Genomic DNA, 102,927 nt, shown 5'->3' on the forward strand with positions numbered 1-102,927 from the left:
TGCCCCCATCCGGGAAGATCCCACATGCCACGGAGCGGCTGGGCCCATGAGCCATGGCCGCTGAGCATGCGCGTCTGGAGCCTGTGCTCCGCAACGGGAGAGGCCACAACAGTGAGAGGCCCGCGTACCACAAAAAAATAAAAAAATAAATAAATAAAAATAAATTTATTTATTTATTTATTTTTGGCTGCTTTGGGTCTTTGTTACTGTGCGCGGGCTTTCTCTAGCTGCAGTGAGCGGGGGCTACTCTTCATTGCAGTGTGAGGGCTTCTCATTGTGGTGGCTTCTCTTCGTTGAGGAGCATGGGCTCTAGGCGTGTGGGCTTCAGTAGCTGTGGTGCGTGGGCTCAGTAGTTGTGGCATGTGGGCTCAGTAGTTGGGGCGTGCAGGCTTAGTTGCTCCATGGCTTGTGGGATCTTCCTGGGCCTGGGCTCAAACCCGTGTCCCCTGCACTGGCAGGCGGATTCTTAACTACTGCGCCACCGGGAAGTCCCAATAGATTTTCATTTTATCTAATATCCAGGCTGTATATACATTTCCCTAATTGTGCCCCAAAGTGTCCTGGTGTCTTAATTAGCATGGGCTACCATAACAAAATACCATAGAGTGGGTGGCTTAAACAACAGACATTTATTTCTCACAGTTTTGGAGGCTGGGAAGTCCAAGATCAAGGTGCCGGCCAATTCCCTTCCTGGTGAGAGGTCTCTTCCTGGTTTGCAGCCAGCCAGCCACCTTCTTATCGTGTCTTCACATGGTGGAGAGAGAGCGGCTCTAGTCTTTCTTTCTCTTCAGAGGACACTAATCCTCTTAAGGATTAGGGCCCCACCCCCATGACCTAATGTAAACCTAATCACCTCTCAAAGATCTCCCTCCCAAATGCTATCACACTGGAGCATATTCAACATGTGATTTTCAAACCGAGATTCTATCCAGAACCAGGCATTGCAACCGGTGGTTATGTTTCTTTGTCTCGTCTAACTTGACACATTATCTTTGCTTCCTTTGTTCCCATAACTCACACTCCCTGGATTGTGCTTGGTTGTTTCCTCAGGGTGCCTCTAAGGTTTATAGGCACCAAGAGTTAGAGTCGCTTGCTATTCAGATTCGGGTGCCCCTAATAGATGCGCCTTCAGAGGGGCAGCCTCTTTTGAGGGTCCAGCTTCCATTCTTGCTTGCTCCTCTACCACGTCCAAACTGCCCCCAGGATGAAGTGAGGAGCAGTGTTGGCTGGGGACTCATCTAGGCCACCCACTGGCCTCTGCCACCACCCCAGGGCAATCTTTTGCTACCAAAAATGGCTGGGAGCCAGAAACCGCAGGCTGGAGGCACCAGAGATTGGTGTCACCACCATTTCAAAAAATTTCCACTGACCAACTGGTGACCTTATGCTGATTGTTTGACATTCCTGCCTTAAAGCCCAGGGATGGGTGGAACGGTGAGATGTACACATTCCAGAAATTTCAGAGTCATGAGGGGAGACTTTCTGGAAAAATTAGCAACCAGAGGGAAAATTTTAAATTATATATATTACTTATTTCACTGCCCATTCAGATCCGAAGTCACTTTGCTCATTTAGTAACATAAAATGCATCCTTGCATTTGGGTCATAAAACTCTCATGGTTGGTCTACTTAGAGATAAGGAAATCTAAAAAATGGAGGACACCTCCCCCCTCGATTTTGAGGTTGGGGTGGGTGAGTGGAAAGGTCTATGGGGAAAAGTTCCCCTCTCCTTTTTTTTCTTTCTTCCTTTCCCACCTAGCAGGTCCTAAGGCAAGAGAAAGAAGACAGCTCCTAATAGGAACTTCTTATAGAGGCAAAGCCATACACCCGGGGAGGGAAGGGCCCCTGACCACAGAACAGACCCGAACAGGGAGAGTCGGCTTCTAGGATTCCCTGCTGAGGTGGGGGTTATCCACATCCTTCCCAAGAAGAGAATAGGTGGCTGCCTACCCAACATTGCTGCTCTCAATCATTGCTTTGAATGAGGCCTGCCCCCAGCGCACCCTTCCCATGATGGATGGAGGATTGCCCTTCCACTGCCATTCTGAAGTGCAGGGGTGCCTCTTTGGGAGAAGGGGCATTGCCCCGTCCACCAACAGACCACTGCTCTTTACACCTTGGAAGGGGAATCCACTTGGGCTTTACAGTGTATGCAGTGGGGGCAGGTACAAGAGGACAGCAGCGAGGCCAGCCATTGCTGGTGCAGATGAAGAAACAGCATCAAACCACCAGATCAATTCAGGGAGAGGATGGACGGGGTGCAGCTGTAGAGGCATCCAGCCAAGGAGGCAAGCAACAGCTGTCCCTCCCAGAAGGGTGTGTGGGATGAGCTCAGGTGGCCAGAAAGTGACTGTGGCACCCTGGGTAGGCCCAGTGGACAAGAGTCCCTGACTCTGGTGGTACTGCGGCCCAAGAGGAGACTCTACCACCCAGGTGATGTGCTAATTGCATGGTTCTCAACTGGGCTCTTTTGCCTCCCCAGGGGACATCTGGCAATACTATTGGTTGTCTCAACTGAAAATGGAGTTGCTCCTGGCATCTAGCAGGTAGAGACCAGAGGGGCTGCCTAAATATCCTACAATGCACAGGACAGTCCCCCTACCAGCACCTGGTCTGAAAGAAGCTCTGGTCTGAAATGTCAATAGCATTGAGGTCAAGAAAACTTGTGTCTTGGGACTCCCCTGGTGCAGTGGTTAAGAATCCGCCTGCCAATGCAGGGTACACGGGTTCGAGCCCTGGTTCGGGAAGATCCCACATGCTGCAGAGCAACTAAGCCCGTGCGCCACAACAACCGAGCCTGCGCTCTAGAGCCCACGAGCCACAACTACTGAAGCCTGCGTGCCTAGAGCCCGTGCTCCCCAACAAGAGAAGCCAGCTCAATGAGAAGCCCGGGCACCCTGCTCGCTGCAACTAGAGAAAGCCTGCGTGCAGCAAGGAAGACCCAACACAGCCAAAAATAAATAAATTAAAAAACCAAAAACCTTGCGTCTTGTGGTTAAGAAGCTCTGAGTTAGAGGATCTTAACCTTTAGAATGTGGTACCTTGAGATTCCTGTGGTAAAACCTAACAAGTTTATTTCATCCACCAGTTTTTGTATGTTTTTGAGTGTGCCAGTAAGACTTATTTGTAACTCAGATTGGGTGGGGGTGGGGAATTACACAAAATCTTCCTTGAGCTCTAACCTTTATCACTTGTTAACACTTTATGTTTATATTCTGTCCTGTTAACAACTGGTTATTGACCCCTGATGCATGCACAATGAAAGCTCTGAAATCACATTTCTATTTTTTTAGATCAGTTTTATCGAGGTATAATTTACATATAACAAAATGTACCCATTTCAAGCCTACAGTTTGATGAGTTTTGACAACTCTATATGCCTGCATCCACAAGTTTTAAAAAACCAAAACTATGTTTAGATTTATGGAGTAAGGATTAGAAATGTGGACTTTGAAGTCAATCAGACCTCAGTTCAAATCCCAGCTCTGCCATCCACTAAGCCTGTTTTCTCGTCAGTAAAATTGGATTAATGATATCCACCAAAGGGGTTATCCTGAGAATTAAACTGACACACTTGAAGCATTTCGCTCAGAGCCTGCCTGGCTCATGGCGAAGGGCTTCAGCACTGGTCATAATAATCATGGTCATTAGCGTCCTCACCGTTTCATGATATACTTGGCTAATAGAGTCTCTTCTTTCTGTATCTATGTGTCTTCCCAGAATGATCACACCCTTTCCAAGATTACAATAATCATATACACACATGTGATTCCCAAACTAGTTATTTCCAACCTCTCTCTTGGGCTCCAAGAGAACAGGTCAGTTTCCTGCACTCGTTATCCTCCCACCAAGCCACCTGCGGTGTCTTAGGCTGCTGGCTCAACAGCATCACATCCAGTCTCCCGAGGCAGAGATACCGGCATCCTTTCTCTCTCACACACACACTTTATTCATTAGGATATCAATTTAACTGCTTCAAAACAGACCCAAACAACACTGGTTTAACCTAAATGGGAAGTTATTTCTTCCTCATATACGCATCTAGACGTAAGCAGTCCATAGCAGATCTGAAGGCTGCAGGATATCCAGGGCCAGGCTCTTGCTCTTTCTGCTTGGTTGCTCTGCATTCCAAGGGTGTTGCCTTTGTTCCACAAGGTCTGAGTGGCTTACTACCAGGTCTACATTTCATGCAGCAGGGTGGTGCTTGCTTACAATTCAACAGGCACTGCATGTAATCCACATACCACCTAAGAGGCTGCAGTTTTATTAGGCTGAACCATATAAAATTGCCATTTTTGTTGGTCAAATATGGTAGAATATTGGCAATATCGTATAATTCAACCCCATACTGGCTCTACTTTACAGATTTAGGACCCTGACGCACGGTGAAGTCAAGTAACTTGCCCAAAGTCACATGGCAAGTGAATGGCAGAGAAGGTATTCCAACTCAAAGCCTCCCTGGGAGCTGGGCCTGTGGCAGATTCCTCAGTGAGTAAGGATTGGCTCCTCTGACCGCCATATGCTTATAACCAAGTTGAAGAGCAACATGTGAACATTGGAAAGCTAAACAGCAACAGCTTAATATAGCTATGTTAGAATGTCACAAGGCCATCTATGATGTTTTTCCCCCAAGTGAGTGGTAAGGCAAGACCTTCTTTCTCTAGAAGTTGAGGAGACAGAACAGTGGCTCCAGACTGGTGTGGCTGGGAAGGCTCCCAAGAAGAGGAGTCTTCAGCTGAGTCTTGAAAGCGGAGGAGTTTCAGTTTCATGGTGGTGGTGGAAGTGATGTTTAGTGGTAATAATCTAATTCTGTGCCACTTAACAAAAGCTTGAGATGTTACCCATGAAGACTTGGGTTTCTGTCCTTACTTGGTTGTGTGCACACATGTGGGGTATACACTCCAGTAGCGTATTTGTGGATTTCTTCCTGTTGTATCTCTTCATGTTTCTCGCTTGTGTATGTGCATCTGGGTATATCTTTCTGTGTCTCTGTCTTTCTGTGTCTTAGCATTTGTTTCTCTCTCACCCTCCCCTTCCTTCCTTTCTTTATTTCTCTATCACTTGCTCTCTCTCATCATCTGTCTCTCCTCATTTTTGCTCTATAATTGGTCCCATATAAATCCTATCTTTTATTATGCATTGCACATATTATATAGTTTGATGTGCCCTGCCCCTACTTTAAAATGCAAAGGGACAGAATGTTCCATGGCTCCACCTAAATCTCTCTTTCATTTTATTGCTCCTTCCCCTTGCCTTTGATTTAATTAATTTGTTTTTATTTTTATCAAGTTAGACACGTACATCATTTTAAAAGTCAAATACTCAAATACAAAGTAAAAGACTAATCCTGAAGAAAAACAACCCCAGGGAACTCCCTGGCAGTCCAGTGGTTAGGATTCTGCTCTTTCACTGCTGAGGGCCTGGGTTCCATCCCTGGTCGGGGAACCAAGATCCCACAAGCCGTATGCTGCGACCAAAAATAAATAAATAAAGGCAACCTCACCTCATTACACTCTCCATCTGCTTCTCAGATTCAATCATTTTCAAGTCTTTCAGCCGTTCCTTCTGGTATGTACCTCCCTGTTTCTAAACAGCATGCTTGTGCAGCTATTTCTCCATTTTGTTCAGTTTTAGATATGATTTCTTAAGACAGAAAATTAGAGCTTAACTCTGACACCTTAATCCACACACATACACAACTCTTCCCCTTCCCTCATCCTCCCTGAAAAAAAATTATATCCTAATTTTTGGTCAGAGCAGAATACAGTGTTTATAACATTATTATTATTATACAAATATTATTTACAGCTGAGCCATGTGATAGACTATGATTGTATTTTCCTTCTTGGAGTTTTCTTCCCCTGGAGTTAATTGTCAAATTAACAAGTTTTTGTTTGCCTAGTTTTCCAGGTACCTATCGCAAAGGTGATCGATCAGCCTAATCTTTTTTTTTAATTTTTATTTTTGGCTGCGTTGGGTCTTTGTTGCTGCACAAGGGCTTTCTCTAGTTGCGGCGAGCGGTGGCTACTCTTCGTTGTGGTGCGCGGGCTTCTCATTGCGGTGGCTTCTTGTTGCAGAGCACAGGCTCTCGGCCTGCGGCCTTCAGTAGTTGTGGCGCACGGGCTGAGTTGTTCCGAGACATGTGGGGTCTTCTCAGGCCAGGGCTCCAACCCGTGTCCCCTGCACTGGCAGGCGGATTCTTAACCACTGCGCCACCAGGAAATTCCCCCAGCCTAATCTTCTTGAAGACATCTGTCTTGTAGCCCTTCATCCCGTTAGGTGTCTCTAGGTGGTTTGCTATGGGCTGCGACACAGCTGTCATCCTGGGACACTTTTCACCTCTCTCCCCTGCTCCTGTGCCTGAGCCCTGTTTCCTCTTTCTTGGATTATTCCTTCATCTTATTGGAGCCTCTCCTCCAACAGCTTCCTGGGAAAGTGTGCCAGGGAGATAATTTTTTTGCGACTTCATATACCTGAAAATGTCTTTTACCCTAACTGGACTGATAGTTTGGCGAGGTACAGAATTCTAGGTTTTCAATCATACTTCCTCAGACTTTTCCTTAAATTTCGTTATCAGTCTCTTTTGATAATAGTTTTTCAATAAACTGTATTAAGACTAATATTATGCTTTTCCATGGAAGGCTTGCTTTTTAAAAAAATTATGCTGTAATTGACATATAACATTGTGTTAGTTTTAGGTGTACAGCATAATGATTTTTTTTTTTTTTTTTTTGCTGTACGCGGGCCTCTCACTGCCGTGGCCTCTCCCGTTGCGGAGCACAGGCTCCGGACACACAGGCTCCGCGGCCACGGCTCGCGGGCCCAGCCGCTCCGCGGCACGCGGGATCCTCCGGGACCGGGGCACGAACCCGCGTCCCCCGCATCGGCAGGCGGACTCTCAACCACTGCGCCACCAGGGAAGCCCGAGCAGCATAATGATTTTTTGTAAGCATATTTCCTCAGAATTTTGAAGGCATTGCTTTATTGTCTTCTAGTTTTCAATGATGTTGTTGAAAAGTCTGAAGTCACTCTGATTTCCTGTTCTTTCTTTCTATAAACTTGCAGGATCTTTGCTTTGGATTCTGCATTCTGAAATTTCAAGATTATCTGTCTTCATATGGGTTTATTTTAATTCAATGTATTCAATGACCCACGGGGCCTCCCCACCTAGAAATTTAGTTTCTTCAATTCTGGCAATTTTTCTAGAGGTTTATTTTATTTTATTTTGATAACTTCTTCCTGTCTAGTTTTTTGATGTTGGATCAATCTCCTAAACGGATCCTTGAATTTTCTTTTTCTTTTCTTTTTTTTTTTTACTGAAATATAGTTGATTTACAATGGTGTGCCAATCTCTGCTGTACAGCAAAGTGACTCAATTATACATATATATACATTCTTTTTTAAAATATTCTTTTTCATTATGATCTATCCCAGGAGACTGGATATAGTTCCTTGTGCTATACAGTAGGACCTTGTTGTTTATCTATTCTAGATGTTATTGCATTTGCATCTACCAACTCCAAACTCCCAGTCCATCCCTTCCTCCCCCGACCCCGTCACCCGTCAGCAACCACAAGTCTGATCTCTATGTCTGTGAGTCTGTTTCTGTTTCGTAGATAGGTTCAGTTGTGCCATATTGAATTTTCTCATTATTTTGTGTCTTTGTCATTTGTTCTACTATCCAGGAGCTTTTTTTCACCTTTACTTTCCAACGCTTCTACTGAATTTTTCATTTGCAGTACCATAGTTTTAATTTTTAAGAGATTTTGTTGTTGTTGTTCTCTGAATGTTCCTTTTACATGGTATTTTTTATTTATTTCAAGGATGAAATATCAGTCTTATCTATCCAACAACTAACAATATTAATTTTTTCTCTAAGATTTTCTTCTACTCCTGCTTCTCCCAAGGTCATTTTTTCTTTCTCTTTGTTGCTTTGGTTTCTGTCTTTTATGGTCAAAGGCTGGTGTGACCTTCAGCTCTCCATTTATATGTCAGTATCCGAAGGTCTTTCTCTTGAGCCATCAATTAATCCAGAAAGGACTCCACCGATCATCAGTGGGGGTGTGGGAGTGGGAACAGAGGTCATAATCTTAGCTTCTAGCACTAAGAAATGTGAATGAAGGGAGAGGGGCTGCTGGAGGTCTCACTGGCCCTGTTAAGCCCCCTGCCCTCAGCTGTGTTACATCCTCTGGCCCAGAGTTCCTCTTGCTCAACCTCTTCAGAGAGTCAGCAACACATCTTCACCCTCGATTGGAGGAGGGACCGCCATTTTTTTTTTTTTTTTTTTTTTTTTTGCGTTACGCGGGCCTCTCACTGTTGTGGCCTCTCCCGTTGCGGAGCACAGGCTCCGGACGCGCAGGCTCAGCGGCCATGGCTCACGGGCCCAGCCGCTCCGCGGCATGTGGGATCTTCGCGGACCGGGGCACGAACTCGTGTCCCCTGCATCGGCAGGCGGACTCTCAACCACTGCGCCACCAGGGAAGCCCGGGACCGCCATTTTGTTCAGGGTGAAGAAGGGGAGCAAAGAATCTATTTCTTTATCAACTTAATTTTAACTGGGTAAAATATGCTTAACAAAAAATTTATCATCTTAACCACCTTAACCAGCATACAGTTCAGTAGTGAAAAATCCATTCACACTGTTGTGCAACCCATGTCAGCTTTCTACTGAGCTCCCCCATTGCTAGCTTAGGTCTTAGCTTTCTTTGGTCTGCTGTGAGTCACTTGCCGTGGTCCATCTGCTTTTCAATTTCAAAACATTTTGTTATCATTTTCTCCTTTCTGTCTTCTTTATCCATGAGGGTTCATATCTTAAAAGAAATTTTTAAACTATTTTTTCAGTGGGGTTTCAGGAAGAAGAGGTAAATGTGAGTGTACCTCCATACTTAGTCTCTAAATTGTGTTACTTCTGAGTGATATAATTTCTGATTATTTTTCCCCTTGTGGATAAGTGGCTTTCAATTTTTAAAAAAGTGATATTTCCTCAATGTAAAAATATACATGATTATGAAAAACAATTTAGCAGTTCCTCAAAAAGTTAAACAGAGTTATCATATCACCTAGCAATTCCACTCCCAGGTGTATACCCAAGAGAATTATAAACATATGTCCAAGGAATTCCCTGGTGGTCCAGTGGTTAGGACTCTGTATGCACTTTCACTGCCAAGGGCCCGGGTTCAATCCCTGGTCAGGAATCTAGGATCCCACAAGCAAATAAAAGATAAAAAGAAATAAACATATGTCCACACCAAAACTTGTACATGAATGTTCATTGCAACATTATTCATAATAGCCAAAAAGTGGAAACAACTCAAATGTTCATCAGCAGATGAGTGGATAAACAAAGTGTGGTTTATCTATACAGTGCAATATCATTCAGCCATAAAAATGAAGTACTGACACACACAACACAGATGAACCCTAAAAACACAGTGCTGAGTGAAAGAATCCAGACACAAAAAGGTTACATATTGTATGAGTCCATTTATATGAATATGCTAGAAACCACCAAACTGTATACTTCAAGATGGTGAATTTTGTGGTATAGGAATTACATCTCAATTTTTTTTTTTTTTGCGGGCTGCGCTGCAAGGCTTGTGGGATCTTAGTCCCCAGATCAGGGATTGAACCAGGGTCCTCGGCCGTGAGAGCGAGGAGTCCGAACCACTGGACCATCAGGGAACTCCCTCAATTTTTTAAATGTATGTGGCTGAGAGGAAGAGTGAAAGCTAGGACACCAAAACAATTTTTTTTTTCTTTTTTTTTTGGCTATGCCGCGCGGCATGTGGGATCTTAGTTCCCCGACCAGGGATCAAACCCATGCCCCCTGCAGTGGAAACGAGGAGCCCTAACCACTTAGCAGGGACAAAAAAATTTAAAGTAAGAGGCCTAAAAATTTAATAGTAAATCAAATTCTCTTTTTGTTATGGATTGTGGAGAGGCGGAATGTGAAGATCAAGATCTACCTTGTGGGCTAAACCTCTGACGCTCACACAATATTTAACACACAGCTGGGATTGGCCATGATGCTGAGAAAGGAAGAAACTCTGGTGACAGCAGAGGAATCCAGCAGCAAGATCACAAACAAATGAAAAGCCAGGATTCGAGTCTCAACTCTGTCCCTGAGTCGTTTTTTCTTATCTGTAAAGTGAGAAGTTTGGATTAAATCCTGAGCCTTACCCAGATAAGATTTAGCAGCTCTGGGTTGAGGCCCAGAAATCTGATTTTTTAAAAGTTCCCACGTGATTCTGATGCTTGTCTAGGTCCAGAAACCTCTTTTGAGAAAATGAAGTATTCCAATGGTAAAAAAAAAAAAAAAAATTATGTCAAACTGTGTATAGTCTGAGACTCTTGAACTTCAGAAATTCTTTGTATGAAAGGTCAACAGATTAAAAAGGTCAGACCCCCGATCATATGCTAAGTATATTTGCCAATAGGAAACTTGTGACAAATATAGTTATTCTAGAGCAGAACCAGGTATCAAGCCCATCCATTTGGGACCCTATTCGAAGGGGGTAAGTTATATATGTAGCTCATTCCCATGCTCCATTCTTTTAAGCCTCCCTGGCCTTTACCTGTCCTGTCCCCCTATGCCTGAATACCCTTCCAATCTTTCTGGACAATTCTTATGCACCCTTCAAGACTCAGTGCAAATTTCCTTTCCTTCAGAAAGCCTCCTTGACCTCTTTTATTGAGCTAATTCCCCATTCTGTGTGTTCCCTTAGTGTTCTGTGTGTCCACCTGCCATCATTGTATATGAGCTATAACAAATTACCTCAAAACATAGTGGCTTGAAACAATTATAATTTATTATCTCCCAGTGTCTGTAGGTCAGGAATTCAGGACATGGCTTGTCTCTGCCCCACAGTGTTTGGGCCTCAGCTGGAAGACTAGAAGCCTGGAGGGCTGAAGTCACCTGCAGGCTTGACTGAGGTTGGAGAATTCATTTCCCAGATGGGTCACGGCCCATGGCAGGCGAGTTGGTGCTAGCTATTGGCAGAGGTCTCAGACCCTCCCTGTGCGGGCCTCTCTGCAGTCTGCTTGGATGGCCCCGGATAGGACAGCTGGCTTCCCCCAGAATGGGTGGTGCAAGAGACAGTAAGGAAGCCCAGAGTCTTTTATGACCCAGACTCAGAAGTCACATACTATCTTTCCATCACATTCTATCTGTTGGGAGTGAGTCCCTAAGGCTAGCAAACATTCAAGGGGATGGGAATTAGATTCTACTTTTTGGAGGGAGGAGCATCACAGAATATGTGGACATATTTTAGGACAACCACAACCATTTTGCATTACATAATATTTAATTACATGTTTCTCTGTGGGCACCCCCGTAACAGGGCTCTGACACAGGGCCTGGCACCAAGGGAGCACTCAAAAGATATTTAGCTATTGCTTGGATATCAGAGAATTTAATCACCCTGATGACGGAGCAGTTGAACCTTCTCTGGCTTCTGAGAATGGACTCAAGAAACTTGGATTCAGTGGTCCAGGCTGTCTGATGTGTCCTCCAAGTGCCCTCAACACTCTCCTAGCAAATCCCTCAGGCTTGGTTAGGATATTTCAAGGTTTAGGGTGGGATATTAGTACAATGCCGTAGAGCTTAAAATATAACGTACATGTTCTAGAGACATGTGTGCCTGTCTCTCTCCCAAAGTGTGTGCCTGTCTCTCTCCCAAACCTGCCGCTCCCCTCGTGTCATCATTCCAGTGAAGGACACCAAATGCCTGGGCACCATCCTGTATTCCCACCTCTGCTTTTTCCCCCCAACCACTCAGATGTTAAGTCCTACAATGAGGGGCAAGGACCCGGGGGAAACATTCAGTTAGTGCAGGGGGTGTTTGGATCCACATGTACACTGAGTATTGTCTATGGATTGGATAAATGATATCTCATTTATACATAGTTTCAAATTTAAATAACATGTTAAAGTACAAATTCACCTTAAAGTATTCCTGAATTCAGAGCAGTCTTTGGTAATACGTATATTTTTCCATCGACAGGTATCTTCATAGGGATCCGTGAAACTTTTTAGTGTTAAAGAGAGATCCCTAAAATTAGTGCCACAGATATACTTGTACCTGTGAAAAATGTAAATAAATTATGGAATAACCAGACAATAGAATACTAGATAGCCATGAAAGAGAATGAAGAAGTACTTTAGGAACTGATATGGAATGACCTCTAAGATATATTGTTAACTGGAAAAAGCAAGTTGCAAAAGCAGTGGGCTACAAGTTGTATACATGCCCATAACGGCACTGGGGACTCTGGTACACATGGTTTCCCCCAAAGAAAGATGGAAGCAGAGCTGTAGACCACACAGTCTGGAGATGAGGGCTAGGCAGAGACATTTTTCACAATATACCCTCAGCATCTTTTGTATTTTGAATGGTGTGACCGTATTGCTTTTCCTTTTTTTAAAAAAAAAAAAAATTTATTTATTTATTTATTTGGCCGCGCCGGGTCTTAGCTGCGGCATGTGGGATCTTTAGTTGTGGCATGCGGGATCTAGTTCCCTGACCAGGGATAGAACCGGGCCCCCTGCATTGGGAATGTGGAGTCTTAGCCACTGAACCACCAGGGAAGTCCCTTGCTTATTTTTCAAAACCAAATTGAATTGAAATTTTAAGAAAGGAGAGTCCTCCAAATAGGTTGGCATCGATGGATTTAGATTCCATCTCCTTAACATCACTCACAGGCATCCAAACTTCTCTCACAAAATCCTTGAGCAGCTCCTCACTGCTTTTTGCATCAATTTCAAATTCATCAACACAGCATTCACAGCCCTTGTGATCCGGTCCTTTTCAGCTTTCTCTCTCTCTCTCTGCCTTCTCTTCCAAGATCTCTGGTTCAGAACTGTGAGAAATAAATGTCTGTTGTTTATAAGTCTCCCCAGTCCAAGATATCCTGTTGTAACATCACGAACAAACTAAGACACCTCCCATTCAATCCATCTTCTAAACCACCACCATAGTTTCCTTCCTAAAACTCAGACCTAACTGTGTCACTTACTTTCTCAAAATCTTTCAGATAATCTGAAGCCAGTTTACCTCTGGTTCAGGACTGCTGGCTTCCTTCCAATTCCCTGAGGGGTCTGGGTCTCTCATACCTCCATGCCCTTGTCACGTTTCCTCTACTTGGACCCCCCTTCCTCCCCTAACCTCTGGGGGCTCATCTCCACCCACATTCCAAGATCCAACCCATGTGTTACCTCTTCTAGGAAGTACTTCCTGCTCCCTCTCCAAGGTGAGTTAGACAACCCTTCCCATTCATTCAGCCTTCTGCAAAGAGTTCTTGTCACCAGTAGGCTAGGACCCCTACTAGGTGCTGTAGGTACGGAAATGAAAAACATAGCCCTTATAGAGATTATCATACTAAGTGAAGTTAGTCAGAAAGAGAAAGACAGATACCATATGATATCACTTATATGTGGAATCTAAACTATGGCACAAATGAACCTATCTACAAAACAGAAACAGACTCACAGACATAGAGATCAGGCTTGTGGTTGCCAGGGGGGAGGGGGGAAGGGAGAGGGATGGAGTGGGAGTCTGGGGTTGGTAGATGCAAACTATTACATTTACAATGGATAAACAACAAGGTCCTACTGTATAGCACAGGGAACTGTATCCCATCTCCTGGGATAAACCATAATGGAAAAGAATATTAAAAAAAAGAATGTGTATATGTATATAACTGAGTCATTTTGCTGGACAGCAGAGATTGGCACACCATTGTAAATCAACTATACTTCAATAATAATAATAATAATTTTAAAAAACATCGGCCTTACTCTTAAGAAAATAGCAGATTAGTGGCGAGGTATCCATTAGGATTAAGTCAATGCCTCCTCACCGAGTTCTCAGCCCTTGGACTGGGAAGTCAACTTGAGTGTGGAATTTTCAGTCTTTCAGCTGATGGAACAGTTTCTGCCCTCCTCCCCTGTCCTCCGAAGACACGGTGCTCACAGCCAGAGTCTTATCGCCTGGTAATACAGAACTCAATTGTCTCCTTTATCTCCTCTACCAGATTGTGTGCTCCAAGATCCGGGAGTAAAATGAAAAAAAAAAAAAAGTTACATGAAGGTGGTGTAATTATAACCAGGTTTTGAAGAATGGAGAGAATTTCCACCTTTACTGTAGATGTGGAAGCAGAAGAACATTCCTACTTGAGGGAAGGGGGTGAGCAGAGGAGGGATGTGCCAACATCAAAGAAGACACGTGGTTCCCTGTGGCTGTAATGAAAGACGTGTGCACTGTGGGGGAGGGAAGGTTGTGGGAGAGCTGCATGAGATAAACTGGGTACAGATTACTTGAAAGATTTTGAGAAAGTGATACAGTTAGATTTGAGTTTTAGGAAGGAAACTCTGGTTTAGAAGATGGATTGAATGGGGAGGGGGTATCCCTTAAGGTCTGTCCCTTATATTATAACAGAATCCCATAGAGAGGAAATTTATTTTTCACACTTCAGGAGACTGGAAGTCCAAGATCAAGGCACTGGCAGATTCGGTGTCAGGTGAGGGTCTGCTTCCTGGCTCTTAGACAGCTGTCTTCTCACTGTGTCCTCATAGAAGGGGCGAGGGAGTTCTCCAGGGTCTCTCTTATAAGGGAACTATCACGTTGATGAGGGCTCACGCCAAAAGGGCCCACTTCCCAAAGGCCCCGTCTCCAAGTACTATCACACTGCGGGTTAGGATTTCACTGTATGAATACTGGGGGGACATGACATCCAGTCAATTGCAGGGGGAGAGGGAGGCAACAGGGAGATCTGTTAGGAGCCAGCAGGACATGGTAACTAATTGAACATGGAGAGTGAACAAGATTCTTACTGGACCAGTTCCTTTTCTCAGTCCCCAGGTGCATCAAATCACCACGTGATTGGAGCACGTTCATTGCTAAGGCCTCAGCTCAGTCTTCCCCATCCTGGTCTCTTGCCTGGGGCAGGCTGTAAATCTTATGATACCTTCCAGTTACACTGCTCCCAACCACTAAAGAAAAGCAGCCTTGCTCTATTTATTTTTGTAGGTATACATCTCAATCGTTTTTAAGGTATTCACAAAGTTGTGCAACCATCAGTTTTAGAACATTTTTATAATCCCCCAAAGAAACCCCATACCCTTATCTGTCACTCCTCAATGCCCCCATCCCCTCCCAGCCCTGTACAACCACTAATTCACTTTATGTCTCTATACACTTGTTTATTCTGACATGTCATATAAATGGAATCATACAGTGTGTGGTCTTTTTTGTGTCTGGCTTTTTTCTCTTAGCATAATGTTTTCAAGCATCATCCATGTGGTAGCGTGTATCAGTACTTCATTCCTTTTTATTGTCAAATAATATTTCATTGTTTGGCTGTCCCACATCGTGTTTATCCATTCATCAGTTGATGGACATCTGGATTGTTTCCACTTTTGACTGTTGTAACTCTCTGACTAACTTCCAGACTCTTTTCCAAAGCATTTTACATTCCCATCAGCAGTGTATGAGAGTTCCAATTTCTCTACATCCTTACTGATACTTCTTTTTTTACTATAGCCATCCTACTGGGTGTGAAATGGTATCTCACTGATTTGCAGTTTTAATTTGCTTTTCCCTAATGACTAATGATGTTGAGCATGTTTTCATGTGCTTATTGGCCATTTGTATATCTTCTTTAGGGAAATGTCTTTTCAGGTCCTTTTCCCATTTTTAATTAAGTTATTAGTCTCATTAATATTGAGTTGTAATAGTTCTTTATATATTCTAGATACAAATCTTTTATCCTTTGCAAAATATATGATTTGCAAAAATATTCTCTCATTCTATCCTGTGTGCTGTCTTTTTGCTTTTTGATGATGTCCTTTGAAACAAAGAAGTTTTTAGTTTTGATGAAGTCTAATTTGTTTATTTTTTCTTTGGTTGTTAATGCTTGTGGTGTCATATCTAAGAAATTTTGCCAAATACAAGGTCACAAAGATTTATGCCTATATTTTCTTCTAAGAGTTTTATAGCTTTAGCTTTTACATTTCTGTCTTTGCTCCATTTTGAATTAATTTTTGTATACAGTATGAGTTAGGAGTCCAACTTCATTCTTTTGCATGTAGTTATCCAGTTGTCCCATTAGTGTTTGTTGAAAAGTCTATTCTTTCTCCATACAGTTTTCTTGGCACCCTTATCAAAAATCAGTTTACCAAAAATATACGGTTTATTTCTGGACTTTCAATTCTGTTCCATTGAACTATATGTCTAATCCTTATGTTAGTACCACATTGTATTGGTTACGGTAGCTTTTTTTTTTTTTTTTTTTTTTTTGCGGTATGCGGGCCTCTCACTGTTGTGGCCTCTCCCCTTGCGGAGCACAGGCTCTGGACGCGCAGGCTCAGCGGCCATGGCTCGCGGGCCTAGCCGCTCCGCGGCATGTGGGATCTTCCCGGACCGGGACACGAACCCGTGTCCCCTGCATTGGCAGGCGGACTCTCAACCACTGCGCCACCAGGGATGACCAGTTACGGTAGCTTTGTCACAATTTTTTTTTTTTTTTTTTTATGTTTTAGGCCACACTGTGCAGTATGCGGGATCTTAGTTCCCCAACCAGGGATTGAACCCGTGTCCCCTGCATTGGGAGCGTGGAGTCTTAACCACTGGACCGCCAGGAAAGTCCCTGTCACAATTTTTTTTTTTTTTTTTTTTTGCGATACACGGGCCTCTCACTGCTGTGGCCTCTCCCACCGCGGAGCACAGGCTCCGGACGCACAGGCTCAGCGGCCATGGCTCACGGGCCCAGCCGCTCCGCGGCATGTGGGATCCTCCCAGACCGGGGCACGAACCCACGTCCCCTGCATTGGCAGGCGGACTCTCAACCACTGCGCCACCAGGGAAGCCCCCTGTCACAATTTTTGAAATCAGAAAATGTGAGTCTTCCAACTCTGTTCTTCTTTTCCAAGATTGTTTTGGCTCTTCTGAGTCCCTTGAATTTCCATATGAATTTTAGAATCAGGTTGTCAAATTGTGCAAAGAAGCTACCTGGAATTTTGATAGGGATTGTATTGAATCTGAAGATCAATTTGGGAAGTATTGTCATCTTAATATTAAGTCTTCCTGATCTTAGGGGGAAGCATTCAGTCTTTCACTATTAAGCGTGATCCTAGCTGTAGGTTTTTTTTGCAGATTTCCTTTATCAGATTGGAGAAGTTCCCTTCAATCCTAGTTTGTTTAGTGCTTTTATAATGAAAGAGTGTTGGATTTTATCAAATGCTTTTTCTGCATCTATTGAGATGGTCATATTTTGGTTTTTGGTTTTTATCCTACTGATACGGTGTATTCCATTAATTGGGTTTTGGATGTTAAACTGATCTAGCATTCCAGAGATAAATCCCATTTAGCCATGCTGTATAATCCTTTTTATATGTTTCTGGATTTGGTTTGCTCATATTTTGTTGACGATTTTTGTGTCCATATTCATAGGGGTCTATAGTTTTCTTTTCTTTGATGTCTTTGCTTGGTTTTAGTATCAGGGTAATACTGGTCTCATGGAATGACCTGGAAAGTATTCCTTCCTATTCTATTTTTTTGAAGAGTCTGTGAATAACTGGTATTAATCCTCTTGTCTATATTGGTAGAATTCACCAGTGAGGACATAGGGACCTGGGCTTTTCTTTGTGTGTAGTTTGTTTGTTTTGTTTTGTAATTCAATCTCTGGTTACAGGTCTACTGAGACACAGAAGAGACAGTAACCAGACCCCAGCCCAACCTCAGATTCTGGGTAGATTTCCAGTTCCAGCCCACCTATATCCTCACAGTATACCCACACACTCTTTTTTCCTAATATTTTCAGAGTTAGCCCTATTTCTTGCATAAAAAATACCAAACTACCCTAACAAACATAGAAGTTTATTACAGAGGGGAGTTGCAAGCAACAGAATCTCAGAAGAGCTATGGAATCTTCTGTAGCAATACAGTGGAGGAAGAGACAGAGACAATTTTTACATCCCTGAATGTGAAGTTAGAAGTCCATAGATTAATAAAACAGTTAATGAAGTCTTGGTGTTCAGATATTATGTCCACTGAAAGTAAAGCTTTGGTGGACATTATTGCCATTCCTTTAAAGCATATTAGATCACCTAAAGTACTTTAAAAAGCATGGGTGCCTGGGTTACATCCATAGATATTCTGATTTAATTGTTCTGGGGCAGGGGCAGGGCATCAAGATTTTTCAGATCTCCCCAACTGATCCTAAAGTACATCAGAGTTTAAGAACCACAGCTTGAGAGACATTCTAAGGGAATAAGGAGTGTAAGGACATTTTTCACAGCATTAGTTGATTTGAATCAAGAAGGAACAAATTTTAGACCCGGGGTACCTGGATAGAACCAGATAACAATATTCAAGGCTACTTTGTGGCCCTATAACGAGAAACCATTTTACTATTGGAAACCACTGAAAATTAAATTTCAGTGAATTTTTATCATATTCTCTCTAAAGTGAATATTGGTCATATTCTATTTTTCAGCTTGAGTGGCAGGTTTACCAGTGTTCATTTATTTTAATGCATCATAGATAATATGTGTAATATGTATTCTTTGCATATTTTCAAATATGTTATCATGAAATTTTCCTGCCAAATATTTGACAGTAAAAAAAGATATTGTAAATTGCCAAAGTACAGCATTTGCTAAGTTCACAACTGTCCTGGGTTTCTATGGTTAAAATTAAGGTCTTGATTATCAAAGACTGAAATTCTGGCAGTTGGAATAGCAATATCTTAAGGGATGGAACTCCCCAGTCTCCTGGGCCCCTCCAAATAATTTCTACTGCATTCACCACGATTGCCAAGCAAATGTGATGAGTCACCTCTTAATGAGGAACATCTGGTCATAGGAGTTTGGAAATACTGTGAAACCAAGGATGGTGTGCGAAATCTGAGGAGGAATTACAGGCAAAATGAATTGCAGAAATTTTCTAGGGAGTTGTTGCAGGAGTGACTATGTGGCATTGAATTCTAAGGGTTCATAATCAAGAAAGATGGAATAAAGGAGGCTAGACTATGACTTCATTCCCTTCCTGCCTCCTTCCTCCCTTTATTTCTCTGTCTCTGTCTCTGTTCCCTCCTCCCCACCCCACCCCCATTTTCCTTCTCTTCCTGCACAGAGTTTGGCTGATGATACTTTGTTGAGCTGACACTGAAGAGCTTGACGGTTCTTGGTACACCATTCTAGATGAAAAAAATACCAAGACTGAAGGAGAAGGAGTGACAGTATGTCACCAGTGACCTGCTGATGGCTACTGCCCTCCCTCCCCACAACACACAAACCTCGTCTTCTTCAGAAAAATTCACCACTGATGAAAACACTAATTAGTACAGCCTCTCTGTTGGGGGGGTCAGGGTGGCGCACCAGAAAAGCTGTCCCAGCCAGGAACATGGAAGGACAGTGATTAACCACAATGAAAACACCTCTTGCCTCATGGAGTCAATTTCCAAGATGTCATCTTTCCAGACACTCAAGAGAACAGAAGGATGTTTTCCAGTCTTTTCCAGTTTTCAAACTGTTCCCAAGGGCAGCAACTGGCAACTTTCTCCAGGGACTGGGAGGTCCAAGAAGACACTAGGACCATGACAGATTTATTGAGATGTTGCCTTACGAGCCTTTGGGGAAAGGCTTACAAAGAACCTGGAAGTCTGATGCCTGGGTGGAGGATTCACTTTCTGTGCTGGAGACTCTTATTGATGGGCAGTCACTAAAAATGAACTCTTAATTTGCTTCATAGAACTCAATGGTTTATCATGCAGAGTGAATTCTATGCCGAGTCCCACTTGTGTGGGGTCTGCCTTTTCCACGTGTCACTTTTACAGCATCTACAGTAATGAAGCTTTCTCCCTGTGGAGAGCCAGCGTTGGGTTCTGTTTTGCATGATGCTTCCTTCTAGCCGGAAATCCCCACACTGCTAGCATCCAGGAGTCAGTGACTCAGGATCACAGGAGAAAAGAAGCATTAACAATGAACAACAGATTACTGCCTGGTTTATATTCTTAGACTATGGTGGCTGATCGCTTGATTTTACTAAGATAAACCGTTAAGAGTCAAAACCATTGGAGTTTAATAAAAAGAATATATTTTCAAAAAAAAAAAAGGGGGAGGCAGACTCAAAGGGAGGCAGGTGTAAAAAGCAAAATGAGGGGCCTCCCTGGTGGTGCAGTGGTTAAGAATCCGCCTGCCAGTGCAGGGGACACGGGTTCGAGCCCTGGTCCGGGAAGATCCCACATGCCGCAGAGCAACTAAGCCCGTGCTCCACAACTACTGAGCCTGCGCTCTAGAGCCGTGAGCCACAACTACTGAGCCCATGTGCCACAACTTCTGAAGCCCGCACACCTAGAGCCCATGCTCCGCAACAGGAGAAGCCACCGCAATGAGAAGCCCGTGTACCACAACAAAGAGTAGCCCCTGCTCGCCACAACTAGAGAAAGCCTGTGTGCAGCAACCAAGACCCAATGCAATCATAAATAAATAAATAGATAGATAGATTAGATAGATAGATAGATAGCAAAGTGAGTGGACCAACCAGTCTCTGTTCTCTGCTGAGGCCAGGCTGCCCTTCTGCCTGTGGCCACACTCGTTGTTGATGGATTGAAATGCTCTCCTATCAGTTGGGAAATTGCAGCCTAGAGTCCCCTGATGCCTCACCCCCATCTACCTGCCTCCAGGCCACTGGACCTCCCTCTGATCCTGCTTCTAAAGGGTTAACATCCAGCACAGCTCTTGGCCTCCTGGAATCTATCTCCATGCTAAAGTCAGTGTCTATTCTAATTGGTTGGTGGCCATGTGGTAACCAGCTGCTAAATATGTTGAATATCACCCCTAGCTGTGGCCACAAAAAAGGCCAAAGCCAAGTAGGTGTGGTACTTTTGGTGCAAGAAATGGCCTAACTCACTGAGTTGAGGTTTTGGCTTCTGCTTGAGGCATGGGCAGGAACCAGACAGATGGGCAGGTCTGGGTTCTGCTTGATTTGTACAGCAAAATAATTCCTTAGTTTAACAAACAAAGATGTAACTCAAGCCAGCACACTACACAGTCACATGCCCTCTGACCATAAACATCCCTGAGTCAGTTACTGACCTAGAGCTTGGGAACCTTGGAGGAAGGCTGCTAAAGCGTCATTCCATTCTCCAGGCTTTTGGGTACCAAAGGTTGACAGGACTTGAAAAATAATGGAGGGTTACCTCAAGCTTAATTAGGTGGGTACTTGATATATGATAAAAAAAATTTTTTTCCTAATCTCTTTACCCATACCAGCAGAAGCTATTTCTCTTCCACTGGCAGGTAGAACAGCATATCTTCACAGGGACCTAGTCCACCCTACCAAAGATGACCAACTATCGGTTTGCCCAGGACTGTCTGAAAGTTCTGCATCCCAGGAAACCCCTGGGTCCCTAGCAAACAGGGATGCTTGATCACACTAATTTGCTCTTCCATGAATGTCACCTTAATCTGCTACATTGATGATATCATACTGATTGGCCTGGGACATTACGAAGGAACAAGCATCTTTGTTGTCTTCTTGAGACATGAATGTAATGGGAGTGTGAGGGAAATTTTGCAGAAATAAAAGGACCTGCCACATCAGTGAAGTTCTTAGAAGGTCAAAGTATAATGGAATCTCTCCTTCAAAATGAAGGGGCAGGGGGAGACCATGAAGGACAAGTTGCTACATTTTATACCCTTTCATCTTATAAGGAGTTTTGGAAGCAGTGCATCTCTCTATTTTAGCAGGGCTTTTTTTCATTGCAAGAAACAAAAGTTCACAAAGCTCAAGTAAGGGAAACATTGATGAGAGAGACGAAGTCTCCCAGATCTGAGGCTCTAGTGGGATCAGGCTTCATATAAATTGAAACCCAAGGAAGTGTGGAGTCCAGGAGAACTCTGGGAATAGGAATTTGTGGATTTTCTTCTATCCCAGATTGTTTGTGTGGCTTAGCCACTGTCTACCACTCCTGTTAGTGTTTGTCTCCTACCATCTGATTCCACATTTCTCACCTGAAGAGCCCGAGAAAGAGAATCTGATTACCTTTTCTTTTTAAAAATTTATGTTTTATGTTTAATAAAGTTTGGTGTGTACATAATTTAAAGAGTTAGATACTTCCAAAGACTTGTTAGAAAAAAATGGAAGAATCCTTTCAACGCTTCTTTATTTCCAGCTCTTTGGAAGTAAGCACATTTTCAGTTCTTTAGCTGATTATTTTGGTACTTGGTATTTATCTCCATATTTCCAAATAATATGGTTATATTTAGAATTCTTGATTTTTCCAGTTTTAACCATTATCTATTGACTTACCACTGTGGGACAATGAGATCTAGCTCTCTTCCATTACCCAGTCTCCATGCCCACCCACCCCCTACACACACCCCATGTCACCATGCTCCAAATATACATTTGGAATTTTAGTTAGAAAGATATTTAGGATTATAATTTTATAACTATGTAAATGCTATTCACAACTGAGCCATATGTTATAATGTTATTACTTTCCCACATGTTTTCCTTGGAGTTCATTGCCTTGGAGTTCATAATTGCCTCATCTTTTCATTTGCCTAGTGTTCTAAGCATTTATTCCTAATTGAACCCGATACATAAATGTCTTCTCATTATATTCAAACATATGGAGTAGACTGTCACAGAAGTAAAGGTATGTTGCTGTGCCTGCCAGGTGAAGGTTAATTATGAGGTCTTCTGTCAGTTTCATCTTCTTAAAGAAATCCCTACTAGAACCATCTAGTATCTAAACCTTGTTTACTCTGGGCTGGCTGCCATTTAGGCCTGTAACTCAGCTGTCATCTTGAATTCTCCTTTAATTAACACCCCGGGGAGTCCCTTTATCTTTCTGGTGTTGGACCCTCACTCATGGATCCCAAGTCTTCCTCTTTTTTGCTTTAGCCCTTCACTTTGGTCAGTTGACTCTCCACAGAACCCACGGATATGGAGGGCCAACAATACTATGCCATTTTATATAAGGAACTTGAGCATCATGGATTTTTGGTAGGGATGGTTCTGGACTGAATCCCCTGCAGATACTGAGGGACAACTGTATACCAGTAGCTTCTGAAAAAGAGTGCTCAGGAAATGTTCAAGACTGTGTAGCAGAGACTGCTACTTATTCCACATGTCTGTCTTCTATTTTTCCTTAGTAATAAAGTTTTTAGCTGGGCATAAGATCATCCAAAATCAAGTCTTTATTTCTACATTTCCAGCCTCCCTTGCAGCTTTGTGTGGCCATGCGGCCAAATTCTGACCAATGGGATGTAAGCAGAAGTGTTATTTAGCAGCTTCTGAGAAACTTCCTAAAGACATAGCTGGCAAATGCCCCTTGCTCCTTCTTCATCATCCCTTTCTCCATCTGGTGGCTGGTACTCAGATGCTACCATCCTGGACCATGAGGATGAAGCCCACACTCTGGGCATGGCAGAGTGAGGGCTGGAATGAACCTGAGTTGCTGAGAGTTTCATGGAACAGAGCCACTCTAGTGACCTGGATTTTTATGTGAGAAAGAAAGAAAATTGTAACTATTGTTTTGGGTTTTCTGTCGCTTGCATCCGAACCTTGAATTAATGAATATGCCTTTATTCCAGAGTAATTCATAATTGCAGGTTAGCTGTGTACGGAATTGCAGGTTGGAAATTATTTTCTGACAGAATTTTTAATGCATTGCTCCTTTGCCTTCTAGCTTCCAGAGTTGCTATTATAAATACTAATTTGGACCATTTGTTTGTATCCTTAGAAATATATATGTATTAAATACATATATTTAATCTCCACTATTTTCAGTTTCACAAGGATGAGCCTTGGTGAGGTTCTTGGTTTTTCTCAGTTGTGTTGGGACACTTGATAGGCCCTTTATATCTAGAAACTCATGCCCTTCTATTCTGGGAAATTTCTTAAACTTTTTCAGTTACACTTTTCCCTCCGTTTTTTTCTCTTCTCATATTTTTTCATATTTTTAATTTCCAACATTTCTTTCTCATTCTCTATTCTTTTTTAAAAAGCATCTTATTTTTGTTTCATGAAAGTAGTATCTTATCTCTCTAAAGATATTAATTATGGTGGTTTTTTTTGTAAAATCTCGCTGCATTGTATCTGTTTCTTTCAGGTTGCTTATTTCTGTTTTTGGTTTTGGTTTTTTGTTTGTTTTTGTTTTTGTATCTATGCCTTTCATACAAGGTGTTTCCCTCAGAAATACCGGCAATCCTTAGCAGGGCACCACAGTGAGTACTAAAAGGTGACTGGCAGCTCTGTGTGCCTGGGTGGAGCTTTCTGCCTGTGGGGTTCACTGTAGGGTGATCCAGCTCAACCATTTCCATGGAGAAACTCCAAACTCAATGTCTTTAAGTCTATTCTCTTCGGCTAGTCATATTTCAGAAAATATTTCTTTGGGGCTAGTCATATTTCAAAATATACTTTTAAGCTTCTGCCTGGAGGATAAAGGCCAGCTACCAGCATTTTGGGAGCTGAGGTCGGGGGCGGAGGTGGGTTTGGTGTCCCAACATTTGGTGCACTTTAGCTTTCTTTAAATACCCATATTTTCAATAAGGTACCTTCACCTTCAACTGGGCTTGGATCCCAAAGTCCAGAAACCTCCTGTTTTACCTTCTCCAGGAATAAACTTCCAGTGTTCTTTCGAGGTAGAGAAGGGGCAGTCACCTCCCTGTGGGCCCTAAAGGGGAAGGGAACCTAGTTGTCTGATGTCTTTTTTATAAATTGAGGTGAAATTCACATAACATACAACTAACCATTATAAAGTATACAATTCAGGGGCATTTAGTACATTCACAGTGTCTATCTGGTTCTAAAGCATTTTCATCACCCCCAAAGAAAGCCTCACAGACCTTAAGCAATCACTCCTCATACCCCTCTCCCCCAGACCCAGGCAACCACCAACATGCTTTCTGTCTCTATGGATTTACCTATTCTGGATATTTCCTATAAATGGAATCATACAACTTGTGCCCTTTTGTATCTGAATTCTTTTACTTAGCATAATGTTTTTGAGATTTCTCTACACTGTCACATGTGACGGCACTTCATTGCTTTTTTTTTTTTTTTTTTTTTTTGCGGTACGCGGGCCTCTCACTGCTGTGGCCTCTCCCGTTGAGGAGCACAGGCTCCGGACGCACAGGCTCAGCCGCTCCGTGGCATGTGGGATCTTCCCGGACCAGGGCACGAACCCGTGTCCCCTGCATCGGCAGGCGGACTCTCAACCACTGCGCCACCAGGGAAGCCCGACTTCATTGCTTTTTATGGCTGAACAATATTCCACCGTATGTATGTACCACAATTTCTTTATCCATTCAACCACTGATGGACATTTGGGTTGTTTCCACCTTTTGGCTATTGTGAATAATGCTGCTATGAACATTTGTGTACAAGTATTTGTTTGAGTACCTGTTTTCAATCCTTTTGGGTGTATACAGGCATACCTCATTTTCCCACACTTCACAGATATGGGTTTTTTTGTTTTGTTTTGTTCTGTTTTGTTTTACAAATTGAAGGTTTGTGATAACCCTGCACTGAGCAAGTCTATCTGCATCATTTTTCCAACAGCATTTGCTCACGTCATGTCTCTACGTTACTCTAAACTCTAAATTACAGTTTAGTAATTCTCGAAATATTTCAAGCTTTTTCATTATTATTATATTTGTTACAGTGATGTGTGATCAGTGATCTTTGATGTTACTATTGTAATTGTTTTAGGGCACCACAAACTGCGCTCATATAAGACAACAAACATAAGCAATAAATGTTGTGTGTGTTCTGACTTCTCCACTGACTGGCTATTCCCCCACCTTTCTCCCTCTTTGGGGGCCCCTCTATTCCCTAAGACAACAATATTGAAATTAGGCTAATTAATAACCCTACAATGGCCTCTGAGTGTTCAAGTGAAAGGAAGAGTCACATGTCTCTCACTTTAAATCAAAAGCTAGAAATGATTAAGCTTAATGAGGAAGGCATGCTGAAAGTCAAGACAGACCAAAAGCTAGGCCTCTTGCATCAGTTAGCCAAGTTGTAAATGCAAAGGAAAAGTTCTGGAAGGAAATTAAAAGTGCTAGTTCAGTGAACACACGAATGATAAAAAAGCAAAACAGCCTTATTGCTGATATGGAGAAAGTTTTATGATCTGCACAGAAGATCAAACCAGCCACAACATTCCCTTAAGCCAAAGCCTAATTCAGAGCAAAGCCCCAACTCTCTTCAATTCTGTGAAGGCTGAGAAAGGCTAGGAAGCTGCAGAAGAAAAATCTGAAGCTAGCAGAGGTTGGTTCAGGAGGTTGAAGGAAAAAAGTTGTCCCCATGGGCTTCCCTGGTGGCACAGTGGTTAAGAAGCAGCCTGTCAATGCAGGGGACACAGGTTCGAGCCCGGTCCGGGAAGATCCCACATGCCGCAGAGCATGTGTGCCACAGTGAAGCCTGTGCGCCACAACTACTGAGCCTGTGCTCCGGAGCCCACAAACCACACTACTGAGCCCACTTGCCACAACTACTGAAGCCCGCGCGCCTAGAGCCTGTGCTCCGCAACAAGAGAAGCCACTGCAGTGAGAAGCCCACGCACCGCAACGAAGAATAGCCCCCGCTCACCACAACTAGAGAAAGCCCACGTGCAGCAACGAAGACCCAATGCATCCAAAATAAATAAATAAATAATAAATATAAATAAATAAAGAATTAGGCTAAATCTACTCTGCTCTATAAATGGAACAACAAAGCCTGCATGACAGCACATCTGTTTACAACATGGTTTACTGAATATTTAAGCCCACTGTTGAGAACTACTGCTCAGAAAAAAAGATTTCTTTCAAAATATTACTGCTCATTGACAATGTACCTGGTCACCCAAGAGCTCTGATGGAGATGGACCACAAGATTAATGTTTTCATGCCTGCTAACATAACATCCAGCCCATGGTTCAAGGAGTCATTTTGACTTTCAAGTCTTATTTTCTTCCCTTTGCTTTGTTTTTTTAAAATTTTATTGAAGTAAGTTGATTTACAATGTTGTGTTAGTTTCAGGGGTAGAGCACAGTGATTCAGATATATATCTTCTTTTTCAGATTCTTTTCCCTTATAGGTTATTACAAAATATTGAGTATAGTTCCCTGTGCTATACAGTAGGTCCTTGTTGGTTATCTATTTTATATATAGTAGTAAAGTCTTATTATTTAAGAAATACATTTCTTAAGGTTATAGCTGTCACAGATAGTGATTCTTCTGATGGATTTTGGCAGTCAACTGAAAACCTTCTGGAAAGGATTCACCATGAAGAACATTCATGATTCATTAGAAGAGGTCAAAATACCAACATTAACAGGAGTTTGGAAGAAGTTGATTCCAACCCTCATGGATGACTCAAGACTTCAGTGGAGGAAGCAACTGCAGATGTGGTGGAAAGAGCAAGAGAGCTAGATTTAGAAGGGGAGCCTGAAGATGTGACCAAATTGCTACAATCTCATGATAAAACTTTCATGGATGCGGAGTTTTCTCTTCTGGATGAGCAAAGAAAGTGGTTTCTTGAGATGGAAACTACTCCTGGTACAGATGCTGTGAAGACTGTTGAAACGACAACAAAGGATTTAGACTATTACATAAACTTAGTTGATAAAGCAGTGGCAGGGCTTGAAAGGATTGACTCCAATTTTGAAAGAAGTTCTACTCTGGGTAAAATGCTATCAAACAGCATTGCAGGCTACAAAACAAATAATTTGTGGAAGGAAGTGTCAATCAATGTGGCAAATGTCACTGCTGTCTTAATTTAAGCGACTGCCACGGCCACCCCAGCCTTCAGTAACCATCACCCTGATCAGTCAGCAGCCATCCACACTGAGGCAAGACCCTCCACCAGCAAAAAGATTATGACTTGCTGAGGGCTCAGATGATGGCTAGCATTTTTAGCAATAAAGTATTTTTTTTAATGTTTCTCATCCCCTCTTTTTTTTTTTTTTCTTTTTGCGGTATGCGGGCCTCTCACTGTTGTGGCCTCTCCCGTTGCGGAGCACAGGCTCCGGACGCGCAGGCCCAGCGGCCATGGCTCACGGGCCCAGCTGCTCCGCGGCATATGGGACCCTCCCAGACCGGGGCACGAACCCGCATCCCCTGCATCGGCAGGCGGACTCTCAACCACTGCGCCACCAGGGAGGCCCCTCATCCCCTCTTTTTAAAAAAATATTTATTTATTTATTTGGCTGCACCAGCCGGGTCTTAGTTGCGGCACGTGGGATCTTTAGTTGCAGCATGCAAACTCTTAGTTGTGTCACGTGGAATCTAGTTCCCTGACCAGGGATCGAACCCGGGCCCCCTGCGTTGGGAGAGTGGAGTCTTAGCCACAGGACCACCAGGGAAGTCTCAGCAATAAAGTATTTTTAAATTAAAGTATATACATAGTTTTTTAGACATAATGCTATTGCACACTTAAGAGACTACAGTATAGTGTAAACATAACTTTTATATGCACTGGGAAACCAAAAAATTTGTGTGACTCACTTTACTGTGATATTCGCTTTATTTCGGTGGTCCAGAACCAAACCCACAATATCTCCAAGGTACGCCTGTACCTAGGAGTGGAACTACTGAGTCATATGGTAATTCTATAATTACCTTTGTGAGGAACTGTCAAACTGTTTTCCCCAGTGGCTGCCCATCAGCAATGTACAAGGGTTCCAATTTCTACATATCCTCTCTGACAACTGTCACTTTTATTTTTCCTTTTTTTGAAAAATTATAGTCATCCTAGTGGGGGTGAAGTGGTTTTGATTTGCATTTCCTAATGACTAATGATATACTGACCATCTTTTCATGTGCTTATGGCTTTTCATATATCTTTTTTGGAGAAATGTTTAATCAAGTCCTTTGCCCATCTTTTTAATTGGGTGGTTTTTCTTTTTGTTGTTGAGTCTAATGCCTTTGTAAACTGACTTTCAATTAAATCTCACATCTTATTTTTAGTCTCTATATTAACCCCACTTCCAGAGGTACCTGCTGCCACCAGTTCCTCAGGGGTGCACTTGAAGTTGTGCCACAGCTTACTGGGGTTCTGTTTGTTTGTGGGGTTTTTTCCCATCTTTTTTTCCCCCTTGTATTTCATTTTCAGTAGTTTCTATTGGTATGACTTCAAGTTCATAATCTTTTCTTCTGTAGTGTCTAGTCCAATGTTTACCCCATTCACCATACTTTTCATCTCAGACATTTTATTTGTCATTTCTAGAACTTAGATTTGGGCCTTTTTGTATCCTCTTTATCTCCTCTTATCATGCTCATACTTTCCTCTACCTTCCTCAACATAAGATATATACTTTTTTTTTTTTTTTTTTTTTTTGCGGTACGCGGGCCTCTCGCTGCTGTGGCCTCTCCCGCTGCGGAGCACAGGCTCCGGACACGCAGGCTCAGCGGCCATGGCTCACGGGCCCAGCCGCTCCGCGGCATGTGGGATCCTCCCGGACCGGGACACGAACCCGTGTCCCCTGCATCGGCAGGCGGACTCTCAACCACTGCGCCACCAGGGAAGCCCAAGATATATACTTTTAACAGCTGTTGTGCTGTCCTTGTCTACTAATTCTATCATCTGTGTCATTTCTGGGTCTGTCCCTATTGTTTGATTTTCTTGCCTCACTATGGGTTGTTTTCCTGCTTTTTTGAATCACTGATTCTTTTTTTTTTTTTCTTCCATGCTGCATGGCTTGTGGGACCTTAGTTCCCTGACCAGGGATCGAACCTGCGCCCTTGGCAGTGAAAGCGTGGAGTCCTAACCACTGGACCACCAGAGAATTCACATCTGATTCTTTTTATATTAGATGCCAGACACTGTGAATTTTACATCTGGTTGCTGCATTTCTTTGTATTCCTTTAAATATTTTTGGCTTCTCTGTTGGGATGCAACTAAGCTAACTGGAAATAGTTTGTAATTTTTTTTCAAGGCTTGCTTTTAAGTTTTGTCAGTGGGGACCAAAGCAGTCTTTAGTCTAGAGCTAATTTGGCTACAGTACTATTTAGCAAATACCTTTCGGAGTACTCTCAATGCCTTGTGTATTATGAGGTTTTCCATTCTGGCTGTTAGGAATGTGAAATATTCCTAGACTTGTGTGCTCTCTAGAAAGTGTTTCACCTGTTCCTTTCTGGTGGTTCATTATACAGCCTTGAGTAGTTTCTTCATCCACATGTGATGATAAGTACTCAGCCAAAGACTCAAGAGGAACCCTCTGAAGATTTCAGGACCTCTTTCTCTGTCTCTGTGCAGCTCTGCTTCCAATACTTTGCCCTGTAAACTCAAGCTCTCTTGGCCTAAGCTCTATCTCCTCAACTCAGGGAACCCAGTGGGCTGTGTGTCAGGTCCCCCTTCTTGTACTGCAGCCTGGGAACTCTATCCAGACAACAAGCTGGGGCAATGATAGGGCTGACCTCGTTCTTTTCCCTTTTCTCAGGTATCAATGTCCTGTGCTGCCCACTGTCCAATATCTGAAAACAATTGTTTTATATACTTTGCCCTTTTTTTTTTTTTTTTCCAATTTGGCTGCACCGTGCGCGGCTTGCGGGATCTTAGTTCCCAGACCAGGGATTGAACCTGGACCCTCAGCAGTGAGAGTGTGGAGTCCTAACCACTGAACTGCTAGGGAATTCCCCTTTGGCCATTCTTAAGTCATTTAAAGTGGGAGGGTGAATGCAGTCCCTGTTACTCCATCATGGGCAGAGCTGAAGTGTCCTTGCTTGTCTCATCACAGCAGACAACTTTAAACGCCACAGGTCATGGTATGATTTGTCTGTCTTAGGATCATGGGTCTTCCCACCTTTCCCATCAGTTGCGGTCAGTGACCCTAAGCACAAAATTCTACTGCTACAGTGGGCTGCCCACTCAGTGTGGGCCATGGGAAGATGGGGCTAATTTCCTTAGAAGAATCTGTGAGCCCGGCTGGGCCCATGGCCAGCTTGCGTAGAGTGAGCCTGCTTAGGACTCCTTCTTTTACTCATTTACTGGTTGGCCTGAAAATATGTCCATTCAAGGGAGGAGAGGACAAAAAAGGAAGTTTTGAAACTAGTCCAGGCTGCAGAGCAAAATGCCCTTATGGCCTTGCCAACCATAGTGCTGGAGGTGTCTAGTCCACTGAACTTTGGCATGGCCAACAGAGCATCACAGTGGGGCTCCTGCGGGTTTGAAGCAAGATGACATTTCAGCAGATAACTATTCTCCTTTCAGGAAGCATCTTCTATTGTGCTCCTGAAGTCTGGTGTAAATATCTGGGATAGAAATTTACCATGAAACCTGAACTGAGCATTGTTTATCCATCTCGCCTCAGAATGGGGCAACCCAGAGCTTTCCATAACTAAGTAGACTCCAGATTCTGAAGGCCTAAGTAAGTTACCTGAGACATTGTTTACATCTTTGTATGCTTCTCCCCTCCCCTGTCATATATGCTTTAACTTGGCCCATTTGGGAGGGAGTCCCCTATGACGAGGTAAACGGGGGTAAAAAGGCTCTAGCCAGATTTACAGATGGTTCCTTGTAGTATGCTAGTACTACCTAGAAGTGAACTGGTTCAGCATTATTCAATCAAAAGCCCATAGACAGTTTCATTCTGAAGATGGTAGCATAAAGGCAGCATTTCCTCTCTACCTTCTTGCAACCATCCAAGAGCAATGGAGAGAATAAGAAACAAAAACACAAATTCCAATTTCAGCAAAACAATGAACTAGCTCCAGCTTCAAACCACAATTCCAATTGAATGGCTGCTGGAAGTAGTGGAGTTCTAGAGGAGGTGTGTGTGGAAGGAAGGGTAGCAAGGTCACTGCTATTGCAGATCTCAAAAAGAACCAGGACGATACATTTCTCAAGGATGAGGGGCATACCATGTCACGCAAAAGCCCTTGAGGGTCTGTCTCAGGTGTTTGAGATGGGGAACTGAGTAGTTCAGACAGATGCTTCCTGGACCCAGTTTAACTCAGAGAAACAGAACAGTTGGAGTGAATGACAATCAGACTGGCAAGTCCTGGCATGAGGCCCTCTCTCTCTCTCTCTCTGGGGTAGCAAGGTAAAAGAGGGACTTTACCGGACATCCCTGGTGGTCCAGTGGTTAAGACTCCGTGCTTCCACTGCAGCGGACGAGGGCTCAGATCCCTGATCAGGGAACTAAGATCCCGCATGCCACATGGTGCAGCCACAAAAAAAAAAAGAGAGAGAGAGAGACTTTACATTATGAAAAACTCTACAAGTAAGTAAACAGGGAGTTGGATGAACTCAACAGCATAATAAGGTAGTTCTGATATTATCAAACATGCCTTAGTTTCAGGTACCCAGAGAAAATTCACAAAACTTGGCTATATATTAGGCTACAAAGAAAGCCTTGTTAAGCTTGAAAAAATAGAACTAATACACATCCATCATTCTCTGATCACTGTGTAGTATCACTAAACATTAAGATTAAAACTAAGAGGAAAAAAATGTCCCTATCACCTGAATATTTTTTTCTTGTTCTCTTTTAAAAGAACTCTTTTTTTTTTTTTTCAGGCTGAAGGCAAAGGGAACATGAACCGGCTGGTGAAGAAGGGAGGTTATTCATACCAGCTACAGCTTTGTTGTAGAAAAGTTCTGTAGCTTCTACGTATATTTCTTTAAAAGAAACTCTTGAGTCAATAAAGAAGTACAAATCAAAATGCAGAATATTTAGAAAATAACAAAACCACAAGCTTACAGAATCTATGAGATTCTAAAACACAGCTAAAACAGTGCTTTAAAAAAAAAAATTTTTTTTTTTCGGCCGCACCATGCAGCTTGCGGGATCGAACCCGGGCCCCCAAAGTGAAAGCGCCGAGTCCTAATCACTGGACCGCCAGGGAATTCCCTAAAAGAGTGCTTATGTGAAATGTTTTTAGCCTCAATTAATAAAAAATTAAAATAAGTAAGCATCCAACGCAAGAAATTAAGATCTTTACGACGTTGACCGGTGTACGGGTCACCGTGGAGCCACGCCTCGCCATCGCCTGCTGGGCTGCCTGCTGCCGCCGCACTCTGCAGCCAGCAGTAAGCACGCCCCACCTCACGTTCTGCCTACGGCCCACCTGCCAGCTCCCGGCCCTTCCCAAGGTACATCAAAGGACACTGGTAATACTTTGCGGAGACCCCTTTTAAAGCTTTACGTGCTTTGCCCTAGTCCATGCTATTACAACTCCAGTCAGCAAAGGAGAAGTACCAAGCCACCAGAACCCAGGCAGACGGTCACAGCCAGGACAGCTACAGCTTTCTTGTAGAGTTTCTTCTGACATTTCTGTCCTTAAGAAGGAGAAAAGATATCCACTATTATTTAACTAGTTCTAGATGCTCAAAAACTAAATTACACAAGAGAAAGTAATTAGAGATTTTTAAAAATCAAAAGAAGTTAAAACTATCACTATTTGAATATCAGGTGATCTCTACCTAGAAAAAAATGAAGAAAATAACCGGAAAAAAAAGTGTTATAAACAGTAAGTGAAATCAGTAGGGGATTGGATACAGTCCTGAGGCCCAAATGGAGCACCAGGTTTCTAGGGAAACTGTCAGGAATGTAGTGGCAGGTCATGTCTATCAGATCCCTTCTGTCACTGAGGGTGTGGTCATTTAAATATTCTGGAAGAAACACTTATTCTGTATTTGGGTTTTCTTTCCCAGCAGGTCATGCCTCTGACTATTTCACCAACCCTGGAATTACTGACTTTGCATAACACAGGGGGGTCCAGACAAAATCTCTCCAACCAGGAAACTCATTTCCCAGTGAGAGAAATAAGACAGTTGGCCAGCCATGGGCCATGATCATATTTCCCATCCACAAGAAGCAGCTGGTCCTATAGAACAATGAAACGGTGTTCTGAAAACAGATCCAGCAGTACCCAGGAGACTGCACCTGTGAGGCTGGGACACTTTCTTGTAGGAAATGATACGTGGAAAAAAAAGAAAAGAAAAGAAAATGATATGTGATCTCACACAGTGACTGAAATGCAGTGTCAATTCTCCCTCAGCCAATATTAGAGGTTCAGAAACCAAGGGCTGGGGTCGGGGGTGGAAGGTGGCAGCTCTCACTATTACTTTGATCTCTAAAAATATTTCCTTTCCATCCCCCAAATCACTCATGTTCTGTGGACTTGACTGTCCAAGTGGGCGAGGTATTTTCACCAGGGAACCCGGTGAGGGTTCCACCTGGCCATCTGGGACTCCTCCCACCGCAGGCTAATGGCAGAAAAGGGTGTTCCCGTGCTAGCTGTGCTCTGATTATACAGGGGAAATGGGGTTGTTACTCCCCGATAGGGTTTGGGAGGGGCAGAGGAGGTTGCCTCCTTGCACCACCACACCCAGGGGCACAAATTAACCGAAAACGATCACAGTCCATATTAACGTTCTAATTTTCCTCCCCCACGACTATCCTGTACACCAGGGTTTGTGGTAGCTAAGACTACCAATTTGTTCAAGGTTTCAGGATAGTAAGAAATAACCCTCGGCTAACGGGAAATACAGGAGGAATGGACAGCACTTGGAAACTGTGAACTCGAGAAGGAATGTTTAAAGTGGTCCGAGATGTCACAGCTGCATATCTGGATGTGACTTGGTGTCATCTTTTTTTCTGGGGGGCAGGGTGGGGGCAGTGTTTAAGTGCATTTGCAGCTGTGATAACTGGAGAGACGAAACCAAGTACACATCGGGGTGCCCAGAGCTTAGTTCTGGGCCCTCTTCTCTGTCTACATGCTGCACCTAAGCAACCTCACCCAGTCTCATGGCTTTAAATAGCTCCTGTACACTGATGACTCCTAAACCTACATTTTCACTTCTGGCCTCACCTGCAAATCCAAACTATATATCCACCTGCCTACTTGATCAACTACTTGGAGGCCTCACAAGTATCTCAAATCAACATATCCAAAGCAAAGCTACTGATTTCTGGCTATCAGCATTCCCTAACCTTCTTCTCCTACAGTCTCCTTTTTTTTTTTTTTTTGTCAATAAATGGCACCATAAGCCACCCAGTTGCTCACAACAAAAATCTAGAGCTGCCCTGTCCAGTATGGTAGCCACTAACCACATGTGACCACTTCAATTTAAATTTTAATTAATTAAAATAAAGTAAAATAAAAATTTCAGGTTCTCAGCTTTATTAGCCACATTTCAAGTGCTCAATGGCCACACGTAGCTAGTAGCCACCATACTGGACAGTCAGATACAGAACATTTCCATCATCACAGAGATCTATTGGACAGTGCTTCTCTAGAGAGGTTGCCACTGATCCCTCTTTCCCTTGCCTCCCACATGTAATCCATTGACAAATTCTATGGATTTTACCTCCAAAACATTCCCTGAATCAATCCATTACTCTCCAACCTACTCCTACAACCCTAGTCTCTGCCACCATCACCTTTCACCCCGACTGCTGAACTCACTTCTTAATTGCCCTAGTTTCAATCATCCCCACTGTAACCATTTCCACTATAGCAGACAGAACGATTTTTTTTGAAACTGAACATCAGATCATCTCTTGCCCCTGCTACAATTCTTCCAATGGTTTCTGTGGCAGAGGCTGTGGTTTTATCCTAATATCCTTTCTCCCCTTCCACTTCGGTAATAGAACCTCTGAAGTTTAGGTGAGCACATAGAAGCCCAAAATAAAGAAAACATTTTCCAGAGTCCCTCCTTGCACTTAGGTGTGGTCATGTGACTGAATTCTGACCAGGGTGAGCCAATGAGGTTGTGTGTATGTCCTTAAAAAGAGCAGGTTCTTCCTGCTGCTGTAACAGACATGATGGCTGAAGCTGGAATAGACCATGAGGTGAATTTGGGAGGGGAGGTAATGCACTGTGGAGCAACAAGATAGAGGGAGTGTGGGTCCCTGACACAGTGGAGCAACCCACCAGCCCTGGAACACCTACCTAGACTTTTACATGAGAGAGAAATAAACTTCATCTTGTTTAAGTCCTGATTACGTGAGGTATTCTGTCACAGTGGGACTTAATTCTAATACAGCTTCCCATCACACTTAGAAGAAAATCCCAAATTCCTTACTAAAGTCTGGAAGGTTCTACATGATCAGGCCCCTCTCTAGTATAATCCCCCTCATCCCCCCCACACTCCAACCTGCTTTGTTCTTTGCTGCTTCCACACACCAAGCTTCCTCATGCTTTAGGGCCTTCGAACTTGCTTTTCCTTCTGCCTGGGTTGCTCCTTTTTCGTTACTCAGGTCTTAGCTTTAAATATCACTGCTTCAGAGACGGTCCCCTGACCAATCTGAAATACCCAACAAGTCACTCTCTTTTACAATAACTTACTTTGATTCTCTGCATAGAACTTATCAGAGCTGATGATTCTTTAATTTGTTTATTGTCTGCCTCTCCTACTAGAGTGTAAATTCCATGAGGATAGGAATTTTGATTAGTTGGTTCACTGCTGTATTCCAAGTGTCTACAACAGTTCCTGAAACCTAGTAAACTACTCAGTGTTTATCAAATGAATGCTCAAATACCGTTCCACGGATAGGGTGGTGGTTAAAAGTAGGGCTTCTAAAGTCAGACGTCCCAGGTCAGAACCCTGGCTGGGCCACGAAATCAGTCGTGTGACTTACCCAAGTTGTATACCTAAGACTCTCTGTAAAATGAGATTTCCTACAGCATAGGGTAGGAGTAAAAAATATATACATATATAGCGTTTATAAAGCACTCCTTCTCCTTCTCCCTTCCTTACTCTGAGAGCTCCCGTCTTTTCTCCCTCTCTTTGGCCCCTCACTTGGCCACTTCCCTTCGGCTTTGCGTTCCTCTCGGCACAGTCTAGCTGAAACTAGTCCTTTGAAATTTAGCGGGAATTAACATCATCCCTCAGGAGGACCAGAGCTGCGCACGCGCAGGACACCCACTCTTTCTCGTCAGCAATCTTTGCAGCCTCGACAGCCAATCAGAGTTATCGTCGGAGCCGAGTTCCGAAGACTCACCAATCGAGTGTGGGAGGCGGTCAGCCCTGGAGGCAGTGGCGAGAGGGGGCGGGAACAAGGAGAGAGCACGCACAGTTCTCGCAGCCAGGGTCTCAGCAGCCCAATCCGAGAGGCCTGAGGTCTGAAGGCAGTGGGGCGTGGCGTTGGCAGCTCCCGCAACTCGAGGCCGTTCAATGCCGGGCCAATCAGAGTGAGGAGGTGGAGGAGGCTTGCCAATCAGCGTGCAGAACAGGCGAAGCAGGGGGTTGAGGAGTCTCGCGCGGTTGCCGCCGGCTCCCTAGCTTCTGTCAGGGGAGCCGGGCGTGCGGGGGCGGCTGAGGAGGCGGGAAGGCGGCAGTGGTTGAAGGGGCGATTGCTGACTTGCGGGGAGGAGGTCCGAGGGGTTGAGCAGCCATGGTGATGGCAGCGAAGAAGGGCCCAGGGCCGGGTGGCGGGGTCGGCGGGGGAAAGGCGGAGGCGGAGGCGGCCTCGGAGGTGTGGTGTCGCCGGGTGCGGGAGCTGGGAGGCTGCAGCCAGGCCGGGAACCGCCACTGCTTCGAGTGCGCCCAGCGCGGGGTCACCTACGTGGATATCACCGTGGGCAGCTTCGTCTGCACCACCTGCTCCGGCCTCCTGTGAGTGGACCGGCGCGGGGGGGAGGACCGGGAAGGAGCGGCGGAGAGTTGGCGTTGAGGACAGCGGGGACCCGGGGCGAAGGGACAGAGCCGAGGTCGGGGGCGGCGGGGAGGCCTGGGACGCGCCGGATGTGCCGAGAGGGTCGTCTGCTGCAGAGGTGTCACGGGGAAGGCGAAGGGTCAGGGGCGACAAGAAACGATTGGAGTCGCGATGCAGGGGAAAGGAAAGACAGCGTGAGAACTGGAGAAACTCCCTAAAGGAGGCGAGGCGATCCGAAAGTGGGGAGAATTGAAGGAAACTGTGGTCGGGTGGGGGTTAGATATTTAAGGGTCCAGAGAATGATAGATACCTTGAAAGGGAACTTCATGTAGGTGGAGGGCAAACAGGAAAGAGGTAGAGCAAGCTAGACTCAACATGAAGGGGTACCTTTCTTCCTTCTGGCTTGTGCCCATCCTGGATTGTGAGACGGAGAAACCAATTTAAAATAGGTAAGTTAACCCAGGTTGACAGCACAACGATAGTGGCAGGTAAAGAGCCACGTTCCAGTGTTCAGGAACAGATCCTAATCTTGCAGGGCTTTAGAATGCTACCCAGAGGGAGATTTCTTACAATTCTAAGAGATGAATGCTGATGGGTTGCCCTGTTAGAGAACTTAACTTTTCCAGAGGTTTGGGGATCTGGATGAGCCATCCTTAAGTATAATAATTTACACCTTTAAGCTCCTTGTTGCCATGGCTTGCTCCTGGTAGTAACATCTGGCGACTCTTTCTAGATTTGGGGGGAGGGGGGGTTGTTGAATAATCTGCAGTGCTACCTTGGCACTGGCACTGAATTTGGTCATGCCTGAGCTAATTTAGAGCCTCAGATTTCTAGCCCAGATTTCTGGTTATATAGTAAGGTTCTTTTTTCCCCCTTAGAGAATTATCTGGTTAGATGCATGACTAACATTTGATACCAAGCCTGCATGTCTATCTTCATAAGTTTATCAGGGGCTTTATTTTGACTTTTTTAGTATTAATACATTAGTTTGGTTGGTTTCATTTTTAACTAGGAGCGCTTTCCTTGTTTCTTCTTACATCTTCAGGAGCTGAGGAAGGAGTGGTGTTCTTGCGTGACAGATGGGAGAACAGAAGCTAAGAGAGGTTTAGTAACTTATCCAATGCCAGATGGGGGTTGCTGTTTTCAGCATTTGTTGTTCCATATTAGTTATGATCATGGCAGACCAGAAATGAGGGTCCAGATCTCCTCATGCAGTTTAGGATTATTTCTCTATTCAATTCTTACTTCCTTAGCCAAACTTCTATGCTTTAATCAACCTTACTTGTGTGTTGTGAGGATAGACTTGACTTTCGTCTAAGTAAAAGCATTGTGGCTCTTGGGATAGTGGTTTAGAACACGAACAGTAATGTGTCAAAAGTTGAGATAGAGGCTCAAAGGAAGTCAAAGGATAGAGACTCGAGACTGGGACAAGTACTTTGAGGAGAATAGGAGCAAGGTTTAGGAGTATTTATAGTGCAGAGTACAAAGAGAGCAGATTCCTGAAGATCCTGTTATGAAAAGGCAAATCTGATTATGGAGTCTGGAGAGAAGTCAAAGGAAGCAGGGGGATAACACTGATGGCATATCGGAGTCTAGGTCCCAGGAAGAAAATGTCAGGAAACAGTGTTAACTCATTCCCCTAGTTAGCTGCCAAGGCATGAAAGCTAAAACGCTGAATAAATGGAAAGTGCTGACATCATTATCATTATTTTATAGATCTTGGTTTAAAGTATCCCACAGACAACACTTCCCTTCTATAATGAATGTCCCTCAATCAGGACAGAAGGAGGGCCAAGGGATCTGGCTCACATTAAAAACCCGGTTTCTTTTGCTGGACAAGTTAACTCCTTAAACATCAGTGCACAGTTTACAGAACTTTACCACTTCCCCCTGTGGTCATTATTGTTGAGCTCACTGGTGAAAAGTCAAGCTCCTGTGATCTGGACAGACAGTGGGTGGGGCTGACGATGGCCTAAGGTTGCTTAATAGAGAAGTACCTCAAGAGGCCTGTCTCTGTCTGTGGTGCACGTACTTCCAACTAGGGGCTTAGCTCCTCAGGAACTTAAGTTCCTGTAGGACCAAGTGGTGGGAGTCTACCAGCCTCCCCCTTTTCTTTTAGTTTCAAATGATTCTCAAAGGGACATTTTTGCTTAGTATTTTGGTAAAGCATTATGAGAATCACTCGGAGTGATTCTCGAGGTGGTAGACTTTAGGGAACGCATTTTGGTGCTTGGGAAATCAGAAGCTGGGCCAACTGTTTGTTAGCATGAGGTGAGGGTAGAGTGAAGGGTCAAGAAGCTGGACTGAAGGCATGTTGAGATTATAAAGAGACAAATGTCAGAAGAAACTCTACAAGAAAGCTGTAGCTGCCCTGGCTGTGACCGTCTGCCTGGGTTCTGGTGGCTTGGTACTTCTCCTTTGCTGACTGGAGTCGTAATAGCATGGACTAGGGCAAAGCACGTAAAGCTTTAAAAGGGGTCTCCGCAAAGTATTACCAGTGTCCTTTGATGTACCTTGGGAAGGGCCGGGAGCTGGCAGGTGGGCCGTAGGCAGAACGTGAGGTGGGGCGTGCTTACTGCTGGCTGCAGAGTGCGGCGGCAGCAGGCAGCCCAGCAGGCGATGGCGAGGCGTGGCTCCACGGTGACCCGTACACTGGTCAACGTCTTAAGTCCACATGGTTGCTTGCCCACAGATTTGGATTTTGTGGTGCTAGCGAAAATCGTAGTAGTAGGCCAATATCTTGCATCAGTCTACCAGTCAACAAATGTTTGTCGAGTGTCTTTGAAGCCCCAGACACCGTTTTAGGCACTGGCGATGTGGTAATGAACAAAACTGACAAAGTCCCATCTTCATGTAGCTTGCATCCTAGGGGAGGCCTTGGACTCTAAATAAATCATGAAATATATAATTGCAGGTAGTGATAAGTCTTATGAAGTAAACTAAAGCTCAGCATGGGCTAGAGAGTGATGAGAGCTCATATTCAGCTATGATGATGAAAAGAGAAGAAATATTCTTTCTTAAAATAAAGAGGATACTGAAGGAGAGGAAATTGAAGTATCATACTTCACATCATAGCCAGAGAAAGGAGACAGAGGCTTGGCTTTCTTTTGAAAGCCAGTTTTCTGTTGAGTGTGTTACAAATATGTCGACCACTTAGGGGGCTGGAGTGTTCTGGGGCAGTGAGCAGAATTGCCAGGGTTCCCATCTGGCTGGATTGACTGATAATAACAAAGTTGAGTGTTCTAGCCAAAGTTGAATTTCCCAAGATCTGAAGAAAAATTGAGATTTTAATAGTGGGGAGTGGGTATGGCTGTACCTTCAGCTCTGCATGTGTGAGCTCATTCTTGCTGTCTTTTTCAATGAGAAATTTTTTCTCAGCTCAAGCAAAAACCCACAGTGTTGGTGTGTGGCCCTGAGAGAGAGGCTGCTAATTTCTGCCGTTTCTAAATTTACATACATGCTGCCACAGTGGTAGGTCCCAAATTTGACCTAGTTTTATTCATTTGGTTTTCTTCCAATACCTAATTTCCTTAACCTGGATAGAGATCCTTTTACTCTCCCCAATCTACTCATGCGCTTGTCTGTTCAGTTATACTACTAACTCTTTGACTAGGAGACAAATCTGCCATTTGAAGCTGGGGGGGTAAAAATTGCCGCTGAAAAGGACTTCTTTCCAAAGCAGTGCCTCAGTGTTCCTTCTTGTTCTGGTTTGCTTGGATGCCTCAATCGATAAACCACTTTTCTTTAAAAAGGAAATAGATGGAGAGGCCTGAGATCTCATTGGCATCTGGGCTAGGCACTGTCTTTGACACCCAGTTTTTCAGCCAAGTACATGACATACTTCCCTGACCTGTCTGTTGGAGTCTGTCCTTTAATCCGTCATCTTTCAGGGCTCAGTAGTGGCTGTTTGTCTCTTCTACTTCTTTACAACTTTATTCTGACAGTGGGATTAAGTCAGGATTGAGGTGGATGGAGCCCGGGACTGGATGTCAAGAGATGTGCTTGACAGCTCTTTATTTGTGATAAGTTGCTACCCTCTTGGTGCCTTAGTTTCCCTGTCTGGCTCGCTAATAGCTGTTCCTAACCGAAACATTTTTATCTCCATGGAAGGAAAGGTATAGTATGTTGTTCAATAATTCAGTACTTTTCCATCTGTCTGGACTGGAGAGGTAGACATATGCCTTGCCCTTATTTTAGTCCTGTCCCTCCATCCCCTCACACCTCACCTTTCTTTTTTTTAAAATTATTTTATTTTATTTTATTTTTGGCTGCGTTGGGTCTTTGTTGCTGCGCGCGGGCTTTCTGTAGTTGCAGCGAGAGAGGGCTACTCTTCGTTGCGGTACGCGAGCTTCTTGTTATGGAGCACAGGCTCCAGGCGCACGGGCTTCAGTAGTTGAGGCACGAGGGCTCAGTAGTTGTGGCTCACGGGCTCTAGAGCACAGGCTCAGTAGTTGTGGCTCATGGGCTTAGTTGCTCCATGGCATGTGGGATCATCCCGGACCAGGGATCAAACCTGTGTGCCCTGCATTGGCAGGAGGATTCTTAACCACTGCGCCACCAGGGAGGTCCGCGCCTCTCCTTTCATATTCACTTCTGCCAGGCAGAGATGGACAGAGTCTCTAAAATTACAGATTTAGGTATTTTATTGTATAGGGCCTTTGGACAACTTGAAAAGCTCCTAAGAAAATAATAAATTACCAAAGGGGTGAGAAGAAAGGGGGCAAAATGTGAAAGGATTGAGATTGAGCCTGAAGAGGAAGGTAGCAGCTGGTAGTATCAGGATTCCAACGTGTCTCTACATGAGGGCAGCTGTTTATTATTGTCACTGAGGAAGAACTTCAGGAAATGGGTCGAAGCAGGGGACTTTCAGTTAGGAAGGAATTCCCTAAAATTAGTGAAATTGACCCTGGAGCAGGGTAATGGGGAGCCTTCCTAAGAGGGACTCTTCTTGGTAATGTTTGGGTCCAAGATAAGAGCTAACCTGGTTTAGCTGAACCCTGCTCAGAGGCAGAGGAATGGAATCCCAGGGGCAAAGAAACACAATCTAGGGTGTATGAATTTGAACACAAATATTCAGAGGTAAGGAATGCCCGAGTCCAAATCTGGCACAAATGAAGGAACTTGGGTGCTGGGTAGAACTGTTTTTTTCCACTGTCGACCTGGCAGAACCCTTCTTATCTGAGCAGCTGAGCAGGTTTGAGGCTTCTATGAAGCAAGATAGAAGCAAAACATGGGCCAGTTTGAGGGTGATGACCACAGAGAAACAAAGGATGTGGTATTTGCAGAAATAGTAGTATGCTTAATAGAAGCAAAGGGAGGGGAGAGAGGCAAAGAGAGGGAGGATTGGGCAGACTTCAGGATCTCTGCAAGTCGCTTCACTTGCCAAGTAATTCAGAGTGCTTCAGAGAGTGAGTCAGAGTACTTCAAGTGCCATTTAGGTGCCCTGTGAAAAAGAAACTGAAGTAGAAAAAGACGTCATGACTGGGCTGAAGGCTTGAGCCCTAGTAAGTTACTTGCCTTCAACTAGAAAAACTTGCCCTATTCTGGGCAAATACCTTTATCTCTATTTCCCCAGCTCCTCCTGGTTAGAAATAATAGAATAGATTTGCTGTGATAACCAAAAGCAGTGCCTCCTTTGAGCTCTCACTTCTTGTTTTGGGGAGAACCTGAGAGTTATGGTGGGGAGACTGGCTGCAAGTTGGAGAGTTGGGTCTGTTTAGTTCCAGGCCAGTGATTCCCATCTGGCCCAGTGCATGACCCTGGTTTGTACCCGGTAACACACAACACTCCTAGACCATTTGATTTCGGCTCCTGGGAAGAGACAGGCTCTCATTTCTAAATTGCTTCTCTTGGCCAGCAGTGGCCTCTCTATGATTCAGAGACAAACGCTCTGACTCATAGGCCGTGTAACTAGGCCCTCTTCCTGGGCTGCAGTGTTGCCTTGTAGACTCTCCCTGCCCCCAAACCGTGGCTCTGGTTATACATGATCCAGTCTACAGACATCAAGGTCAGAGCAGTGCTTTTTGTCCTGTGCTATGGAAACATCCTGTTCCATCAGATTCATTTGGCCCAAAGCACCTAAATCACTTCTTTTCTCTGCCTTTCCTTTATCCTATCTCCACCCCGCCTCAAAACCCCTCCAGTCCAAGCCCAGCCAGAGGAAGTTCTGTTGCTCTAAGCATCCCCTCTAGACTGATGAGTGGGTCAAGTTCCCTGCCCCCCACCCCTCCCAAGGAAGCACACCTCCCTGTTTATACTTTGCTAACAGTTCCTGGTTGTCCTGTCAGGAAATGTCAATGACCTTTTTGTGATAGGCTTAGAATCTGTTTTTCTAGTGTAAACATAATACATTTTACTTTTCCCATGACCATTTCTCTTCCCTCACTGCTGCATCCTGGTGCCACGTCCTCCCCCATCTGACTGTGTGCGCCTGCTGCATTGCAAAGTACCCTCTCTGGGCTCCTTGGCTCCTTCTTGGAAGCAAGTGATCGAGGACTAGGTCCTATAATTTTTGCATCCCCCACAGTGCCAAACACAATGCCTTGTGTTTTATTTAGCAAAGTAAATATTTGTCAGTGGGAGGCGACAGGGCAGCCCAAGAGGTCTGCTCTGGCTAGACCTCGGAAAGGCCTGGCAATCCCAGGGGGAAGGGCACAGTGGTTAAGGTGAGAAAGGGCAAGGGAAAGAGTATCAAAGTGGGATGTTTGGACTGCGGGATGTCTGGACTTCAGGAACAGAACAGAACCAAGCCACTCGTAAGAGAGGCTTTAGGAGAGAAAACTGGAGTCTCTGAAATGCAATCAGAAGAGAGTCTTCAGGTCAAATCAGGTTTAAGAGCTATGGTTTGACACCGAGTTACAAAGCCTGGCTTTTGGTTCCCCCCCCCCCCCAGCTCATCTTTCCTCAGGGCATCTGTCCTCTTTGATATTGCTTATCTTTTAAAGGGGTATTTTGAAACCCATCCAAGTCTTGTAGCAGAATTGCTGAAAACGTCCCCAGTTGTAGCCTCCAGTGTCCTTCCTGTCCTTGGTTAGAATTCCGTACTCGGTAACTTGTCCAAAAGAGCAGCTGCCCTTCACTGTTTACCTTTTACTCTGTCTTCTGTCCGTTCTCCCCACCCAGGCTGCCTTCACTTATGCTAACCCACGCACTGCCGTTCTGCCAGGCTCGCCTGGGCACCTGTATTCATCGTGTGCACCTGTAAGCCTGCAGGTGTGCTTTCTCCACCTTTCCCTAAGATTTCCATCTGGTAAATTTTGTTTGCTTTCCTGAGGGCGTCAGCCAGGACCATATTCTAGAGTTACTTTTATTTTCACGTCTTGCTTTGCCCATTTTTTCCAGGGGAGTGAAAACCAGAAGAGGCCTTATCAGTTGAGACTGTCTTTCTTGCGTGTGCCCATGGTCTTTCACTCCTGACCCCAGGGTCTAATTTATTTGTTTTGGTTCAGCCAGTTGTGTTTTCATGTGATGAGGGCCATAGGTTCAGACTAGAGTAAAACTGAAGGTAAGGAAAGCCTGCCTGGCTTGGCCCCAGGCTCCCGTTAGAGCACTCTGGAGGGCAGCTGAGTGGGGGCGAGGAAGCCTTCTCAGCTGTGATCTCCACAGGGCATCTGTGGGCAGAGCTGGACTCCCAGGGAGTTAACAGAATACACAGAGCTGGCACAGAAGCATCCCTACAGGGTATATGTTCCTGACTCATGCCCGTCTCATACTCATGATTGAACCTGACTTCCTCCTGCTTCGTTGAAAGATCTAGAAGTGAAAGAAAGTCTGGAATACTTCTTTTCCCAGAGATCACTCCCTAAAAAGAGGGGCCCGCTCCATCCCTCCACCACACCGCCCTCCTGTGTAGTCCAGAGGGGGAGCAGCCAGCCTAGGGACTCTTGTCTCCAAATCTTATCTATGTTGGTATTATCAGGGATAGTCATGGGCCTTCATTTTTGCTTTCCCTCATGCATGAGGGATTTGTGTCTCCATGGGCTCTGGGACCCTGAGGATGTGCTGTAGGTCTCAAACAATGATGAAGCAGGAAACGGGAAATGGCCCCATGCCAGAGTTCCCAGAAGTAACCCCTCAGCCTGAACACTCAGCTGCTGTGGTCTGAGCCGAGGTAGAGGAGGCTTCTGGATGGGCAGGCTCTACCTTCCTCTCCAGAATGACTGGGGTTCCCTGTCTCTCATGAGAAGCCTCCAGAACATTCTTGCCTCCCTTCTTTCCTTGAATTAGGAAGTAGCTTCAGTCAGAGAGTTTCATGTACGTGTGGTTTTATCCTTTCCCCCTCCCTCTCCTCCCATAAACAGACCTGCAGTGCTAGTGGCATTCTACTTCTCTTTTTTTCTATTTGTCTCCCACAGGAGAGGCCTAAACCCCCCTCATCGTGTCAAGTCCATCTCCATGACAACTTTCACTGAGCCTGAGGTAGTGTTCCTGCAATCCCGTGGAAACGAGGTGAGCCACCCCAGACGGAAGGGTTCCAGGCTGCAGTTGCCCTATCTGTCGGTGGAGCTTTGCCTCAAGAGTATAGAAAAGCCCTACAGTTTTCTTTTTTGCTCGAGTTTCCCTTATTTTTTAGTATGTAAGGTATCTTAACTTATGTCCAGGTGTACATTTACAGAATCTTAGTTATAAAATTTGGGGTTTGTCCAGGCCCCTTGTTGGAAGAATCAGGGGAAGAAGCAAAATCTCTGTCGGGGGTGGCCCCTGGGCACTCGAGGGAGGAAATGCTCCACAGTGATGAGCGTTCAGGGTTGACTGGGCTGGGCCCTCTGAGCAAGAGCTCCTGGAGCCAGCTCTGCTGACTGGAGCCTCGGCAACTGGGTCTAAGCCATGTCATTTACTTGAAAGTGAGTTAAACCCCTTCTCCAGCTAAATCTGCTGGTGGGAAGATGCCAGCCTTGGTGTCAGCAGTACCCCTAGCTTATGGGTGACAGACTTAACTTGGAGGGTGCAAACAAGGGCCTCTAGGGGGTGTTCTGGAAGCCACAGTTCTGAAAATTGCTCCTGACCCCACCTCCATCCAAATTTAGTCCCCCTTAGTTCTCATGGCCCTCTGTTTTCTTTCACAAGATGTGTCACAGTGTGTCATTATAAATGTATTTTTATTTATCTAAGGCATGACCTCCCCGTTAGATGATCCACTCTGCGAGGACAGGGATCATGTCTGTTTTGTAGGTGTACCCAGATCCTCACATTGTGTCCATGCTTGATAAATGTCTATTGATGAATGAGCTGGAAATGGTTTGACTCCCATTTCATGCTTTCTGCCCCAGTTCCTCTGCCACCTGACTTCATTCCTTTAGGTTTGCAGGAAGATTTGGCTGGGTCTTTTCGATGCTCGGACATCTTTAATACCAGATTCCAGGGATCCTCAGAAGGTGAAGGAGTTTCTCCAGGAAAAATATGAGAAGAAGAGATGGTAAGGAGGAGGAAAGAGATTGCTCTGGAGACATGTGTCCAAGACACACTTCATCTTACAGTCCAGTTTCCAGAGCTGAACTGGGGCTTCTCTCAAAGGCTAGACAAGGGTTGAGTCTGTTCCCTTCAGATTCAGTTAGGGCCGAATTCTGACTTCAAAATAACAAAGGTACAGGAAAGAACAACTTGCTCTTGGTCACTAACCTTGCAGATTTGATGTCCCCTCTTTTGGGGAGACAGTAGACTGATTGGAGGGGAGAGCTAGGGCCCCCACTAGGGAGTTTGGGTTCATTTTTATAGCTCAGCTGATCTCATTTATGGAGAGAGGTGGCTGGGAGCACATGTCCTCTAGCTTCATGCTTTTAACCCGTGATTCATATGTCCCCTGTTTTCCTGCTGAGGAAACAGCATCTCTGTTCTGTCTTGCCTTTTCTCTCCCCAGGTGTCACTTCCTATTGTTCGATTTCTGGGGTGGGAGGGTGTGCACGGTTGGGGGTAACTCTGGGGTGGAGAAGAGAATTCAGGGAGCAAGGAGACTGGTGTGGATAAAACAGAATTTTGGAGTCCCTTCAGGGGGCGGTCCTCGGGATAAAGAAGATACATCCGGAGTAGAGACCGCATCCACTGGAGTGGAAGGGGATTTGATCAGAAGGCGCAGCAGCCGGCAGGATAGATCGTGAGCACTTAGGAAATGAGGTGGCAGAGAAGGAGGAACCTGAAGACACTCCCAGGAAATAAAAGGGGGTCCTTGAGTAGGAAGTTGGAAAATAGGATCACCTGTTGCTCAGCATGATTGCAGGTGTTATTACTTGAAACCCAGATGGTTTGATGTGTCAGAGAGAGGAGGGAGAGATGAGGGGAAGACCGGCACAAGCCAGAGCCAACTGAACATCCCTGCAGGAAAAAAATGAGCATCTGACAGTAAAGGGGAAGCTCAAGTTAGGCAGAACTTTGCTAAGTTGCTAAATTCCCTTTAGTTCAAAAAAGAAAATCAGTAGGGAAAGTGAGAAAGGACTTTGACTGCTGTAACCTGTGTTTTCTCAAGCACCTAAGCTGAGCAAGGTCCAAGGTTCCACCCCTCTCCTCTTAGCCTAACTGTTCTCTCTCCAAGGTATGTCCCCCCAGACCAAGTCAAAGGGCCCACTTATACCAAAGGCGGCACCTCCACCGCCATCCAGGGGTCCATTCCGGAAGGGAAGCCCCCGCGGACACTTCTGGGGGATCCTGTGCCGTCTCTCTCGGCCGCTGCCTCCACTTCCAGCCAGGTAACTCTCAGATGTGCCCTGCAACTTATTTTGGGATTTGGGAGACAGGGGTATCAGTTTCCTAAATCCAATCGCCTGAACTTAGCAGACGACGGTCCAAGAGGTGTGAGCAGGTTCTCAGCCCTGCTGTTCCCATGTCTTGCATCTCTCACCTTGGATCTGTATGTTTTGGAAGAAAGACCCCAACCGGAAGTGGTATTTAGGGAAGTCAGAGTATCAACTTCAAACGTGACCACTCCTCCAAGGAAAAACAGGGGCCAGGACACTGCTTCAGGCGCCTGGGAAAGATGAGGAGGGGCTGTTGGGCGACATCCCTGTGTATCTCAGGGTTGCCTTGACTAACGTACTCTAAAATACGTGGTTCCGGGAGCTGCTGCACTGAGAGGACAGAGGAATTAGGGATGAGAAGGGCTCAGGCACCTTCCGCCCGGGAGCCCTCTCGGTTGAGGGTAGTTTCTGCCTCTCTTCTCTCTCCACTCGCCTATCTGGGGGCAGCCCGGGGAGCCATGCAAGGGCCTGGGTCATGGCTGGGATTCCGAGTGCTATATGTACTGCCTTCTCCTCCAAGTCTGTCAGTCAGTCTCAGCCCCGGATGTCCCAGCCCCGGAGCTCTCAGCCACCTCCCCCCTCCTCGGTCAAGAAAGCCAGTACTGACCTGCTGGCCGACATCGGCGGAGACCCATTTGCTGCTCCCCAGGTGGCACCAACTTTTGCTGCATTCCCAGCCTTTGGGGGTAAGTGGGACTTGGGAAGAGAACCTTCCTACAACATACGTCCCCATCACACAAGGAATTCACTCGGCCCTAGCTCGCTGCACAGGAATGAACGTGATGGTAATTCTGAAGTATCACGGCTGGGAGGGTGGGGGTCAGATGAGTACAGCCGGGATTACAGCCGGAATTAGTTTGGGGAGTTTGACCAGAAAGCATGTCAGTTGGGGGCTCCCAGCCCTCCCTCTTAGAGCACTGGAAAGAGCCTTTTTCTTAGTTTCTCTCTCTGTTAAAATGGGGCAAGGGGATTGGCACAGGTTCCATTTCCCCTGTCCTCTTCCCGAAGACCAGCAGTAGCCAGTAGAGGGTGGAACAAAGTGATTATCTAGTTTCCCTTTTTCCTTTTTAAAGCCCTTGCCCCCAGCAAAATCTTTTTCCATGATTCCGCCTAAACTAGGCCCTGACAAAAATGTTAATGCCTCACGGAGTAAGGATAAAAAATGGGGAGTGAACCTGGAGGCCTCTGAGATGCCCTTTCCCCCTGCATGTGTCTGGCTCTCTGCCCCAGGCTCCTACCAACTCCCTCTGAAGAGGACCCTGCAGGAAGGCAAATGTCCCATTGAGCGGCCCTTGGCCTTCAGAACTAGTCCGTGTGATATGGATTACATATACATCATATATAAACATAACCTTTATATTCTCTCCACCTATAGGCCAGACGCCTTCCCATGGGGGCTTTGCCAACTTTGATGCCTTTGGCAGTAGCCCTGGCTCTTCTGCATTTGGAAGCATGCCTCCAGCTGGCCAAGCCCCGTTCCAGGCCCAGCCAGCACCCCCAGGTAAGCTCTGCCCCTCTGGCTTCCTTGCTTGCAACTGTGACCCACTGTCCACACTCATACATCACCCTGCATTCACATCCGCACCCACCCAAAGTACCGCACAAAGAGGAGAAGCTCCAGGAAAGGACGAGAGGAGTCTGATGAGGTTCTTGTCAGGAAGAAGGGGCTCTGTTCTCTTTCTTCATGTAAGGAAATGGCTAAAACTGCATCAGGAGTTGTGCAGGCTGTGCACTGGGAGGTCGCTGACTGGGAAGCAGTGGAGACCCGAGTCCTAGAAAACATGAGAATGGACATGACCTTTCCCCGAGAGGGCCCCCAGGGCAAGGGCTGGGTCAGTGTCCTAGGTGGTCTCCAGAAGTCCTCAGGCATCCCTCTTAGAGCAGAAGCCTGCCAGCTCTGCGTCGTGGTGTTCCTGTGGGATGGAAGGAGAGTCTAAAGGCCCCTAAAGCACTCGGTCCCTCCCGAAGCTCCCAGACATCAATCAGGCTTCAGAGCTTTCGGGCTGCCTCCTTCCTTTGGACATCCTGCACACAGGAGGGCAGCTGGAGCGCTGTGAGGACGGATGTCTGGGGACGGCCAGTGACTGACACTCTCTCTCTTCTCCCCACCTATCTGCCCTTTCCCTGCCCCACCCTCACTGCCAGCCAGTCGGATGCTAACTGGAAGTCACAGCTTCGGTAAGTTATTCCTCCCACTCCACAGCTGACCCAAGGCAGAAGCCTCTGTCTCAGGTCCTCTGACCCTAGAGTTTTGAGGTCTGGAAGGAACCCCTCAAATTTAGCCTTTAACAAAGGAGGCAGTTAGCAGTTTCCCTAGTCGTGCAGCCCACAGCCCAGCAGAGCCCAGCCCACAGCGCAGACTTCCTGACTCTGCTCTGCCCACAGCGCCCCCGCCTCCCACTGTTGCTCTTGTCTTTAATTTTTTGAATGGAACAAGAAGAGACATTTTATATTGACAGAAGTTAAAATTCACAGCAGAGTTCTCACATTGTGAACTTAAAGTAACTGACAGAGTAGCCTTGAAATCCATAAAGCAAAAACTATTAGACAGAAAGAAAATCTGATAAACCAACAGATGGAGACTATAATAGATCCTCTCACAAGATTCATAGGTGGAGTAGATAGACAAGGAGGGAAGAGAGTTGACCATTTGAGGAACACTTTAACAAGTATGACCTAAGAAGTATAAGTAGAACTTTGTAACAAAAATACAGAATATATATTATTTTCAAACATATAACCCTTTTATAATTTGACCATATACTGGGAAACAAAATCTCCATAAATTCTAACAAGGAGAAATTGCATAGGTCATGTTATTCTATATGGTAAAAGATGTCCTAAAAATTGTCCCCACACAACGTTTCATGTCCTTAAAGGCATGAAGCAGATAAGGAGAAGACACGTACTTACAACATGGAAAACAGACAAAAAGCTAATAACCATAATATGCCTTTTTAAACTCCTGTTAATAAGAAAGACTAGAATAATGGACAAGGGATAGAAGCAGATAATACCCAGAAAACATGAAAATGTCCTCAACCTAACACAGGGAAAACACAAATTAGAATAAGATAGTAATTGCGCACATTATATTCACAAAATTTTTAAAGATTAATAATGGCCAGTATTGTGTGGGGAAATAGGCCCTTTTGTATGCTGTTGGCAAACATGTATACTGGTACAGGAATATTCAATTTAGCAAGAGGGAACTATTCCCAGGAATGGGATCTGGAAAGGAAACAGCCTATTACAAGGTGGTTATAAATTGGTTGGTTCAGAGATGCATTCCTAACGCAACTGATTGGTTTAAAGGGAGTGCTTAAAGTGCCAAGCTTTAAAGGAGAGAAGGGAGGCGTCAGCCCTGGAGCCATCCCAGGCTGAACCTGGGGTGGACCGTTTGTCCAGTGTCTGCTCATCTCAAGAAGCAGACAGCCCACGGCCGGACCCAGAGCCCACCAGTGCTGACGGTGCTTGGGGAGCACCCCCGTATCATCTCCATGAGGAAAGAAAGATCTCTGTTTTGCAGCTGAGGAAACTGGCTCAGCTTGGCCAAAATCAAATGTGTGATCAGTGGCAGATCCCATTCATTCCCAGCCACACCATGACCACGAGGGTGTTTCTGTGAGTGTGACGTGAGGAACCACTGGGGAGGAAGTAGGAAGATTTGGGTGAGAGGTGGATGTCTCTTCTGACAAGGCTGGTTGTATTGTTATATATCTGAGGGGGGAGTATGGAGAAGGGGGCATTTCTAAAAGTGCAGTTTCCCCTGAAACTGTTAGAAGGCAAGTCTACTAATCCAGCCCTGTGGAGTGAGGCTCTGGCAGTGGATAGGAAGCAAAGGAGCACAGGTATTGGGAGCGTCGGCCTCCTTTCTGAGGACGCGCCCTCGGTGCAGGGAGCCCAGCCTGCCTGAGCCAGGGCCGGCTCTGCCCTCTAGCGCCAGCCAGGAGGCACACAGCACTCTCTCCCCGCCCTCAGTGGAGAGCCTGGTCCCCACTGAGGGGAGCACCCTGACCCAAGGGCCCAGAGCAAGACTGAGGAGTCGGACCCCAGTAAGGACGGGGAGCTGTGTCCGCTGAGAAAGTCCATGTACCTCAAGTCCGTCGGACAAAGGAAAGGCCTGGGGTCTGAGAAGCCGAAGATCCACCACCGCCCTGGTGGCTTCCCAGCCTTCCCCACAGCCCGTGGGTGCGAGAGGACTGAAGACCAGGGCTCGCAGTGGCTACAGCCTAGCGCTGTCCCTCAGGAAAGCCCAGGGGTTGGGGAGGGAGGGGCTGAGGAGAGCACTGTCCCCTGAGTGCTGGCTCTCCAGAAGCAGCCCATCCCTGGAACCTCACAGGCAGGCCCTGGGCACTCGGCTTCCCTGCTGGCTTCTCGGCTCTTCCACGTTACAGCCGGTCCCCCATCCCCATCTGGTATGCTCCGTGCCTGGCACCGGGAAGATACCCTTAACAGAGGGGTTTGGATAAACACAGCAGCCTCACCCTTTAGAAAAGGAAGATCCACATTATAGTTCTGGGCTGCTCAGAAGAAAGCCCAAAACTGTACTAACAAGAAACCAGGGCTGAGGTTTGAGGGGACCAGGGAGCAACGCGGATTTGAGAACCACCCCGACCCTGCCATTTCCTTCCTTGCCTTGTGTCTTTATCTTTTCCTTTCCCTCTTCTTCCTCTCATGTCTGAGAAAGAGAAGTATCTTCCCTTGTGAAGGTTACCTCCCTCGTCCTTTCCCACTTTCTGCAGGGCTTGGTCCCATCAGCTTTGCTATCTGAATTTCACCTCCACTTTCTCCACCTCTACCGGCATGTCCCCTTTTTCCCACAAATACACTTCAAGTTCCCGTCCTACAAAATGTCTCTGCAGCCTGATCCACGCTGGTCTCTCGTCTCACCTCTCCACAGCTGTGCCTCTGGGGAAAGGGGTCAGTAGCCTTCACTTACTCTTTTTTTTTTTTTTGCGGTACACGGGCCTCTCACTGTTGTGGCCTCTCCCATTGCGGAGCACAGCCTCCGGACACGCAGGCTCAGCGGCCATGGCTCACGGGCCCAGCCGCTCCGCGGCATGTGGGATCTTCCCGGACCGGGGCGCGAACCCGCGTCCCCTGCATTGGCAGGCGGACTCTCAGCCACTGCGCCACCAGGGAAGCCCTAGTTTTTTTTTATTAGTACATTAAGAGCTTCCTCATTCTTTTGTATAGCTGCACCACTGTCCAACTTATGTCTAGACCATAATTTATCTACTCAGTTCCCTGTTGTTGAATATTAAGGATGTTCGTCTTTTGCTGTTAAACAGCGCTGCAGTTAATAACCCTGCTTCAGCACATTGGCAAGTTATATCTGTAAGGGAATTTTCGGTAGTGGAATTGGTCTAGTGGGGACCCAGTTGATACAGAAATAAACAAAAATACATCACTATACATATGTCAAGTGCTAGGAAGGAAAAGAACAAGGTGCTAGGAGAGGAAAACCAGGATCAAACACTGGGGTCAGGAAGGCCCATGGAAGACATGGTTCTGTTAAGCCTGCAGGGTGAGTAGGCGTTAGCAGGCCAAGGCCATGGGCAAGGCCGCTTGTTCAAGGCAGCGTGGAAAGGCCAGAGGTGAGGGCCGTGTGTCGGGCCCTTTCCACTCGTGTTTACCATCTGAGCCAGCCATCCTGTGTTTCCTTTGAGACCATGTCTTGCTTCTCTGACCCTGGAAGTAGTATCTTATACGTATGATAATGCCTCACGTTTGTGTTATGCTTTATAGATTTCAAAACACTTTATCTCAGAGGGCCTTTACAGCCACCCTACAGGGGGCGGGGTTGGGGAGCAAAAACAAAAGTGGGCTCCGGAGAGTGAGAGAGATGGTTTGCTGGAGTCACAGCTGTAGCAGGTGGCAGAGCCACAACGGGAATCCAGTTCTTCTCCCTCTGCCTGTTCAGCTGTTCATTCAGCACACCCTTCCGGAGCACCGTCAGGAGGCGGGCACTATGTAAAGTGTGTTTCCCTTCGGTAACAAAGAGTCTTCCAGCACTCAGAAAAATCAAGCTTTTCCCCATTTGTAGCCTCATTTTACCCTCACTGTAGCCCAGAGTAGTTGGCAAGACCCCACACTACAAATGAGACTTAGATAAAGAGGCTTTCTTAAAATGACAGGGCCTCAGGCCTCGTCCTGTGAGACCAGGTTGCTGATTGGACCCTAACCCTAACCCTAACCCTAACTCGCCCGAGGGCTGTTCTGTAAACTTCCCCTGTGAGGCTCTTCCATGTTGACTATGAACACCAGGGAGGGCAGGAGAGCCCTGCTGTCGGCCCTGCCCCGTGGGCAGTGCGTCCCAGCCCTGATCTGAGGTCGTGGCGTCAGGGGGCTCCCGAGAGGGGAGCAGGCTGCTCGATAGGAGTGGGAAGGGTGCTGGCGAGGCCGGAGATTTATGCTCAGCACCTCCAGTGCCATCTCCACGTTCCCCGAGTCACCCAAGTGTCCCTGAGCCTTTCTGCCCTTCACAGCTCCTCCCCCACCCCTCTACCTGCTCCTTCATATGATTTATTCATAAATGGAAATGGTGGTTTAGGCAAAAGACAGACGTCTCCATCTCTTAAGGAAAAAATGGGAAGTGTAAGCCAAACTAGAGCAGGAGGGACGGTGACCTGGACGAGGAGGAAGAAATGCTTTTCTCTCTGCGGTGGCGGTCTTGAGCGCTCGGGAGATTGAGAAGGGCTGAGTCTCACGTCGCCTAGAATTCTCGGTGGGAGACAAACCCTCCTGGACTGGGCGATCTGATCCGGGGGAAGGACGGGCTGCCTCAGAGGACCCCGTTGGTGCCATCCCTCCCCTCCCCCTCCACTGCACCCCTGCCTCCATCTCTCCTCCTGCCCTTTCCGTCCTGTCTCATGCCAGCACCCCCTGTTTTACTTCCTGTGCCTGCCCAGGGAGCAGCCAGGGGACTCCATTTTGTGCCTCTCCTCTGGCACCTGCCAGTCAGCCCAACAGCCTTGCAGATACAGGCAGCCTCCTGGGACCCGGGGCATCAGCTGGAGGCATCCCTAGCAGGTAGGTCCAGATGTTGGGGAGCGTGCCATCGGGCAGGAGAGCCGGCCAGGAAAGCCTGGCCTTGCTTATACCAGCCCACTCGGCTCCGCCCGTCCGGCAGGACAGAGTTTGCCATCTCCTAGTTCCTTGCCCAGCTCACCTCCTTGGTGCTAGATGATGTGCATGCCGACTTTTCTCCCCATATCACAGCATGTTCAGGATGGCCAGCCAGGTCCCCACGCTCCAGTCGGCCACCACTGGCGGAGGCGGAAGCACAGGGCTCTCCTTTGGAGGTGAGTCTTGCGTGTAGAGACCTAGGGAGGGGATCTAAGGCCAAGAGGAAATTGGGGACTCTGGAGGGAGGGGAGTGGGGAGAGATGCACACCAGGATTTAGAGGAATGCTCAGTTATCACGATATTAACCAAATGAGAAAAAAATAACCAGCTCTTCATCCCCCCTCTACCCCATTCCACCCTGAGCAGCCTTCAACCCTTTCACCACACCTGCTGCTCATGCCCAGCTGCCTTCCACCAACCCTTTCCAGCCCAATGGCTTGGCCACAGGTAAGCCTCCCCGACTGTCCCCTGGCCCTGACTCTCTCCAGACACCAGCCCAGGCCAGACCGGTTTAATTTCCAGTCCACCTAGTGGGCGAAAACTAGAGGCCCCCAAGTCACCAAATCAGAATTTCGGAGTTAGAAAAGACAGGCTGCCACTTCCCTGAGCCAGTTCCGAAGGGTTAATGCTAACTGGTAGTGGTGGTGATTCTTTTTTCTCCAACCCTCAGTTTCCCTCTGGGAGCCCAGCCTCCTTCCCTTCTGTGTTCCACCTGAAACCATGGCCCTGTTCCCTGCCCTCCTCAGCTGGAGTCCTGTGGTCTCCTGCCCCTCCCCAGCCCCTGCCTCTGCTTTTCTTTCTCCAAACTCACACTCATGCCCCCCTTAGTTTTTTTGTTGTTTTTTGGTTGCTCCTCTAAAACCTTCAGGCCAGGAAGAGAGAATAATATTCGCTACCAAGCTGACCCACGTGGCAGGCCCAACGCTTAGGGCTTTACATCCGTTATTTAATTTTCACAGCAGTCCGAGGAGATAGGCATGGTCCCCCGTTTTAGAGATGAGAGAACTGAGGCAGAGAGGGCTGGTAATTTGCTTTGACTTATGCGGTTTAAGAGGTGGCAGAAAGCTGACCCCATGATCATAACTACCCTGCTGTCCAAGCCACAGGCCACAGGCCGGAGAGGGCAGGGTTGGCAGGATGCTTGGACGCTGAAGCGTTTCGTGCTCATTTCGGGTACTTCCACTGGGTACCTCTGGATAATGAAAAACTATATCCCATTTCTGTGTCTTGGAGGGACTTAGGAAGAACTGTTCTCCACCCTACCTTCCAGAACCTCACCTACCTCATGTCCCTCCCTCCCTCCACAGGGCCAGGCTTTGGGATGAGTGGTGCTGGGCCTGGCTTCCCCCAGACAGTGCCACCCACTGGGGCTTTTTCCAGCCCCTTCCCCCCACCGCTCTTCCCCCCACCGACCTCAGTGACTCAGCAGCAGAATGGTAAGGGATTCAGACCGCGCCCTCCTTTCTTACCCCATTCCCACCCCCAGGGACTCTGCTGTGTGTGTGTGTGTGTGTGTGTGTGTGTGTGTTTGTGTGTGTTGAATATTAGAAATGTATTAGGGAGCCAGACATCTGAGCTAGTTCCCTTTTGGACCAGCAGGGGGAGACCAGGGAAGCAACAGACCTGCCTGTGTCCTCTGACTGTTCCACAGGTTTCTTCCCGGCTTCGGGGAGGCCCACGCTGGCTGCCCACCTTGGGATGTAACTGGGCCTGCCCTGCAGGGAGGCGGGTGAGCTGGGCAGCACCAGCCCCGAGGGGCAGGGTTCCCGTCAGCTGAGTTTTTGCTCTTCCTGCCAGGCTCTTCCTTCGGAGACCAGGGATCCGCCAAGCTGGGGCAGAGGCCACTGAGCCAGCCAGCTGGGATCTCCACCAACCCCTTCATGGTGAGTGGCCGGTGCAGGGCCCGGGCCTGGTGTGGGTGTGGCCTTTCACTCTGGGGGTTGGGACAGAATCCTTCCAGGAGCAGAGGGCAATGTGGGGCGGAACCACGCCCCTTCCTCGTGAAACTCCCTTGGCCCAGCCAGGGATGAGGGGGCTAGTTAAGGAGCCTCTGCGCTCCCCGCCCCTCCGCTTGCCTTCTAGCTCCCTTATTTTCCCTCTTCCCTCAGCACAGTAATTTTGAGGGAGAAAGGAATCCTGAGCTGCATTTTTTCTGTGGCCTCCAGCTCTTCCTCCCTAATCTAACAATTTGTGGTGATTGTTTCTTTCCAGACTGGATCCTCATCAGGCCCGTTTGCCTGCAGCCCTCCGAACACCAACCCATTCTTGTAGCGCTGTGTCCGGGGGGCTGCTCTCTGGGGCCCCTCTACTCCCCGGAGCTCCGATGACCACTTGCCTGTGGCATTTTTGCGGGTCTGAGACCAGATGGGTCTTGTTTCGCAGGGTAGGGGTCTGGGGATGGTGGAGGTGCTAATGCTTTGCTTGGGGCTTGCAGATAAAAGGGCAGCTTCCCGGGTCAGCCACCCCGAGGCTTCCTCCTTCCTCTTCCAGCCCCCACCCAGGCAGGGGGCCCAGAGGCGAGCTGGCAGAGCCTGGCCTAGAGGAGCCTGGTGTTTTATTTTTCAAATTACTAATTATGATGACAAGAGTCCTCCTCTCCTGCCCCCAGCGCTCCCTTCACTCCGAACCCTGTGGGCGGAGGAAGCTGGGGGCACAGGCTGACCTGTGCTCCTTGTGGGAACGACTCCCCAGTGCCCAGCTGTCTAACGCTGTTCTGCTCATGGGCGGAAGCACAGTGGGGAAAGCAGGGCAGAGGTGGGGATGAGGCGTGCATGGTGTTGACGTGGGATGGCGATCAGGACGCGGAGGCCTTGCGGGGCCAGAGTGCCCTTGGTGCCCTGGCTTGGGACAGCACCCCTTTCTCCACGTTTTTGCTTCCCCAGCTCCCTCAGGATGAATAGTTTTACCTACATACTTACACATGCCCAACTTCCGTCAAGCACTTTAGTTAGCTGTGGTGTCATGTTTGGATACCAGTGTTTTATATTTATACATAGAGAATTTTCTAATATAGCCTATTATATATATATATCTATATATATATGCATACACACACGTATCCAGATGCAGCCATTCTTCCTCTCCCAGACAGCTCTTTCACACGGGGAATGGGATGAATCCCTATTTGTGCCTCACAAAGCCAGCGCTCCAGGGGATGGTGGGGAAGGAGGCACACTTCTCGACCACCCCAGCCTGGGCTTTTCCAGAGGAAGGCTTTGTGCAATTGGCTTTTTTTTTTTCCTTTCTTTTTCCCATGTGCCTCCCCCGCTCCTCCCCCTGGCCCCAGATCTCTGCACCAAAGCTGTTGCAGGCAATGTTGGAAAAGAACTGCATTTGCAAGAAAAAAAAAATGGCTCTTGTGGTCTTGCTTTGGGCCAGCTTGAGGGGCCTCATGTCAGTCAATGTGACTGCTTGGGTCGGTGCCTATGCTGCTGTTCGCCAAGGACAGAGCCAGGCCCTGTCTGAACTGGAGTCCAGTTTCAGCAGTGGAGGGAGCGGGGGAGGGGGTGCAGAGGAGGAGCCGGCGTGGGGGCCGGGCAGGGCCTAGTCAAAGTCCAGCTCTCCCAGGTCAGCTGCCTCCTCAGCCCCTCCCCAGACCCTTGCCACCTGGGGATGTTGTGTCAACAGTGTCTAGGCTGTGTGTGTGGTAACAAGACAGCCGGCTTGGGTTAGACACCTCACCTGGGGGAGGAGAGGCCCCGAACAGCCCTGCTGTGAGCGCCTCTCCCTTTCCTAACGCTGCCTGGGAACTCTGGCCCCTTCAGTCGTCCCTTCTTGGGATTTGAGTCTTTCCACCCAATGACCTTTAACCTGACAGCAAGGAGAGGCGGGGACAGTCTTATCACTGATTTACTTTGAGGATTTTTCTGTAAATACCTTCAGCTGCTGCTCTTTGCCCAGCCAGGCGTGGCCTCCCCACCTTCCCAGGGCTCAGTCCCCATCCTGTCTTGTGTTGTGTTCCCGTTCTCTACTCTCCTTCCATCTCCTGGTGGTGCTCCCAGGGTGGACCACCATCTTTTTTTCCCCTGGGTATTCTCCTCTGTCACCCTTGATTATCTGTCTCTTCCCCATTCTCTGCTCAGAGCCAGGGACGCGAGGGAAGCTGGAATCTTGTGGAGAAGGAGGGGGAGGAGGAGCCTTCTTTTTCCCCAGCTCCCCGGCACCTCCTTTCCTAACCAAAAACACTGAGGTTTGGAGGTGAGATTTAAAGGACCAGCAGCTGCAGTCTTCTTACTGTTTGAGTCACACTGCCGCTGTTTCTCAGGGATCTCCTTAACTGCTCAGTGCCTGGGCGCAGGACCTCCCTGCAGTCCCCCCTCCACGCTTCCCAGTCACTGTCCGACATGGACCCCCGTCAGCTCGCTGGCCAGGGCAGGATGACCAGTCAGAGAAGTTACGACGGGTCAGCGTCCAACTCCAGGGCAGAAAAATCAAGAGTTCGCAGGGCGTAGGCTGAGACAGGGACTGCAGCTGCCTGTCTCGGTGTGGAACAGCCTAGTGCTGCCTCCACCCGGCGCCCTCTCTCCAGGCAGGCAGCAAAGATGGAAGAATCCCTGGCCTCAGGAAATGTCTAATTGACTGGGCTGTGTTCCCCCGCCCCATCGCCCAGGGCCTCCCTGCAGGCCCTGCCTGGTGGTTACAAATCTGGACCCACACCATGGGGCTGGAAGGACTCACCCAGACTGCCACCAGGCTTCTGACCAAGTGCTCATGTCCCCCTGGCCAATGCTGTGACAGTGCTCTGCAGGCAACAGTCCTCTGGCTTGACCCCAGCCTTCAGCAGGTCACCAGCGGCTGCCTCTGCGGGTGAGGAAGCAGGAGCCAGGGCCCAGGACCTCTGTCAAGCTCTCCGATGGAGGAAGGGGCTGGCGCTGTCCCTGCAGCCCCCTCCAGAGGAGTGAGAACCTGGACGGAGGAGAGAGGGGCACATGGGAAGAGCCTGGCCCTAGTGCCCCAGCCTCCTCCCTGGGGGCTCCCCTTTGGTAACAAGAGTCTTCCATAGGCACTTAGAATGTGGAGAGCCCATCCCACTGCTGCCCTGCACCTGGCAGCGGGATGCACAGGTGGACCCCCTCAGGTTGGGGGAGGTGTTCTCACCCAACAGAGCTGAAGTTCTGTTACTTCCTGTCCCCGGGGAGCAACACGAGTTACCAGGGCAACAGGCTCAAATCAGTCTTGTCTGGGTAGAGCCAAGGGCAATGTTGTTGCCAGGGCAACTGATTAAGTCAGTCGTTTGGCTCCAGGCTTTTCCTGGTACCCAGCAGGCTAAATCACCTGGCATTGATTACCAACCCACTCGACCACGTTTGCTTGCCCAGGGCCCAGGTGCTCCCATCCCTGCTGCTTCCTGCTTTATCTTTACCCAGCACTTAGGGGTTCAATGACACAAGGCGGTCTGGAGCTGGTCTCTGTGACAGGGGCTGTGATTTCACAAGGACTGGGGTGCTCCAAGGTGGACTGGTTGGTGGGGAGTGGGAAGGAGCAGATATGAAGAGACCCCCCTGTGGGTAGCTTCAAATCAAACCTGGGGAGTAAGGCTACAGGCAGGAGCACAGCAGGTACCTGGCCCCCACAGGTGCCCTGCTCCTCAAGGCAGCATCAAAACTAGGAAGGGGAAAGGCCTGCAGATGTCTTTTGTGTCCCTGCCACTTCTCCATGGCGCATATGTCGAGGCCACACTGGAGGCTATGACCTTGAATATACTTCTGGTGTCCACTTCAGGATCTCCCACATACCTGCCTCTCCCTGGCCAACACCCATCAACGGTGGAGGCTGCCGCTGGCCTGCGTGCACCACCTGAGCTGCCGCCACTTCTCTGGCAACTTGGAGAGGCTTTGGCTGACCTGGGGCGGGGGGGGAAGGGGAGCGGGCACCTGGAGCAGAACCTGGGCACTGCTGCCTGCTGGCCAGATGCCCATCTTCATGATGCCAGGTGGTGCCCTGCATCACACTTTCAGCATGACCCTTAAAGGGCATTCAAGAATCTGAGCCTTCCTGCACACTGCACACACTGTTGGCTTCTCCAGTATTCCAGCTCATAGACCAACCCCTTCCTCCCACGCCTGGGAAGTGGAGGAGCCAGGGTGGGAAGCCCAGCCCTCCCTACTCAGGCCTTCCTGGCCCTTGGACTAGCTGGAGAAAAAGAACCAGGTGGCCTTGCTTCAGTACTCCTGGTACAGCTCCTAACTCACCTGAAGGCAGTCCTCCCCAAATACCGTCTTTAATAGGGGCCACAGCTGCCCTCTCCCAAACCCTCAGCTCCCCCACTGTAGGTGTCCTACTTGCCATGACAGTGAAATCATAAGGTCCTCTAAGGCCCCCACCCATGTGTCAACTACCGGTTTGTCTCGCGAAGTGTGCACTGACCGGCGCCATCGCCGCCAACATGAGTCAGTGGTCCTTGGAAGGATCAGAAGTGGGGTGTAAAAATGTCTGAATCTCAACCCCATTTCAAGCCTCCCGGGATGCAAGGGGCAAAGGGTACCTCCACCAGTGCAGAGAGTCTGCACTTCTGTGAAAAGAGCCTTCAGCTGGCCTGGGCAGCATTATTTTTGAACAGAGGTGGTGAGGAGGGGCTGAGGGCAATGGTGCAGCAAGAGGGCAGTGCCCCTGAGAGATGGTCTCTTTCTCCACTGGCTCTCCTTCAATGCCACTTGACTGGAACCCTGGTGGGTATGGTCTGTGCACAGGGACCGATCCAAAAGTTAACTTACCTCAAGACACCTCCTATGGCCCCAACCCCGCAGAGAAACTGAACCTCCAGCTCCTCCAAGATCAGCATAGCCCAGTGCTCCGCAGCCCTGGCTCCTGGGATTACTTGGGAAGGCAGAGAACAGAGCCACTCCTGGGTGGGAAGAGGGGACACCATTCCGAGTGGGGAGTGGCGGAGGCCGGAAGGGGTGCCACTGTAAGGGTGGCCCGGCTCAGTGGCCCGCTCACCTCCAGGACTGCAGACGCCGCCAACGCGGTCACCACAGACGTGGCTCCACGCACACTCACCTCACCTCGCCGCTTTCTCGGCCGGCCGGCAGCTCAGACCAGTAGAGACGCCACCCCACCCCCGCCCCTGCAAAAGCCCAGTCCCAGGACACGGGGTGGGGTGAGGCGGAGGCCGCCTCTCCTGGATTTCCCGACTCACACTCCACTCCCCCAACCCAGCGTCCGGCTCCGGGGCGCGCAAGGGTTAACCTCGCGGGGGTGGGGACTTCGGCGCGTTCCGAGCAGGGAGGGAGGGGAGAGGACAGGAGAGGAGGCGACGGGAGGCGCAGGGGTCAAGCCTCAGAGTCTGTCGGAGCCTCGGGTGTCTCAGGCCACCGGGCAGCCACTGGGGCACACGGTGCGGACCCCCTGCCCCAAACTTCAAGTCGGGAGCGGGGAGAAAGACGCTGGGCATCAAGACAGGTGGTCGCCTGTGAGGATGCCGCCCCCCTCCCCAGGGACCGCTACGTCTACCCCACCTCTGCCGTCCCAGCCCCTGCTCCGGACACTTTACTGCTTCGGGTCCCGGATGAAGCCCAGAGGCCCCACGACGACCCCGGAGTTCGAGTCAGCCGACGTGGCCCTGGGCCCGCCGCGGCCCTGGGCCTGCCCGGCTGACGTGCGGCTCTGCGGCCACCTGCGGAAGCAGAAGTCCCAGCGCCGCCGCTTCTTTGTGCTCCGCGCCTACCCGCAGCGCCTCGAGTGTTACGAGAGCGAGAAGAAGTTCTGCGCCGGCCGAGCGCCGCCCAAGTTCAGCGTGAGCCTGGAGGGCGCGTGCACCATCAGTAAGCGCGTGGACGCGCGTCAGCGACACCTGATCGTCCTCTACACGCGCGACCGCAGCCTGGGCGTGGCGGCGGCCAGCGAGGCGGAGCAGCAGGCGTGGTACAGCGCCCTGCTCCAGGCGCGCGCTGCCGCCGCCGCCGCCGCCGCCGGTGAGGCCCGAGCCCCGGGCTGCCTGAGACTGAGCTGGCGGGGGCGGGGGGGGGGGGGTGGACGATCGTGGATTTGGTTTATCCGTAGTCTGTCCCTTCCCCAGGTCTCCGAAATCAAGACCAAACGTGAAGGGTTTACACGTTTTCAGTCCCCGGGCCACAGTGACTCCAGCCTGCCGGCCCGAGAGCCCCTGTGACCAGACCATTGTCTCTCCAGGTCCCGACTCCCACGAGGACCCCGGGGCCTGGATCCTCGCTCCGTTTCAGGAAGTCTGGCCCGTGACACTGCGGCCGAAGGGGCTGGGGCGGGCACGAGGCCTGGGCAGCGGCGGCTACTGCCTGTGCCTGGGTTCCGGGGTACTGAGCCTGCTGCGGAAGCCCGGGGGCAGAAGCTCCAGGGCCTCCCTGCCATCTCCGCCGCCGGCCCTGCGCTTGTCCCTGCTCAGCGTGCGCCGCTGTGGCCATGCCGACGCTTTCTTCTTCCTGGAGCTTGGCCGCTCAGCACCCACGGGTCCCGGGGAGCTGTGGCTACAGGCGCCCGACGCCGTCGTGGCCCAAAGCATTCACGAGACTGTCCTGGCCGCCATGAAACGAATCGGGGACAGTGGTGCCGGTGGCAGGGCTGAGCCACTGCCAAGAAAGCCCCCGATGAGCGCCTCCACACCCTCTGTCCCCCAATCTTATGAGACCCCAGCCTCTGCGGCCCAATCAAGCGGCCTGTACCGTCGCGGGCGCCTGAGTGAGAGAAGCGAGCAAGCAACCCTCAAGACCCTGGCCAGGCTGGGGGCGGCAGCCTCACACCCTGAGGGGTTGGAGCTGGGCGGGGTCTACATAACCAAGGGAGCCAGGAATGACTATGAGCCCATGGGGGGCGGCCAAGCCAGTGGCTACGTGGTGATGGCAACCCCGGGCCTTCCTGCCTCAGCCAAAGCCGCTTCCCGCCAGCTGCTCCAGGATGGAGGGGTCACTGAATATGTGTCCATGAGCCTCTGTGCGCCACGGTCCTTTCCCTCGAGCTTCTTGCCTCTTTCCTACAGGCCTGGGGCCGGGGAGCCTGGACCCGGGCTCCAAGGCCCTCGTCTAGGCGTGGGAGACGACTGGGGACCCGCAGGGGCTCAACGCTGCTTGCAGCCGCCGTCAGAGTTAGCCGGGGAGTACGTGTGCCTTGAGTACACGGCCGCCGACTACATAGTTATGGGCACTGACATCCCCGAGCCCCCGGACGGCGGCCTCAACTACGTAGACCTGGACCTGGTCCCTCCCCTGGAGGTGCGAGGCGACGCCCCCGGGGCCAGGCACCGCCCACACAGCTACACACACATCGAGTTCCAGAACCTCGGGCAGGCCCCGGTGAGGAGACCCCCGTGGCCCCTGGGTATAGCTGATGGATGGACAGACAGACGGGAGTGGAGGAAGAAAAAAAGGGCAAAGTTAAGAATGCCTTCCCGCCCACCCCCCTGAACGCCACAAACCCCTTCCGCCCGATGGATTGGTTCTACAGCTCAGATGTCCCCTAGGACGTGTGACCAGCAGAAGCGCTGAGCTGCCCCTTAGGACGGGCTGCCTAAGGGCTCCGCCCCTTCCAACTGTGGCACCTGGGAAGTCTTCGGGAGGAGGTTCCCCAAGAAGTTGGATTCTTTTAAGGGAGAAAATTCTAGAACTCTTCCCCCCTTAAAACAAAACCCCTACAAATTTCTGGACCTTCTCAGCCAAAGCCCTGACCCTCTGTTTCCCCACAGAGTTCCTGCAGCATCGCTCCAGAGTCTCAAGTCAGCCTTGGCCCCGCACCCTGCCTCCAATGATGATGACCAAGAAGACAGAGATCTGCCCCCCCCCACACACACACCTGCTGTGCTGGCCTGGTGTCGGCTGAACTCCTGGGACCCCAGAACAAGAAGGATGAGAGCAACAGGTATCTTACACTAGTGCCCTCCCAAAGTGATGACACCCCCTACCCACTACTTTGCCTTTCCCAACACCAGCTATGTGCTCACACAATTCTCCTTCTCCCCGGCCTGGCAGAACTGATAAGAGTCCTTGCTTCTGATATACTTAATCTAGTCTAGGAGACTATACTGTGCACACCACCCCCATTAAAGTTTCCCTGCTGGGTGAGCCTGGAAAAGTCTTAGGTCCATGGATTCCCCTGCCCGACTGTAGGGGGAATGAGTAACAAGAATCTGAGGGGTGAGCAACCAAAGCCGTGGTGGAAGAAGAGACCCCATCCCTGCCTCCACGCCCCACTCTGCTATCTGCCACAAGGAGCCTGTTTGCAAACCAACACTGTTTTATTGTCAACAGAACCTGCCTGGGGAAGTAGGGGGCCCGCTCTCCCCCAGAGGGGCTATGGACCTTGGCTGTCTGGGGCCCGTGGGAGAGATGGGTCCGTGCAGTGAGAACAGCTCTGGCCACCACTGGCACCTGGGTGGTCAGAGGCAGGGTCTGGGGGGCCAGCAGGGGGCATGGGAGCCCCCGGGGGGCTGGGTCTTGGCTCCCCCTGGCTCATCTGAAGGAGGCCAGTGAGGGCGATCAGCTCAGGCCCACTGAGCCAGGCGGTGGAGCAGCCAGAGGACCGAGTGGGGAGGACCCAGGGGGACATGACTGGGGATGGGAGCAGCAGCTTCAGAGAGCCCATCACCTGAGGAGAGAGGAGAGGCAAGTGTCTCCTCCCGAGCCCTGCGTGAAGGCTGGGGTGAGGCCAGGGCAGGAAGAGTGCTCACCTGCTGACGGGCCTGAGACAGGTACAGGGGAACACGCTGCCCACGGGGCAGCAGATGGTCAGAAAGAAAGACAGCTTCACGGCACATCACCGGGAACCCTGGGGAGGAGAAGCTGCTAGGGTGGCAAGCACTGCGCTGGTTCTCCGCGGAGTCTGAGGGGACCAAGGGCCGTACCTGCATCCCTGGGCGCCTGCTCTCCACTCTGACGTCCTGCTAGACTGGGCCTGAGGCCTCTGCCTGAGGCTGCCTCGTACAGAGAGCAGAATGAGGGATGGCGCAAGGTCCGGCCTGAGAAGGAGGTGCCTGACTCACAGCTGAGCCCCTGTGGAGGGACGGGAAAGATTCCTGGAGCTTCAGCCCCCTCCCAAGGCATCCCTGCCCCACCCGAGGCTGGTGCCACAGGTACCCCCAACTCACCCACACCAGCCGAGGTCCCGGTTTAGCCTCACAGTTGGGGTGCCATGGCGCCAGCAGGGTCATCCTTGACGGGGCCACCTCGCAGGTCATCTGTGGGGACAGGGGAACTGGGCGGGGGGAGGACTTGAAGAGATTAAAATCGGCTCAGGAGTCGGTAAAAGGGTCTTGGGGGTAAAGATGGCAGGACCCTGTACCTACCTGGGGTTCCGGGTGACCGCTCGGCAGCCAGGCCTGGGGGCGGCCGAGGCAGCAGCTGCTCTTTCCGGGTCCAGTTAGGCCTTTGGAACCAGGGCTGAGGACTGGGAGGGGGCGGTACTGAGATGCTTCGGTCACAGCCCCCCGCAATCACCTCCCCGCTCCAAGTCTGAATACTTCCAAGGCAGGGCCAAGGGTACCCGGTGCGGGGAGACTGGTCATACCCATTCTTCGCTACTAGGGACAACTGAGATTTTCTCACACTGTGGGCCCCCGTCGGGTTTCGCCCAAGTGCCGCCGGCAGAGCCCCTCACCTGTCCTGTGGGGTTGTTCTTGGCTCCCGCAGGGATTCCTCTCCAGAGTCCCAGGCCTGGCCGGGGTCGCTGCCCGCCGAGGGGCCTTGTTCCTCGGGCGCCTGCTCCTCGCCCGCGCCCCACCGCCGGGGGGTCCCGGGCAACATGCCGCGTCCAGGGGGAGGGCAGGTCAGGGCCCCGCGCCGCCCGCCTGGCACCTCCCAGCTCCCACTCGGGCGCAGCCTCCCTCAGCGGCCCGCGCTGCCCCGCGCGCCCAGCTTGCGGCCCACCTCGCAGGGCTTCGCGGCGCAGGCGTCCAGCGCGTTTCCGGGCCACGTGGCGCACGGTCCCGCCGGGATCCCGCGAGCGCCCCCTGGCGGCGCGGACGGCGGGGCCGCACGGAAGGGTGAAAACGGCCACAGGGAACTGCGGCGCCCGGACGTAGAGGCTACCCGTCCCCGGCACGCACCGCTCTCGTTCGCAGACACACACACAGCTGAGGGGCAACCTAGAGGGCTTCCGGCTTCCGTTTATTGCACGTGACACAACACCCAGCCCCCAGTCTTCCATCCCAGACCCTCGACCACGCCCAGAGGCGGCCTCGCGCCTTGCTGGGCCAGCCTGCTTCCAAGCTCCCGGGCAGACAGGTGCCTGAGGCACAGGGCCAGGCCCGAGGCCGCCCTCACCAGTCCTCGCTAGAGAGCAGAGCCCCGGTGTGACTGTCTTCTCTGTTCCTGGGGTTCCCGCCGGGTCGGGCCCCTGCACCCCGACCTCAACCCCTAAGGCCGTTCCAGCAGTGCATGGATGACAGCAGCGATGTAGGGGAGGCCCCTTCCCGGGGCCCCCTCCTCTTCCAGGATGTGGTGGGGCTGGCACAGGGACTCCTAGGGGGAGGGGCTCAGGTTAAGTTCCCCTTGTCACCTCCTCTTCTCAGCTGTAGGGTGGGAGACACCCTAAAGGAGCCTGGGCAAAGGAAGCTGACAGAATGTAGCAGGCAAGGGTCAAGGGCACCCTGGATGTGGCTTGGGGACAAATGAGATGCAAGGAAGCTGCCAGAGGATAACAGAAGGGAGATGACACAGGGGGCCAAGACTCAGAGGGAAGGACAGACCTGCCATTTCCAAAGGGAAGTGCTGGAGTAGGCAAGCTGGCACATAGAGCCCAGGGGACACGGCCAGGGATGGGCCCCCGGCACAGCAGGAGCAGACGCAAACACACACACATACACACACACACACACACACACACACACACAGAGGCAGCCACGGTCTGTACAATTTATACAAGAGACAGAGACCCAGCCTGGGCCCCTGCATCCCCTACAAATATAGAGTTCTCTCTACAAAATATAGATAATTTAGCCCCCTATAGCAGCTGGGGGGGGATGGTGCAAGGAGGAAGGTTAAGACCCACCCTCTAGGGAAGCAGAGGGCAGGGCAGGGAAAGGACTTAAAAGGCACCATCAGCACTGAGAAGGGAGGGGCTACAGGAGGGTGGCCAGAGGCTGGGGGCCCAGGGTCTGGGGGCACCAGAGTGGGGCCTCTGAGGTCAGTGTTTATGAGGGGAGGGGGGTTCACTAGTGTCTTTGGTAGGGGCTGAAGGCACCACCGGTGGGGAAGGGGGTTTGCACAGGAGTCTTATAAATAGAAGTAGGGCAAGGGGGTAGGGGGAGGGGTGACTTCAGGTCCTAGGAACCCAGGAGCCGAGTGTAGACGACACAGAGCAGCAGCATGAGGACCACGTAGAAGAGGATGAAGCCTCCCAGACCAGAGGGGGGCCAGAGGGGCGGGGGGGACCTGCCCCCCGCCCGCTTCACAGCCTCCAGGGTGGTCCACAGCCCCTGGGCAGTGCCCTGGAGGAGATCCGAGGGCGAGCACAGGTCAGCCTGGGAAGGGAGAGTAGGACAGATGGACAAGGACAAAGGACAAAAGACGTCAGCAGCAGCAGCAGCAGCAGCAAGACAATCCTTCCCACCCCCTGCCCTCACGTGCCAGGGCCAGAGCCACGCCAACATGCAGAGTGCAGGGAAGGGAGGCATGCAGGGGAGACATGCGGGACAGGGGCTGGCGGATGTGCTTCCTGCTGAGAAGCAGACACCCCCCGTGAATGGAACCCTGCCATCCATGCAGGGTGCCCCGCTGAGCCCAGGACACGGCACCCTTTGTAGAAGAGACCAGCCCTGGGCCCCTGAGAGCACACCCCCATACCTCAGGCACCCCCATTTTTCGACAAGCTTCTAAGAAACTCTCCACATTCTTCCGAGACTTGAGGGCACTGAGTTTTGGCTGGGGGTGGGTAAGAAAGGAAAAAGAGAGTAAGGGGGAAGCCCCAGGAGTCCCCGTCCCAACCCCTACTTCCTGCCTGGGCCCCAACTGACCACAGCAGGTGAGGGCACATGAATGAAGGGCACGGAGCGGGGCCGCAGCTGGTTGGCCAGCTGACAGAGGATGACCCCATTGGCTAGAGCCTCTGCCAGGTCCTCGGGCAGGGGCCGCTGCAGCTGGGACTCAAGCACCTGGGAGGCAGGGGAAGGAGGGGGAGAGGTCAGGGTCAGCAGGGAACGCCCTCCTGCCCCTTCCGTCTCAGGGGAGGTACCAGGGTAGGCAAAGAGGCTGTTGAGGGAAGCCGGGAACCTCCAGGCACCACGCGGAGCCCAGGCTCCACCCACGCAGATCCCACCTCTCATACCTGGCGCAGCTGAGCCATCACCTCCTTTTCGTCCAAAAGCTGGGGGGATCGCCGAGGTCTCAAGACAGAGTCCGGTGATGAAGCGCCTGGAGAGAGAGGAGGGTGTGGGGCCGCCTCCACTACGCACCATCGACTTTGTAGCCCGGTCGCAGGGTCTGGCACCCACATCGCCTGCCTCTGCGCTTGTGGGATTTTCAACACAACGGGACAACTGACCAGAGAACTCCCACGCCAGAAGGGACAGCCCCAGCGCCGGGGTTAGTGCTGGATTAGCACCGGGTTAGTACTGGGGAGGAGGGAAGACCCACCTGAGCTGCTCTGAGAGGAAGAACGGAAGAGGAAGCTGTTTGGTCTCTGAATGGAGCTGAGCGGCCGGGGAGCAGGTGTGGTCGCTGGGGGCCGGAGCCAGGGGGCAGGAGAAGCATCCCCTCAGTGTCCTACTCCTCCCTCAGGCCACCAGGTCTCAACACCCCCCTCACCTACACAGGCCCGCACCCTCCTCCCAGCGCCGCCGTCCCACCTGGTCCCGCTGTAGGAAGGGGCTCCTGGGAGGTGGAGGCGGGGGTGGGAGCACCCTGCCCCCCCGAGGCTCCCAGCTGGGTGGCATTGGACTTGGGCGTGCCGCTGAGGAGAGACAGAAGGGGAGTCGAGGGGATGCTCAGGGGAAGGGCGTGTAGGGCGAGGCCCGAGGGAGGCGGGGTCCAGGAGGACACATACTTGTAGGTGGCCTGAGCGGACGAGGTGGCAGCAACCCCGCCAGGAGCCCTGACCCCCAGCTTCGGAAAACTAGGAAATGAAGGTGTGGGGTCAGCAGTGCCAGGCGGGGCTCCGCCAACCCCGAGAGGCAGGGAAGCTCAGGAGGCCTCACCGCCAGGGCAGCTGCTCCCACGCCCACACCTGTCCTTCCTTGGGGAACCCCACACTCCACTCTGCTGCTGCTGCCGCCGCTCGCGCTCCTGCCACAGCTGCAAGGTGTCCGGGCGCCGCCTCTCCTCCCCTGCCGGCTCCTCCCGCCTGCGGGGCAGAGGCAGGATGAGAGGTGGAGCAGGGCTGGAGGAGAGGACAGGGGGGCGGGGCGATGCAGTAAAGGGAGGAGGCGCCGCCTCAGGTGGCTCCGGGTACCTGCTGCTTGGTGCCCTCTCCCCATCCCCTGCCACAGGGCTCGATTCTGGTGGCCGTTGCTCCTGGAGAAAGAACAGCAGAGGGGCTGAGGGGGTTCCCCGAGCCTGCACTGGCTCCCCTCCTCCAGCTCTCTCATGGTGGATGGACAGGCGGACGCGGGCTCCCCTCACCTCGCCAGCACCTCGCTCTTCGTCCTCCCCAGGGACGTGGCTGTCGATGAAGTCAACCTGCTCAGGGTCTCCGTCAGCTGGAGAGAGCAGTGCGCATCAACGAGCCAATGAGGGCGCTTAGGCCCTCGTCCATGCCCCACCCCCCGGCCCCTAGCCCGTGATCCCACTACACACCAGAACCATCCTCCCTCCGCTCCCTGGGTCCCCGAGGCTCCCGGGCCAGCTCTGAGATCCGGAACGACAACTCGGAAAATTCATCCGTTGACTGTAAATGCAGAAATGCAGAGATACGAGACAGCCTCTCTGGAGTCCCAGGGCCCATGGAGTTCAGGGCCCCGGGCTCTGCTGCTGAGCCAGCCCTTCCCCGCGAGATACTTGGGCGAACGAAGGAAGAGGACTCCAGCCATCACCAGTCACTCTGAGCTTTAGAGGTAGCAGGCGAAGGGTCCCGGCTCAGAGGTTCTCCCCTGGGGCTGAGATCTCCCATGATCCTTGGAAAGGAGGCCCTTACCTCATTTCCAGACCACCTCTTGCTGCCACTGTCAACGCTGTGGAAGCCTGAGTCCAGCCCTCCGTCATACCGACGTCCCGGAAACAAGTCCTCAGCGGGGCTGGGGCCAGCCAGGGAGAGCTGGTCAGCCCCATTCTGGGCAGCAACCCCGTCATCCGCCCTCCGGAAACCACGGGGTCCCTGGTGCTAGGAAGGGGTTTAAGTATCCAGGGGCTTCCCTCCTTCCCACTTGGAACTTACCAGGGGCTGAAACTCGGGGGCCGGGAAGGGGCCAGGTCCCCCAGTGCAGACCCCCCGCGCCGCCCAGCCTCTGTTGACAAATACTTGAAGATGTGAAGTTTCCCCTTCAGGCAGATCTAGGTGTGGAGGCACATGGCCGGTAGTTAGGGGAAGAGAGGGGGGCCTCCCAGATCCTGCTTGGCTACCAAAGGGACCTATGCCCCCAACTCCTGCCCATTCTCGGGCCCGTCCTCACCTGGGCAGGCGGGCTTTGCAGGGGGTTGCTGTCCAGCAAAATGACCTGCAGGTGCCTGAGGCGGCAGAAGGAGACCGGGATGCGGGAGACACGGTTACAGGAGAAATCCAGGCGGACAAGAGGAAGGTCTCCCAGCTCTGGCGGTGGGTGAGAGAAGAGTTAGAAGCATGCCCCGGGGCGGGGCCTTGTGCTCACTTCCTCTGCCCCCTGCTCTGGCTGGTGGGTCACCCCTGGGGCCACCGCGCCTCCGCCCTGGTTGGCTGAGGGCGCTCCCCAGGACCCACCTCCCTGCTCCTCTTCCCGCTCAGACCAACTTCCGCTGCTGCCCACCCCACGTGCTTCCCTTGTCCTCCCACCCCACCGCCGCTTCCTCCTTCTCAAGTGTCCATCACGAGGCCCAAACCAAACTGTGCCACCGCGTTGCTCAAAAGCCTTCCAGGATCTGCAGGTGGGGCTGCTGCGGGTGAGCGGGCTGCACCCTGCACAAAGGCACGGGGAGAGGGGGCTGCTGCGACCGTACAGCGCTCCACTAGCCAAGCCCTGGCCCACCCGCAGGAGAGGGTACCCTTCTCCACTTCTCAGAAAGTCACAGCTGGATTAGTGGTGCCCCGAGACATAGAATAAGAATAAAAATCACTGCTCTGGGGGCTTCCCTGGTGGCGCAGTGGTTGAGAATCTGCCTGCCAATGCAAGGGACAGGGGTTCGAGCCCTGGTCTGGGAAGATCCCACATGCCGCGGAGCAACTAGCCCCGTGAGCCACAAATACTGAGCCTGCGCGTCTGGAGCCTGTGCTCCGCAACGAGAGGCCGCGATAGTGAGAGGCCCGCTCACCGCGATGAGGAGTGGCCCCCACTTGCCGCAACTAGAGAAAGCCCTCACACAGAAACGAAGAGCCAACACAGCCATAAATAAATGAATAAATAAAAATTAAAAAAAAAAAAAAAAAAGGAAGGAAAAGCTTATTAAAAAAAAAAAAAAATCACTGCTCTGACAAATTTCGCGCCAAGCTGGCAGGTAATCCCCGTGTCAGTATGACATGCTAGCTCGGAAGTGTTTTCTGCCGCTATCATGGTTCGTCCGCTAAACTGCATCGTCACTATGTCCCAGAACATGGGCATCGGCAAGAACGGGGACCTGCCCTGGCCCTCGATCAGGAACGAATACAGGTATTTCCAAAGAATGACCACAACCTCTTCAGTAGAAGGTAAACAGAATTCGGTGACTATGGGTAGGAAAACCTGGTTCTTCATTCCAGAGAAGAATCGACCTTTAAAGGACAGAATTAATATAGTTCTCAGTAGAGAACTCAAGGAACCTCCACAGGGAGCTCATTTTCTTGCCAGAAGTCTGGATGATGCCTTAAAACTTATTGAGCAACCAGAATTAACAAATAAAGTGGACATGGTCTGGATAGTGGGAGGCAGTTCTGTTTATAAGGAAGCCATAAACAAGCCAGGCCATCTTAGACTATTTGTGACAAGGATCATGCAGGAATTTGAAAGTGACACATTTTTTCCAGAAATTGATTTGGAAAAATATAAACTTATCCCAGAATATCCAGGTGTTCCTTCTGATGTCCAGGAGGAGAAAGGCATTAAGTACAAATTTGAAGTATATGAAAAGAACAATTAATGTGAAAGTGTTTTCTGATCTATTTCAAGCCTCCTCCTCCCCCCAAAAAAATTATGTATTTTTTGTTGTAGAGACTTTTGTTGACTTTAGATCTATACATAATTATTTCTAAGCAAAGTACTTTTATTCCCCATTAATCTTAACTAGACCGTATCAGATACCATTTGTGAAACATTTCTTGCTGTAACTTCCTGAATGCCCATCAAGAGTCAAGAATAGGTGACCAGCACTTGCCTAGGGCAGAATATCTACCAAGACAGCCCAAAGTGGAAGAGTGCCCTGGCAGCATGAGTTGAAACCAGAGCCTATAGAGCTAGGAGCTAGGCAGATGGGTCCAAGGTCAGAAATGGATTATAAACAGAAGAGCCAGCATTCAGTTATTAAAATTAGATCAAAAGAGGGACTGTGAATTACTTTATATCACACTTCTGAAAAAAATTCTCTTCACTCAGACCAGGAGTCAGTAAGTTGAAAAATCCAGGATATTCCACAGGGATAGTAAAGACGTAGGTACGAGACTACCTTTTTGGTGGTTAAAGGAGAAGGTCTGAGACCTTAAAAAACTTTGTTTCTGATCTTCAGTGAGATTGTATGGGATGTTACAATGATAGAACAAGAATTGGCTGCTCTTTACAAAAAAGAATAATATCAAGCATAATGGCTAAAATTAAAAATTCAGAGGTAATAAATTGAGAATGAATATTGCTAGAAACCAAAATTAGCAAGTTAGAAACTAAACTTCACAGAATTAAAAAATGAAAATTAAAACATGTTTTACCCAACACGTTAGCAAAGATTCAGATTAAGTACCCCCAAAAAATAGCATTTTCTGCCTTATAAATTGGTACAACCTTTTTAGAGTGTAAGTTAGCAACATCAATTAAAATTCAAAATATTCTGGGTTTGGACCCAGAACTTCCACTTCTAGGAATTAATCCTGAACAAAGAAATGAACCCAAGAGTATTTGTTGCAACTTTTTTTTTCAAAGTTGGAAACAGCCCAAATGTTGATTAATAAGAAATAACTAACCAATATGTCTATAAAATGTAACATCTACAGCAGTTAAAAAGAATGAAGTACTGACAGGAAAATGCCAAAAATTGCTAAGTGAAAGAAGGAAATTGTGTATAATACTCAAAATGTTTAATAAATGTTCATGTGTGGGAAAAAGCAAAAAAAAAAAGAAAAAATCACTGCTCTCTGGTCAAGCACCGCTCCCGGGTTAAGGAGTTCATGACCTGGCTCCACCCATGTCTCGCACCTCGCTGCCCACCCTCACACCATATCAGACAACCCTCCACCCCCTTTGCTCTGGGCTTCTCCACATGCTGTCTGCTCAGGTAGGAGAACCCCATTTTTCTGTCCATGCATCTTTCAAGGTTCAGCTCAAGGGTCATTTCTTCTATGAAATCTTTCTAAACACTAGGTTGGAATTTATCACTCCTTCCTCTGGGCCCCCAGGGCATTTTGCTGGGGTCTCTTTTATGGCCCAGAGAGAGCCCTGATTAAATGCTTATTTGTACCCCTACTGTCTTAGAAGGAAAGAAGGAGTTGGGGGGAGCCTAGAGAAAATGGATGGCCACCCGACTCCCCTCTCTTGTTCTTCAAAACCATGGGTAGCATGGCCCCAGCCTTCCCACCTAGCCCTGGCTTGCCTTTCTAACCACGTCTGTGCTTGACCTCCGTGCTTTACACACAGGGTTGCTTCTGCCTGGGTTGCAGAAGGATGGAGAACTCTCCTTCAAAGGTCAGCTCCTGCTGCACCTCTGGGCTGACTGAGGTCTTCCCCAGGTCCCTGAGCAGAGCCACACGGCTCCCTCTAGCCCCTACGGCGCTAAGTTTCCTGTTCTAGCGCCTCCCTCTGCTTGTCTCTCCCCATTAAGCCATTAAATCTTAAGAGTTGGCCCCAGATCTGAGTGACATCACTCACATCTACCTGTTCCCCACCTAAAACACAGGAAACACACACACACAACAATGCTGGCTGAATAAAGGAAGGTGTGCCTGCTTTGGAGCAAAGGCTATCAAGTGTCGGGTGCATCACAATTAGCTCATTAAAATGGGGTTGCCTGAGCTCCAGCTCACTGGTTCAGAATCTCTGGGGAGGCAGCACAGGACCTCACCTGACTCAGGTTTTGAGAGCTTCATGGGCGCTAAATGGTGACACTGGGTGACCTTGAGGGCTCCTCTTGACTGTGAAATTCTACAGGGTGCCGATGCACTCCCCACTCCCCTTCCTGTACCTTTCCCCACATTGTCAAGTACAGCTAATAACCCATGCCTTGCCAGCCTCAGAGGGTTGCTGGTCAAGAGCAAAGAAAATAGTTTACAGTGTGTCTCATACATTGCAAAACCCTGGGCAACTAAGGCATTATTTTTCCTTGAAGATTCCTTGTCTGTGACTCCTCCAAGGTAGATGCACACACGCACACGCACACGCACGCACACGCACACGCACACACACACCCTCACACCCCTCCAGTTCTTCCTTTTCCTCACCATCAGGCAGGGCGCTGAGCTGGTTCCTCCGGACATTGAGATCCCGCAGGGAAGGGAGGCCACACAGCTCCGCGGGGAGAGATGGCAACTCATTGCTGCTCACATCCTAGAATGAAGAAAGAAGTAGCGAAGGAGCCACAGACCCCGAGCATCAGAAACTACCTCCTGGACCTGGCCACCTGCTTTAGTCTCCGCTTTTCCCCTAGGGCGCATCCCTCCTTTCCCTGCCCTCCCCCGCCCCCCAAAGATCCCTAGTGCCTGGCTCATCAGTCCCTCTTGCCACCCTGCTCCCCGTCCTCACAAGCTGTCGCAGGCTCCCCAGGGCGCTGATGTCGGGAGGTAGGGCCCCCAGTTTGTTGTTGCTGACGATGAGCACGCGCAGGGGCAGCTGGCAGATGTAGGGCGGCAGCGATGACAGCTGGTTTCGGCTGTGGGAGGGAGGAGGGCAGTGGGCTCACCCTCCAGGCATGGCGCTGTCCTTTCAGGGTCACCAGGAGGGTCACTCAGGGTGCCGAGAAGGACCACCCTCTACCCTCCGGTGGCCCTGCCTCCCTACCTGAGGTTGAGGTAGGTGAGAGCTGTGAGATTCCCCAAGGCTGGGTTCAGGCATCTCAGACAATTGTGGTAGAGACTCAGACCCTCCAGGGACACCAGCTGGCACGCTGCCTCTGGCACCTCGGGGAACCGGTTCCGGGACAGGTCTAGAGGAAGCAAGTGTCAGGGGAGAGCTTGCAAAGACCCAGCCCTGGACAGGAAGACCTTGAACTTCTCCAGAGCCAAGGAATCAGACCTATAAACCTGGACCCTCTAGGGTGAGAAGAAAGCCTTCCGTAACCTGGAGCCCATTCCAAGCATAGCCAGAGCGGCAAAGGGAAGGCAAAGGCCTTGGGGTCACTGGGCTGGAGAAGCCTAGATTTGGGGGAGGGGGTCGAGCCATGAACACCATCTTCAAACACACAAATGCAGGGCTATCCTGTAAGAGTGGCTAGATTCTATAACTCTTGTGGTTTCTGTTCTGTGATGCCTGGAGAGGTGGAAGGCAAAGGTCATAGGAGAAGGTTGGTGCTCCAAAGGAACTAGCAAGGTGATGGGCTGGGAGGTTCAAGGTAAGGATATGAACAACCCCTGGGGGACACGACCAAGAAAGCTCATCCCTCCTAGGCGCCCTGTCTCCCAACCTCTACCTATTTTCCACCAAGGGTTATTATAGCCTGGCTCTAGAGACCTGACACTGGCCACCGGTTTTTCACCAGCCCCTGGGATCAGCAAGCCAGGTCCAAGGCACTATGAAGTTACAGATCCAAGGACGTGGAGGGAAAGGCAAGTGGACCAAGCCAGAGGTGGGAGGTGGAGTCCCAGGCACACCTTCCTCAGAGCTGGCCTCCTTCCTGCCCTCTTCCAGTCTCAACGGCCTGCTTCTACTTCCTCTCTCGCTGACCCGGACTTCAGACCAGCTCCTTTGCCCGTGTCTTGGGCACGGGCGAGGAGTGGAGAGGGTGGAAAGGACGCGAGAGTCTACTACCATCCTTTTATCTCAACCAGCGGCTTGCTAGACCAGTGCAAGGCGTCCAGCACGGGGTTCCTGCCAGTCTGGAGGCTCTCACTGCTTAGACGGCTACAAGCCCGGGTCTCTGCTCCCTCTGCCCAGCCTGTATTGGGAGGGGCCCAGGGCCTGCCGGGGAAGTCCCAGGGAACAGAGCTTGGGTGAGCTTCTTAGAGGGCCCTCTCCACGGAAGGGCAAGCAAAAGCCGAGGGGAGGAGAAGCAGGGGTATATCCCCCAAGGAAATGAGTCTTGTGACAGGAAATGAAGTAGAAATAATCTGTCAAGTTCTGTCTCTGGGCCCTGTGTTTACCAGGGCGGACGACAGCCTGACGCCCCAGGAACCCTCTCTGCTCCCAGCCCTGGCGTGCACAGAAAAAAGACCTGTCACAGAAGAAGACAGTTCCAGAGAGGGTGGGAGGATGAGATGCAGTCCTCCCGCCCTCCCCCTCCACCTGCCCGCTTTCTCTGCATCCACAAATGTGTGTGCTGCACGCGCATGTGGATGAGGGGGGTGGAGGGCATGTTGTGATGGGGCGAGCCAGGGAGCAGGGGCAAAAGCTCAGAGTGAGCGAGCGGAAGGGAGCGGGGCTGGAGGAGCGGTGCACAGGAGGCACAGGATGTGGTCTGTGAAAGAATGAGCTGCACTTCTCTTTTGTGAGAGCAGCCCTTCCCCCCACCTCAGGATTCATCCTACTATCAGGGCCCCGGACCGAGTCCAAGGGACAGCAGGGACCTGCGCACAGCACACGTGCAAGGAAAACGCTGGTTCAGAAAGAGCTGCGGAAGCAGAAGAGGTTCCACACGATTCAGTCAGCGGAGCTGAAGTTTTTAGTCCGTCAGGGTTGAAGGGCAAGGAAGTGTGGAGAGCAGGGTATGGGCAACAGACTGGGTTCCTGTCACTTCCTCTTTCCACCCCTAGCTACAGGCACCCTGCTTGGGGAGAGGGGCCGGAGGAGAGAGTTCTGGACGAGAGAGACCCACCTGGCCTAGAACCTGGGCCCTGAAAGGACTGAGGCTTCCTGTGTGGAGAGCAGGGTAGAGAGGGGTTCTCAGGAAGCTGGGATTGTCCCGCTTTCCCAGGAGAACGGGCTGCACCCTGAGCCGGAATGCTGGGGGAGGAGGCAGAGAGGGGATGGGAGCTGGGAGGGGGCCCGGGAGGTCTTGGGAGTTTTCCCCAGTAGTCCACTCACACAGACAGAGCCCTAAGGAAGTAAAGAATAACATTTGGTCTTTGTCAAAAAACAAGCAAGGGGGAGGGGAAAGGGAACAGACGGCAAGTGTCACACAGCTGCTGAGGTCAATCTGGAGCTGGGCGGGTTAGGCGGCTCGGGGAGACTGAGAGGGACAGCAGTGGCTCCCGGGCGCCCTGAACTCACTCGCCGCAGAGTGGGCGAGTGAGTTTACCTAGCAACCCAAGACAAGGGGAGTGGTTTCAACTGGTTCTCTCCAGAACAGTCGAGGAAAGAGTGTGTGTCAGCGCCCACTAGGGTGTTTGCAGGTGAGCAGGCACCTGCTAGGGGGGCAGTGCAGTCCCAGGGCAGTGTCATCAGGGGGACACGCTCATCCAGCCCCAAGTCCCACCCTGGGCTCGGCTGGGGTGGGGCTTTGGGAATGCAGTCCTCCACCCGTCTCGCAATCCCCACCCCCCAGCTGCCAGCCCAAGGTCAGAGTCTGCCTCCTGAGCAGCTGAGGCCTCAATTGTCACAGTGGAGTCTCTGCACCCTACCATCAACAGACACCAGGGTGGAGGGAGCATGATTACAGGGATCCTATGGGTGGGGGACTAGGAAGGACAGTTGGACCGTCTCTAGCTTCCCAGCACTCCTAGCTGGGAGATAAGATTTCCTTCCTTTCAGCAACTGCCTCAAGTCCCTCCCCCGTGGGGAAAGCAGAAACTGAAATGGGAATTCTAGGGTCTCTGTGAGATCACAGGCTCCACAGTGACCTGACACACGCAAGAGGGAGGAGTCGCCGCAGATGAAGGAGTCAGGGAAAATAGGAGGAAGAGCTCGCGGAGAAAAGAGTTGGGGGAGGCGGGAGATTTGCTTTTTTCCCACAGGCTGGCTGGGGGAACAGTGGAGAGAGTCAGTGGCCTTAGGGGGCGGGACTACAGGCAAAGGAAACAGAAACTTGGGCCTGTCAGGGGCAAACGCATGGAAGCGGGGGCCTGGGGCTGCTCTTATCTTGGTGGAACAGGGGAAAGAGTTGGAGACGAAGTGGAGAAAGAGAAAGGAGTCATTGGGGGTGGGGGGGCTCGTGAGGGCTGCTTTATGGAACGATCAGAACTGAGGTTGAAGAGATCACGCAAATGAGCCAAGCAGGTGAGGGGCAGGACCATTCTACAGGTGCGCAGATATGCAAATAAAGAGAAGCGGGGCGGGGTAGGGGGGCGCTCACGACGCTCGGCCAGAGATTCTAGAGTGTTCCGTGCAAACGAGAAAAGCGCTCATTGTCTAGTAGTTCTTAAATTGGGGAGGGGGTGGTAGCAGACTTATGCAAATCAGCAGAATCTAGAACTCCGACGGCCAGGTGATGGGGCGGGCCAGACTCCCGGGCCCGGGAAGCAACAAGAGAGGGGCGGGGCTATGCAAATGAGGGTCCCGGCCGGGCTCGGAGCCGGGTGCACTCACCAGCCTGGGTGATGTCTGACAGGTCGTAGCTGCGGGCCGCGCCCCGGGGGAAGTGCTTCAAACGCCGGTTAGACAGGTTCAGGGTCCCGGTGGCCACGGCCTCCTCTAGGGCCCGCTCTGCACTGCGGCTCCCGGGCAGACCCGGAGACCCTGGAACGGAGGTCGTGGCCGCCGCCTCCTCACTCCCGGCGGCGAGAGGGGCCGCTACCGCCGCCGCCATCCGCTCCCGGCGGCTCCCGCTGCCTGACTGACGGGACGGGCCGTCCCTCCTTGCCCCTCCCCCTCCTCGGAGCCGCCGTAGTCGCTTCCAGGGGGAGGAAGCGGGCTCGGGGACCCGACGGACCAATTGGGATCCCGAGACGCGTAGGAAGTGGCTAATCAGAACCCGCCGGCGGGGTGGAGACTCCGGCGCTGGAGTGAGGCGAGAGAAGGGAGGGGGACTAGAATAGAGTGCTCGCCAACTGCCTACTCTCCAGGCCGGCCCGCCCCGCGCAGCCACATCCAGTCAAAAATCTCAGGAGTGGAGATGGAGCCAATCAGGACCAACCAGGAGGCGGGGACGTCGGCCCTCCACTAGAAGGGATAGAGGCCGAGAAACGCAAACCCTGGTCCTCTTCCAACGAAAACCAATCGCAAGCCAGATACAGGCGAGTGACTGTCAAGAGGGCCAATTAGACCCTCCAGAGGGAACCTGGCCCGGCCTCTTCTCTGAGGGACTGCTCTACCTACCAATAGCATGGGCGAGAAGTCTGTCCCTTCGGTAAGGAGGAGGCCGGTGAGCTAGAACTTTGAGGTTGAGGTAAAGAATGTGAGTGGGGCACGCTGGGCTGGCTGGAAGCAGTGCAGGGACTGCAGTAGTGTGTGCGAGCTGGACGTGTTAGGGAGCGAGCCAGCTTTGAGGGCGCCAGGGTGACCGTGGGGATGGGGGGAGCGCGAGGCAAGGTGATTCCTGAGGCTAGTGTACAGAGGGTCGTTGCAGCCGAAGGGACCGTGGATGCCATTCTGGCTGCGGAGACCGAGGCCCCGCGACAGTCTCCGGAGTCCGGGCGGACGTGTGGCTTCTCAGGAGCTGGAAAGGCCCAGCTCAACTCCTCCAGGGAGGGTTAAGGGAGACCGGGAAAGCCTCGAAAATACCGCCCGGCCTACACCCCTGCCCAAAGGAGCGCGCCTGGGCAGGAATTGTGATGATCAGAAGGGACCACCCCACCTAGAAGAAGTCCTTCGTTTTACAAATGAGGAAACTGAGGCGGAGGGAAGTCGATGAGCTGTCAAGAGCAAACAGCAGGTTACTGACAGCTCGCACTAGAAGCCAGGCTTCCTCCTGCATCAGCTTTTGCGGTGGACTGTTTTCTGTTCGTACCCTCTTCTTTGCCTCCCGAGGTGAAATGGACTGGATCAACGGGACCCAGGTACAAGAGGAAGCTGCAGATACTTGTGCCGTCTGCTGAGAGATCTTAGCATCCTGTTAGGTGGCATAAGGACCTAATATAATCCACTTCATTGGTTACTAGTTGCCAAGCCACAAATAGCTGAAGGTTCTTTCCCATAAACCACATCTCACACGTTGACATTCCGAAACATTTATCGAATTATTAAAATTCCATCCTACGTGTCCCAAACGAGCTGTTTACTAGTCCGTCTGAATAAGGGAGTTTGATTGGATGGTTGACTGTCTTTTAGCTAACACAGAAAACAAATGAGTCTATAATACTATGCAGCTGAGGGCTGGTTGTCCAGGCCTGGATTCCTCAGTTCCTGGGAGAGCCAGCTACCCCTTGGATGGATTGGTGTAGACCCTCTGCCCCAACGTGGACACACAGCCCCAGACCCTGCTGTTTCTCATCCATGTCATCCCCCTCCCCGCATAAGAGTAAGTTAATAGCTTAGACTCCGGGAGATAACCTAAGCTTTCAGAGTAAATCCGTCCCTTTCTTCCACCTTAAGACGTTGCCCTTCATACATGCAGTCATGTTACTGTCCCAGGAAAGCAGTCTGCTTTTTGATGTGTTTTTCCTGAGTCTGTGCTCAGCTGTGCCCACTTTCATGTGATGCCTGCTTTCATGAGATAGATGGTCTAATTAGCAGGGTCACCTTGCCCCCTCACATGTCAAACTGAGTTTATACTGTTTTTTTTTTTTTTTGAGTTTATATCCTTGAGCTACAAATCCCCTGGAGGCTCTGGCCTGCTGAGATGTGAAGAATTCACCAGTGTCTCTCTACACTTAGTACTAAAAGGGTATCAAGTGGAAAAACCTCCTACTACTCCCTTAAAGTAAAGACCTCGTCTACCAGTAGTCCACATTTTATTGCTCCTGTCCTGTGCATATCCCATGAGCCACTGGGTGGCTAGAACTGGGCTAGAACCAAGGAGCTAAGAGAAATAGGTCACAGTGGCTGGGTGGTGAGGTCACAGAGAGGTTTGACCCAGACTCCATGAGGGAGGGGCCTAGGAGGCAAAGGGGCCCCAGAGGTTCCCCAAGCCCAGGCAGGGGGCATGGTGTGGGAAAGGCAGCAGGGACAAAGGCCAGGGAGCTGAGTACAAGGGGCCAAGGGGCCCGGAGAGATGAGGGCGGGAGCAGGGAGCGGGCAGTCAGGATGGTGAGGAGAAGCCGGAGACGGAAGCTGCAAAAAGTCACCAGGCTCTGCGGACCGGAGGAGGGGCTCAGGGTGAGGGGCGGGGGGGCGAAGCAAGGGAAGGGCAGCAAGATGGCAGCCAGAGATCAGGGGAGGGGTTATGTGGAGAAGTTGGACAGAGAACAAGGCAGACAGGGAAGGGTAAACCCACGGACCTAGGGAGAAAGATGGGAGGATTTGACAGCCCAGAGCCCCAAGGTAGTGGTTGGTAAGTAGTTAACAGAAGGAAGAGGCATGACCCTCATGGAACCCCTGTATACCCCCTTCTCCTTGGGTAGGTGAAGCGGAGCTGCCCTTCATGTGGCCCAGAGCCTTGGGGTGAAGAGAAGAAGGGGAGAGGAAACCCTATATCTGTTCAGTTGATCCCCCCAGAATTGGTGAGTCCTTGGCGGGGGGCAGGTTGGTGCTGAGAATAAAGGACTGGGGGCCACTGAGGGGCCCCCATGACCCCTGCTTTCCCCTCCTGCCCCCACAGGTGGAGCACATCATCTCATTCCTCCCAGTCCGAGATGTAGTCTCTCTAGGTCAGACCTGCCACTACCTCCACGAAGTCTGCGACTCTGAGAGCGTGTGGAGACGCATCTGTCACCGGCTCAGTCCTCGCCTTCGACAGCAGGGTTCTGGAGTCCTGCCCTGGAAGAGAGCTGCGATTCTGAACTGTACACCTTCCCGGGAACCTCTAGTTCTCTCTGCTTCTGTCCTACCTTATTCTGGGATCCCTCCTGCTCCATAAAATTGCCTGATGACCTCAGTATTCCCAGCCAACCTTCCAGGGCCCCTTTCTCTGGAAGAAACTTGTTAGATTTAAACATACTCCAACAAGGACTTACTCCAAGTCTCTAGAGCTGCTCTCTGACAGACATTACCACCCAGAGCCCCCATTCCTAGCATCCCTGCCAAGTTGCCCACCATATTCAAGCTCTTCCAAATCTTACCTTGAGACATCCTCCTCTCCCCAAACCTGGAGTTTTCCCTCCTCTAAACCAGGATTTTTCAACCTTGTCACTATTAAAACTTTGAGCCAAATAATTCTTTGCAGGGGGCAGGTGCTGTCCTTTGCATGGTAGGATGTTTAGTAACATCCCTGGCCTCTACCCACTAGATGCCAGTAGCACCTCCCCCAGCTCTGACAGCCAATGTCCCCCGAGGGACAAAAATCACCCCCAGGTTGAGAAATAGGCTCTAATCCCCTCCCTTCCCAGGGAGCCCCTATCCAATAACTTCGTCTCACACGACGGAAATGAAGGGAGATGCAGATAGCAGATCCAGAGCTAGGGGTGTGGAAGGGTTACTGGCCTTTCCCAGTCATTCTTTTTCACACCTCTTTCTGCTTGTCTATGCATTCTTATATTTCCTTTGATGTCTCTGATGCAAGTTTGGACCAAAGAGGTGCTCACTTAGAAGCATGTGTGTGGCCCTGGGCTGAGGTGGGGCAGAGAACTTTAGTTCAGACATGGGGCATAATTTCAGATATCTTCTGAGCTTTCCACGTGCCCTTTGGAAAGGGTCTTTCCCCAGGCCTGGGGATGGAGAGGAGCTAAACACTCATCCACTGAGAAATCTGGCTTGCCCAAGCTCTGTTTCATCTCCTTTGTGCCTCCCGACCCCTTAAACCTCCCTCTCCTTCCCTTCTGCAGACACGAAGGGCCTGTATTTCCAGGCATTTGGGGGCCGCCACCACAGTCTCAGCAAGAGTGTAGCCCCCGTGCTGGCCCAAGGCTACCGCCGCTTCTTGCCCACCAGGGACCACATCTTCATTCTTGACTACACGGGGACCCTCTTCTTCCTCAAAAATGCCCTGGTCTCCTCCACCCTTGGCCAGATCCAGTGGAAGCGGGCCTGCCGCTATGTTGTGTTGTGTCAAGGAGCCAAGGATGTGAGTTACCAGGACCCCGGCAGCTGAGATCCCACCTCTTTTCCGGGAACCCAGAGCCCACACCAGTCCTGAGGCGGCATCCTCAGGACAGCCGCCCTCCGATACCAGGAACTGGAAACCAAGTTCGCCTTTCCCAGTCCTAGACCCAAGTATCTCATCTCCCACCCCAGGATCCAGCTGCCCCAGCCTCATCCCACTGCAAGGCTGGAGATCCCGGACACCTTTGTCTTTTCCTACAGTTTGCCTCGGACCCGAGAGGTGACACAGTTTACCGTAAATACCTCTACGTGTTGGCCACTCGGGAGCAGCCGGGAGTGGTGGCCACAACCCACAGCCAGTCCTGCAACTGTGTCGAGGTCTACCTGCAGTCCAGCGGGCAGCGGATCTTCACGATGACCTTCCACCACTCCATGAGCTTCAAACAGATCATGCTGGTTGGTCAGGAGACCCAGCGGGCCCTGCTGCTCCTCACAGGTGAGGCTTAAAGCAGTGGTTTGCAAACTGTTTCCTGCAGCTTCTTCAGGACCCGCGGCAGTGGGTGGGGAAGGAGGCCTCTCACACTGGGCTCTGCATGCCACCTCGTCCTGGTCTCAAACCAAATAGCTCTGCTTTGGTCTGTCTCCTAGTCTAGGATTCTGCATAATGTGTCAGAGGAATAAAGGGCCCTGCTGCAAAAAAAGTGGTTTGGAACCCACCCATCAGTAAATGCTTGACTGTTTTGTTTTGTTTTTTTTTAAATGATTATTTATTTATTTATTTTTGGCTGTGCTGGGTCTTCGTTGCTGTGTGCAGGCTTTTCTCTAGTTGGGGCGAGCGGGGGCTACTCTTCATTGTGATGCACGGACTTCTCATTGCGGTGGCTTCTTTTGTTGTGGAGCACGGGGCTCTAGGTGCACGGGCCTTAGTAGTTGTGGACTGTGGGCTTCAGTAGTTGTGGCTCACGGGCTCTAGAGCGCAGGCTCACCAGTTGAGGTGCATGGACTTAGTTGTACCACGGCATATGGGATCTTCCCAGACCAGGGCTCGAACCCGTGTCCCCTGCATTGGCAGGTGGCTTCTCAAGCACTGCACCACCAGGGAAGCCCCTTTTGTTTTGTTTTGTTTGTCCTTGCCTCTCGGCTTATGGGATCTTCGTTCCCAGACCAGGGATTGAACCTGGGGCCACAGCAGTGAAAGCGCCGAGTCCTAACCACTGGACCGCCAGAGAGCGCCACTGATTTTTAAAATTCTAATCTCCCCAACCTCCATGCCAGGCACTGTACTTTATATGCCGAACTGTCCCTGTTTTCTGTGTTCCCTACACGTGACCACACTCCCAAGCCCCCAAGCCTGAGATCTTCTGGACTTCTTCTTTTTGTTTTGGCCTCACCATGCAGCTTGTGGGGTCTTAGTTCCCCAACCAGGGATCGAACCCAGGCCCCCTGCAGTGGAAGCTTTGGACTGCCAGGGAATTCCCCCCTTCTGAACTTCTTAATGCTAGGCAGGGCCCTGAATCCCCAGACATCATTCTTCCCAACACTCAAATTGGATTCTGCCAAATCCAACTGCTCAGTTTTCTCTGCACTCATCCCTCACACTGAAGAGCTCCCCTGGTTGATTTTCGGTGGTGAAGGCTGGAGGCTGGGGTACTTGAGGTCACTGCCCCCTTATTTCATCTCTACCCTTTTCCTTCCAGCCCCACTCTAGGGCAGCAAATGTCTCATCCTGTATGGCTTAGGGAGTCTCTTGGGAAGTTAATGTGGTTATTGGAGGGTCCCCTCCCCCACACAGTTGTCTGCCTCCCCGCCCCCTCCCCCAGAGGAAGGAAAGATCTACTCTTTGGTAGTGAATGAAACCCAGCTGGACCAGCCACGCTCCTGTACGGTTCAGCTGGCCTTGAGGAAGGTGTCCCGCTGCCTCCCTCACCTGCGTGTGGCCTGCATGGCTTCCAACCAGAGCAGTACTCTCTACATTACCGGTAAGAGCCACTTCCCTTCTTCTCCAGACCCCAGTCTTGGACAGACCTTCCAGATACAGAACCCTCCCTTATCCTTATTCCAGCTCTGTGGGGGACCCATAGAGCATCCTAGTCAAAAGAGGTGTTTAAGCTCCCAGACATCATAGCTGGTGCATTTCTAGTGGGCGTGAGACTCTCCAGATCTTAGATCTTTCATCCCAGGTAGGGCCTGATCCCTAGGAAATGGGTGCCCAAAGCTGCTGAGCTGAGGGCTCCCAACCCCCCAGACCAGGGGGGAGTGTATTTTGAGGTGCATACTCCAGGGGTGTATCGTGATCTCTTTGGGACCCTTCAAGCCTTTGACCCTGTGGACCAGCAGATGCCACTTGCGCTCTCACTGCCTGCCAAGGTAGGATCCTGGAGTGGGGTGGGGCAGACCAGAGGGGGCGGGGCCTTAGGGGGCCTGCAAGGTACTGAAGGTCTGAAACAGGAGCAGGAATCAAATGATTGATCAGGGAGGGACAAGGGACCCAGGGAGAGGGGTGACATAGAGGGCAAGGCCAAAAGCGATCAGCTGGGTGTGGCAGGTTAGCAGTTGTGAGATTCTGGAGCTCAGAGTTCCCCTGGAGACAACTGAAGGCCCAGTCCTCCTTTCTACCTTACCTCCTAGGTCCTATTCTGTGCTCTTGGCTACAATCATCTTGGCCTGGTGGATGAATTTGGCCGAGTCTTTATGCAGGGAAATAACAGATATGGGCAGCTGGGAACTGGGGACAAAATGGACCGAGGGGAACCCACACAGGTGAGATTGCTTCCCAGCTACTCTCATCTTGCCCCCCTTCCTCTAATTCCCTGACCCCTGGATCTCTCCACATCTCTAATTTCCATAGAATCCACTTTCTACTCCCTAGGACGTTAAGCCAACCAGTTTGTAATGCCTGTGCTACTGTATCTCGCCCGGGGTTGGCACCACAAGGTGCATTCTGTGTGGCTCATGCTCTAAGTGCAGTAGGAGTTTAATGAAGCAGGGAGACCTGGGTGGGCTGAAGTAACTCCAAGAGGTGAGATGTAAGCAGGGCCTAGTGGGTTAGATAGGATTCGGGTGGGTACAGGGAAAGACATCCTATGTAATGGGGATGGGGACGAAGCTTGCACATCCCTGGGACGGTGGAAGGCCCAGCCTGACCAGAGCAGAGTGTGTTTTGGAACTCGGTAGCTACGAGGTGGTATAAGTGTTTGCGAGCCTACAGAAGTATCGATTTGGGAAAGAGCCGTTGCGGGTTCTGGAGCAGGAGAAGGCAACTCCCTGGATGATGGAGAACGGGTCACGTGGCCAGAGGGCACAGTGAGAGGGCCACTGGGAGGCTGCTGAATGACACCAGCATTTGAGACAGGGGACTGGAGCTGGTACAGTGGCAGCGGAAACAGAGAGGAATGGAGATATGAGGTGTAGTGAAAGAAAATGAACAGTCTCTGGAAACTGACTAGATACGAGGACAGTGGGGTAGGACAAAGGTGGCTCTGGCAATAGACATGGTAAACATGCCAGTGGGCGAGGAATGCTGGTTTGAGGAGAAAATGTGAATTTAGGCTTTTTCTTTGCAGTGAGAGTAAAACACTAAAGTAGAAATGTCTAGCTGGATTCCAAGTTGGAACAAGGTTGAAATGACAAAAGTAGAGGCAGAGGGGCAAAGCTGGGTGGTCGCCATGATTGTGGGTGGAGGGACTGAAAGAGCTGTCTCTCAGAGAGAGACACACCCTCAAATGCCACATCTCGCAGGCCATGGGCACAGAAGGTTTCACCCAGGAGGGGGTGGTGACAGTGATAGTGTAGGAATATGCTCCCTGACATGGAAGGATGGCTATGCCATATTTTTCAGTGAAAAAAAAAAAAAATTCGTGAAATGGTTTACACAGCACAATCCCATTTTGGTTTAAAAATATACAACTTTGCGTGTATATATTTGCTGAGGCAACAGTGAGGAAGAATATCCAGCAAGATGTTAATAGTGGGTGGTGGGGCTTCCAGTGATTTTTAAATGAATTTTTGCTTGCCAGTATTTTATAATTTTCCTGTAATGGCCGTGAAATTACTTATCTATGTCTTCAAAAGTAAAGCGCTCACAGTCTCAGGAACAAGCGTGCAGGAGAGGCCCTGGGATTTGGCTGCTGGGAGATCCAGTGCCTTTGGAAAAAAGTTGTAGCATAGTGGGGAGAGAAGCCAGATAACAGAGGGTTCAGGTGAGACTGGCTGTGGTGAGACCAAGAATGTGGTCCACTTCAGACTGATCACGTAGCCAGTCCTACTGCCTAAAAGACAGAGGTAGGAAGCAGCAGAAATCAGGTGGAGATGTTTCTCCAAAAGAGTGGCCATTTTAAAAGATAAAGATATGACAGACTGAAAATGCTAGAGACGACGGAAGGAAGGACTCAGTGGGAGGCAGGTCCTTCCAGGGGCCTAACCTGGAACTACACAGGGACAGGGAGGAAGGCTCTTCCTCCCCCGAGGCTGGAAGGCAGAATGAGAGACTGGACAGGCCCAGGCCTGGGGGATGAGACCAGGGAGCAGATAGCAGGCCCTGGCCTCAGGCAACAGGGCTGTTTTCCAGGGAGCTGAGAGGAGGGACCAACGGACGTGCTAGCGCCCCTGTGGTCAGACTGGGGCTGCAGGAGAACCAAGGAGGAGTGATAGCTGCCTGTCTGCAGTCGGCAGGGCGGACCTCGTTGGGAAGGGGGAGGGTACTCTGGGGCCCACCTCCTCCCTCCCCTAGCTTCCCTAGGGGAAGCTGTCACCCTTCTCCAACCCGGCCCCTCCCCACGGTGCCTTGGTGTTCCCCACTTAGGGACCCTGCCCTGTGTTCTCAGGTACATTATCTGCAGCGCCCCGTTGCCCTGTGGTGTGGCCTCAACCACTCCCTGGTGCTGAGCCAGGGCTCAGACTTCAGCAAGGAGCTGCTGGGCTGTGGATGTGGGGCCAGAGGCCGCCTGCCAGGCTGGCCTAAGGGAAGTGCCTCCTTCGTTAAGCTCCACATCAAGGTCAGAGCAGGGTCCGGGGAGCGGGCAACCAGGGAGGGCCAGAGCAGTAGAGCCCACAGGACTGTAGCTGGGGCTCCCACAGGGACCCAGGGACCCCATCTTCCAGCACCACCCACCGCCCTTTCCTGCCACGTACCATGGCTCCTGGCTCTCTCCCTGAGCTGCCCCTGCTGGCCCGCTCCGACCTCACACAACCTTGGGGCTCAGCCAGCCAGCTCACTTGCTGGCTCAGGGCTGGTCTGAGCAGGACGAACACAACAGCTGGGGCTTCCTGGGAACCCCTTCCTGGGGCCCCACTCAGCCACACCCCTCTGTCTCTTCTCCAAGGTCCCTTTGTGTGCCTGCTCCCTCTGTTCTACCAGAGAGTGCCTCTACATTCTGTCCAGCCATGACATCGAGCACCATCCCGCCTACCGGGACCTACCAGCCAGCAGGGTGGCGGGGACCCCCGAGCCCAGCCTGGGGGCCGGAGCAGCCCAGGACCCTGGCGGGGTGGCGGCCCGGGCCTGTGAGCAGTACCTCAGCCAGATCCGCAGTTGCCCCACATTGCAGGGCCGCATGGAAAAGATGAAGGAGATCGTGGGCTGGATGCCCTTGATGGCTGCACAGAAGGATTTCTTCTGGGAGGCCCTGGACATGCTGCAGAGGGCTGCTGGAGGGGTTGGCCAAGGCTCCCCAACCCCTGACAGCTGACCCCCCTCTCCAGGTCTCACCCCTGGAGGGAGGGTCTGGCCCTGGGCCAAGGGCTAAGGAGAGGTGGAATGACAGCAATGAACTCTGTGTGTGCGCGCGTGGGGAGGGGGATGCAGTGGGCTAGGGCCTGCTGGACAGGCCAGGGTGGGACTGTTTTGTAAAATGTTCAGGGAGCTACCCAGGAGGGGCCCCCAACCTGACCATCATGGACAAAAGATTTGATGGACAAATAGAATAAAAGGCTGAGTGAGGCCCGGTTTGTAACCCTGGGGCCTGGGAGGAACGTGGGGCGGGGTGGGGGGGAGGGGTGGGCAGGCAGAGTGGACGCAGCTCAGGCTGTCAGTTGCTGCAGAGCTGACAGCACCTGGATCCTTCAGCTTCCTTTTCTCTCCAACGCCAAGACCTGATGCCTACTTGGTTCCGCCACTTGGATCCTCTGTCCATCAGACTGAGAAAGGCGCTTCCTCTGACTTCAGGATGCTTCCTACCCATTTCCCTTCATCCCTGTGAAGCCAAACCACCACCACCACCCCGCCCCCCCCCCGCTCTCCTCCTCCTGTTTCCCTTCCAGATCTGATCTCACATGTTGTCCTTTCCCTTACTTTCTACTCCATCCTCCTCTTCCTCAATAAGGAAGACACTCCCTTTACCCACATAGCATGCCTCCCTGCCCCCACCCATACCTCCAAATATTTGGGAGAGAAGATGGGTGAGCAGAATTCTTCCTCTGTGGCCTAGTCTGGCCCGGGTATGGAGAGGACAGTAGACATTTGAAGTGGAAAATAAACTGGAGCAGAGGGTGGTCAGGAAGTGGGTAAGTGATTAGAGGTTGGCAGTCCAGGGAAGGACTTCCTCTGGGTGCTGAGGAAGCAGGAATGGGGAGGATCACAGGTGGGCTGGAGAGTCCCCAGGAAAGACCCGAGGCTGTGTTGGAAGGATGCTCGGGCACTGGACAGAGTGGGCTTGCAGATGACATGACTGGACGGTCTGGATTATGCTGAAAGCCTGATGCTCCCTCTGCCCTTCATTGCTCCACCCCCGCTCCCACACTGGGTCAGTATTTATGTGTCCTGGACCTAGAGAGGCCCCTGGAATCGCCACTGTCCCGGCTCTCCTCTCCCTGTTCCGCCTTCCCAGCCGCCCGCCCCACTGGCCAGTCCCCACGCCCACACGCCCAAGGCTGCCTCATCTGGCACCGATTATCCCCGCTGCTGCTGCTGCTGCCGCTGCTGCTACACTCAGCTGCTGCCTCTGTCTTGAGGACCCCAGCGCCTCTCCCTCGGGCCATGCTGCCTGCTACCACAGCCTCCCTCTTGGGGCCCCTCCTCACTGCCTGGGCCCTGCTGCTGCCTTTCACCCAGGGCCAGAGCCCCAACTACACCAGGTAGGTCTCTCGGCACCTTCCAGATGGCTTGAGTGAACTTCAGATCCCTGATTCCTGGGGGGCTATGCCTGTGGATCTTGTAGATTCTTTTGCTAACACACCACCCGCCCAGATCTCCCACAGCCCTCACCCTTCTCTGGCCCCCAAGTCCTCCTTCCCTGCTGCAAGACCACTGTCTCCTGCGGTCACCACTGCTCCCCACTCCTCCACCCTCCGTCCTCTGCCCTCTAAGTCTCCCCACCTACCCAGACCCTTGGCCCCCCCATGGAACCTGAGAGCACCAACACCTTGAACTTGCCTGGTAGCTGTACATCTGGATTCCAGGAGGGAATTAGAGACTGGCGGGGGGGGGAAGAGGGGGCTGCAAGTGGGAGACGTGGGAGTCAGTCACCGCAGTAGTTAGCTGGAACCGGAGCAGGGCAAAGGTTGGGAGCGCAGGGCCCTGGCTGCTACTTCTCCCTCACCTCCCTGCCCCCTCACCCCCCCACCTCGAGGCTGTGTCCACATCTGGAAGTAGTTAGGCCGCTCCAGGCCCTGACTGCCAGGCAGGGCGAGGGGGGAGAATGACGGAGGGGGGCCAAGGAGGATTCCAGGAATTCCTGCTGGGGTGGGGGTGGGAACTCTGAGGGGCTGGAGGGACAGCCAAGTTGCTGGTCCCACTTTTTCCTGATTCTCTGCTGGAGTATTTCCCACCCCAGTCCCGTCCCCGCTGGCTGAGGCCGCCTCGAATCCTTCGGGCCTCCCTCCCTCATCCCCCTGGCTGCCCTTCTTGGTACCCCCATGCTCATTGCCCTACCCCAGTCCCTGCACCACTCCCCGACTCAGGCCTGACCTCTCTTCTGTTCTGCAGACCTGTGTTCCTGTGTGGAGGGGATGTGACAGGGGAGTCGGGTTACCTGGCAAGCGAGGGTTTCCCTAACCTCTACCCCGCCAATAAGGAGTGCGTCTGGACGATAACGGTGAGGAGGCCCCTCTGGCCGCCGTCCCCTTGTCCAAGTCTCTCCGAGGCCTGGGTCCAGGCAGCCAGAGGCCAGACTGCTAAGGGAACCCCCCTCCCGGCAAGGACCGCCGCTTCTCCCTGGGGAAGTCCCAGCCCCCTCCCCTCTGGTCACTGACAGCATCAGTGTCCACAGTAACACATGGCAAGCATCCTCACACCTTAACTCAGAGCCTGCTTCTCCATTCCCACCTTCATCCCCATCCCCTCTGGTCTCTCCACAGACCTCAGGTCTTGTCCCCTGCACAAGCCACAAGCCCTCTGCTCTGCATCCTGATGGGGTCCCCACCGCTTCAGGCCTAGTTTCTGTAGGAAATGCTTGGGGAAAAAGAGGTGCCCTCTGCCTGGTTGTGTCTGGCCTGACTTTGCAGGTCCCCGACCCTGTCCCCACCATCAGGTCCCTGAGGGCCAGACTGTGTCCCTCTCCTTCCGAGTCTTTGACCTGGAGCTGCACCCCTCCTGCCGTTATGACGCTCTGGAGGTCTTTGCCGGGCCTGGAACCTCAGGCCAGCGGCTCGGACGCTTCTGCGGGACCTTCCGGCCAGCGCCCTTAGTCGCCCCCGGCAACCAGGTGACCCTGAGGATGACATCGGACGAGGGCACGGGAGGACGAGGCTTCCTGCTCTGGTACAGCGGGCGGTCCACCTCAGGCACTGGTGAGACCTCCCTCATCTCCGCTGTTCCCCTCTCCTGGCCCCGCCCCCGGCGCAGGCCCCACCCCAGCCTTAACCTCCACCCCAAGAGCCTGGGACCCCCATTATCTCCCTTACCCTTTTTCCTCACTAACCGCCCCTTCAGTCCCTCCTCCCCGTCTTCTCTCCCCACCTTCCCGCTCCCACCCACCCCCTCTTCCAGGCCCCCGCCCAGGCGCGAGGCGGAAATGGGTCACCGACCCGCGGGTGGAATGGGCGGCCTGGGGTTACTGGGACGGTGAGTAACTGCCCGCCCCCGTCCGCAATCGGGCTCCCTCAGACGGGCGCGAGGGGGCACCCCCAGGTTGGGGGACTAGGTTCCCCCAACCCGGAGCCCCCTACACCCAGCCCGGGGGCTCCCGATTGCGGTCCCATCACCTCCTCCTGGCGGCAGAAGTCTCCCCTAAAATGTTTGAGGGACTTCCCCAAAGGGGCCTCGGGGCTGTGCCCAAATTTGAGGGCACCCTCACAACATGGGGACTCTCCAGCTGCGACGGGGACTTTTCTGCCGGGCCGGGGAGATGGGATCTTCCAGGGGAAGAGGAGCGAGGTGGCCTCGCGATGTGGCTTCGCGATGTGGCCTCGGGTCAGGGGGAGGGGCAAGAAGGGAGCGTGTCCAGTCAATTCCTCCTCCCCCTACCACCGCCCGCCTGGGTGCCCGGCGGTCCAAGACTTACCCCCCCCACCGCGGTCCAAGACCTCCCGGAGCCCCGCTCCTCCGAGCCCCATCTCTGCTAACCTACCCCCTTCTTCCTCCCTCTCTTCTCGCCCCATCATCCCGAGACCCAGACATCTGAGCTTTCTGCACGGGCTCCCAGCCTAGAGTTCTCCTCCAGCTGACCGAGGGTCTCCACCGCCCCCCACCCCCACTCCTCTCTCCCATCCCTAGAGCACCAATTTTGCGGGGGGCGGCTGGAGAAGGCCCAGGGAACCCTGACCACGCCCAACTGGCCCGAGTCCGATTACCCCCCGGGCATCAGCTGTTCCTGGCACATCATCGCGCCCCCGGACCAGGTACTGACCCCCTGCCCGGGCTGCCCTCGGGGACCCAGGCGGCGTCCTCCAGTATGCAGCCTGCAAAGATTTATTGAACATCTACAATGTCCCGAGCACTGAGCTTGCATGGTGGGCAGCAAAAACAGACCCAGACCTGCTTGCACCCAAACAAAAAATGTCAAATTACGACTGTGACGAACCTTACGAGAGCGAGGTACCCGATGCTGATATATAAACTGATTTGTGCGTGTGTGTGTGTGTGTGTGTGTGTGTGTGTGTGAGTAGTGGTGGTGGAGGTGGATTCTGGGTCTGTTCCTTGAGAATGAGCCAGGACTTGACCTTGCGGACTACGGCGAACGAGGCCACTGCAGGGCCCCCGTGGATGTGTGTTTTCCTCCGAGCTGTGTGAATGCATTAAGAGGGGGGCTGGAGGGCACGCGGGAGGCGAGCGAGGAGGCCGCGGCAAGCGCCCCAGAGGCGGCGGCCGGGCGGAGGAGGTGAGAGGCGAGAGCTCCGCTCCCTCGGCTGCCCGGGGTCCCGCCGCGCAGCCTCCGCCTCTGCCCCGCCGCCAGGTGATCTCACTGACCTTCGGGAAGTTTGACCTGGAGCCCGACTCCTACTGCCGCTACGATTCGGTCAGCGTGTTCAACGGCGCCGTGAGCGACGACGCCAAGCGGCTGGGGAAGTTCTGCGGCGACACAGCCCCGGGGTGAGGGGGCGGCACCTGGGTGGGTGATGGCGTCCGGGAGTCTCCGCCGCGCCTGGTGCGGGAGCGGGGGGACAGCGCTGCTGGTGGGAGGGGCGGGGCTGAGCTGAAGCCGCAGGAGGCGAACCTGCCGGCCCCAAACGGGTGGGCGGAGCGGGTAGCGGCCCAGGCAGAAGACGAGGCTTGACGCCAGGCCTGGGGTCCGTGGATGGAGAGGCGAGTGGTGCTTGCGAAATCGGGAAGCTAACGCAGACAACCGAGGGGCAGAGGTGAAAAGGTCGCCGGCCTGGGTAGGGGCAGGATGCGCTGCCCGCCTGACACCTCCCCCAATGCCCCGCGCCCGCAGTCCCATCTCCTCCGAAGGGAACGAGCTCCTCGTCCAGTTCGTCTCGGACCTCAGCGTCACGGCCGACGGCTTCTCGGCCTCCTACAGGACCCTGCCGCGGGGCGCCACCGAAGGAGGGCCAGCCCGGAGGCCGGGGGAGGACGCCCGGCCGAGCCCCCCGTTCCTCGGCCCGGGCCCCAAGCCCGGAGCCGGGCCCAAAGTCAAGCCCAGAGTCCCACCTGAGGAGAAACCGAAGGCCGCGCCTAAGGCAGAGGCAACTCCGGTGGGCCCCGGTGAGTCTGGAAAGGCAGAGGAAGCGGACGCAGACTGAAGGGAGTTGTATCCGAGTTCCTTCCTGCGCTCATTCATTCATTCATTCAGTACAGCACCCACGGGTGCCGCCTCTGTGCTAATGGCTGGTACTGGGTGCTGGGACACGAAGCTGGATAGAGCTCTGAACAAGTTCAAAGCAGTGCGGCTTTTGTGGGGAAAGTGGTCCTTCCTACCTGCTGGGTAGGTTACCCTCCACAAACAGTGCCCCCTCCCCCCCCCCAGATGCACCCAGTGTCTCCTGCCCAAAACAGTGCCGGCGGGCAGGCACCTTGCAGAGCCACTTCTGTAACAGCGACCTGGGTAAGCAGCCCCGTCCCCCAGCTCTGCCCTTCCAGCTCCTCTAACCTCCCCTCCTGTCCCCAAAGCCCCCCTCCTTCTGGTTCCAGCCCTGCCCTGGCCTCCTGTCTCCTCACCTCTCCCTCTCTCTCCCACAGTGGTGACGGGAATGGTGAAGTCCATGGTTCGGGGCCCAGGGGAGGGCCTCACAGTCACTGTCAATCTCACTGGTGTTTACAAAACCGGAGGCCTGGACCTGCCCTCTCCCCCCACTGACACCTCCCTGAAGTTTTATGTGCCCTGCAAGCAGTGCCCCCCCATGAAGAAAGGTAACAGAGATGTGGGAAAATGTAGAGGGGGACTTAGCCTCATGAAAATGATGGAGGCAGTAGAATCTGAGGGACTGGGATGAGGGGGTACATCTATAAGGTCTCAGTTACACAAACTCTCAATCCCTTCCTCCTCTTCCCTAGGAATCAGTTATCTGCTGATGGGCCAGGTGGAAGAAAACAGAGGTCCGATCCTTCCTCCAGAGAGCTTCGTGGTTCTCTACCGGCCCACCCAGAACCAGATCCTCACCAACCTCAGCAAGAGGTGCCCCTCCAAGCCTGTTCAGGCTGCTGGATCCCAAGCCTGAGCCCAGGCCAGCCTCGGGACCCTGGCCCTAGGGACCCCTTTCTTATCCAAATAAATGTTTCTAGACTTGAGGAAGGGGTCACATGTCCATTCGTATGGTTTTGGTGCTCCTCTGGGGATTTGTTTTCATTCATTCATTAAACTCAACAGTTACTATACAGAAGAATGTAAGTCAAATCTTGTCACCCCTTTGCTCAAAATTCTCCCGTATTCTCAACACACACAGAAAATGGTAACTACGTGGAGGTGATGGATATGTAAATTAGCTTGATTGTGGTGATCTTTTCACAATGTCTACATATATCAAAACATCAAGTTGTACACCTTAAATATATACAATTTTTATATGTCAAAGATACCTCAGTAAAGCTGTTTACAAAAAAGAAATTAAGGGAATTCCCTGGCAGTCCAGCACTTTCCCTGCTGAAGGCTGGGGTTCAATCCCTGGCTGGGGAACTAAGATCCTGCAAGCTGCCTGGGGCAGCCAAAAAGGAACTAAAACAACTCTTCCATAGTTTCCCATCAGTCTCAGCATAAAATCCGAAGTCCTACTGTGGGCTCTAAGGCTCTAGGTGATCTGTGTCCTCCCTCCCACCTCATCTCATCTCTGAATATTGTCTCCCCTACAATCTCTTCCATCACACTGGCTCCTTGGCCATTTCTAGTACACACCTGCTTCCGGGATTTGCCTTTGCTGTTCCTTCTATCCGGAATTCTCTTCCACAGACATCTCCTGGCTCACTTACCTAACTTCAGTCAGATCTCAGCTCAGAAGTTCACCCTAGTCACTCATTCATTTGTGCATTCCAAATGGCAGGCACTGTTTTCGGTGCTGAGAATACAACAAAACAAAGTCGCTGCTCTTGTGGACAGGAGAGTAAATTCTACCTGAGCAGAGATAAACTAAAATAAACATGATGTCAAGTAGCTCTAGGAGTGCTCTGAAGAAAACAAAAGCATGGTAAGAGGACAGGCAAAGGGAGATTCTACATTTGATAGGGTGCTTAGAGAAGGCTTTCAGGTAACTTTGTTTTGCTCCGCTGCTAACCAAATGCGTGAGATTCTTCACCTTGTCGAGGCTGTTTCCTCGTCTGTAAGGGGAGCTGAAGATTCTGAATATTAATTCCCTCTGCAAATATGAGTGATTTCAAATATAAGTTCCGTGCAGGAAGGAATCAAGAGAAGTGCCCTGGCCTACGAACCGAGTCCAACTGGGAGCAACCTCCAACTCGTAGTACAGAAAACGGCTTTCATTGCTGCGGAAGCATCTAGGAGAACCTGGGACTGAAGTGGAGAAAGAGAGCTCCCTTGTGGAATGTGATTCTAGTGATTTGGACGGCCTCAGAGTGGGGAGGAAGGAACAAAGCCTGACTCCCATCCTCGCCCGGGCCCCTCTCCCCGACCTCGCCGCCCGACTTATTCCCGGGTTAGCGTTCTAGCCAGAGACGCTCGTAAAGTTTTTCGTCACTGGGATCAAGCCAATCACCTCTTTAGGTGCACCAATCGGTGTATACTTAGAGCTGAAACCAGTCCGCCCTGGCCAATGACAGAGGCCGTACGGCGGAAGAGCAGAAACGGTCTGCCGGGAAGATGGCAGCCCTGGTCCGGCCACAGGTTGATTGGCAGGTGCTGTGACCAGAGGTGAGCTTCATAGCGCGAGCTGCCGTTCGGAGGTGGAAGCCCGAAGAAGCGCCGGCCCAAGCTCAGGGAGGGATCGGAGGCACAGATACAGGTCTCGGGAGAGCAGGAGACGGAAAGGGCCACTCCGGAAGAGGGCGCGGCGGCTAGCGGAATTGGGCCGAAGAGAGGGGCCACCCCCTTCCTAGGAGGCCCGGAAGGGGCGGGGAGGGGCGGGGCTTATGGAGATCGGGATTGGGGCTGAAGACTAGGGCCAAGGCTGGGAGCCGGGAGGGGCTGGGTTTACGGGGTGGGCGTGACCCTCGAGGTAGGGTTTGGGGGCGGGGCCTAAAGGGACCTAAGGCACAGCTGTGGAGAGGAAGGGTTTGGGGGGCCTGGGCCTGGCCTGCGGGGCCCTCATCTAGGGGGATCCCGAGGCGGCGGCGGCATCAGTCCAGGCCCTGCCCTACGATCTCATCCCGTTTCCTTTCGCCCCTCTCGCCCCTCGGCTTTATACTCCAGGCCCTGTCCCCTGAGCTCTGCCCTCGGATGTTCCACCGCCCAGAGCTTGCATGCGCCGTGGGGCGCCCCAGGACCAGGAGCTGGTGGGTCCGGGGGCTCCTGGGCGGGGGTCCCGGGGCGCCCCTCCTCCCTCGGGACCTGTTGTCCCGGTCCTCGTCTTTCCCCCGGATCTAGTATTCAGGGCGGACCAGCGGAGTGGATCTCGGCAGCTGCTGACCCTCTATAACCCCACGGGAGCAGCGCTTCGCTTCCGAGGTGATGGGGATGGGAGCTTCGTGCTAGGGATCTGGGGCCTGGCGGTAGAACACTGGGGAGCTGGGTGGGCTGGAGCAGTCAGATGAGTACGGTCGGATGTCCAGCCCTGGGGTAGAAGGCAGGGGGGACTCCATGGGCGGGGCTTGTGCGGGTTGTCTGAGGCAATAGTCGGTCTCTGTCTGTGTGCCTTTTCCCCTCAGTCCTGTGCACAGCACCTGCCAAATACACAGTGTTTGACGCGGAAGGATATGTGAAGCCTCAGTCCTGCATTGACATGTGAGTTGAGAGGGTGGGGAGGCTGATGAAAGCCAGGGGTCGCTGCCACCTTTCTCTGATTTACTGTGCCGAGGCTTAAGCCTCAGACCAGGTCCTCTTCAACCTGTCTACCCCACCCTCTGTCTGTGTCCCTAAGGGAAAGTTTACTGGGAGGGTGGGGCCTGAGTCCTCTTGGATCACTGCCTCTCACTGCCCTTCAATGGGCCGCTCTCCTTTCTTGGGACCAGTGTGATTCGCCACGTGGCTCCCAATCCCAGCCACTATGATGTCCAGGACCGCTTCCGCATTGAGCTGTCTGAGGAGGGAACAGACGGCCGAGTGGTGGGGCGCAAGGACATCACCTCGGTTCTGAGGGCCCCAGCGTACCCCCTTGAGCTTCAGGGACAGCCTGACCCAACGCCGCACCCAGAGCCTCCTTCCTGGACAGCACCACCCACGGCTCAGCACTTCCCAGAGAGTGAGTTTAGGGATGGGAATTCTTGAGTTCTGTAAGGAGGGAGGACCTAGCATGACCCTAGACATGAGCTCAGTTGGAGTTGAAGAGGTCTTCCGGTTCAGTCTTTTTTTTTTTTTTGGCTGTGCCTGGTGGCTTGCGGGATCTTAGTTCCCCAACCAGGGATCAAATCCAGGGTCCTGGCAGTGAAAGAGTAGAGTCCTAACCACTGGACCGCCAGGGAATTCCCTTCTGTTTCAGTCTTTTCCTTTTTGGTGGAAACATTTCTAGGAATTGAGATTTTATATCAGGTTAGGGAAAAAGCAGACTTTGCAGTTTCCTTGGTTTCTGGCCTCCACTTAAAGAGAAAAATTCTTCCTTTAGCTCTGACTTCAGTACTTCCCATCATGTGTCAGCTCCGTTCAGTTCAATAAGGAACCGGGGGCTTCCCTGGTGGCAGTGGTTGAGAATCCGCCTACCAATGCAGGAGCCACGGGTTCGATCCCTTATCCGGGAAGATTCCCACACGCCACGGAGCAACTAAGCCCGTGTGCCACAACTACTGAGCCTGTGCTCTAGAGCCCGCGAACCACAGCTACTGAGCCCACGTGCCACAACTACTGAAGCGCGCGCACCTAGAGCCCGTGCTTCGCAACAAGAGAAGCCACCGCAATGAGTAGCCCCTGCTCACCGCAACTAGAGAAATCCCTCACGCAGCAACAAAGACCCGACGCAGCCAAAAATAAATAAATAAATTTATTTAAAAAAAAATAAATAATAAGAAACCGGGTTGAGCAATTATGTACCAAGTTGTGGGAGACAGAGGTCCCTGCCTGGCACACAGATACACAGGAGCCTGTAATCAAGGCAGAGTTGAAGAGAGAAAACGAATGATGAGGGACCAGAGGGGAGAGGGTTTCCTGAGGCTGTGGGGACGAAGGCTCCAGGGAGGAGAGGACACTTCCAATGTCCAACAGAAAGTGGGTACACCTTCCATCTTCAGCCTCCTCCCTGGAGGGTTGGGCTGGGCAGGAGTGGAGGCTAGAGCTCCTGATGGGCCTTGTTTCCCAGACCCCCTCCCGCACCTGGCCACCAGCTCCTTCCTCCTCTTCTTGCTGATGGGCACAGTCTCTGTGGCCTTCCTGCTGCTGCCGCTCCAGGATGAACTTGGCAGCCAGCTGCCCCAAATCCTTCACGTCTCCCTGGGACAGAAGTTGGTGGCAGCCTACGTCTTGGGTGAGCACGGTGGTGGTAGGGGATCCGGCCCCAGAGAGAGGAGAGTGGGGGCTGGAAAGAGGGCATACAGAGCCGGCGGGCTACACATACGACCTTGCTCTTCCTCCCCTCTCCAGGCCTCCTGACCATGGTGTTCCTCCGGACCTGAGCTCCCTGCTCAACCTCCACGCCCCCTCCCCAGGCAGGGACATGGACCTGGACGTGGACGTGAGACAGCCACTGTGATGCTCATAACCTTGCCTCAACTCCTACTTCCTTCTTCCTGCCTGTCCCCTTCCCCCCAAAACCCAGGGATTTGTATTCATTTTCCAAGCTGAATAAAATAAATTTGTAAAATTGAACTGAGAAATGTAAGGAACATGCCCCTTTCTTCCCACTTCTCTCCTCTAGTTCCTCCTACTCCCAGGGGACCTCGAACATTGGGGAACGAAGAGACCCAGTGAGGATTTAGAAGATCAGGGTCTTAGGCCTGGTGCTGCACCGAAAAAAACTGTGTGACCTTGAGCAAGTCATTTAATTTCTCTGAGCTTCAGTTTCTGCCTCTAAAATGAGGGAATTGGGAAAGTTGATTCTTAAGATCCCCCTTAGCCCTATCCTAGGGATAGGATCCCGCCCCGAAGCCAACATACCTTAAGCTAAAAAGAAACAGACCCCAATACCACCTACTCCCACCTGCTATAGAACTCAGGTCCTGCCATCTTGAGCCATCAGAGCCTCTTGCCAGGGTTGCCTGGGGGCTTCCCCCCGACCCCCACCCCCAGAATCCTCTTCTGCCTTTTTGTCCCTTTACCTGCTTTTATTTTGTCTCTTCCTTTGACCTCAGCCCCTGTGGGTCAGAAACACCAAGGTCTCTGACAAGATGGGGACAGATGGCACTGCCTGCCATAACATCAGCCTAACCAGGCAGGAGAAGTTAGGGCAAAGGAAAAGAATAGGCTCCTTGAAAGGCAGGCTTCCAGCCCTCCTTCAGATGTAAGGCGAGAGGGGAGGAAAGGAAGAAGGGAAGCCAATGACACTGGCAGTTTGTTGATTGGGGACAAAAATTAGCAAGATAACGTTAAGACAGACTCAGTCTGTTATGCTGCTGGAAGGTTATCAGTTGTTCCAGCTTTACTTTGGGGGCCTTGGGAGCTGCCCCTCTGCCCTGGGGACCTTGCCCTTCCCACACCCAGAACTGGCCCCGGTGACATGTGAGCCTGATCCTGTGCAGAGAATGGCAGCCTGTGTCTAGGATGTGAGGAGGGCTCTCCCCGCGGCCCAGCAAACCCCTCACAAAACCACCCACACTGGGCTGTCTGTGCCCAGGACCCCAAAAGGCATCTGAGGTATCGCACATTAATGATCTTGCGGATATCTGCTGGGAAAAGGCCTTGTTGTCAGCGGGATCAGGAGGCTTTCTGAGACAAAGCTATGAAGGGCAGCTATAGGGGTGGGAGGGGCTTGGGACACAGACTTTTTTTTTTTTTTTTTTTTTTTTTTTCCGGTACACAGGCCTCTCACTGTTGTGACCTTTGCCGTTGAGGAGCACAGGCTCCGGACGCGCAGGCTCAGCGGCCATGGCTCACGGGCCCAGCCGCTCCGCGGCATGTGGGATCTTCCTGGACCAGGGCACGAACCCGTGTCCCCCGCATCGGCAGGCGGACTCTCAACCACTGCGCCACCAGGGAAGCCCTGTTCTTGCTTTTTAAAAACAAAAAAAAAATTTTTTTTGGCTGCGCCTTATAACATGCGGGATCTTAGTTCCATGACCAGGGACTGAACCCACGCCCCCTGCACTGGGAGCGCAAAGTCTTAAGCACT

At 51.1% G+C, this 102,927-nt stretch overlaps 8 protein-coding genes and 1 long non-coding RNA gene across 17 annotated transcripts; 6 read left to right on the forward strand and 3 right to left on the reverse strand.

Annotated features, from left to right (window-relative positions):
• The first annotated feature begins 37,079 nt into the window (after positions 1 to 37,079).
• AGFG2 (ArfGAP with FG repeats 2) lies at positions 37,080 to 58,505 on the forward strand. 5 transcript variants are annotated; one of them, XR_014295977.1, is made up of 13 exons: positions 37,080 to 37,559; positions 45,954 to 46,047; positions 46,899 to 47,014; positions 48,125 to 48,278; positions 48,847 to 49,012; positions 49,702 to 49,827; positions 50,472 to 50,504; positions 55,241 to 55,361; positions 55,551 to 55,633; positions 55,824 to 55,904; positions 56,765 to 56,893; positions 57,054 to 57,340; positions 57,669 to 57,731. XR_014295977.1 is itself a non-coding variant. In XM_082643409.1 (13 exons), exons 1-13 carry the CDS (start codon positions 37,339 to 37,341, stop codon positions 57,726 to 57,728), a joined length of 1,470 nt encoding a protein of 489 aa, XP_082499535.1. In that variant the 5' UTR covers positions 37,082 to 37,338; the 3' UTR covers positions 57,729 to 58,505. The 5 variants fall into 5 exon arrangements, 2 of the variants coding, with proteins under 2 accessions (XP_082499536.1, XP_082499535.1); XR_014295978.1 differs by having other exon boundaries at positions 57,057 to 57,340; XR_014295979.1 differs by lacking the exon at positions 57,669 to 57,731 and having other exon boundaries at positions 57,054 to 57,157; positions 57,255 to 57,340.
• Positions 49,836 to 61,277, reverse strand: LOC309816204. The gene is made up of 4 exons (XR_014295980.1): positions 61,193 to 61,277; positions 60,135 to 60,362; positions 55,501 to 55,667; positions 49,836 to 50,098 (listed from the first exon to the last, which is right to left on the reverse strand). It is a non-coding gene; the product is annotated as an uncharacterized lncRNA (long non-coding RNA).
• Positions 61,278 to 62,069: 792 nt separating this feature from the next.
• Positions 62,070 to 65,483, forward strand: LOC309816203 (uncharacterized protein). Its single transcript, XM_082643413.1, has 3 exons — positions 62,070 to 63,370; positions 63,588 to 64,720; positions 65,110 to 65,483. Exons 1-3 carry the CDS (start codon positions 62,074 to 62,076, stop codon positions 65,170 to 65,172), a joined length of 2,493 nt encoding a protein of 830 aa, XP_082499539.1. The 5' UTR covers positions 62,070 to 62,073; the 3' UTR covers positions 65,173 to 65,483.
• A 153-nt stretch (positions 65,484 to 65,636) lies between these two features.
• SAP25 (Sin3A associated protein 25) lies at positions 65,637 to 67,362 on the reverse strand. Its single transcript, XM_082643411.1, has 6 exons — positions 67,017 to 67,362; positions 66,706 to 66,806; positions 66,508 to 66,614; positions 66,265 to 66,412; positions 66,091 to 66,188; positions 65,637 to 66,008 (listed from the first exon to the last, which is right to left on the reverse strand). Exons 1-6 carry the CDS (start codon positions 67,160 to 67,162, stop codon positions 65,715 to 65,717), a joined length of 894 nt encoding a protein of 297 aa, XP_082499537.1. The 5' UTR covers positions 67,163 to 67,362; the 3' UTR covers positions 65,637 to 65,714.
• A 142-nt stretch (positions 67,363 to 67,504) lies between these two features.
• Positions 67,505 to 80,551, reverse strand: LRCH4 (leucine rich repeats and calponin homology domain containing 4). Of its 3 annotated transcripts, none has more exons than XM_082643408.1 (18): positions 80,269 to 80,550; positions 76,651 to 76,795; positions 76,396 to 76,522; positions 76,095 to 76,200; positions 71,962 to 72,098; positions 71,727 to 71,842; positions 71,487 to 71,586; positions 71,150 to 71,240; positions 70,976 to 71,052; positions 70,806 to 70,867; positions 70,581 to 70,697; positions 70,401 to 70,469; positions 70,204 to 70,307; positions 69,992 to 70,075; positions 69,684 to 69,769; positions 69,373 to 69,510; positions 69,203 to 69,280; positions 67,505 to 67,879 (listed from the first exon to the last, which is right to left on the reverse strand). In XM_082643408.1, exons 1-18 carry the CDS (start codon positions 80,486 to 80,488, stop codon positions 67,775 to 67,777), a joined length of 1,962 nt encoding a protein of 653 aa, XP_082499534.1. In that variant the 5' UTR covers positions 80,489 to 80,550; the 3' UTR covers positions 67,505 to 67,774. The 3 variants fall into 3 exon arrangements, with proteins under 3 accessions (XP_082499534.1, XP_082499532.1, XP_082499533.1); XM_082643406.1 differs by lacking the exon at positions 67,505 to 67,879 and adding an exon at positions 68,259 to 68,880; XM_082643407.1 differs by lacking the exons at positions 67,505 to 67,879; positions 70,401 to 70,469 and adding an exon at positions 68,259 to 68,880 and having other exon boundaries at positions 80,269 to 80,551.
• On the forward strand, positions 72,139 to 74,207 carry LOC309816202 (dihydrofolate reductase-like). Its single transcript, XM_082643412.1, has one exon. It carries the CDS (start codon positions 73,031 to 73,033, stop codon positions 73,592 to 73,594), a length of 564 nt encoding a protein of 187 aa, XP_082499538.1. The 5' UTR covers positions 72,139 to 73,030; the 3' UTR covers positions 73,595 to 74,207.
• Positions 80,552 to 81,038: 487 nt separating the features above from the next.
• On the forward strand, positions 81,039 to 90,689 carry FBXO24 (F-box protein 24). 2 transcript variants are annotated; one of them, XM_082645360.1, is made up of 10 exons: positions 81,039 to 81,677; positions 83,181 to 83,279; positions 83,378 to 83,561; positions 84,540 to 84,778; positions 85,018 to 85,252; positions 86,577 to 86,735; positions 87,002 to 87,123; positions 87,385 to 87,516; positions 89,580 to 89,750; positions 90,078 to 90,689. In XM_082645360.1, the coding sequence occupies exons 1-10, from the start codon at positions 81,501 to 81,503 to the stop codon at positions 90,441 to 90,443; spliced, it is 1,884 nt and encodes a 627-aa protein (XP_082501486.1). In that variant the 5' UTR covers positions 81,039 to 81,500; the 3' UTR covers positions 90,444 to 90,689. The 2 variants fall into 2 exon arrangements, with proteins under 2 accessions (XP_082501486.1, XP_082501487.1); XM_082645361.1 differs by lacking the exon at positions 89,580 to 89,750.
• A 918-nt stretch (positions 90,690 to 91,607) lies between these two features.
• PCOLCE (procollagen C-endopeptidase enhancer) lies at positions 91,608 to 96,859 on the forward strand. Its single transcript, XM_082644187.1, has 9 exons — positions 91,608 to 91,827; positions 92,678 to 92,786; positions 93,222 to 93,480; positions 94,406 to 94,530; positions 95,085 to 95,221; positions 95,565 to 95,836; positions 96,099 to 96,176; positions 96,311 to 96,481; positions 96,626 to 96,859. Exons 1-9 carry the CDS (start codon positions 91,730 to 91,732, stop codon positions 96,787 to 96,789), a joined length of 1,413 nt encoding a protein of 470 aa, XP_082500313.1. The 5' UTR covers positions 91,608 to 91,729; the 3' UTR covers positions 96,790 to 96,859.
• A 1,469-nt stretch (positions 96,860 to 98,328) lies between these two features.
• On the forward strand, positions 98,329 to 101,476 carry MOSPD3 (motile sperm domain containing 3). Of its 2 annotated transcripts, none has more exons than XM_082644756.1 (6): positions 98,329 to 98,429; positions 98,928 to 99,182; positions 99,383 to 99,458; positions 99,686 to 99,915; positions 100,963 to 101,127; positions 101,244 to 101,476. In XM_082644756.1, the coding sequence occupies exons 2-6, from the start codon at positions 98,978 to 98,980 to the stop codon at positions 101,273 to 101,275; spliced, it is 708 nt and encodes a 235-aa protein (XP_082500882.1). In that variant the 5' UTR covers positions 98,329 to 98,429; positions 98,928 to 98,977; the 3' UTR covers positions 101,276 to 101,476. The 2 variants fall into 2 exon arrangements, with proteins under 2 accessions (XP_082500882.1, XP_082500883.1); XM_082644757.1 differs by lacking the exon at positions 98,329 to 98,429 and adding an exon at positions 98,441 to 98,520.
• The last annotated feature ends 1,451 nt before the right edge of the window (positions 101,477 to 102,927 follow it).

The sequence above is a fragment of the Mesoplodon mirus genome, assembly GCF_964341445.2.
Source record: "Mesoplodon mirus genome assembly, chromosome: 15".
NCBI lineage: Eukaryota > Metazoa > Chordata > Mammalia > Artiodactyla > Ziphiidae > Mesoplodon > Mesoplodon mirus.

What these genes read in the sequence shown, in the direction of transcription:
- MOSPD3 (XM_082644756.1), top strand. Translation starts at nt 98,978, where the DNA reads ATGCGCCGTGGGGCGCCCCAGGACCAGGAGCTGGTGGGTCCGGGGGCT. An exon ending in AGCAGCGCTTCGCTTCCGAG is followed by an intron (nt 99,183 to 99,382) that starts GTGATGGGGATG and finishes TTTTCCCCTCAG; the next exon opens with TCCTGTGCACAGCACCTGCC. An exon ending in GGCTCAGCACTTCCCAGAGA is followed by an intron (nt 99,916 to 100,962) that starts GTGAGTTTAGGG and finishes CTTGTTTCCCAG; the next exon opens with ACCCCCTCCCGCACCTGGCC.
- LOC309816202 (XM_082643412.1), top strand. Translation starts at nt 73,031, where the DNA reads ATGGTTCGTCCGCTAAACTGCATCGTCACTATGTCCCAGAACATGGGC.
- SAP25 (XM_082643411.1), bottom strand. Translation starts at nt 67,162, where the DNA reads ATGTTGCCCGGGACCCCCCGGCGGTGGGGCGCGGGCGAGGAGCAGGCG. An exon ending in AGAACAACCCCACAGGACAG is followed by an intron (nt 66,807 to 67,016) that starts GTGAGGGGCTCT and finishes GCCCCCTCCCAG; the next exon opens with TCCTCAGCCCTGGTTCCAAA. An exon ending in GCGGTCACCCGGAACCCCAG is followed by an intron (nt 66,615 to 66,705) that starts GTAGGTACAGGG and finishes CCCCCCGCCCAG; the next exon opens with TTCCCCTGTCCCCACAGATG.
- FBXO24 (XM_082645360.1), top strand. Translation starts at nt 81,501, where the DNA reads ATGAGGAAACTGAGGCGGAGGGAAGTCGATGAGCTGTCAAGAGCAAAC. An exon ending in CGCTCTCACTGCCTGCCAAG is followed by an intron (nt 87,124 to 87,384) that starts GTAGGATCCTGG and finishes CTTACCTCCTAG; the next exon opens with GTCCTATTCTGTGCTCTTGG. An exon ending in ACCGAGGGGAACCCACACAG is followed by an intron (nt 87,517 to 89,579) that starts GTGAGATTGCTT and finishes CTGTGTTCTCAG; the next exon opens with GTACATTATCTGCAGCGCCC.
- LOC309816203 (XM_082643413.1), top strand. Translation starts at nt 62,074, where the DNA reads ATGGTCTCTTTCTCCACTGGCTCTCCTTCAATGCCACTTGACTGGAAC. An exon ending in CGCCGCCGCCGCCGCCGCCG is followed by an intron (nt 63,371 to 63,587) that starts GTGAGGCCCGAG and finishes TTGTCTCTCCAG; the next exon opens with GTCCCGACTCCCACGAGGAC. An exon ending in AGAACCTCGGGCAGGCCCCG is followed by an intron (nt 64,721 to 65,109) that starts GTGAGGAGACCC and finishes GTTTCCCCACAG; the next exon opens with AGTTCCTGCAGCATCGCTCC.
- AGFG2 (XM_082643409.1), top strand. Translation starts at nt 37,339, where the DNA reads ATGGTGATGGCAGCGAAGAAGGGCCCAGGGCCGGGTGGCGGGGTCGGC. An exon ending in TGCAATCCCGTGGAAACGAG is followed by an intron (nt 46,048 to 46,898) that starts GTGAGCCACCCC and finishes TCATTCCTTTAG; the next exon opens with GTTTGCAGGAAGATTTGGCT. An exon ending in GCTGGAGGCATCCCTAGCAG is followed by an intron (nt 55,362 to 55,550) that starts GTAGGTCCAGAT and finishes CCCATATCACAG; the next exon opens with CATGTTCAGGATGGCCAGCC.
- LRCH4 (XM_082643406.1), bottom strand. Translation starts at nt 80,488, where the DNA reads ATGGCGGCGGCGGTAGCGGCCCCTCTCGCCGCCGGGAGTGAGGAGGCG. An exon ending in CTCACCTACCTCAACCTCAG is followed by an intron (nt 76,523 to 76,650) that starts GTAGGGAGGCAG and finishes TCCCTCCCACAG; the next exon opens with CCGAAACCAGCTGTCATCGC. An exon ending in TGATGGCTCAGCTGCGCCAG is followed by an intron (nt 69,511 to 69,683) that starts GTATGAGAGGTG and finishes CCTGCCTCCCAG; the next exon opens with GTGCTTGAGTCCCAGCTGCA.
- PCOLCE (XM_082644187.1), top strand. Translation starts at nt 91,730, where the DNA reads ATGCTGCCTGCTACCACAGCCTCCCTCTTGGGGCCCCTCCTCACTGCC. An exon ending in TGCGGCGACACAGCCCCGGG is followed by an intron (nt 95,222 to 95,564) that starts GTGAGGGGGCGG and finishes CCGCGCCCGCAG; the next exon opens with TCCCATCTCCTCCGAAGGGA. An exon ending in GTGCCCCCCCATGAAGAAAG is followed by an intron (nt 96,482 to 96,625) that starts GTAACAGAGATG and finishes CCTCTTCCCTAG; the next exon opens with GAATCAGTTATCTGCTGATG.